General features: G+C 38.9%; 21 protein-coding genes and 1 pseudogene across 25 annotated transcripts; 14 read left to right on the forward strand and 8 right to left on the reverse strand.

The window, feature by feature from the left end:
• Positions 1-2,010: 2,010 nt before the first annotated feature.
• LOC126798505 (zinc finger protein GAI-ASSOCIATED FACTOR 1-like) lies at positions 2,011-5,722 on the forward strand. Its single transcript, XM_050525500.1, has 3 exons — positions 2,011-2,553; positions 3,430-3,826; positions 4,514-5,722. Exons 1-3 carry the CDS (start codon positions 2,340-2,342, stop codon positions 5,481-5,483), a joined length of 1,581 nt encoding a protein of 526 aa, XP_050381457.1. The 5' UTR covers positions 2,011-2,339; the 3' UTR covers positions 5,484-5,722.
• Positions 5,723-6,774: 1,052 nt separating this feature from the next.
• On the forward strand, positions 6,775-7,864 carry LOC126800149 (psbP domain-containing protein 7, chloroplastic). Its single transcript, XM_050527434.1, has 3 exons — positions 6,775-7,114; positions 7,229-7,463; positions 7,552-7,864. Exons 1-3 carry the CDS (start codon positions 6,775-6,777, stop codon positions 7,862-7,864), a joined length of 888 nt encoding a protein of 295 aa, XP_050383391.1.
• A 125-nt stretch (positions 7,865-7,989) lies between these two features.
• On the reverse strand, positions 7,990-13,815 carry LOC126796693 (E3 ubiquitin-protein ligase JMJ24). 3 transcript variants are annotated; one of them, XM_050523440.1, is made up of 14 exons: positions 13,646-13,815; positions 12,508-13,042; positions 12,136-12,269; positions 11,954-12,053; positions 11,719-11,851; positions 11,584-11,638; positions 10,610-11,288; positions 10,120-10,449; positions 9,526-9,951; positions 9,378-9,450; positions 9,191-9,276; positions 8,745-8,864; positions 8,510-8,580; positions 7,990-8,298 (listed from the first exon to the last, which is right to left on the reverse strand). In XM_050523440.1, the coding sequence occupies exons 2-14, from the start codon at positions 13,033-13,035 to the stop codon at positions 8,199-8,201; spliced, it is 2,835 nt and encodes a 944-aa protein (XP_050379397.1). In that variant the 5' UTR covers positions 13,036-13,042; positions 13,646-13,815; the 3' UTR covers positions 7,990-8,198. The 3 variants fall into 3 exon arrangements, with proteins under 3 accessions (XP_050379397.1, XP_050379395.1, XP_050379396.1); XM_050523438.1 differs by having other exon boundaries at positions 8,718-8,864; XM_050523439.1 differs by having other exon boundaries at positions 8,718-8,864; positions 12,508-13,071.
• A 7,907-nt stretch (positions 13,816-21,722) lies between these two features.
• On the forward strand, positions 21,723-28,052 carry LOC126801224 (acyl-CoA-binding domain-containing protein 4). The gene is made up of 18 exons (XM_050528705.1): positions 21,723-21,951; positions 22,308-22,378; positions 22,867-22,930; positions 23,153-23,224; positions 23,378-23,572; positions 23,657-23,734; positions 24,084-24,194; positions 24,346-24,412; positions 24,832-24,893; positions 25,008-25,147; positions 25,474-25,600; positions 25,690-25,804; positions 25,908-25,996; positions 26,193-26,276; positions 26,355-26,531; positions 27,015-27,170; positions 27,407-27,466; positions 27,609-28,052. Exons 1-18 carry the CDS (start codon positions 21,790-21,792, stop codon positions 27,786-27,788), a joined length of 2,010 nt encoding a protein of 669 aa, XP_050384662.1. The 5' UTR covers positions 21,723-21,789; the 3' UTR covers positions 27,789-28,052.
• Positions 28,053-28,600: 548 nt separating this feature from the next.
• Positions 28,601-33,080, forward strand: LOC126799130 (PWWP domain-containing protein 1-like). Its single transcript, XM_050526252.1, has 2 exons — positions 28,601-29,836; positions 30,379-33,080. Exons 1-2 carry the CDS (start codon positions 28,825-28,827, stop codon positions 32,829-32,831), a joined length of 3,465 nt encoding a protein of 1,154 aa, XP_050382209.1. The 5' UTR covers positions 28,601-28,824; the 3' UTR covers positions 32,832-33,080.
• Positions 33,081-35,933: 2,853 nt separating this feature from the next.
• LOC126798847 (protein SRC2) lies at positions 35,934-36,991 on the forward strand. The gene has a single exon (XM_050525912.1). The coding sequence runs from the start codon at positions 36,017-36,019 to the stop codon at positions 36,845-36,847; it is 831 nt and encodes a 276-aa protein (XP_050381869.1). The 5' UTR covers positions 35,934-36,016; the 3' UTR covers positions 36,848-36,991.
• A 6,890-nt stretch (positions 36,992-43,881) lies between these two features.
• On the forward strand, positions 43,882-46,103 carry LOC126800777 (autophagy-related protein 18a-like). Its single transcript, XM_050528188.1, has 4 exons — positions 43,882-44,595; positions 44,781-44,988; positions 45,503-45,629; positions 45,958-46,103. Exons 1-4 carry the CDS (start codon positions 43,882-43,884, stop codon positions 46,046-46,048), a joined length of 1,140 nt encoding a protein of 379 aa, XP_050384145.1. The 3' UTR covers positions 46,049-46,103.
• A 558-nt stretch (positions 46,104-46,661) lies between these two features.
• Positions 46,662-49,509, forward strand: LOC126798834 (autophagy-related protein 18a-like). The gene is made up of 4 exons (XM_050525896.1): positions 46,662-47,467; positions 48,203-48,410; positions 48,616-48,742; positions 49,099-49,509. Exons 1-4 carry the CDS (start codon positions 46,712-46,714, stop codon positions 49,178-49,180), a joined length of 1,173 nt encoding a protein of 390 aa, XP_050381853.1. The 5' UTR covers positions 46,662-46,711; the 3' UTR covers positions 49,181-49,509.
• Positions 49,510-49,865: 356 nt separating this feature from the next.
• LOC126798377 (autophagy-related protein 18a-like) lies at positions 49,866-52,402 on the forward strand. Its single transcript, XM_050525326.1, has 4 exons — positions 49,866-50,655; positions 51,311-51,530; positions 51,693-51,819; positions 52,068-52,402. Exons 1-4 carry the CDS (start codon positions 49,918-49,920, stop codon positions 52,156-52,158), a joined length of 1,176 nt encoding a protein of 391 aa, XP_050381283.1. The 5' UTR covers positions 49,866-49,917; the 3' UTR covers positions 52,159-52,402.
• A 2,332-nt stretch (positions 52,403-54,734) lies between these two features.
• On the reverse strand, positions 54,735-55,010 carry LOC126798378 (protein RADIALIS-like 1). The gene has a single exon (XM_050525327.1). The coding sequence runs from the start codon at positions 55,008-55,010 to the stop codon at positions 54,735-54,737; it is 276 nt and encodes a 91-aa protein (XP_050381284.1).
• A 5,175-nt stretch (positions 55,011-60,185) lies between these two features.
• On the reverse strand, positions 60,186-63,243 carry LOC126798376 (putative protease Do-like 14). The gene is made up of 10 exons (XM_050525325.1): positions 63,105-63,243; positions 62,914-62,998; positions 62,637-62,726; positions 62,244-62,527; positions 61,950-62,161; positions 61,629-61,716; positions 61,390-61,532; positions 61,165-61,285; positions 60,620-60,712; positions 60,186-60,337 (listed from the first exon to the last, which is right to left on the reverse strand). Exons 1-10 carry the CDS (start codon positions 63,117-63,119, stop codon positions 60,218-60,220), a joined length of 1,251 nt encoding a protein of 416 aa, XP_050381282.1. The 5' UTR covers positions 63,120-63,243; the 3' UTR covers positions 60,186-60,217.
• A 2,294-nt stretch (positions 63,244-65,537) lies between these two features.
• Positions 65,538-68,881, reverse strand: LOC126800810 (putative protease Do-like 14). The gene is given in 13 exon segments (XM_050528223.1): positions 65,538-65,600; positions 66,053-66,145; positions 66,311-66,422; positions 66,537-66,679; positions 66,804-66,859; positions 66,862-66,884; positions 67,153-67,292; positions 67,294-67,365; positions 68,079-68,220; positions 68,222-68,378; positions 68,463-68,534; positions 68,681-68,777; positions 68,867-68,881. Coding segments are annotated over 13 exon segments (1,185 nt in total).
• A 230-nt stretch (positions 68,882-69,111) lies between these two features.
• LOC126797967 (histone H2A.1) lies at positions 69,112-69,794 on the reverse strand. The gene is made up of 2 exons (XM_050524762.1): positions 69,554-69,794; positions 69,112-69,458 (listed from the first exon to the last, which is right to left on the reverse strand). The coding sequence occupies exons 1-2, from the start codon at positions 69,755-69,757 to the stop codon at positions 69,219-69,221; spliced, it is 444 nt and encodes a 147-aa protein (XP_050380719.1). The 5' UTR covers positions 69,758-69,794; the 3' UTR covers positions 69,112-69,218.
• Positions 69,795-74,661: 4,867 nt separating this feature from the next.
• Positions 74,662-76,395, forward strand: LOC126798050 (cytochrome P450 89A2-like). Its single transcript, XM_050524872.1, has one exon. It carries the CDS (start codon positions 74,736-74,738, stop codon positions 76,275-76,277), a length of 1,542 nt encoding a protein of 513 aa, XP_050380829.1. The 5' UTR covers positions 74,662-74,735; the 3' UTR covers positions 76,278-76,395.
• A 1,121-nt stretch (positions 76,396-77,516) lies between these two features.
• LOC126798119 (ATP-dependent DNA helicase Q-like SIM) lies at positions 77,517-83,611 on the reverse strand. The gene is made up of 16 exons (XM_050524959.1): positions 83,443-83,611; positions 82,523-83,113; positions 82,216-82,435; positions 82,017-82,127; positions 81,532-81,721; positions 81,007-81,343; positions 80,700-80,932; positions 80,234-80,290; positions 79,673-79,753; positions 79,478-79,541; positions 79,164-79,263; positions 78,929-79,012; positions 78,687-78,774; positions 78,270-78,377; positions 78,084-78,176; positions 77,517-77,985 (listed from the first exon to the last, which is right to left on the reverse strand). Exons 2-16 carry the CDS (start codon positions 83,094-83,096, stop codon positions 77,623-77,625), a joined length of 2,703 nt encoding a protein of 900 aa, XP_050380916.1. The 5' UTR covers positions 83,097-83,113; positions 83,443-83,611; the 3' UTR covers positions 77,517-77,622.
• Positions 83,612-89,841: 6,230 nt separating this feature from the next.
• Positions 89,842-92,472, reverse strand: LOC126796679 (luminal-binding protein 5). The gene is made up of 7 exons (XM_050523417.1): positions 92,421-92,472; positions 92,042-92,312; positions 91,726-91,937; positions 90,870-91,592; positions 90,625-90,779; positions 90,457-90,539; positions 89,842-90,369 (listed from the first exon to the last, which is right to left on the reverse strand). Exons 1-7 carry the CDS (start codon positions 92,470-92,472, stop codon positions 89,874-89,876), a joined length of 1,992 nt encoding a protein of 663 aa, XP_050379374.1. The 3' UTR covers positions 89,842-89,873.
• Positions 92,473-93,311: 839 nt separating this feature from the next.
• On the reverse strand, positions 93,312-97,181 carry LOC126798282 (formin-like protein 11). 3 transcript variants are annotated; one of them, XM_050525200.1, is made up of 5 exons: positions 97,066-97,181; positions 94,945-96,883; positions 94,668-94,858; positions 94,267-94,502; positions 93,312-94,174 (listed from the first exon to the last, which is right to left on the reverse strand). In XM_050525200.1, the coding sequence occupies exons 2-5, from the start codon at positions 96,645-96,647 to the stop codon at positions 93,446-93,448; spliced, it is 2,859 nt and encodes a 952-aa protein (XP_050381157.1). In that variant the 5' UTR covers positions 96,648-96,883; positions 97,066-97,181; the 3' UTR covers positions 93,312-93,445. The 3 variants fall into 3 exon arrangements, with proteins under 3 accessions (XP_050381157.1, XP_050381158.1, XP_050381156.1); XM_050525201.1 differs by having other exon boundaries at positions 94,945-96,873; positions 97,066-97,138; XM_050525199.1 differs by lacking the exon at positions 97,066-97,181 and having other exon boundaries at positions 94,945-96,982.
• Positions 97,182-118,527: 21,346 nt separating this feature from the next.
• Positions 118,528-123,329, forward strand: LOC126800732 (respiratory burst oxidase homolog protein B). The gene is made up of 12 exons (XM_050528140.1): positions 118,528-119,076; positions 119,176-119,335; positions 119,796-119,844; positions 119,970-120,083; positions 120,166-120,594; positions 120,800-121,189; positions 121,314-121,409; positions 121,532-121,647; positions 121,783-121,885; positions 122,177-122,253; positions 122,417-122,931; positions 123,053-123,329. Exons 1-12 carry the CDS (start codon positions 118,596-118,598, stop codon positions 123,160-123,162), a joined length of 2,640 nt encoding a protein of 879 aa, XP_050384097.1. The 5' UTR covers positions 118,528-118,595; the 3' UTR covers positions 123,163-123,329.
• An 869-nt stretch (positions 123,330-124,198) lies between these two features.
• On the forward strand, positions 124,199-126,448 carry LOC126800811 (heavy metal-associated isoprenylated plant protein 36-like). Its single transcript, XM_050528224.1, has 3 exons — positions 124,199-124,334; positions 124,406-124,481; positions 125,310-126,448. The coding sequence occupies exons 1-3, from the start codon at positions 124,257-124,259 to the stop codon at positions 126,305-126,307; spliced, it is 1,152 nt and encodes a 383-aa protein (XP_050384181.1). The 5' UTR covers positions 124,199-124,256; the 3' UTR covers positions 126,308-126,448.
• A 2,844-nt stretch (positions 126,449-129,292) lies between these two features.
• On the forward strand, positions 129,293-133,088 carry LOC126800812 (uncharacterized). The gene is given in 11 exon segments (XM_050528226.1): positions 129,293-129,431; positions 129,727-129,765; positions 129,768-129,977; positions 130,055-130,167; positions 131,443-131,498; positions 132,086-132,165; positions 132,168-132,303; positions 132,354-132,429; positions 132,432-132,514; positions 132,815-132,852; positions 132,942-133,088. Coding segments are annotated over 11 exon segments (1,113 nt in total). The 3' UTR covers positions 133,085-133,088.
• Positions 133,089-135,946: 2,858 nt separating this feature from the next.
• Positions 135,947-136,615, forward strand: LOC126798744 (protein RALF-like 33). Its single transcript, XM_050525787.1, has one exon. The coding sequence runs from the start codon at positions 136,114-136,116 to the stop codon at positions 136,441-136,443; it is 330 nt and encodes a 109-aa protein (XP_050381744.1). The 5' UTR covers positions 135,947-136,113; the 3' UTR covers positions 136,444-136,615.
• A 1,789-nt stretch (positions 136,616-138,404) lies between these two features.
• Positions 138,405-139,358, forward strand: part of LOC126800813 (serine/threonine-protein kinase STY13-like) — a 1,086-nt pseudogene continuing 132 nt past the window's right edge.

The raw sequence follows: 139,358 nt of genomic DNA on the forward strand, positions 1-139,358 counted from the left end.
TACACTTTACATGCAACCTAATAAAATTAGGATGCGGTTATTGCCACCCCACTATATACTTTGTTTAACATCTCTACTCATTTCATCCCACATTTAAATTTAACATTAAATTTGCTCATTTCACCAACTTATTTTTTCAAAATTGTCCTTAGATGACATATCAAATTGAAAAAGATAATTTTTAGAGACAATCTTTCAATTAATTTACAGCAATATAAAATGAATGATACAGTTTTCAAATAGAATTATAATCTGATTCATATATTTCTTTCTTAGTTATATGTTATTTTTAATTTATTCTAAAAAAATTTAAGTGTTTATCTAATATAAATGCCAAAAAAATCATAGATGATCAACTTTGAGCAATGAAAAAAGATTGATTTTGGTGTTAAAATTTTTATCTGTGATATTCACCAAGTATTATAAAAATGATATTAAGTTAACAGTAATGATTTATGATTTGAATAATGAATATCAAATAGCAAAGATGAAAATTTTCAAAGAATAAGAGAGAAATGTTTTTAGATTGGGTGGAAAAGATTAATATTTCATGACAAATTAAGTCTTTTTTGTATACATATAATTAATTGATTATGTATTTTAAAAAAATAGTATATTTAATAGTCATTTTACACTTGTGTAATATAGTTTTTCAGTAATTAAAATCTTTGTGGGGTGAACAAAATAATTAGTGGGATACTAATAACCGCATCCTAAAATTAACATTATTGAAATTACGATGGAGATGATAAAATTGATGATAATATTAACAGAAAGGAAAATTTCAGACGAAAATCTTTAAAAATTTGGCTTTTCTCTTCAGCTAGAGTCTCTTTTTTGGACTAACCATCTTCACTAGTCGATATCTCCCACCAATTACAATTAGCGGGTTGACGACGACACGTCATCTTCCTATCACAATGTTGAATCAAGCCACAGTACAATGACTAAAATGGCCATCAGATATTCCTACAATATAGAAATACCCCTGGGGTGAAAACAAGGTCATGCACCAGACTGCACGTGAGTTAGAGAATTTTCGAGTCCCATGTCGGGTCCCTTTCGAGTGCTCACCCGTGACTGGTAGGCTATTTTGGTCATTTTCCACGCCTTGGGCGGCTAAAGTACGCAGTGGCAAAGATGTGAATTCGTGTCATTTAAAGTGCCCTTTTTGGAACAAGAATTCCTTTATTTAAATCTCGTCACAAACGGACAAACTCCCGGCGAGAAGCCATTGTCTGCCGCTGGCTTTTTGACAGCAAATATACGAGAAATTTATATTTCCAAATTAGTAGAATTTTACCGTAATTGGAATGTCCCATCACCACTAAATGGTCGTATAATTACAAAATTGCTATTTTCTTCCTATTTATCTCACGTAATTTTGTTTATTTGCATTGATGGCTGAGAACGGCGATCATACTATAATATTTATAGATTGAGACCTAATGATGCATTTAAGTGTTTTAAGAAACATCACTGCATGCATTATAAATATTAAACAAAAGACCTTAAACAACTAGTATTGGAATAGCCGTCAATGAAGAAGTAAAATTTTTATGGAATAAAAAGAAGTTGAGATACTTGACTTTCGGACGTCTTTAATGAATAAATATGTTGAATAGCCATCGGCCATTGTTATGGTTGAAATAATAGTTGAAAAATTGGGGAAAAATACATTTATAAATCTATATCGAACAAACAAATTGAGTTACCTACGTTCTATTTGTCTCTCCTTTATTTTAGCAAATTATAGAGCTTGAAAATGGAATAAATTTGAAGCTAACCAATAAAAAAGGTATTAAATAACACAAATAAGACTATTTATCTCATATTGGTCGATCTAGGTAAAATGCTGAGTTAGGGCCAATTATGTAATCCTATTTGTCAAAGAAAAATAGAAGAAATGGAAAATGGCAGTGTGATTACAATCCAATAAAGTTAGGGGCAAATCCAACAGTGTCTTGAAACTATTATTAGTTTACTACAATACAAAGCCAAAGAAAGACCAGGTTTCCGAAGTTCATATTATGCAAACCAAAACTCCCTTCCACGGTTCCACCACAATTGAAGGAGAATTTTCTGGGTTTTGTCTTCCTCCACTTGAAACATATCCCATCTTTTCTGTTTCATTTTGCTTATTTAATTATAGTTTAATTTTATAGAACTTGAGTTAGCTAGTGTGTTCGTTTAGAGAGAGACAGAGATAGAAGCAAGAACAAGAGCTAGTTGAGTTGGGAAAGAAACAAATTTAGAGCTAGCTCTAGTTTTAGTTTGGGAGAAAGACAAACTAGTCACCAAAATTCTCTTTCCTTTTTATCTTTATCTTCCTTAAATCTATGTCAACTATCACAGGCAGTGGTGTTGGGAGTTTCTCTTCAGGAAATACTACCAGTGCAGAAGCAGAAGTACTTCAACAACAGCAAAAACAGCTACTGAATCACTTTCATGGCTCCAATTCTCTTCAGGAAATCACAATCAATGGTACTTCTGCAACCCAACAACAGCAACCACCACCAGCTAGGAAGAAAAGAAACCTACCAGGAACTCCAGGTACAGTTTGAACTACATCTTCATGAGTAATATATACTAAACTTTTTCCCCTTTGAAGGTTTCGCATTTGGATTTTGATCTCATGCTAATTGAGCTTGATAGATATATATAGTTTTTGTATACTAACCACTTGTGCTTAATTGAGGTTAGTAGATTACAAAACACCATTGATGAATGTTTTTCCATCTTTTATATTTCATCAATATTATGAATTAATTAATTAGTTGTTTCAATCAGTAGCTTCTGTAAAAATGCTTATGATCATATGTCTTCTGTGTGTTAAAAAAGCTATAATTATTATATATTCTTCCTAGATAACACTAGAAAAACTTTTGATAGAAGAGAGGCGTGAAGAAATTTTCCTGAAATGTTCTGAAAAATGAACTGTGTATTATTGATGAGTAACTAATTCAAAAGGATTCAATTATTGGCTACTTCTGTATTTCAATCATTGTAGTTATAACTATTGACTTGTTTTGACTGGCCTGCCACCCCATTTCCTTTATATTTTGTGTTTCAGACTCTGTTTAACTTTACGGGAATTAGATTTCTTCACACATATGTCTTACAAGAAGAAAGAATTTCTAGAGCAAAATGTACTTGATGGGGGCTTACATATCGCGACTAAATATCATTCACCTTCATCTTTTGGGAAATTATAATTGTTTGCTGTAAAGTACCTCCCCGAAACTAGATTCTCACTGATTGGATGTAACGATCACTAAATGAATTCTGTATGCATTTCACAACTTCAAAATGCTATAGTACTTAATCAAATTATATTTAATTTGGTAACGATGGATTCAATTCACATCATATGTTGATGTTAGAGTGGTTTACAGTTTTGCACACTTGCTTACACGTACATTAATGCAGATCCAAGTGCTGAAGTGATAGCCTTGTCACCAAAGACCCTGATGGCAACGAACCGGTTCGTATGCGAAATTTGCAAGAAAGGGTTCCAAAGGGACCAAAACCTTCAATTGCACCGAAGAGGCCACAACTTGCCATGGAAGCTTAAACAAAGATCAAGCACTGAAATCCGAAAGCGGGTATATGTTTGCCCCGAGCCCTCCTGTGTCCACCACGAACCCTCCCGGGCACTGGGAGATCTGACGGGAATCAAGAAGCACTTTTACCGGAAGCACGGTGAAAAAAAGTGGAAATGTGACAAGTGCTCGAAGAAGTATGCAGTGCAATCGGACTGGAAAGCTCATTCTAAGATCTGTGGTACTAAGGAATACAAATGTGACTGTGGAACCGTCTTTTCCAGGTTGGTGATATAATTAATCTTTAATTTCTATAGTTAATTATACAAGATTAGATGAGCAAACAACTCTAATATAAAAAAGGTGCGTAGAAATGGTAGAATAATGCATGATTGGCATGCATGAGTAGAATTAGAATATCATTCGAATCTTTCAATTAATACGCCAACTTGATTAATCGCCTGAATAATTAAACATATACGAGCTCGAGATTGCTTGATTAATCAAGTATCATCATTTGTGATCAGAAGACTGATGAAAGTCCTTACTAATTAACCCTATACTGGATCACACACACACACACACACAATACAGTCCAATATTACTCCAATTTTCGTATTGGGGGGGGGGGGGGGATCGAGTGTAATCGGGGAAAAAGGAAAAAAAATTGATGGGCGCAGTACACCTACGTACTGATTTCTAGAAGCTTTTTGCACCTAATTGTTGGACTGTCTTTACTAAGAGACAAATTTAATTAAATATAGAAATTCATTCTTGTAATACTTGCGGACTTGATAAGCAAGAGACTTGTGTTTGTCAAATTAGATTATAGTACTAATATTAATCGAAAATTGAAAGGCATGTACCAATATTAATAGATACACGGCCCGTGTATTGAATAAGTTTAGCGTACGTATATAGATTTTCTGTGATCAAGTATTTAACGTTTCTGCATAATATATGTTACGCAGAAGAGACAGCTTTATCACCCACAGAGCTTTCTGTGATGCCATAGCTGAAGATACCAAGACATCAGTACAAGGGCAAGGAGTACTAATGTCCACCAACATGGGACAGCAGGACTTACAAGAGGGCTGCCAACTAGTGTCCGGCGGCGAGCTCATGATCCCGGCCTCAATGCCGATGAGCAATGCCGTAACAGCTACCACAAACCCATCAACAAGTAGCAAGGCATATAATATCTTTGATCAATTCGACACCAAAAACCCTAATTTGACCCTAGTGCAGCAAGGAGTGCCCTCAAACATGTTGTCATCACCAAAACGCGGCCTGAACAACAACTCATTGTCACCATCGATATCATCCAGTAGTCCACTGTTTCATAATCCCCATGGGCACAAAGTACTACTCCCCAGTTCAATCTCCGGCCACTTGTCTGCGACCGAGTTGCTCCAGAAAGCTTCTCAAATGGGTGCAACAATGAGTAACAATAATTCTAGTGGCATGAGCATGGCACCCTCAATGTATGGTGACTTTTCTAGGTACGTGAATAACCAGTTCATGCAGCACAAAGATGGTAACAACATTCCTGCACAAGAAACCTCGTCGCAGTTTTTTGGTTCTAGTAATGGGAATATGGGAATGTTTAGTGGGCTATTATTTGATCAGAGCAATCCGGTGCTGATGAAGAACATGGAGCAAAGCGTTAAAGGAAGGAATAATAATAACAATAATATTACTAGCAATGGTTTCAGCTTGCCTGGTAAAAATGTCGGTAGCGGCGGAGATACGATGACAGTAGACTTTCTGGGGATTGGAGGAGGAGGAGGAGGAGGAGGAGGGGGAGGGGGAGGGGGAGAAGGTAATAAACCAGAAAGTTTTCATGTTCATCAACAACGACAAGTACCACATGATGAACAACAGCGACAAGATAAGCAGGAAGATAATGATCAATTGGAATTTGGTTGGAGCTGGGGTTAATGAACTATCGATCGCCTTTAATTTCATAAGAATATATGAAAGGTAGTTTGGCTGGATGATGCATCAGTTTCAACATGCATGGCGGATGGCGCTAAAAATGGAAAAGCCTCCTCTCATGGAGCAAGAGATCGGGTGCTAGTTTTTCTACTGACTAGCGAAGCTAGCTAGCTAGTGTTAATTTCACTACTGTTGGATGATTCTTCTTTATAATTTCATGGCCAACCAAAAACTTATGAGTCTTCTTCATTTCCAAAATTCGATCAGGTTGATAGAGTTTTATATTATTAATATCTGAACCATGATAGCAAGGAATATGTACCATTAATAAGAGAAGCTATAGATATTGTCTACATAGATACCGAAGCAGGTGGTCGTAGTCATCACTCATCACAATCTCATTGCTAGTAATTCGGATATACCTCGACACCGGATATGATTCAGATTTTTCTTAATTACTTTTGAGCAGATTAGCTGACTATTGATCAATAGGTGACCAAGAAAATAAAACTCAACTACAGTACTTGAGTGAATGATATTGCAGATTCCCTAAATGTAAATGTAAATGTAATTGTAGAGAACGTTGTTATTAATTTTTCTTTCCCATCGCTGGAGTTACATTACCGTTGCTTAATTTTTTTTTGTCAGCAGTTAACCTAGCAGTACGTGAACTTCATATACGGTACGTTTGAGAGATTTACGTACATAACTAGCTAGAAACTTAGAAGGATCTGCTTAGGGTGTTTGATAGATTACATAACTAGAATTAATGTTCTAGTGAATGCTTAGGCTGTTCTCGTGTTCTACATGTCCTTAATTAAGAACTAAAATAAATGTTGGAGATCAAGCATACAATCAATTTATTGTACTCATGATAAGTTGTTCAAAGGCATCAAAATAGTGCAGAATATATATGCATATCGTATGCTAATTTCAAAGTGAAGTATGTTATTATTGTAGCAAAAATAATAATTCAATAGTAATTTAGAAGTCTCTGCTAGCTCCCACAAACATTCATATTTAATGATCATCTTTGATTATTTTGTGTTCTTAAGTTGTTTACTTGTTTTTGAAAGAGCCCTCCACGCCAAGAGATTGTGAGTCTCCGAGGGTGAATATATATATTGTGTGTATAGATCGATGGTACCGTGGTGAAAAGAAAAGTGAAATACGAGTAAGCTTATATATGATTGGAAATATATACGACCCGCAAGAACTAGAAACCATTACCACTCGTTTGGATAATACGCCTTGAACTATAGTAAGCCAGTAGTCCTTCACAAAAGGATACACAATGCCGGCCTTGCCACACTGCTTGCACGCATGCAAATACGGCTACTTCAACCGGAAATGCTTGACACAATTCTCCGGCAGCCGAAAAGCCGCTTTGCAAGCGGTAACCATAAGGGCTGAGAGGTCTCCGGCGGAGCAGTTTGCACCGCTGGCATCCAGGTTCGGACGACGACTTCTAGTTGGTTTGGGGTCAGCTTCTGTGGTTGCTCTTGGTGCTAACTTTGTAGGGATTACAAGTTTCATTCTCGGGTTGTCACCAGAAAGTAGTAGAAACCTTAAGCTGGATGTGGTATATCCAATAGGAGGGTATAGTAGGTGCATTGACACAACTGAAGGATTCGGTCAGTAGAGTTAGCAGTACATTAATACATGATGTTTAACGTATTAGTTTTACTTGGGATACATAAGTACGTATAGTTAATATTTTACTTTGTTGCTATGATTGTGTACAACAGAGTTCATATACCCAGTTAAATGGGTTGGTGATCAGACATTGTTGTATAGAGCTGCTGAGAAAAGAGAGTTTGAAAGATCACTTGATCCCCCTCCTTTGAACATGAACACCAAATCCGGTGATGGAATTGGACGCCGGCGAAATGTGAATGAACCTGTTGTTGCATTTGGACCGCCTGGAACAAGCGGCGAGCTCAATGTTAGTGTCATTGTGTCACCAGTTTCTCTTGATTTCAAGTAAGCAAGTGACTACAGTTTTATGTTGAGTGTGAGAAGGAAATGCTATATGGCTCAATGGCTAATCCGTGTCTTCTTGTGTGTGTAGAATTGAAGCATTTGGAGGACCAAGAGAGGTGGGAGAAGCTGTGGTTCGGACGATTACAGGAGCTGGCAAACGCCCTGATGTGAAGGGGACTTTGGTGAGATCAAATTTGAGAGAGGACACATTAAGAAATGTGAAATACTATGAGCTTGAATTCAGAGTTGAGAGCCCTTTGTTTCATCGGCATAATATCGCCGTCTGTTGCGTGCGTGGTGGTCGATTGTTTACCCTGAATGCTCAGGTGCCTGAGTCGAAATGGCCAGAAGTGAAGTCTGATTTCCAAAGGATTGCCGAATCATTCAGTCTCATCTCTTGAAATGAAGAGAGGAACCATTAGTACTTTGGTCATTCAAATATGAGTTCATGGTGTCATGTCTTGGAAAATCTGATATTGTACCTTCTCTCGTTTGGAAAAGAATGGTAAATGATTTAGAACAGAACTAGATATGTATAGCTTTTCATTAACTAATGGCACAACTACTACACTGTTGTTTTGGTATGAGGCACCACCCCCTACAATATGACAGCTTGAGAATTCACAATATTGCACATAACACATTTACACGTTGAAAACTCATCAAGGCACCTAATTAAGCCACCTTGATAAATTTCCTACCATATAAGTCGCCGCCACTGTAAACAGAACAGTTTTAAGAACATGCTATCTGTCTTCGCTTAGTAATTTTCTCCAAATTCACAGAAACTGCTGCAGTCAAATTTGGATCCTCAAACCCAAGCTCCCCGCTGAATCTGCACCCAAAGCATAAAGCAAAAGGCCTCAAAACATGCATCAGGCAAAGCAAAGGTTAGGAGGTTGGAGTGCATTTAGATGCATGTTCTCTAAGACAGAAGTGCTCAAAAATACTTTTGTTTAAGTTTTAATACAGAGAAACACAGGAATAACTATGGTGGTTGAAGTAGCAGCAAATAGTAAGATCAATATTATGCCTGGTTTGCTTACTTTGGATCAAGTACCAATCTCTGAATTTCTTTAATGGCTGAACTTGCTGCATAAAGTGATATCTTTCCTACCTGCATCAAAACCCCATCAAATATTGAGAATACCAACAAAACAACAGAGCTAGATCAGGCTACTAGACGCAATTTGAGAACAATTGTTTCACAACTAATAAGAAAAAGTGTAAGAAAAAAGAGTTTAAATGGAGTACTTCTACGTAAAATTTCCCATGTCCAACCTCCAACACCTGCTGCTTTGCTTCATGATCATTTGGAAGACAGCGAATTTCTTCAGCAAGTCTTGCAGCGTCACTGAGGCTTTCAGGAGATAAGAAATCAAGACCTAGCTGAACCGTAGGCTGAAAAGAAAAGTGCATAATGATCAAACATGAATTATAATTATTTTTTTATACTATAAAGCACTAGAATTCAGGTTAGCATTACGGAGAAGATACTTAACTACAACAAGGAAAACCATATCAAAAACCTTTATTGCATCTCAATTTCATTGTATCTGATCTTGTTTTATCTGCGCACTAATTCAATGACGGCACAAAGGCCCAGCACCGCCATAAAGGCTTGAATGAAATATTAGTCAAGTTCATTTGAAAACTCCACATTTTCTATCAATATTCTGAGAGTTTCAGTAGAAATATTTTTTCGCTACAAACTTACAAAGCACTACCTGAAGATTCCTGACTTGGAACGGGCATCCAGCAGGGATGAATACCGCTTGCCCCAAATCCTGTTCAAAGGACCATGGCTCTACCCCTGATAAAGAAAGAATAAAGTTTATGTTTATTCAAACAAAAGTAAGAACCCTCTTTCGCTCCACCCAAAATGATTAAAAGGAAAGTGTCAGTTACCCTTACCGAATTCTTCCTTCAATTTTCTTTTATGATGTCCATTCAGGAACAGTGTTTCATCATAAAGAGGTCTTGTCACCTGTCCAAAAAGTAGGATCAGCTCACACCCAGAATTGCAGCTATAGGGATATAATACTCGAGAGATAAAACTCACCAAGTTGTTTGTTTCGCTCTTCAGCTTCCCAAATTCTTCCCCATGTATTCTTAGATACTCAGTCAGCTTTGGAACATCCTTTCGACGAAAAACATCCCAAAGGACTCCTGGATGAGTCTTTTGAGAGATTTCATCACACTCTTTCTCTGCCTGTTCAGAGCTGATGGTATTCTCTTCAACATGAGTAGTTTCAATCCGATGGTCAGCTGCAGTATCAACTTTATCTGTATCCACTCTTGCCTCATCTGGATTCTCCACACTCTGATCTATTGATAGATCAGGCAACGTACTGTCTCCAGTACCCATTTCCATATCCTCATGAGATTCTTTAACCACAGCTTCCTCGAAGGGGTTTTGAATGTTCTCAATTTTTGTCTTCTGCTGACCTTTTTGCTTCACCTCACATACATGCACTAGCAAGTATACCTGATACACATAAACATAAAATAAATATTTAGCTTTTTTTCTATATGGTACATAATATAAAATGTCCCCAAGCTGATGACCTGTCTACACTGTACTAGCATTTAGTGTCTAGTGGTAAGAAGCTTCTTTCCAACATAATGCAGGGGTCCTAAGTAGAGAACAACTAACCATGTCACGCATGTTGAAATGAAGATTGGTCACAGAATTGCCTTCATCAAGTTCCTCATGGGTCCCATAAGATATGAATATCTTAGGTCCCACATCATTTTGCAAAGAATAATGTGGCAATTTTGCAGCAACATTCAGAAGACCAAACTTTGAGTGGATATACTCAAGTAAAGGCAGTTTCCTGATAAATTCAGGTCTTTGATACAATAGGAACTCTTCAGATGCACTGGGAGAGGGCCAGTCTTTTAACTTTAGAATTTTTGGTCGACCATTTTCATAAATTTGTCCCTCGGAGTATCCTTCAATAAAGCGACCAAGCTGAATATCAACCTGCCATCATGTCCAACATATAGATTAGGTTTAGTAAACTGTAAAATCTACCAACTAGTGAATTGGTTTCAATAGAACAAAAATTGGTAGTAAGCGTTTTTGTACAATAAAGATAGAAAAGCCATAAAGATAGATAGGAGCAATAGCTTATAGATCGAACCTCAGACCAGTCAGAGCAATCAATAGCCTTCACCATTCTGTTCTGGTCTTTCGATTTTTCATCTGTTGTTTCCTGAATCCCTCTCCATATAACCGCGGGATCCCAGCTAGACACTGATGAGCTATCAAATACCCGTTTTACAATGATGGGCTCACCCCTGAGCCAATGTCTTTTAAAATTGGCAATCCCATCAAATTTAATATCCTGGGATGAAGGGCTGTACAAGAAATTGTCACTATCTTCTCTATGGGCACACTGACAAAGTCTTGGATCATTAACTTCAGTTTTCTCTAGACTGTTAGCATCATTGACCCTACAGCCACTAACCATTTCCTCCACATTCTTGACAAGCTTTGCAACCCAGTTCATCTTAAAGATACGACTTAAACTCAATGCTGAATAACCACAGCCACCATACTCCATTGGGGGGCAAGGAATACTGCCATCACTATTTGCTTTCCATTCAGGGAACTTTTCTGAAAAATTTAGTCTGACTTTGGGAAACTGCTCCAGCATGGTTTCTTTTTCTTGACTTTCATCACCAACCTCCTTTGACACTTCTTCTCTGACAACTTGCACAGACGCTTCTCGAAGATCAAGACAGCAGTTAAGGCACACATCATAAGCACAACTGGGACAATGCCAATGATAATCAATGATGGGAATCCTACAGAAATTGCTGCATATAAACACACAGGGAAAAGAAGTGTGTATTCAGAAAAGGAAACATATATCTGTTAAAGCACATCTTTACCAAATTAATCCTGATAATGCTGGCAAGTCACCAGAAACAACCCTAAAGATAAATAACATTATGCACCTCCATTTCAGGAATATAGATTTCAGATCAGTTTAATTATAACAAAATCACTGACCTTGCAGCCAGGCCCTAACAGAATTTTGACATTTACTGGAACTTTAATTTCTCAGATAGTAATAAGTTAATAACAAGTGTGCAAGGAAACTTAAAGTACCAGCACATCTGTTCATCTGCATTCAGTTTTGTCCTGGCAAGATCGATATCACTTCCTGCATAATATTAATGGTCACTCGGTGTGAAAATTAATATATAAAGGTTTCATGTTCAAATGCTATGGCGGGCATCTTACCACGAAGTTTTCTTTCAAGCTCTACTTCAAAGCACTGTTCTTGATGGATTCTCTTAACCACGGGGAGCACAGAAGACAATAGACAATGGAGATATTGCAACTTGTCTAGAGCGGGAATCTCTCTTATCCTTACCTGCAACACACAGATATCAGAACTCATTCACTAATTTGCCAAAATTTTTAACAATCAGTGAGCCAACCAGTATCAGACCACTTCATCCATAGTTTGAATTACCTTAACTAAATTGTCCCTACGAAGGCACACTTTGCAATTACAGGTACCCGAACATGCAGGACAAGAGCTCTGAATATCTTCCAGTGGGGAGTTCGAATACCTGATGGATACAGCGTAAGTACAAAATATGGACATGAAATATAATCATAAGTGTTTTTTTTTTCCAAGAGACTCAAACTCACCAGGTACGAATACAATTATCACAGTACCCTCGTCTATCACATCTGTGGCACCAGATAACTTTGTCATCCTTCCTCCGGCACTGATGGCAAGTCTGACCACCAGCCTCTTCAGAGGGTTCTCCATCAGATGATTCCTGCAAGTGGTATGTTTGCTTCAGTATCGGAAACATAGTAAGTAATGGTCACGCAAATCCAAATTCTTATCATCTAAATGTGCAGCTACAAACACAATACATACAAATATCGAAACGCATGATTCGCATAAATTAAACGCCATGCTTCAGTCAAATTTTGATATCCATGTTTGAACTAGCCAAAAAGATCACAACAGAATTAATAATACTAGAAGATTGCTAATGCAAGTGAACGTACCGAAACTGTTGCAGCATTAGCATCAAAACTTCTTTGTGACCTATTTCTGGATGAGTCCAAGACAGAAACAGGCGGTGATTTATAAGAACTCCAATCATCCTTTAATTCGTCCTGTTCTTTCTCGTCATTCGGTACATTACGCATGGACACATTTCTCATAGGTGGTGGATCAGGTGAATAACGAAACTGGTTATTTGATATCTTGGTGAACTTTTTCCCCGGAGGTGGGCGGGAAACTTCCTCCGATTTTATACTTGTCAGTGTCACATCCAAATCATCACTCTTACTCTCCAAGAAAACATCGTTTTCACCCGACGGTTTCCTCTTGGCTTTTTTCATATTAGCTCGCAATGCAGAACTAGCTGCCCTCTTCTTTGCCTGGATGTAGTGCTTCTCACAAACTGTCTTATCCGGCATAGACTTGGCTGTGCACCTCCACTGTTTCCCATCGGATCTCTTGCATCGCATATCATCAGGAATGCCAACATTATCCTCACCATTCCCATGGCCTAAACGTAGGTGATCCATTGAACTCCTAATGGTCTAATCAAAGCAATATCCTACCTGTTAACAAGCCCTTTAGAACTTAACAACACAATGCCATCAAGGATGGCCAAACCCACCAACAACTTCAAAAAAAAAAAAAACCTTTCGATCAATGAACAACAGATGTATCTATATTGCACAAGTGCGCACCCCTGAGTGCCTATTTTTTCACCTATTACTATTCAAGCAACACAAAAGACTCCAATATTTCTAACCCGGCAATTCATTACCAATAGAATTGCCACATTACAGTAACTAGTACCTTAAATCAATCCACACACCGTGTCCTTCTTATGATCGTAGAGTTAAAACTCATTTTGTGATAAGTTGAACAAGCTCACAGGAACATGTTTTTACACAAATAAAATACACAATTGCTGGGTACAAGCCATCTTCCGAAAAGGAGTGAACTTCCACAGACATAATGATATTTAGTTTTTGATTGAATCAATGTAAAAGCTTTGGAGGAATTCACTCATGAGCGAAAGAATACTGGGGAGGTGAAATTGAAGCAATCAGATGAGTAGAACTATAATTCAATACATAAACTAGAGAGAATCAGAAATCGAAATTGGGAGTATTGAAAGAGTACCTGAAACTAGGGTTTCGGGGAGTAGGCGAACGCAGTAAAGAAGAGAGAGAGAGAGAGAGCACGTAAATAGTAGAGGTCGAATTCGATTGGAGAGACGACCTGAAGAGCCGTCTGGTCTTGTTGTTCTGGTTGGAAGAGAGAGAGAGAGAGAACTTGTTTGTTTTTATTTAGTTTTATCTTGTGGTTCCGGCTATCTCCCGACATCTGTGAGTGTTTAATCTCTGAAACCTCTATTTTTTTTCCTTTAAGCTGCGAACTCTGTTTCAAGCTCCTGCTCACTGCAACTCTGATTGATCTATTTTATTTTATTTTATTTTATTTTGAATTCTTAAATTTATATAAATTAAAAGAAGAACACACAAAATTTTAATACGAGAGTTTCTATTCGTATTTTTAAAAATAGTATTTAGATCACCTCACAGAGGTCTATTAATTTATAATTTTACAAATACTTGAAATGTTATTTAGACTTTTATATTTTTCTGAAAATGTTCATAATTAATATATCATTATTAAATACCAAATCAATCTACTATACTTTTCTATTCTGTTATTATAAACAAATCAAAAAATTCTTTTTTATATAATCCATCTTTTTTTCACTCATAAATTCATAATTAATAATAATTTTTTTCATTCAATCATTTGAAATTCACCAAATAGTAAAATCAAAACTAAAAATTTTAACATCTATTGAACAATTTTTATATCTCATACGAAGTTTATCAAAAATTTATGTAGCTTTTGTTGTAGGGAAAATGCGATGGTCTACTCATCTCATTGACAATCCCCTTTATATAGGGGTCAAGATTACAATAGAAATAAATGGTAATTACAATGGCAATTAAGGCTACATAATGGTGATTGATCCGTTACATCCGTTGACCATAAACGTCATTAACTTATTCCTTTATTTTCATTAACGAAGGCACACTAATTGTGTTTTTCCTTTAACATTCCCCCTTGTGTCAAGTTTAAAGATATAATGGTGCATAAGATGTTGCCTCATTAAAAACCTTGCCAAGTAACAAAACCCAATGGGAGAAAATAAAACCTTAGTCGAAGGAGAAAAGAGCACAACGCACATATTACATTTAAGATTAACATATATGTGCTAGACTCCTCCTGATGTCTACACCTCCCCTTGATCTTTACATTAATCATGAGAGTTTTGATAACTTTTGCATATTTAATGATGCATCTTATTTGGTACGTATTTCTTTATGCCAAATGTGTAACGCCATGAATAGAATTCATTATAATAATGTCGTTTTCTCTTTTCTTTATAGGAACTATAAACCTAAACCTTTAGGTATTGTTGTTGCGTGGGCGCTAAGCTATACATCGAATGAGAAGTCGAGTCAAGTATATTGTGTTAAGTGCAATAATGCGTCTTTGCATTTGTATAGGAAATCTCATTTCCTGACACTTATTCGTCATCTTTCATTTAGACGAAAACGGATCTATCTTTAAAGACTTCGACTGATCATGGGAACTATGGATGCCTCACTTTTAACATTTAGAGTGTTTAAAAGCCGATTGATGGTTAATCATCAATATTACAGTCCTCAAGATCCATTTTGAGAATGTGTCTTCCCAATGATCTTTCTCATTCTTGACTTAGGATTTGTAATGGCGACATCTTTTTAGTTCATCAAAAGACTCTGCAAATCTATATTGAATGCAATGACATAACACATATGATCCATATTCATAATCAAGTATTTTACTTCGTGAACGTTTCAATTCCTTTTGTAACGCTACGTGATCTATAACCATTTCTTGGGTGGATAAAGTCTGTTCTATGACTTTCATGTATATCTATTAATTTTGATCCCCATATAGATACCTTATTTCAACATTCATAAGCTGCATTTGTCAGTTTTTCGGAAACTACCAAACTGATAAGGTAGTGGAGTGCAATGACTTCCATTAAGAGAATATCTCTTTATGGTCCATTACAAAAGAATATTTCCTCGTAGTCAATTCCAGTGCGTTTGTGAGAGACCTTGCGCCATAAGGTGAGTCTATACTCTTAATTCTCATACGCATCCTAACAAAGATATATGATAGGGTTTACACTTGCGGTGTCGGCTTCACCTGCCCAAATACCTATCTCTTTGTTAGTGAACTTTAGTTCATGCTGGATCGCTTCTTTCCATTGGGCCAAAATTACTACGTTGTTATTTCTCAACGAAGTATGGTTCGATATGACGACTCAATATCCTACATCCTCATGTGGTTTGTATTTGGTAGAGATCTCTATATATTCAAGGATTTGTTCTAGCATCTGAGGCGTCCCCCAGTGATAACCGAAATCCAGAAATTCTCATGAGGCGGATTTGAGATTATGGATCAATAGATCCAATTGTGCCAAACTCGCTTTCTTCCTTTAATCGAGTATATATCAAACATAAGGTGGTCTCTCCCTCTTCCTTGGAGAGCCACAGCCTATGATACCATTTATGCCACTTTATGGTACCAACATGCCATCATCTATGGTGGCAACGCAATGTCCAAGTCTTTTTGGGTGGCGTCATGCCCTCTTCTTAGGACATTGAACCTTGCAAGCCTATTTGCAGCTAATATCTGTGATCTTATCACTTTGTGCAATAGTGGGGATCAAGATGAGATAGAGTGAGGACAAAGCACGAAAATTCATGTCGTTCCACTTGAACATTCTTTGTTCTTATCTCCCCCTAACGACAGGAAGACTGTCTCATCAAAGTGATATTCCACATATCTAGCGGAAAAAAAGATCGCTTGTCAAAGTTGCAATATAGCAGACTATCTGGATGCTCGTCTCCAGTGAGAATATTTATTCACATTAGTTGGCTTCACCATTATGCGATGTGGCATCGCAATTTGGCACGTATGTTAATCTAGTTGAGCTCAAGAATTCTAGATCCGTGTCAATCCTGGCGAGTTCAAGTATTTCGATTCTTCGATATTATCGATTGTATTTTCTTTTACAATGATTAAGGTGATAGCCAAAAACTAGTGAGTAATAAGTTATTTATGCAAAAAATTACATTACCATAAACGGAAATATTGGTGTGCATTACAATTTACCAATATTAAGATTAGTACTTTAGTCATTTTCCGTGAGACCAAGTGAGTTTGTAACTAGCATAAGTAACATTAGTTTTAGTAGTGAATGGTGTGATGACACGTGACCAGCGTGTCGACACATCAACCAACACCATAACTTATTTAAAGTGTCCGCAAGTTAGTTGAATTAATCCACATAATTTTCGTTGGATTCAATCTTTGAACACAGTGAGAATACATGTCTTTTGCATAGGATGATCTCAATCCAAATTTCTTTAAGAGATCGATAAGCTTTGAATGAATAGATTTACATACCTAATCACAATGGATATAAGAAACATAATATGGTGTTAGTGCATATACTTATGCATCAAAAATATCATTGTTCTGTCTTAAGGGAGCGACGAAATCTGGGGATGAAATTACATCTTCAATTCCTCCATAAAAATAAATTGAAGGATTTTGACAGTACTTTGTTTCCTTAGTTCTTACTTCTATTTATCCAAAATATGAGTATATGTATATAATTCTTTAAATATACAGATACACATATATGTCAAATCCCAAATATGTCAAGATCCCGAAATTCATTTTCTTTTAATGTTGTGGGATTCAATTTAGCAATTTCATATATACTTTCTAAATGGACATATAAACTTCTATAATATGCGGTTACATCCGCAATCATTAGAGATAATGCAAAAAGATGTCAATCGTAATCTCACTTATTCTTTTCATATAGAAGTCGTTGACATAAATATTTAAAACGTATGAGGGTTCGATTGTCTCTTGTTGACCCTTACTACATAAAGTGCCAATGAAGTATATACGTAAGACATGAAAATGGAATATAAACCCAAATTCTTTAGAGTAATTTGATAGAATCGTAAAACAATATCTCCATCTCATAATGCATGTATATTTTGAATCCCAAATGATTATATATTAGCGATCACTATTAATATTATTATTTATATCCACGGATATAGTACGATTATTCTTCAGTACTGTTACTGTGGGGATCGCATGATGCATTTTTTTTCATTCAGCTATTCATGTCATACTAATATTTTGTGAAGTTGCTTTATTTTATGCAGTACTTCGCAAAGTCAAATATTAAAAATCAAACCCTAAAAATCAAACCGCGTATATCTCAATTAATATTCGAATATTCTCAATTCATTGAGAAAAAATCATAACCTTGGTTGTATGTCAACAATTGCATCAAAGTCTTGTCCAATCCAAAGGTACTTCAATACCGAAATTTTAGGCATATATAATAGCCATTACAATTATATCTTGAAAAATTAGTGACAGACTGAAATCGAAGTCTGAAACATTTTGAATTGACATAAATTTATACCGCTCTTAAAATTGAAGAGGTTTCTCCTCGTAGTTTGATATTGAATATACTATTTCAAATTGTCGTACTCTCATTATTCTATACTCTTTTTGTAAGAGGGCATTCCATTGCTCATATCATATCCCCTATGCATCTTTCAAACGGTACATTGTTATAATTGTCATGGATCGGTTTGTATGAATCTACATGTTCATAATATTTGTCATTTGCTTTAGGGTTATTTCTTCATTATTATCCATAGTTCGTTCTGAGAATTGTTCTTTTTTTTTCTTTCTAAAATACATTTCGTTGTCGTGAGAGACATTTCTTTGTCATTCAAGATTTTAAATATGCTTCCAAGTTACGTGCATGGAAACATATTTGCATAATTCGATCATGGTTGAGCCTTGGTTGGCTTGTAGGGAAGGTCGGTACTCAAATTCTTTAGAGTCCAATATATGTTGTGTTGGTTTAACCAACTGTAAATAGAGTACGAGACATATTAGTTTCGCAGTCTAAAAGTCTAAATAGACTTACACGAAAATTAAACATACCAAAATACATTATGGTCACTTTGAAGCTTTTGGAGATGCTCTATCACAGTAAAGATATACAAAATAATTAATTTCCAATAAATACAAATCGGATTGCAAGACCAATAATTGAAATGGTCGTATTTGTTTTGATGCTTCATGAAAATACTTTATCACAAGAATATGTTTGTCCTCTCTTTGTTTTTGAATTATAAAATTCTCATGAAATTTCGTTATCATGGCAATGCTCATATAATATGCTAAATAACATAATTATGAAAATTATATAAACATAGCATATGCAATAAATAGAGCATATCATTTAACATGGTTAAGTAATTTACAAAATTTAGGCAATTATCGTATTCATGATACATGCCAATGACCATGTATAAATATATAATGCGTAAAACGTAAATCATAAAATTACGATGCAATTACATGCTAGCAATCAAATTTAAAAATAAATTTAAATTTGTATAACATATAACATGTCATGATATTCTGAGAGTATTTTACTCATGTAACATATATAATTTCATTTATATGAATGAAATTCAATAAAAGTGGCAACACTAATTTAGATCTTACTTGTAAGTTTGCCAAATAAACTGCATATCAAATGAGTCTTGATCTCATAATTCCACGTTGCTCGTTACATGGTTATGAATAAATCACATGCAAAAACAACAATATTTACATGATTAGTCACTTTAATCATATATATGTGATTTAATCTCATTTAAGTTACCGTATTCAATGAAGGTAATAAATAATATATAAAAGGTAAAGTGGATTGCACATTTACTATTTACAGTGAATACTAAATATGATTTATTGAGTCGTAAAAATAACAAAATAATTACCTTTAACCTTTTACTACAGAGGTAAGATCTGAATTTACCAGAGGTAAAAAAACCTCTAATTTACATGTCAGATTGACGAGCCGGTTTGGGAATGGCCGGGTCGAGATCTGCAATCGCAGATCTGAGCTGCCTTGACAAACCCTGGTCGACACGGTGAGAAGGAGGGGCGGCTCGTCATCATTTCTGGGCAGCGCAATAGGCTAGATGCATGCCCACGGATCCAGGAAGGCAACATCGTTGGGGTTTATCGAGTCAAGCTAGGGTCGGCATTGGTACGGCCGTCGATTCTTTGAGGCGCTGGTAACCGTTGTCGGGAAAATAGACATTGTCGGCGCGATCTGCAGATCGGAGAACAAGAAGCGGGGTGCCCAGGGTAACTTTCTGGGTGTGTGACAAATCTACAATGGGTTTGCTATGGGCTGCAGTCGGTCTCACCGATTTGGATGAAGCACGACGTCGAGGTTAATCGGGCTTCACTCAAGGTCGCCGATTTGGGAAGATGGAGCACCGACGAAGTTGGGTTGTGTCGTCGATGGCTCAAAAGCCTTGGTAGCGAGTTGGACCACATCATAGAGCCGTTCTGTCTCTAGAGATCTATAGAGATAGAAGGCAAAACCGGAGCGGTGCCCTAGTGTGGCTGGCGGCGGCGACGGTGGCAGATCAGAGATGGGCAGGGTGCCCAAATAAGATTTCTAGGTGCCCTAAGGCATAGATGAATTCTAATGTGTTTGGGTATTTTTTCTTTCTGCAAATTCTTTTCTTTCGGCATAATTTGTCTAGGTTTGAAAACTCAAGGCTTAAGCAACGTGATGATAACGTGTTGTAGGGAAAATGAGATGGTTTACTCATCTCATTGACAATCCCCTTTATATAGGGGTCAAGATTACAATAGAAATAAATGGTAATTACAATGGCAATTAAGGCTACATAATGGTGATTGATCCGTTACATCCGTTGACCATAAACGTTATTAACTTATTCATTTATTTGCTTTAACGAAGACACACTAATGGTGTTTTTCCTTCAACAGCTTTTCAATTGATACATGAAGATTAATAATGTTATTTATTATATTTTTAACAATAAAAATGACAGTAATTAAATCAACTTATTCAATTTATTATTTCGAATTAAGGTTAGTCTAAAATAAATAAATAAATAAATGATTGATGAAAAAGAAAAAATATATAAAATAGACAAGTTAACAATTGTCTTGTTTTTTGCACTCTTATATGTTTTTTTTATAATTTCACATTGATTGAAAAAATCAAAAATTAGAAAAATATGAAAGCTTAAGTACTATTTTGAGAAATATGAATATAAACTCCTTTTTAATAAGGGTATCATTATGATATATAATCAAAAAAATATTTTTATAGAAAAAGAGTTAACGAAATTTGTAATTTTTTAATGGTAATCGAGTCATGTAAATGGTAAAACACATCATCTTCAACAAAACAAAAAAGGGTAAAACATACATTTGTTGTTTCGACATATTTTCTTGGCAAAATGTAATTGTATGTAGTGATACTCACTAAATAAATATTGCACACCTTAGATTGGATATGGTTTTAGCTTACAAATTTCACTCCGCACACTAGCATAACTTGTAATATACAAAATCTACCAATTGTCATTGAACTTAGCATACATTTAAATTGATAAGTAATTTTTCAATTACTCATATGGTAAAGTGTATGATTACTCCTCTCCCAAGCATAAAAAATGAGATCAACGACATGACATGTAAAGACTTTGTTATGTCTTAGATGGTCCAAGTGATTGTCACATGAGATCAAGAAACGATATGTACATGAGCTTTATTTGGCCAATGACATATTGCTTTAAGTGTGATCTTATTTAATACTTACTAATGCATTAACAAATTAAATTAGTATCTTCATATAATTATCGCTTTTATCAAGTTACATATATTATTGTATTATGTCAGTTATCCGTTTCATAATTTATATATGACTAATTTTAATATCTATATTTAAAAAGTGAATTTAGTAAATTTGATCAATCATTGACCCAAAATTTTAGTATCTCAAACCAACCCAAATTATGTTCACATACTGTAAATTACAAACCTGAAAATCCCCTAAAAAAAAAAAAAAAAAAGAGACCAAGAAATTAGATCTCAAGAAACACACCCAGATCACAATGCTGGCAACTCATAAAAGCACCAGAGCACAACCAAATATTTAATTTCAAAATTTCAAAAATCCCCAAATTGAAAATATTTCTGAATCCTCCAAATTACAACTACACGTTTTCCTCTTTCTCGTCTTAACAGAGAGAGAGAGAGAGAGAGAGAGAGAGAGAGAGAGGAAAGAGAAGAAGGACGAAATGGCAATGGCTCGGGCGAGCTCGGGTCTCCAATACCCTGAGCGGTTCTACGCGGCGGCCTCCTACGCCGGCTTCGACGGATCTCCTCGCTCCTCCGATAAAGCCGTTCGCGCCAAGTTCAACTCCGAGTCCGCTCTCATCCTCTACGCTCTCTACCAACAGGTACTACTCACTCCGATCTCAATCGCAATTCTTCGTTTTCTGTTTGCATTTCGATTAGAATTGGCGTTACGGACTGTTAGGCGATACTGATTGTGCAGACTTCGGCTCTAGACTTAGTTATGGTGGTTTAGTTTGGAGTCTTGATGCTCAATTCTGATTTGATCGTATCGTGCTTAGTTTGTGTGATTGAGTATTGTGTTCTATTTTAGCTGGATCTGGAATTTTATAATGCAGATTGGCATATCTTGATGTTGATCTGAAATTTTGGTTTGAATTTTGATCATGTATACTATCTGCATGATATTTGCTTGTCGGTTTCAGTATTGAGCTTATAATGTGTGCAAATGCAATGGCAGGCTACGGTAGGACCGTGCAATACGGCGGAACCGAGTGCCTGGAATGCAGTTGAGAAGAGCAAATGGAGCAGGTATGCTTTGCATACGACGCTTTCTTTCACCCTGCTGGCACCAAACACTGTGTTTGTGAATATACTTGGATTGAAATTTTATTGTGTCATTGACTTGGTCGTTAGTAGTTGCTGTTGATGGTTGGAGCTATTAATAGTTGCTCGTGCTAAAAATCTGTAGTCTTTTATTCTGCTCTGACATAGGCTTGACCAATAGTATATTAAAAGAGATAGGTTAACTGTAGGAACTATTTCAGTGTCAAAAATCTTTATAGTCTCATTACAGTTTGGGAGTCCTACTTGAACTGTGAAGATCAATGCCCGGAAGATTCTAAGGAGGGCATTATGTTAATTATAATATTCACCACTCCTTTAGTGAAATTATAAAATATTACTTTGTTGTACGTATGTTGTTGGTTAGACTCCACTGCCATAAGCTTATGGTCTAGATGGAGATTATGTTGAGCCACCCTTTTCTAATAACAGTGTGCCGTATGCTTCATTTGCAGCTGGAAGAAACTTGCCGACATGGCCTCCACTGAAGCAATGCGTCTTTTTGTGAAGATATTAGAGGTCTGTGTAATTAAACTCAGATCAATTTCCTCTTTTTCTTTTTGATGGGGTTACATCGGAGGGGATTGAATCCCAGACCTAGTCCAATCCTAATCCTATTACCCGCCCTTTGATTTCACTTGGGCTAATTCCAAGGGCTTCATATTTGTCAAATCTATGTTTTTTCTCTATGTCAGCAAGCGCTCTGACTAGTATATCTTGATTTGCATTACTGATGACCAGGAAGAAGATCCAGGTTGGTATTCAAGAGCATCAAACTCTGTTTCCGAGCCTGTGGTAGATGTACAAATGAATGTGAGTAATCTGGAACAGTTATACTGTATGCTCATTCCTTTCCTAGAAATCCAGTATACTGGCAACTAGTAAAAATAATAGGTTTTCCAAAGTTATATTATCTGTGTTCCTCATTCTCATTCTTTTATAAGTATGTTGTTTTGGTTGTGGCAGAAAAATTCAAATGCTGGGACAGTTGTTGAGAATGGGAACTCTTATCCAGAAACAAAAACAATCTCTACCGAAAATGGGAGTATACAGGAAGCACAGGATAAAGATGTTGTCTCTGAAGGCATTGGTTCTGTTGGTGTTTATGATCAGTGGATTGCTCCTCCAGTATCTGGCCAACGTCCGAAAGCTCGATATGAGGTATTAGGACTGCAACTTATCATCTCTTGAATTTGTCCATGTTCCCCACTACCTGGTTTTCAACAAATACTTCTCAACTTTCAGCATGGAGCAGCAGTTGTACAAGACAAGATGTATATATATGGTGGAAACCACAATGGTCGTTACCTAAATGATCTCCATGTAAGCAACTTATTCTCACTTGCCACCGTAGATATCTGCAACTACATAGTAATCTAATTATAGAGCTGGTGATATGCTAATGGTCTTTTGGAGCATCTGTTTTCTATGATTCTTGTACACTGGTACCAATTGGTAATTAGAGCTTGGGTACAGGGTTGTCACCATTAAGAGCTTTGATATATTACATTTCACTCATGAAAGAAAGTGATTTATGGATGATTGAGTGTTAATAATGACTCTAAGATGTATATTTTGCTTTTTTGTTGAATGTCTATATTTACACTTGAGGTTCTCTCTATATGTTTTTATATACAGTGTCCCACTGTGACTGATTTGACTTACAATTTAGGTCTTTGATTTGAGGAGTTGGACTTGGTCAAAGATTGAGGCCAAAGTTGGGGCTGAATCACATGACTCGCCGTCTCCAGTTATAATTAGTCCATGTGCTGGTCATTCCTTGGTTAGTATAGACTCTTTTTTTCGTCAATGATATTCAGAAACAGAGTTTTATAATTAATTAATGCAGGAACTTTTGCACAACATAAATCTCTTTATACTGGATTCCTTAAATACAGCTGATGAGATTGTGCAATTATTTCTCTGTTCTGTAGATAGCATGGGACGGTAAACTTCTCTCAGTTGCTGGACATACAAAGGATCCTACTGAGTCTATTCAAGGTATGAAGTATTATCTTGGTGTCCTATCATTTTTCTAGTTTAACTTGGGGAGTGCACTCTTAATTTTACAATCCACACTCCCACTTTCCCTTTTTTGGTTAAAGCTTTTATAATAAGACAAATCACTTATCACTAAAGAAAAAAAATTTAAGTTACCAAAGAAGGAAAGTGAGAGTCTGAATTGTAAAATGGGGAGTGCAAATTTCAGTTCCCCTCAATCTAAAGTTTGACAAGCTTCATTCTAAGATTTCTCCGGCGCATCTTTCTTACTGTTTAATTAGTGCTTTCCAAGTAGAAAATAAAAACTTCATGCTGATGCAACATTGATTCGCATATTTTTATATCGACTCGTTTGCTCCTTTATCATATTTTTATTTTCAAATACTTTCTTCTTATCATATGTTTCTCCTATTTTACAGTGAAGGCGTTCGATCCACACACGTCCACTTGGTCGTTTCTAAAGACTTATGGGAAACCACCGGTATATTTCACTTTTCTTAATTAATACGTATTTCTAAGGGACCTTGGCTTAAACTAGCACAAGTCTATTTCTGGACTTGCTTCAAACCATGTACATTACTGTTTATTTTTGCAGACATCACGCGGTGGCCAATCTGTCACCGTCATTGGAGGTAGCTTGGTGATTTTTGGTGGACAGGATGCAAAGAGAACTTTGCTAAATGATCTCCACATTCTTGACCTAGAAACAATGACATGGGATGAGATTGATGCTGTGTAAGACATAACTGCCAACTTCATAAGAACATGCAAAGCATATATTCACATAATTACAGGGACACTTTTCGGTTTCAGTTATATATGACCATGACTTTTTTTTTAATAATAGGCTGGGGTGTTGTTTTCCATATATATATATATAATCAATTAAATAATATATTCTCGTAATATGCAGACTCTAGTTAATGATTTATGAATAGAGTTAGTCTTGCGAAAGCTCTTAATCATTTAGCTTTTCATTTCTGAAAGCTGAACTCTAGCAATTTATGCGTGTTACTTGAATGCACTTTGAGGTTGATATATTTTCATTGTCCTTCTTTTAGAGGGGTGGCCCCTTCTCCAAGGTCTGATCATGCTGCTGCTGTACATGCTGACCGCTACCTCCTCATCTTTGGTGGGGGTTCCCATTCAAATTGCTTTAATGATCTTCATGTCCTTGATCTACAAACTGTAAGATAACTTGTTTTATTTTAAACTGGTCTTCTCTAGTTGTTTTTCAAAAGCATAATTCATGCCTTTCCTACATTTGGACCTTTCAGATGGAGTGGTCAAGACCTACACAACAAGGCCAGATACCAACTCCACGGGCTGGACATGCAGGTGTGCCAATTGGAGAAAATTGGTTCATTGTTGGTGGTGGTGACAATAAGAGTGGTATGTATACAACTACTTATACCTGGTTGGTATTGGACTTAATACTTGGAATCCACTTTCCACATGGATTAGGTACTTAGCTCTTCATTTTGTGTCTTTGCAGGTGTTTCAGAAACTGTTGTCCTAAATATGTCTACACTAGTTTGGTCTGTTGTAACTACTGTTGAAGGGCGTATTCCTGTTGCTAGTGAGGTATCTTCCAGGAGTCACTACCTTTTTTCAATTATGAACTGGCTTACGATATTATGCTATATTGATTAATCGGCCTCCTCCTGGTAATATCTTTGCTTAGACGAGGGATTTGATGCCATGTCTTTCTGGCAAATTTGATTGTTCCACTACCAGCATTGATGTGATGGAACTGCCATTTGATTGCATACTTCTGTAGGGATTAAGTGTGGTCGTAGGTTCTTACAATGGTGAAGATGTGCTTCTATCGTTTGGAGGATACAATGGGTGTTACAACAACGAGGTGAGGAACAATTTTCTAAATAATTTTGGCTTCTTTAGGTCTTGGTTCATTGCCTTAACATTTGTTTCTTCCTGTTAGGTTAACGTTCTCAAACCAAGCCAGAAGTCAACCTTGCCATCAAAAATGGAAACGTCTGTGCCAGACAGTGTTTCTGCTGTGCATAATGCCACTAATGCTGCCAGAGATGTGGAGTCCGAGTATGAAGCTGGACATGAAGGAAAAATTAGGGAAATAGTTATGGACGCAGAGCCAATGGTAAGCATGCAAAAGGACGCAGAGAGTTAAGCTTGTTTTTTATATATAAGAAAGTGAAACTGCACTATTTGGTGTCCGTAATTCCAGCAGATGGTAGGCACACCCATGCATATATGCTATTGGTTAGTCAGTGCTTATTGAGTTTAAACAGGGTCTGTTTCTCACAAAAATGAGAAATTTAATCTAGTTCCATATGTGCGTTACTTGGTCAGGGACACTAGTCCCCCTGCTTGCGTTCCCTGTCCATAGTAGGTTTGATTTAGGAAAGCATTGTGGAGAGCCACTGTTTACTATTACTTGCTTTTCACCTTCATGTTATCAGTGAGATGTTGGTTATCTTGCCAAAAATGTACATGGGAACTACTTTCCCAGACTAGATTTTTATTTTATTTTAATATGTTTCTCTGTTTTTATATCCATTTTTTTTTTGCCACAGCACTGTGATTTCATGTTAGTTATTACTCAATAATCTGACTCATGCAGAAATCCAGAGGCAAGAACTTTAATGAGCATCTTATAGCAACTCTCAAAACAGAAAAAGAAGAACTAGAATCAGCACTCAGCAAGGAGAAGGTGCAATCTCTCCAGTTAAAGCAAGACTTATCAGAAGCAGAGTCTCGTAACACTGACCTATACAAGGTTGGTATACTTATTTTTTCCCTCTTGTTTGTTCAGCTTAGAGTAACTTTAGGTGTTCACAGAGAATAAAAAGTTATTTAAAGTTGTGACTGATGTTAGATTAAGGCCAGAGGTAAGACTAGTTGGAGATATTCTTTTTTTTTTCATCTTCTTTTTGTTGTGCTTAAACGAACTTTGCTAGGGTACAGATGTTTTTAGTACGTCCCTTATGGATTGCTAGTGATCTAATCATGTAGGAGCTTCAATCTGTACGGGGACAACTTGCGGGTGAGCAGTCCAGATGCTTCAAACTTGAGGTGTGTCATCATGTTTTAATTGATTTCACATTATGGTTACAATATGGACGATTATCACATCATCAAACTTGATCTGTCGCCAGACAAGAATTCTTGCAAGTCCTAATCAAATTTATGGCTAATTACTGTTGGAACCTTTCAGGTTGAACTAGCAGAACAACGGCAGAAGCTCCAAACAATGGAAGCATTGCAGAAGGAACTTGAACTCCTCCAGCGACAAAAGGCTGCATCTGAACAAGCAGCCCTGAATGCTAAAAAGCAGGGGGGCGTCTGGGGCTGGCTTGCCGGAACACCCGGCAGTGAAAAATCTGATGATGCCTAAATACTTGTCAAAAGCCAAAATGGATAGGAGTTGTTAGATTTGTTTTTCTTTCGACTCATTTTTGAAATTTCTTTTTGTCCACATATATTTGTTTTTTCTTAATCAAGGTCATTTCTGATGATAGAAAAATAAGACATGAGGTTCATATTGGCGGTAATAGGGAACCCCTTTTGGGATTTTTGCATGAATACATGTTCTGAGTTATATAGTCATGTGTGTCGGTCCTATATTCTTTTGGGTCACCGATTTTTGTGAAGATTGTATTCATAGTGAACTAATTGAGTGAAGTATAGATCACATTTATTCTCTGTTGCTGATTGAGAATATTCAAGTGACCCCCATTTTGTTACTAGACTCGTTTATTTTTATTTTTGATTCTTCTCTCTAAGTGATTTTATTTTAATGATCCTCTTACAAGACCTAAAAACAGTGTTAATTGCAAAACGCAACTACTCTACTGATCGAGAAAGAAAAATCATCCGTAATCAATATCGAACGATGAACAAATGTCTATCATCATATAAATTAAGCATGTTGTTGTGAATGTCGTCCTCTAATGGTGCTATAAAACACTTAAAACTACCAACAAAAACAACATTATGATGAACGTAGCAGTATCACTAGAAACTAGTGAAGATTGAAGAAGAATCTATTGATAAAATGTCAAGGAAAGAAAAAAAAAAAGGAGAGGACGTGGCAGCATTTAAATGGCCAAGATTGGCAGCATAGCCGTATAGTATAATAGCCCAAAAGGAGTAAGCAGCGCATTATTCGTTTTTGTTTTTTGTTTTTCAGAATACCCAAGCCCAGAAAAAATCACAAGTTCACAATCTCCCCATTTCTTCATCCTCCTCCTTCTTCTTCTTCTTCTCTCTCTCTCTCTCTAGGGTTTTAAATCCCTCAAAACCCTCACTTTCGAAATCCACGAGCTCCGAATTTCACGGTTATGGCCCCCCATCAGGACCCCTAAACTCTCTCGCTTCACTAATCCGAGCGATTCCCATTCCGTATTAGCTCCCTCAGAAATTGTAAAACAATGAACACCGATTTCCAATCCGACGCGAAGCCGGACTCCGGCGACGACGTCACGGCAGCCAAAGGCAAAGCCGAGGACGACGCTAGGGTTTCGCCCACGGAGAGCGGCGGCGGGAGATCTGAGGAGGATAGGGCTAGGGTTAGCGAGGAGACTGTCGGCGGAAATGTGACGGAACCGAAGGGGTTGGATTTCGACGACGACGACGTGTTCGATATCGGGAGAGTCGAGCTTGATGATGATCGGGAGGATGAGGAGGAGGACGATAATAGCTCCGAGGCTCAGAATGAGAGTGCGGATTTGTTATCGGAGTTCGACGATTACGTGGCGAATGAGAAGGACGAAACGGCCTTAGGAACGTCGAGAGCTCTGAGCTACGGCTTCGAAGTCGGCGACTTGGTGTGGGGGAAGGTCAAGTCTCATCCGTGGTGGCCGGGGCACATATTCAACGAGGCTTTCGCGACGTCGCAGGTGCGCCGGACAAGGAGGGAAGGCCATGTACTGGTGGCGTTCTTTGGCGACAGTAGCTACGGCTGGTTCGACCCCGCCGAGCTCATCCCATTCGAGCCACATTTCGCAGAGAAATCGCGGCAGACGAATTACCGGAACTTTCCCAGGGCTGTGGAGGAGGCTGTGGATGAGCTGAGCCGGCGGCGCGGCCTTGCGTTTGTGTGTAAATGTAGGAAGGGGGATAATTTCCGGCCTACGGGCGTGCCGGGGTACTTTGTTGTTGATGTGCCGGATTATGAGCATGGGGCGGTTTACTCCACGGAGCAGATTAAGAAGGCGAGGGATGGTTTCAGTCCTGTTGAGCTTGTGTCGCTTGTAAAGAAGCTGGCTAGCTCGCCGGTGCGAGGCGATCAGAAGAGCCTTAGCTTTATTAAGAATAGGGCCACTATGTTTGCGTATCGGAAGGCTGTGTTTGAAGAGCATGATGAGACCTATGCGCAGGCGTTTGGGGCTCGGTCTGCACGTAATGCGGCTGCTGTGTCTGATCAGCCTGTTAAGCCTCGAGGTATATCAATGCCTTCTCCTCATCATTGTAATGATTTCATTTGTATTTTTTTTTTGTATCTTACTCTGGTGGTTTACTATAACTACAGATGATTGTGTCTGGTAATTTGCATTATTGGTTCCGAATAATTTTTAGAAACTAGAAGTTGTACATTCTTGCATAGGTTTTGTCGCCTTAATGCCAATAAGGAGATCTTTATCAGTTTCCAGTGATATGATTCTTGCATAGGTTTATAAAGTAGTACTTTACGAGATTTTGTTCTACACCTTGAATCAAAGTAGTCATGTAATCTGAAGTAGCCTTTAACATCAAGGTTCCAGTAATCTTTTGTCTGTTTTTTGTTTATTCTGAACTTGTACAAAACCATGAGACCATGTTTACATCCTTCATCTTTACTAATGCCAGCATCTTTGCATTGTTCATTGTATAACTGCTAGCTTAAATTGTTTTCTTGCCTTATCGTGTGTCTTGCATATTGAATTGGCTTCATGTGTGTGCGCTGCCCTTCATTGTTTCTGATGGTGTATTATTTCCTGATTCAGCACCTTTGAGTGGTCCTTTGGTGATTGCTGAAGCTCTGGGTGGGCGGAAGAGTGCCACAAAACCCATGAAAGTCAAGGACCATTCAAAGAAAGACAAATATCTTTTCAAGCGAAGAGATGAAGCCAGCATTGTGAAACCCCACCAAGCTAGTTCCTCAGCCCCATCTACTTACTTGGGGGGATCAATAGCATTAGGAGATGGAGATTATATGTTAGAAAAGAGGGAGTCTTCCGGCAAAGAACCTGTAAACATAAATCAGGTACCAGCAAACAGCTCTGTTGCCGGCCAAGGTGTTAGAGCTGGTGCCAAGCTATCTCTAAAACTTTCTCTTGACAAGGAAACCGGGACCCTGCTGGAAGTGAAAGATGCATTGACACAGAATGTAGCTGTAGGTCCTACAAGCACAGGCCGCAGTGATTTATCGGGTGACGGGACCAAGCAATGTATAAAAGATGAACCATCACAATCTTTGAAGCAGGAAGGTGAGGATCCGATGGAGGTTAAGTATGAAGAGAGTGCCGACTTGTCTGGTTCACTTGACAATTTACAGCCACCTTTGAGCCTTCCAAAGAAAGTGGAGGAAGGCAATGAATTAAATGAAGTTCGTGTTGGTCATGGTGTTGGAGATTCTTCACCAATTGTGGCAAAGAGTTCAGCTGGAAAGAAGGCAGTTGGTGGAGTGAAAAAGGCAAAGGTTCTTAAACGGCCACCGGGTGACATGAACACTGACACCTCTGTCATGGGAGACAAGAAGAAAAAGAAGCAAAAGAAACAGTTAGATTCCGAAACAAGCTTCAGAGATCCACAGAAGATTGTGACTTCCAGAAAGATGAAGAGGGCAGCAGGAAATCCCAAAAGTGCAGGCTTGGCTTCAGAAGATGAAATTAAGGCAGAACAGCAGAAGAAAGACGTTGCTTTCAAAAAAGCCGTGTCTGAATCTGCTGGAATATTGCCACTCCTTACAGAGCTTGAAGTACCGCAACTAGTAGGTGATTTGCGAGACCTTGCCCTTGATCCTTCTCATGGTCATGAAATAAACAGCCCTGCAATTGTTCTGCAGTTCTTTCTGCAATTCCGGGCCCTTGTCTATCAGAAAAGTTTGGTTCTATCACCGCCTTCGGAGACAGAGCTTGTTGAGGGTCGCACCCCTAAAACTCTATCTGGTGTCAAAGCCTCAGAAACTTCTCCTCCAGAACCAGTTAGAGATGCTCCCTCCTCAAAGGCGGCAAAACCCATGTATAGATCCGAGGCAGCGAAACCGTTGTTCAGATCTGATGATCGCACTATAGCTGGGCGGAAACGTGCTCCATCTGATCGTCAAGGAGAGATTGCAGCTAAGAAGTCCAAGAAAATGAGTGATATAAAATTATTGGCTGCAGAAAGGAAGATTGGGGTAAAAAGTTCAGAGACCCAGCGTGGAGAGGTGAAAGAAACAGCGGTGCCCATTCCGCAGAAGTCACTGAAGCCAGGTCTTGTGAGAAAAATGGATCCTCCGTCTAAGGTTGTTGAGCCCACCATGCTCGTGATGAAATTCCCTCCCAAAGCCTCTCTTCCTTCACCTGCAGAACTAAAGGCAAAGTTTGCTCGTTTTGGTCCTATGGATCAGTCTGGTCTCCGTGTGTTTTACAAGTCCTTAACATGTCGAGTTGTATTTCGGTACAAATCTGATGCGCAAGCAGCATATAAGGTTGCTACTTCAAACAATTCTTTCTTTGGCAACATTAGTGTGAGGTTCCATCTTCGGGAGGTGGACGGCCCTGACGTTCCTGCATCTGGAAAGGGCTATGGAGATGATTATTCCAGTGAGACCGTGCAGGGTAAGGATTCTGCATATATGCCAACTACCGCACTCAAGCAGCGGCAGCAGCAGTCCCTCTCACAAAGTGCAGTGCAGCCGAAGTCAATTCTGAAGAAGTCATCGGGTGAAGAGCCTCGAGGGCAGGTAACTGGTGGCAATGGTAATAGTAAAGGAACTGCCCGTGTAAAATTCATGTTGGGTGGTGAAGAACCCAGTAGAAATGAGCAATTGATGATGCCTGGTAATAGAAATAACTTCAACAACAACAGTGCTAGTTTTGCAGATGATGGTGCACCTTCTTCTTCTTCTACTACTTCTGTTGCTATGATGAATTATAATGCGAGAAACTTTCAAAAGGTTAATCCTCCACCTTCTTCATTGCCTCCTCTTCTTCCTTTACCCCATACTCGGCCTCCATCCTCTCAATATGCAAAACCCCCACCACAAAATAATTTTTCGCAGCAGCATTTAGAACTGGCACTACCGCCGCCACCACCAGCAGCCATCAGAAACAGCCACAACACCTCCGCCACCTTTCCGAGTGCACCCACAGTTGATATTTCCCAGCAGATGCTAAGCCTGTTGACCAGGTGCAATGATGTTGTGAGCAACGTAAAGGGTTTCCTTGGATATGTGCCCTACCATCCTCTTTGATAGGTCCCTGAACATATATGCCCATAAAGGCAAGATCAGAAAATTACTATCTCCCGCCAACATCCATTGATAGAAAGCTTCAAGTTGGCTTGAAATCTTTCCCATCCCTGCTATATATTGGCGGTGAAGCTGTTGAAGCGGTTGCGAATCTAAGCACATTGTAGTCCCAGCCGGACCATGTAGTTTTTTGTTTGAAATACTCACATATGTACTCATGATATTGATAGTGGATCTTGTTTATCTGCTCTTCTTTTTGTTTCTTTAGTTGAATTATTGTTGAAGTTTGTTCGGCGGGCTAGTTCTCGCAATCATGTTCTTTAGTTTGGTCTGGCTTTAATTTGCCGTGAATGGAAGGAATATAACGTTAGGATTACAAGAACCAAATTGACAGTGAATTTTAGATGCACATAATGGCATATAAACATGGTCTCACAGAGCCTGACCAAATGGGTAGTTTTGCTAAGTAGATGATTTGATTAGCAAATGGGTAATTTCGAGCATCAGAAGTGTGGAAAAAGACTAGCTCGCCATCTTAGTGTTGAAATGTTTTCAAAATCGATTCCTCTTCGATTCAATGTAACTAGTTAGTATTGAGTGAAAGGTGGTTTGATGATAATGAATCCAGTATGTATAAATCATCTAGTCAATGTGTACCAATTCATGGTACGAGTACCATAAACTATGAACTAGTTTCTAACTTTCTATAACTACCTAGTATTCTAGTGGTAGATTTGGCAATCTCAAACTAGTACTGTATACTATGTCCCCTGCGGATTTACTTGCTGTTTTAAAGTATATGCTAGAAGTACTATCTACGAGACTACGAGTTTGATTATCATTTCCCTTTGAAATAGATACTTATGGTGCTAAGATACTCCGCCATGAATTTAGTCTGTGACTCGGGTATTTCCATATTTATGACTTCATCTCTTCTCATTTTGTTAACTAGTTATTGAAATAACATTTTTCGTAAAAAGAATTATCTTATTATAAGATAGGGCATTGGAGAACTTATATATCCTAATCATATTGCAAATTTGCAATCTATGACGATGAACTGAGGGCTAAGGTCACATCACCATTCCCTCGCCTACCAAGTCACACTTAGGCCTCATCATTTAGCCTGCGGAGGCCCGCAAGTCTGATGGGCGTTTACCCGACCCGGCCCGTGAGAAAGCCTGCTTCCGTGTGTAGAGGGTCGGGTTTAGTTTAAAGGTATGAAACCCGGCCCGGTCCGCCTAAAGCCCGTAACGCATGGCCCGTAAAAGCCCGTAAAATAAAAAAAATTATACATACTAACATACATATTCTATTAGTTTTAGAATAAAACTATGACATTATGGAGCAACTATATAAAGGAAACTTCTTGGGATCAATCGACACCAACCGATATGATCGGTATATATATTTAGTGACCTTGTAAAAATTTCATCAAATTCAGACAACATTAATATGCTCTAAGAGATGATCCATTACCAAGATGCGAATGCCGAAAGCCGTTTACATATTTGAAATCACCTAATTTTTTCACCGATCGTACGCGGTCGCAACGAGGAAATCTATTTGGTAAAGCCCCGGTCAATGAGGTTTTATTATGTCAAAATGCTTCTTTTTTTGTTGACCGTAAGTACGGACAGTCAAACCAAATTCAAAACGAACGAATTTTTTACATGGTCCCTAAATATATATATCGATCACATCTATTGGTGTCGATCGACAATATTTCAAAACTAGAATTTATTTGTGACTTTTTTTTAAGAATGTTTTCTAATAATTCTTTTATTGTTTCAAACTCTAAAATAAAAAGTGTTTTTGTTTTCTAATACAAGCCCGTAAAGCATGGCCCGTAGAAGTCCGTAAGGCCCATTTTAGGTGGGCGGGTTTGGATCTTCATATTTTTTTAAATATCCGATCCGGCCCGTCACTTATTTAAATATATTAAGACTCGGCCCGGATCCGTCACTCATATAGACCGGGTCGGGTCGAGCCATAGTCACACCCATCTTTTCTTAGTAAAGAGAAGCTACTCCTACCCAATTCAGGAAGGAAACATCACTCACTTTTTATTTTCAAGTGTATTAATAACAAAAAAAAAGTGTGTTGATAACATTACCCAAGTTAAAAGGAAGAATGAAAAGGAATTGAAAAACGAGGTCCATATCCCATTATAATTCTTTTGTTCTACGTGTTTTTGGCCTCTCAATGTGCTCCATCAAGATTCTTCCATTATGTCACACCAATATTATGACCTTATTTTTTTTATCATAAACTTCAAAATCAAACTTCTTTGAGACTAACTTTGCAAATGTTTACTGCTCCTGCTGGTAGGACTTCACATACTACTTAACTATCATTAGCTCCTAATAAAAATTATTTATTTTCGACAATGTAACAGTTCATTTTGGTAGTGGTTTTTTTGTAATTCTTAAACTCATGTGATGCACTTACAAAAAAAAACTCATGTGATGAAGATTTACTACGAACTAAACTAAATTCTAATTTATCATTGCAAAATGAATCTATGATTATCCGAACGTGATCTATTGATTCACCTTAAACGAACTTGTTATTAATTACTGTGTCATAAAAAAATAACCCTAAACTGGCGGCTAAACGAACTGATCCTAATTACTACGTCAACTTCCATTTTGTACTTGTGATTATTCATTTGGCAAGATCATAAAGCATCTGAAACTAATTGGTCACTTCTTCCGCTTCCATTGCCAAACACGTAGAGCACTACACCCTCTAGGCCCCCCCCGACCTTCTAGGTTAACTACATTACAGAAAATTCTAGTACACATCAATGTATGTTATACATTTTACATCCAACGGTCGATATTATTTTGTGAGTGGGGTCAGAAAAATAATATTTATTCTCAACTGTTAAATGTGTGATGTATAACATACATTAATATATAGTAGATTAATCATAAACTGCACTGTAACTCTAGAACAAATCACTTGAGCTTCCTTTCTCATCTCCGCGTTCCAAAGGGCAAACCCGTCATTCCCCCACCTCAAACTCATCTTCGCTTCTCATTCCTATATTCTACAGTCGGTTCCTTCTTCCACTCGTATATATAACCTCACCTCTCATGTTGATCTTCTCAAAAATCTCTCAAATCCAAAGCTCTCTATAATCTTCAGCAATATCCCATTTCGACTTCGATATCAAATCTCTCATGGATTGCAGGCCGTTTGAGATAACGCTTTTCGGCGCCAATGACATCAAGGACGTCAACACCTTCTCCAAGATGGACGTATACGCCGTCGTCTCCGTCGCCGGCGCCGCCGTCAAGAAGCAGAAGCTCCGCACCCCCGTCCACAAAGATGGCGGCACCAACCCCAAATGGAACCACACCCTCAAGTTCACCCTCGACGACGCCGCCCTCCTCTCCGACCGCCTCAAGATCAAGATCAAGCTCATATCCGACCGCACCGTCGGCGATACCGTCATCGGAAAAGCCGTGATTCCGGCCAAGGATCTCATGCAAAGCGAAAAGGCGAATCACGAGAAACCCGTGACCTACCCGATCGTGACTCCCAAGGGGAGGACTAAGGGCAGCGTGAGTTTCGGCTACAAATTCGGCGAGAAATTCTCGGCGCCTATACAGGCTCAGCCTCAGGTCCAGAAAAAGGCCCATGAACCCGTCATGGCGTACCCGGCGGGCCACGCCGGGTCGAGCTCGGTTTACCCGCCACCCGGGGTGACCCAGCCGGTTTATCATCCTTACCCGCCACAGCCGCAACCGGGTTATGGGTACCCGCCGCAGCAGCAGCCGGGTTACGGGTACGGGCCGCCGCCGCAGGCCGGGTACGGGTACCCGCCGGTTGTGCAGCCGGGTTATGGGTACGCGCAGAAGCCTAAGAGAGGAGGAGGGAACATGGCGCTAGGGTTGGGAGCTGGGTTGTTGGGTGGTTTGTTGATCGGAGATATGGTTTCCGATGTGGGTGAGATGGGGGCGTATGATGCTGGGTGTGATGATGGGTTTGGTGACGGGTTTGATTTCTAGAACTGGGGGGAAGTTTTTATTAGTTTGATTGGTTTTTTATGTTCTAGTAGATTAGTTTTTGCTATGAGTATGTAAATGGAAGAAAAGCGTTTGAGGGTTCTGTTATTATGGCTCTCAATAAATCAATGGAGGTCTAATTGTACCTTCTTGTTTTTACCTGATGTATGTATTTTTTTTCCGAAACTTTTATCAGTTATTTGCTTAAGAACTTCGATTAAAGTTTTGGAATTGTGTCGTCGTTTTGGCCAGAAGAAACTGTGCAGGCCGCTTTGTTTTTGTTTGGGTAATGATAAACAAACAAACGAACTAGTAATTACAAAGATTACAAACAAATAAATGTGACTCGGGAAATGCGGTCACAAATTTCGGCATTCGAACTGGAAATGGTCATCTTAGGTGAAAATGTTATCGATTAGACTGAAGTGTTAAACTTAGTCAACTAGCTCACAGCTCTATTTTACAATTGAGTTCTCAAAATCAATACTGATATTATGAACATGATAATTAAGTAACACTATTAAGTAGCACGAATTACACTTCTTTAACTACTTCCATTTGTTCTTTGTTGTTGTCGATCTAATCCTCGATCGTTTTGAGGTTCATTACATCAAAGATTTCTGGTTTCCTACTTTTCCACTAAGGCACTCAAGGGAGATTATCCAAATGAAAATCGCAGAGTTTTGGTACCGGAAGTCCTAAGCATAACTTTACTACTAAACACATAGCTGACTTCAATAAGAAGTTTTTCTTATGCTTTAATTTTGCTACTGGTGTTTCAACAAGGACATCTCCTTGATGAAGTGTGCATGTGTCGAACTAAATTCGTATAACTCATCCATATTATTTCACTTCTCAATCTCACAACAAGAAAGCGATAGAAATAAGGCAAACCCTAAGTTCCTAAGCTGCATAATTATGCAGTCCCTGAGTCCCTAACTGCATAATTATAAACGCGGACATGCAACAATTCTAAGCCCACTAGGAATGATTTAAATCAGGAAAGTTCATTGGTTCCCACACACGCAAGTAATCGTGTATGATTTACTCCTACCACAAATAGGTAAGGCATCTGCCTATATATATTCTAATCTCTCAAGATCGTTTCTTCAAAAAAATTTCAAGAATTGGGATATTCAGTTTAGATCTCAACGGATTTCAGGCGTTTGGAAATAACGCAATCCCACATCAAGAACGTCAACTACTTCTTCACGATGTAGGGATAACAATGGACATAGTAGGGTCAGGGGATCGAAATAACATACCCATACCCAATTTCAATTATGTCCCCATACCCGCCTCATCCCCGTTAGAAAGTAATGGGTATTCCCCTTCCCCATACCTGTTGGGGTCCGTTTCTTATACCCGCGCTCAATACCTGTTAATGATATTTTGTTATATTATATAAAAATTCATATGAATTATAGAAAAAACGTAAAAATCTAAAATGAAAACAAAATATCATGATGAAATTAGTTTTTTTTTACATTAATCCAACTTAAACCAATACAAGTCTCGTTGAAAATAAAATAATAACTATAATTTTTTTATTTACATAAATATTAAATTAATTAATATTAAAACATATATAATATATATTTTATTCTTGGTGGGAATGAGGATGGGGATCAAAATACCATCCCCGCTCGTTACCCAATTTCATATTTCGAATATATGGGATCCACATACCCGTTTCCCAGTTTTATCCATTATACAGCCCCATCAGGGTCGAATACCTGTGAATATCCACCCGATGGGTAATATTGTCATCCCTACGTCTACGCCGTCTTTTCAGTCTCCGGTGGTGCAGATATGAACAGATTCATCACAAATCTCCACAAGGTGCCAGCGCTCGGGCCCCACCCCGAATGGAAATACTCCCCTTCACTTAATTTCATGCTCGAGGACGCCGCTCTTAACCAGAACCGCCTCAGGCTAAAGATCGAGCTCTTCTCCGACCGAACCCTAACACAAACCAAGATCGGAGAGGCCGTCGTTCCGGTGAGTCAGTTGCTAGACCATACTCAAAATAGTGGCAGGGGCACCCTCACGTTCGTGAGCTATGAGATGTTAAGGCCGAAGGGGCAACCTCTCGTACGTCGTACCCCACGGCTACGTTACTTTTTCTTACAAGTTTGGGAAGACATTCTGGGCTCCTCTTCAGCCCAAAGCCCAAAAGGAGGAGGTTCTTGAGCCACCGAGGGGTCTTCGGTGCATACCACAGCCGGAAGCCGAGTATGAGTACTCGTCACTTGTGCGTTTGAGCCACAAAGACCCACTACTAGGGCTGGGACTGGTACGAGAGGGTCCGGGATTGTGCTCGTACCGATACCATACCGATTTTATAATTCGGTATCGGTTCGGTACTGCCATTTTCAACCTCAATACCGAACTGAACCGATACCGTTCGATTTTCGGTACGGTTCGGTACCTTTTTCGGTACCAAACTGGAAAATTTCACAAGACCTACATATGCATCATTCATTACACTAACTAGGATCAATATGAATAGAATTCACATAAAATATACAATTAACACACTTCACAATTTCACAAAGTTGAAAGATATAAACTGATAGCAGTTCCTACAGCTGCATATACTTTTGCACAAATTGAGAGTTTTACACTATACAAATTCATACTTCTGCACAAAGAAAGTAAACACAAAACCAAAACTCTTTCGATTTGAAACGAACAAAAAATCAAACTATAACTCAAAGAAAGTAAAACCCAAAACCCAAACTGCATATATGATTCATACTTTCACAGTTTCAGTTAAGAATCCGAGATTGAATTAAGGCTTACCTTCAGTTTTCCCATCGAGATTCTGAGAGGCTGTGATTGAGACTTGATAATGAGAGTGAATGGCGAAGTCAGTGATTGAGAGTGAAAGGCGAAGACGCGAAATGAAAGAATGAAGTTGCGAAGTGAATGGAGGCAATGAGTTTTCGATGGAATGGGTTAGGGTATATTGGCTTTTGTGAACCCTAAAACCCTCCCAAAAATATGAGCTTTTATAGTTTCGGTACGGTTCGGTATATTCGGTATCTGATCTAATAAAACCGACCCGTACCGATTATATGTTTTCGGTATCGGTATCAGAAATTTACTGATTCATCCCGTCCCGTCGGAATTCGGTACGTGACGAACAGTTCCAGTACTATTTTTCCGGTACCAACTCTCAGCCCTACCCACTACAGTCACGAGCACTCGTATATGAACATTTGAAGTTATTGGGATTTTATTATCTCCATTCTATATGGTAATGTCAACCAAATTGTTACTAGTAATTCTCCACCTTATTAGTTGCCTTTCATAGAGAAACCTAGTTTGCTTCTAGCTTCCACTTATGATCAGATCGACGATGATCGACATTTACCTCATAGAAAAAATATTGTTTATAATATATGGTTAAAAGAGAGCAACGAAAAGTACTGCCTGTGAGTCTATCGTCCTTGCTCTTACACATCATGTGAAATCGATGGATCGAGCACTATATATGCAGGGTTTGCAGGCAAGCGTGAGGTAAAAGTAAAATGAGGACGAATATTGTACCTATGCAATTATGCATGCATATATCACCATGTACTATTGTTATAACTCACAAGCTACCTAGCTGTAGAATTGCTGATTGACTCAAAAGATATTCTCATAACAATTATTGATATCAATCTATATTTTCGTATTGAGATAAGTATATATGGAACTATGGAGGCAAAGCAGTAGTATATGTATACAGTAGCTTGCCAGCCTAGGGTCCCTTGTGGTCATTCCTATCTTTCATCCTCTTGTAGCTAAGTTATGAATGATAGGGAAGAGATCGAGTGCTCCCTTTGGTCCAAATCAGAGGAGTGAGAAGTGGTCAGAGCTGTCATCTCATGCATTTTGACGACCCTTAATTGTTATGCAAAGTAATGTTAAGGGTTTGGTCAGCTGCATGATGTGGGAGCAACTCCTTCCGCTTGCTTGGTCCGCCGTTTGGATTGAAGGGAGATCTAGCTCCTCCGCTCTTTCATCCTAGCATATTATGCATATATAGCCATAGTTTCAATTCATTAAGTTAAACATTATGTTCAATAATCAATATATAACACGTAAATTGTTGTATATCTGCGACCATGTGTGTATATATTGTCACTATGTCATAGATCATATTCTTTCAGATCACTCTATGTCTCTATGTATGTATATAACTTTCTTATACATATGACTATAATACTTACAGGAAAGAGGGAAGAATAAAAAGACCAAGGAACTGGGTTCAACTGGGCATGGGAGGAGCATCAGAGTCTCTAGCTATATATTTGGTCGTTCAAGCTCACAGCCTTGCAGCACAAACAGTTCTATGGAAACAAGTCCTTTCAGTTCAAGTCCAAGCTCTGTAAAATTAGAAGAAGATTTGTAATTGTAATATATCCGCTTTTAGTAACTATTGAACCTTTTCTATGGTAAATGCTTGATGAAGCATTCCTGCTGTCTAGTAGCTTGTGAGAATTTGAGTTTTAAACGGTTGGCTCATAATAAGGCAAAATATGATCTGGTTAAGTAACTTAACGTACCCACTCCATTCACCCTTATCTATTAAATTTACTACATGTTATGCAATATTACCTGGTATCAACCAGCAGCACAAATCTCAGTTACTAAAGCTTAAGGGCTAGCTTGTGAGATTCTAGAAAAAGATGTGAGGGAAGTTATAGGTCACTTTAATATATGTAGTCAAGTACAAAAGTATGATGTTGGAATCCTTTTGCTTTGATACGATCGATCAATATTGCAAGTTAATAGCTTTATACCAGATCGCATTGTTTCTCATGTTCTAGGCTTCTAGCAAATCTTGAGTGCTTTTGCAAGTGGGATTATAATGATGTTTTATCAATGGAGGGCTTATGAGAGTACAGTAAATGTTACTTGTTCCATTTCTATGGGCATACAAGAAACACAGCCATGAATGCAAGTTAATCAAGTTAGATCAATAATTTCAAAGGCATAGAAGGAGGGAATCTCATAATGCTAGGATAAGGACTAGTACAGCAACACCTTACTTTGTACAGGCAAAGCGATAAGAAATTTAGATAGCCCCAAGCAGGCACAGATTTAGGGGTGGGCTAGAATTTTCAAGATTATTTTTAGAGTGAAAAAATTAAGTACATATCAATTATGGCTTTCTGTGAAAAATTGAGTCATTTGTTTTGTTTTTTTGAATTTTTTGTTCTGTTTTTCTAGGTTCTTCTATTAAAACAAAATATATATGATAATTTATTTTATTTGAATTCTAATTTTTATCTTAATTTAATATGCGTAAATTATTATTTTTATGTTGAAATTATCATTATTCTATTATGAAATTCTTTAAAAATCTCTATTATTAAATGTTAGATTCGTCTCTCGCCCCAAGAAGGCAAGAACAAGTTCGGAAAAGGACTAGAAATTTCTTGTGGTTAAAGTCTTCATTTCTATTTATTAGGGGTGTATATGTCTTTCACCTTGTCTTTTACCCCTAACTCTACTGTATATAACAATGTCTCATCCTCGACGATTATAATCACCACCACCAGCCACCAGCATTGCCCATCTGTTCACTCTAACTTCTCCAGCCATTTTAGTTAGAATAGTAGGACGAGGCAGAAACATAAACCACTATCTTTTAGGGGGCCAAAATCGTTTGCTTCGTTTTCACCATGGGGCTATCCACCGTTGGTGGCACCCCCTCCAAGTTTGTAAGGTCAGCTCTCTCGTTTTCCTTCTACATCGATCTGTTTGCATTACTTACAAGTGTTACGCGCGCATTATGCGTCACCTTTTTATATGAGAAATTTACTAGTTGTCACCTGTTTCTGAATTCTAATGCATTTTCTTTCACATTTCAGTCATGAGATTTTAATGAAATCGGTATAATGAAAACCAAAAGGAGGTCAGTCTATAATACCTTGTCTTCCTTTATACTTATCTGATACTAAATTTCTTGTTATGTCTTCTTAATGCGTCTGTTGATTTAATCTTCTTTGGTGCAGATCAAAGCCATCCGGCATCGACATGACTGAAAGCAATCAAAATAGTCATGTGTTTAGACTATGATGGTACCCTTTAGGTATTTCACCCGCAGTTGAAGACCCGAATCGAGTTTTTGTATTTGAATATGTAAAAACACTCGATTCTTAGCTATGAGACTATAATTCTCTTGCTCAAGTTTTCGTACTATTATAGTGGAAATTTTCGAGAACGTGTTCTCGTGTAGAGATAATGTTATTAATTAGAATAAAGGGTTTCGAATGAATGGATTTACAACTTAAGAATTTTGTTTTAGGACAACTTAAGAGTTAATATACCTTTGTATTTGCACCTCCCACTCACTGTTGTAGTGAATATTTGTTTACCGTAACAAGAAGTGGACGGTGGAGAATCAAGGTACATTAATTTTCAAGTAGTTTGCAATCACTTCTACTTAATCTTTAGTTCTTATGTGATTGAACTAATCTAAATTGAGCTTTTGGTGTACAAACTTATAAGATTCACAAGTAAGAGAAACAAAACCCTGCGTGCGTCGCATACCAAATTGTGTTTCATTGAAAATTTGTCAAATGGATTTTATTTTTGATGACTTATCTATCTTAATTTGTTTGAGAGTGGTAACTTTCTCAAATTAAAACATGTGAATGATTTCTGCTGAACTCAGATATTTTCTAAAATAAGGAAGGATGAAACACATTTCATTTAGAATATTAAAATACTCGATGATCGAAGAGACACGTCTGTGTCAGTTATGAACACATTATTATTGACATATATATGCACTGAGGACATTTTTTTTGAAAATAATCACTATTTAACGTGAACGAGAAATTTACAAATCAGATTTAAATTCAGAGATGAATTTGTATGGAACATAATTACTTTTTACTTGCTTAAAACAGTTTAAACACAATTTTCATCAAAAGGCTAAAATTTGCCGCACTATAAAACAAAACCCATGTCCAAAAAAAACAAAACAAAACAAAACCCAGTGAAAAAAACTACTGTTTGACACCGCGAAACCAATGGTGGCCTTCTCCTCTGCCACTTCTACTCCGCGCGCAAAACTCGAACCCAACCCCGACGCCTCCGACCCGACCCGGCTCCCCACCATCTCTAACCTCTCCTTCAACCAGGACCGCGACTGCTTCGCCGTCGCCACCGACCTCGGCTTCCGCGTCTACACATGCGACCCCTTCCGCCTCGCCTTCCGCCGCGAATTCTTCTCCGGCGGCGGCGTGGCTTTGGTCCGGATGCTCGACACCTCCCAAATCTTCGCCATAGCCGGACGCGGACCCGACCCTACCTCCCCGCCCAACAAGGTCATGATCTGGGACGACCACCTCTCCCTCGGCGTCCACGACATGCCGTTTCGCTCCGAGGTCCGGGGGCTCAAGCTCCGTCACGATCGAATCGTCGTCGTTTTGAAGCACAAGATCGTCGTTTGTGACTTCCTTCATCCGAAAGCTACGCAGGAGATTTTGACCGCGGAAAACCCTAAGGGGCTGTGCGACGTGTCGCAGAGTCCGGGTCCGATGGTGCTGGCGTGTCCGGGGCTCCATAAGGGTGAAGTTCGGGTCGAGAATCACGGGTTGAAGCGCAACAAGGTCATAATGGCCCACGATTCCAGTTTAGCCTGCTTAGGGCTTACGCAAGACGGCCGGTATTTGGCTACGGCTAGCACTAAGGGGACTCTTGTTAGAGTTTTCAGTACTTCAGATGGTACATTGCTCCATGAGGTAATTCTAAGTCATTAGGTGATAATTTTATGTGATTAATTAAGAATGTGTTTGGTGTATTTTGATGTGATGCTACTTGTGATTTTGTTAGCTGTTAGGTGATTATGGAGTTTTCGATGCCAAAATGTTACATGTGAATGATTTGAGCTACGTTTTGATGTTATGGTGTTTTTTTTTGTGTGTAGGTTAGGAGAGGAGCGGAGAGGGCGGAGATTTACAGTCTTGCTTTCTCTAATACTGGCCAGTGGCTAGCTGTGTCTAGTGATAAGGGAACTGTGCATGTTTTCAAGGTGAAGGTTGATTCAGGTTCCATGGAGAATGATGGATCGTGCGGTACTTCAGAAGGCGGTGCTCATAATCTGTCCGGCGTTTCATCTCTGTCTTTCATCAAAGGTAATATAGTCTGATGTGTACGTTGCACTTACAGTTCCATGGAGTCAATTTGATAACTAAGTTGAGTTAGGACCTTAGGGCTTTTGGGTGGAGTCATTCTTAATCCAGAGATATATATTAACATTTTGAGGGTCATTTAAGTGTTTAGTTACAGTCCCTGTTTCCGCCATTCAGCTTTGAAGAAGAAAACAAATGAAGTTCAAAAGACTTCTTGCTGTCAACTTCCATTGAAGGCCTATTGCATCGAGTAATAATGTCTTGTAGATCTAATTTAAATCCCTGAGTTGGAATGGCACTAATCAAATGGAACCTTTGTGAAATAATTGTGTTCTAGCCTCTGGCTACAGCTAGTGAACCATTCTACCTATAGTTAATAAGTATGTCTATTCAATGTCCACTGCATTGTTGGTGGCAAGGAAACTTGTTCACACTTCACAGCTTGTAAGGGAATGATTTTACTTGTAGTTCACAGTTCTGGTGTCTTATTCTAATTCTGAGTTTCATCTTGTTGCAGGTGTGCTGCCAAAGTATTTCAGCTCAGAATGGTCAGTGGCCAAATTTCACTTGCCTGAAGGTCTGCAGCATATTGTTGCCTTCGGCAAGCGGAAGAACACCATCATGATTCTTGGCATGGATGGAAGGTACGAAACATGATCTTGCTCTTATTCCTTTGTAGTTATAGGGGATCAGGACAGATTTCGACAAATTTTCCGCCAACTCAACACTACTTAACTTCTTTTTATTGCCTGCAATTATCTCCTACTCTCGTAGTAATGATTTGGCAACCTGCCAGTGCCATGTCTGAGTGTATTGATTTGTGTACTACTATCACTAGAATATATATTCCTTATTTATGTTGGATTTTCATGATCCATGTGTTTAGAATTGCATCAAATTTTATGCTTTTAAGACAACTGATCTCTAAGATTGGATTCGTTTTAATGAGATTAATGGATTTTCAATGCACAGCTTCTATCGATGCCAATTTGACCCTGTGAAAGGAGGAGAAATGACACAGCTCGAATGTCACAACTTTTTGAAGCCAGAAGAAACTTCATAACATTTGTAAAGAAAACTTCATCCCTCTTCATATCAAGGCTCTGTTTTTTTTTTCAACCATATATATATTTTTGGTTACAACCTAAAAGGCTTTTAACCATATTCTTTTGGTCACAGAAATTACACTGTGAATATTAGATGTACATAAAATAATAAATTGCAGTTTCTGGAGCATCCATGAGTTATAAGCTATTTACTGTATCTCACATGTAGTATTTATTATAACTAAAAATGGATTTTGTCAACTAAAATTCATGTGAAAATACATGAACACTCGGGTACACTATATGTTATTTTTAAATGAAATTATATAATTTAGAGACAAAAATGTAAAATCAGAATATATTAAAAATATGAAATATAACTTCTACATATAACTTCTCCCTTCATATAACTGTCCACTATTTTCAATATTTGTAATAATTTATATTGTAATTATAATTAACACCACACTTATGGGTGGTGTTTTATTCGAGTAGAAAATACTGTACATCCAACCAAAACCCTGATTGGGCCATTCATTGGGCCGCATCTATCATAGGGCTAGAAATTGGGTTTTCGATATCATGCGCCACTATAAATAGAGCGACGCGCCTTTCTCCTTCTTCTTCCTCATAAACCTAAAAAAAAAAAAAACCAGTAACGGCTTCACTTCACCAAAATCATGACCACCCTCTCTCCTCCACCACCTCCAAATTTCGATCCTCTCAAACTCCGCCGGGAAACTCTCACCATCCCCGAACCAGACTCCGACTCAAAACCCGACCCGTCCGTTACAGAGCCCGCAACCTCAGCCCCAAACCCGACCACCATCCGCCACCTCGCGTTCAACCAAGACTACACCTGCTTCTCCGCCGCCACCGACTCCTCCGGCTTCCGCGTCTACACCTGCGACCCCCTCCGCCGCTGCGACAGCGACTCCTCCGCCCCGCGCGACGGCCTCCGATCCGTCCAGGTGCTCTTCCACTGCCACCTGTTCGCCTTCATCCTCGACGGAAACAAGGTCATGATCTGGGACGACGTCCAGTCCAGACACGTCATCGAGATCTCGTTCCGGTCGGAGGTCAGGTCCGTCAGGCTCCGCCGCGACCGTGTCGTCGTCGTTTGTTTCCACAAGATCTTCGTGTACAATTTCCATGGTTTCAATTTGTTGGATACGATCATGACGTTGGAAAACCCTAGGGGGCTGTGTGAGGTGTCGCATAAGTCGGGGCCGGTGGTGCTGGCGTGTCTGGGGCTCCACCCGGGTCAAATTCAGGTCAAGCATTACGGGTCGAAGCGGAGCAAGTTCATAACGGCCCATTGCTCCCCTCTGGCGTGCTTTGCTCTCACTAAGGATGGTCAGTTTCTAGCTACGGCGAGCTGTAAAGGGACTCTGATTAGGGTTTTTAATACTATTGATGGTACATTGCTCCAAGAGGTACTTTCTATTTCTGTTCATTGAGGTTTTGCAGTATTATGTGTGTTAAATTTCGATTCTTTGTGCTTTCCAGTATTATTGGTTAAATAGTTTGAATTCTAGCTGAATGTCAATTAGTTTGTGTGGGATTGATGCTATTTCTGTATGAAACTATGTTTGCTTCTTATGATGTGTTAGTTCGCTTATGTTTTACGGAAGCAGTTTAGTCCTGGACAATAGAGTGAGGTTCATGTTGGTTGTGGTCATAGGTTTTATATGGTAATTAGGATGTGAATTTACGATAGTAGTCTTAGATAGGGTTTTGCATGAACATCAGAACAGGCTCCTGATTTCAGTTTAAAAGCTCGGTACTTTTTATTCAAAGTGCTTGTGGTTGATCTTCTTTATGATTCAGGATAGTATTCATGAATGAGGAATGCATATCTCCTGGTTTTGTAAATCATAGGTATATATAAATAAGGATGAGATGAAAGTTTAATTTATGAGGCTCTGAGTTTCCAGGTGATGGAAGATTACTTGATGATCAAAGTAAATCATAGTAGCCCCCCTTGAAATTATCTGACAAGCTGTTGCTCTGTGCATTTGTCATCATTTTTACTCAGAAGCCATCTTTATATCTCTTCTTTTTCCCACCATTTTTCTATTGTGAAATGTTAAGTCTACATGTATCTTTATTAACTTTAATGATCCCATTTATTTGTTTATATTGAAGAAAGTTATGTGGTCTTTGTGTAGGTGAGGAGAGGAGCGGATAGAGCTGAGGTTTACAGTCTTGCTTTCTCTTCCACTGCCCAATGGCTAGCTGTCTCAAGTGACAAGGGCACCGTCCATGTTTTCAGCATAAAGTTGGATGCTGGATCGTTGGGGAATAAAGGTTCCCACAGTACATCAGAAATCAGTGGTACTAATCCATCAAGCGTTTCATCTCTCTCTTATTTCAAAGGTAATATATTTTGGTATCCTGCAGTTGAAGTTGAAGTTCTGAATTATAATGATGGTAAAATACTAGAGTTGGAACTTAGAAGAAGAATACAAGTTAATGAAAGTTAGTCGTTAGTGACAAGTGAACTTTTTTCCAATATGTAACTAAGTAGTGTTGGATCTCAATTTTAGTCTTTCAACCTCACTGTTGGCTTGTCGTTTTACAGCTGTCCTTCCAAGGTATTTCAGCTCAGAATGGTCGGTGGCCAAATTTCGCTTGCAGGATGGTGTGCGGTACATCATTGCTTTTGGCCACCAGAAGAACACTGTTATCATTGTTGGCATGGATGGGAGGTAACCAAATCTTTCAGTGCCCTTATTTCTTTTTGGGTATATTGGGTTGAGGATCCTGCATTTTCTGCCAGAGCTCAATAGTACAGTATGCCAATCTGCCACCCCCTTATCTGAGTCATATTATTCTGGTACTGGGGTACAGCTAAAGCGTATGCTGCTCATATGAATTTGATTCGTTTCTGCTGTCATTGCTACTTGTTTTGCAAATTGAAAGATATTTGAGAACATTAATTTTAAATCAGCTATGATCTAAAACACTGTTTCATGTGCGTTTATCATCATAACGCATGTAATTTGATTTGTTGGTGCAATATTTATAGTGAATATTGGGATAACAATTGAATTTGTCAATGCAGCTTCTATCGATGCCAATTTGACCCTGTAAATGGAGGAGATATGATTCAGCTTGAATTTTCCAAATTCCTGGAGTCTGAATAGAATTTCCAAGCTTTAGTATATGCATATGGTGCGGATCTGGTTTTTTGTTAGAAAGGGCAGAAGAAATATGTGTGGAGTGCAAAATGCGGCCTCATTATCACCTAGCCTGACAGGAGAACCTCATTTAGAATTGGTTCTAACGTAGCACCCAGCTTAGAGTAACCAATTAGTTTGGTGAATTATTATACCAAGTTGACCAAACGTTAACTTATAAGTTACAGAATGCTCCATCATACTATGGTCTTTTTTTTCTGTAGGATATTATGCTTTTTAATTATTCTTTTCCCATTAATTTCCGTAGGAGTAAAATTGTAACTATCATTGTACATTATGCAGTATTGCAGTTCTCAGCCTCGAGTTACAGTTACATACATGCAGATATGTAGTAACTACTTACTACATGTATATCTGCAGTTGTTCTTGGGCTCTAATGGCATAAGTTACCATAAACAACGACAATAATTCTCGTAAAGAACATCTTTAAAAATAATAATAATAATAATAATAGCACAAATCTCCTCTAAAAAACAAATTTGCATTAATGTTTCATCACATGATCAAAAAATGGAAAGGGAACGGAACATATAATGCTAACCTGCTACTTGTATTTTTTAAAACGAAACAAATATTAGCATATGGTCTTTTCAACGACGCCATGAGCTATGCGAGCTCTTGTTATCTACAATTTTCCTGAAACCCAAACTCGTCATTTCACACGGACTTTCCCCGATGATCCAATGACCACCGCCTCTCCCTCCCCTCCCTTTGAGTCAATGGCCACCGACTCCGAACCCGTCGACTCAAACCCGACTCCGACTCCCCCAAACCCGGCCCAGCAGCCGCAGCTCCTCCACCTCTCCTTCAACCAAGACCACGGCTGCTTCTCCGCCGGCACCGACCACGGCTTCCGCATCTTCAACTGCGACCCCTTCCGCGAGATCTTCCGCCGCGACTTCGGCCCCCGCGGCGCCGTCGGCCTCGTCCACATGCTCTTCCGCTGCAACATCCTCACCCTCGTCGGCGCCGCCGCGCCGGAACCCCTCTACTCCCCGAACAAGGTCATGATCTGGGACGACCACCAGTCCCGCTGCATCGGCGAGCTCTCCTTCCGCTCCGAGGTCAAATCCGTCCGCCTCCGCCGCGACCGCATCGTCGTCGTCCTCGTCCAGAAGATCTTCGTCTACAACTTCGCCGACTTGAAGCTGCTCCATCAGATTGAGACGATCGCCAACCCCAAGGGGCTCTGCGAGGTCTCGCATTTGGGGCCGCAGGCGGTGCTGGTGTGCCCGGGGCTCCAGAAAGGTCAGATTCGGGTCGAGCATTACGGGTCGAAGCGGACCAAGTTTATTGTGGCTCATGATTCCAGGCTGGCTTGCTTCGCGCTCACGCAGGATGGGAGGCTGCTCGCTACGGCCAGCAGTAAAGGGACTCTGATCAGAGTCTTCAATGCTTTGGATGGTTCATTACTCCAAGAGGTACACACTCTCAATTTTCGATTTATTTCTTGCGTTTTGTATTGGAATTTAGTTGAATTTGAGTTCTTTATGTAGCTATGTTTTGGTTGATTAGCTTAAAGATTACAAATTTGGTGTTAGGAAGCAGCTTAGTGTCAAAAAGGCGAAGCTTTATATTTCGGAAGGTGTAATTGGATCCAATTGTGCTAGCTTGACAAGATGTAGGTCATTGCATCTAGTTACTTCAATAGCAGTACTTGAATTTCACTCGATATAAAGCCACATTTCCACTGCATTGATGACTTTGTCGGAAGCTATCTGTATCGGTGTAAATGGATATACACAGAATGTTATCAAGTTCTAAGCTTTTGCAATAGCCATAAGTAAGACTGTAAGAGAAGTTAAATGTCAACTTAGGAGGTTATGATTCACTATGAGGAGTACTACAATGCTTCCAGTTACAATGTCTTCTTTTTTACACACATCAGGTGTCTGGCAAAAGCGATAATATAACCTCTTTTGAAGTGTGCAGTAAATTTTATCTGAAGTTAAATGTGTTTGCCACTTTGCGCGTATAACTAGCCGTAGAAAGATCTAATTCTATTAAAATGTGTGATCTCTGGTAATCAGTATGTAAAATTATGGCTTTTCAGAAATTACTTGGGATGTTATGCAGGTAAGGAGAGGAGCCGATAGAGCAGAGATACATAGTCTTGCTTTCTCTTCTGATGCCCATTGGCTAGCTGTCTCAAGTGACAAGGGAACTGTCCATGTTTTCAATCTAAAGGTTGATTCAGGATCCTTGGGATCCTTAGGGAATGATAAATCACGCAGTCCTCCTAATTCATCCAGTCCTCCTAATCAATCAGCCATTTCATCTCTTTCTTTCATGAAAGGTGAATATATCTTCTAGCTGGCTTATAATTCTAATTGTATGAGAATTCTAAAGTTGTCACCAAGCTTATGAGTTAGGCACTGTTGATGTCAATTGTTTATGGATGATATGTGCTCAACCTTTACCTGGTCTTTCAGCCTCACTCTCAGTTTATCTTTTGCAGGTGTTCTGCCAAGGTATTTCAGCTCAGAATGGTCAGTGGCTAAATTTCACTTGCAGGAAGGTTTGGAGTACATTGTTGCCTTCGGCCACCAAAAGAACACAGTTGTGGTTATTGGCATGGATGGGAGGTAACTGATTTTGATACTGTTCTTCTGTTTTCTTTTTGTTGTGGAGAGGGTTTGGGGTTAGTAAAAAAGGTTGGAACATTTCATACTTTTCGTACCAATGTCCTTGTGATTCCCAACAATCACAAGTAATTGTATAATGTTTAACAGTTTGAATATTTATTAACATTATGCATGCAACATGATCCAAATTTTAGCATTAGATTAAGTGCAGTAAATGAGTTAAGCTTCATGGTGTTGTTTGTTTGCAGTTTCTACCGATGTGAATTTGACCCTGTGAATGGAGGAGAAATGACTCAGCTTGAATATTATAATTTCTTGAAGCCAGAAGAAACTTTGTGAATTACTGTATATGTTTTTATTACTTGGTAGTGTTCTCTTTTCTCTGTTTATATTATGCTTTCTATTTAAGTTCATTAGGGAAGTGAAATACGCAAATGCACATTGTAAATATGTGAGGAAATGAAATGAGTCCTGCTTATTTTTTTCTTTGGACAAACATGGATGGTTCAACTTCAACCACTGTATCCATATATTTGTAAAGTGGTTATTTTATACATCTCCCAGTTTACAAGGCACAACTCAAACTTTGGCTTACAGACCACTACAGCTGAAGATTTGGCTTAAAGATTTGATTTAACAGTCTTCCATAGCGGTCCAGCTGCCCATGCAGATTTTTTTTTCTTCGAAATATCGAATTTAACAGTCTATGCTAATTAGCATGAGCCTTGGAGTCGATCCATCATTGATCTTCAACCATTCGAGTCCCCCGTGTGATTGTACTCATTGTAGGAGTGTATGGCTACTGATGATATGTACATGCATGAACGTACAAAATCAGAATAACTAGTGGAGACTAACCCCCTAAAACGCGCTCTGTAGATCATTACAAGTGTGTTTCATGTATTTATACTAAATTGACGACATAATTGACTCCGTACAAAGAGTCCTGGAGAAGAATAGACAGCTGAAGATAAGGTCTGCCATTGTTGTTGTAGTAGGTGTGGAAGAGGCTCTCCTAATCGTGAACTGCTTTGTCTCCTCCTCAGAATTTCCTCCTTTCTGTACCCCCCATGTTTGAAACCCTGTGTGCTCTTGACAGCTTAGCTAGGGCTGAAGAGCTAGCTAGGGAGAACTTTTGTGCAATTATATGGTTGATACTGACTCGACTCGACTTGTCCTGTTCAATGCTTCAGCCTATTGTTGTCTTGACTCGTCTCAAATTTCAAACAAATTTCGATTTCCTTGCAAACCATTCAGTTCTTCATGGATCATGAACGGTAAAACCTAGGAAGTTTAGAGAAAGAATCAACAAAGCTAATTTTGTGTGTGAAGTATAATGAACTTCCAACAACCAATCAAGATGAGACTCAATACAAAATTTGAATCCTAAAACCTATTTAGTGACCAGAATTTGGAAATTAATTGGATTCTTAATCATTGCGAGTCGCACCAGTGTTCTCTTTTGGGTTGAAGTCGTACCGGTCAGGTCATATCAGAAAAACCGTACAGGTCAAGTACCATATATATATATATATATATATATATATATGTGGTAAATTCTTCTTCTATGTACCGTACGTGACTGCGTGAGGTATATATATGGTAAATTACTAAATTCTTTTTTATGGTACGGTAAGTGAGGTATGGTCAATTTGATATTTTGGTACCTAAATTAAAGAAGTCAGATGAGAATTTGGTACGAGAAGTTAGATTTTATATGACATTTTAGTACTTATGTTGACTAATAAGAGAGTAAAATAGACATTTAAATATATATATTTATAAAAATATAATAATAACATGAGTTTTATGTGTTCATTATCTTCAAATCTTAATCGTTGTATGCATTTTTAAGTTAATATTTTTTATCATATTAATAGCATAAGTCAGTCATGTGTTAATGAAATTCAATTTTCTCACAAAATTACTCCGCGATGCTATATTTAATCAACCAAAATCATTATCGTGTGTATTTAAATTACAAATTCTAGATTTCCTAAATAAAAATCCAATTTTCACCTCCAATTAAAGCTTAAAATTAATTCATATTTATTTTCTCACAAACGATATACTAAGTTGAGAGAAATTAGTCTTAAACCCATAAAATTCTATTTGTATTTTTATTTTGATAAATAATGTGTAAATATCAATTTTACTCTATATTTAACAAAAAAGTCAACATAGTGTCACATCAAATCTAATTCCAGTACCCATGTCATTTTTTAAACATTAGATATTAAAATGTCCAATTGACCAACCATACATATATATATATATATGTATATATATGATTAAGGATGTCCAAATCTAGAGGTCTGAATGATGAGTAGCTTCTTGTTAAATACTATGACCAATTTTTGAAGGAAAAAGTTTAAGTTCCGTATGCCTTTGAATATGAATATGATGGAGCAATTAATCCAACAGTTTAGAACAAGCACACTTGACAGTTGACACACACAAACTTATATTACATCAGCAGCATGAGCTCAATCTTGCACTAAAGATTTCAGAGTGCATAGATCAGATACAGAAGATTGGTTACTTATTCAGTTATTCTAACAACAAGAAATCACGGGTATGCAATATCTCCCCTCAAGATTACTTAAACTACTTAATTAGCACTACTCGACCACAGCGTTTGCTCATGCAGTTAAAGCAGTTCAGAAAATGAAGCTAGCGACGAATCTTTATTCATTAGCAGGTACTTGCAGACTTCTACTTGTCTTGCTTCAATATATTGAGCTTCAGGTTCCTCATCCTGTAAATATATCAGACAACGGGTTTAGGGATTAGCTTCAGCTTAGGCTATTGTGTTGTCAAAGAAATAGAAAGCAAAAATTTCATATATCATGCAATTTGGTGGTGGACGAAGACTTTGGTAAATAGTATTAATACTAAAGACTACCTCTTCCTCATCATGACCGATGTTGCCCTGATCTCTCAGTCCGACCAGAAGTTATGTAATTCGGGAATGGAACTTGGCCGGACTCGATAAGCTTCACATCTTCCACAAGTAGGTCATAATGCCTTTTAACGTCCTCGGGTGTCTTATTCCCAACGGCCCTAGCAATATCGTACCAGCGGTCGGGGGTGTCCTTGTCGAAAAGGGCTAAAGCAATCTCAAAGGTCTTGTTCTGCTTGGCAGTCCAAGATGAGCCCGAGCTAAGGGAAGAAGTTGAGTTAGAAGCCATTGATAGATGGAAAAATTGTGTTGAAATGGTTTTCTGAAGGGGTGAAAGGTAAATGAGAGAGGGTGATAAGAGATCAGGAGGACTTGAGTCATGCAAGAGTTGGGTTGTCTAAAGTGGGGGAATTGCGTGCTCCTTTATAAGCAATGTTGAAGGGTTGGGCGGGGTAGTGCCAAGATAAGCTACCACTTAATAGTGAAGCAAGGACAAGATGAAGACTAAACAGATGTGTAAGAAAGGGGAATCAATATCTCCATTCTCCAAGAATGTCTGATAAAATTGATCAGTGGTTTCCTTTTGTGTCATTTCACTGTTTTAAATATCCCGATATATATTTGATATATCATTGATATATCTCCGATATTAAAAAAATGATACGATATTCTAAATATCTTTTCAAGTTATCGTTGACAAATAATTTAATGGTCAAAATCCAATATATCGGGTCAACCCGATTTTGACCCGATATATCGGACTTTTTTTTAATTTCAAATAAAAATGTCATCGTTTTACTTTTACGAAGAAAGAAAAAAATGACAAAATCTAAAATTGAGACGTGATGCGCTTTAAATCATGGAAAAAACTTCATCTTCTTCGAATACAAAAACTTCATATTCATATTCAAAGTGATTTCGAACACCGATATCTTAATTAGGGAAGCTGAAAACATCATCAGGTGAAACCTCTAGCTTCATATGTGGAGCCAAACCACTGCTTATCTGCCTCAAATCCAACAATCCTTATTTAGGCACTTGTTTTTATTATTTGAAATCATATGTGTATTTTTATTTAGTAATTGAAATTGCTATTGCTAGAGTTGGTTCTACTTATGGTTGGAAAGTGACCTTGTAAGTGTGGTGTTATGTTTTTCTTCCAAATCTTTCTCTCCCCCGTGGAACTTAAGAGTCAGTTGTCACAACTATTTATCTAAAATCCGCTTGATGTCTTTTCGATGCAGTCATATATTCAGAGAAGGAAATGTGGTAGCTAACATAATGACCAATTTAGGCCTCAACAATGACTCTTTTGCTTGATATGATAGTCCCCCTAGTGTGCTCGTTAAGTTCTTACAAGCTGATTACTTGAGATTTCTGAATTATCGGTTTTCATAGTAGAACTATCTACTTTTTTTTGTTTTTTCTTTGGGTTTTTTTTCTCGGCAATATTTTGGTCTAGTCCCACTTGCTGTGTATTTTATTTTATTTTCATTTTTTATTAATTAGAACCAGGCGTGGGGCTGGGCTTCCTAGCTTGGCTGGGTTCCAAACCCCTTTAAAAAATTGATACTTGGTTGTAGTAAAATTCATAAATTTAATAAATTTAATTAAAATAGTAAATACGATAAATCCGATATAATCTGATATATCTCTATTATATCATTATTTTACAAAATCGATACGATGACAATAACCGTTATTTAAACCACTGTTTGTACGTATTTTATTATATGAAGACAGTTTTCTTATAAGTTAAGAGAATGGACGTAACTAACTAATCTAGGGGAAACGTTACAAGTTCTAAATATAGTCGGATTTTCAATCATCTAGCTAGCTTCGTATGATATATACTTGCTTTCTAATTTAATTATCTTGCATGTAAGTCTTATAAAATTCAAGGGCTATCCGCAAATCTATAACCTATACGTACGTACTCTTACTTATGTTGCAAATTAACTTAACTAACTAGCAATGAAGTCATGGTTCTTATTCTATATGCATGCTATATATATAATAGCAATGAAGGTTTAGTAAAATGCATTAATATTTGTAAAACCCACTTAAACCAGTCAATATAATATAAGCCTAAATCCTAGCTAGAAGATCATAAAACTGAGTTGGTTAATCAGGAAACTTACCTGCTTATGCATGTAGTGCGTTGTTTGCAATTGCTCAGTAGAGGGCTTAGTGTTAAAAGATGATGAGCATTTCCAGAACAGAAAAAAACACTTGTGTGAGAGTCTTCATCTCTTGAGATTTTGTTCAGATAACACTTGTGTTTTACTCTAACTTACATGATCTCTCAGGTTGAGTCCAATCCATATGATTCAATACCGCGTACAGTACTCAAACAAATTGACTGTACTAAACATTCACGTGCATGTACAATCCCATATTATTCATTCATAATCTTCAATTCCAGATTGGGATCCCTTCCCGATTTTCGAAAGATTTCCTGGAAAGAGGGTTATCTGTGGATAGAGAATAGGTGATGATCTTGTACGTACACTGTTTTCCTGAACAGCCTTGCTTCTCAAGTTGGCTTAGCTTTGCTGTGTCCTTATAGTGATGCATGGTTAATTTTGTACTTTGAGATATATACTTCGTTCTTATCATGAGTTTTATCTTCTGGTTTTTGGAATCAGTTTTCCTGGAAAGACGCGTGTACTGGGAATATGTACGTCTTGATGAGCTTGTATTAGTACTGTACACTGTCCTCACTCCTCAACAATCTTCCAATCTCTCTTAGCAAACTTCTCGTTTTTCATAATTATATATGCATGGTTCACATGCACTTTGTGTTGGGTATCACTCAGCGGATTGAAAAACAAGATATGATATCGAGAATACAATTATAATAAGAAAAAATAAACACACTCAAAGACACAAGATTTAACGTGATTCTCTCACTTCTTAAGATACGTCCACAGGGCGTGATCCGATATTTCTTTACTATCAAGAATAGTGTGAACAAAATATAAGGTGTTTCACTCAAAGTTTATACCTAAACCCAAAACCTTTTAACCCTTGTACATCTCTCTCAACTCACGCTCTCAATTCCCGGTAAAGACAACTCTCTTACACAACACTCAATGAAGAATGAAATTCCTCCTAAACAAGAGAGTACACAAAACTCGGATGTTTCTCCACCGATTTTTCAATGCCAACATTCATAGCTATTTATAGCCAACTCTTGTCATGCTAACATAGAGAACACATTTATAAAGGAAAACCAAAGTCATATTTTCTTTCTTTTCCATTCAATGTTCTACACTAAAATAGTATCAAATTATTCCTAATAGTTTTTATACTCCATGCATTCCCACAATAACATTGTATGATTGTGGACTTGTTCTCATACATATTTCAAATATGGCTACACCATCCTAGCTATTTCTAGCTCTACATCATAATAAATGAGCTATTGCACATACATTTACTTTGTGTTTCAAATATGGTTGCACCACCCTAGCTATTTCTAGCTCTACATCACAATAAATGAGCTATTGCACATGCATTTACCTTGTGTTTATTGCAGCCAATTTCTTCCATTCAAACATTACTTCACTTGTAATAAATATGGCATTAATTTGAGCCACATCTCAACACTTTGAGTACTTCTTTGTTCTTATTATTCATGATGAACAGCTACAGTCATGTCCCAACTGATATCATATCCTAGTCATGGAGTCATGAGCAACCTACTTGCAACTTGCAAGAATGTGACCATTGTTCTGTTGCCCAGCAGTCTTTAGAATATTTTGTGTATATATGACATGAGCTCCACTGCATCAGTAGATCAGTTGTTGTCTTGACCTGATTGGTGTTCACTGATTGAATAAGTTCTCGTTGCATTAGTTGCTACCCTAGCTCAGTTTATATGTTTGAAATTTGGAGTTAAAATTTTGCTACAATGATTTTTTCAATTCGTCCGAACATGACTGATAAATTGACCAACTGATTGCGGGTTCCATAATTTTGCTAGCTATATAGCTTTGTCTTGGTTTGCTAGCTAATTTTGCGGGTTCCAAGTGTTCCATAATTGACTGAACTCCTCATCTTCTAAACCTGAGGACACTTGTCGCTGATGTTAACTTCCTTGAAGATGTTATGCAGTATTGGCTGGAAATACGGTAGAAGGAAATGGCCACCATGATTTAGTTTTTTTTCCACTTCCAACTATTCGGCCTGCAGAACAGTACTGGTTAAAGCATTGGAAGTCGCAGGTATGGAAGATGAGGAGTTCAGTCAGTTCGCAAAGCAGCTTATAGCGCAACTTTAAGAGATTTGCAAATGTCATGAACCTTCTCTTAGCAAAGACTAAGGGGAGACGAGGAGGAGTGTGTGCAACAGTGCCACTTAAATCCTAGCTTGAGTAGCTTCTGTGATGGTCCCTTGAAATCTTGATTGAGGGCTGTAGTTGTGTGCTGACTATACGAAACTAATAGCTTTTGTGATGCTTTGGTAGCATGCTAGTTTGAGAATTCAGTCAATTTTCATTAGTTTTCTACTACTGCTTTGTACTTCAATGAAGTTTTGAATGAGGATTTAGTTTGAACTGAAGGTGGTTATTTTATAAGGCATATGATTTACATCATTATGTTAGTTGGCTCAATGATTATTAAATTCAGTTTTAGAAGAATTTATTTACGGATAATCTAGAAAGGGATGACCCATTAGTTTCTTAACATTTCTTTCAAGTCATTACATTTCTTGCCTTTTTCATTTTTTATATCAATCATATCTCAACTACAAGTATCCTTGTTTCTAATATAAGGGATACTTTATGAACTCTACACACTTTTGGGCTAAAAACAAGAGAGGACATGAATCCTAACTCTTCCTCTATTTGAAAATGAAGTTGATATCCGTTATAATGTTATTCTATATGCATATTATAAAGGCAGCACAATCGGTCATTCGGATTAATGAAATTGCCTGACAACTCTGAAGAGGACAAATACACCTAATAATTGGATTAGATTAAATAAATTATTACTTGTTTCTCTACTCAAGTTTGATTTCTTTTAATTTCCTCTAATAGTTTATAGGTATGTAATTGGTTTTTATTCACCATATTCAATAAGTGCATGCATACTAGCAAATGATGAATTTTATCTCAATCATATTTGCATATAGTGGATTGATAGTACACTATCAGGTTGAAAGAAGAAACTTGCTAAAATGAATTACACATGTAAAAGAAATTCATGTTTGTAACAAACTAGTTTATTTTCATGATTTCATCTATCAAGCGTGAAAGCTCAATACTGCAAAGTCTGCAATCATTAATGCCAACATCAGTATCATGCATATATTACCAGACTGATAAGTAGTGATAGGAAAATGATGAATGGTTGCAAGAGATGTCGAATCGAATGCAGTTTGCTGGTCCAATCTATATCAATCAATTTTACTCTTTGACGTTCAGTTTTACAATCGAGTCATACACCAGCGCTAGTAAAACATACAGCCCCTGATACCTTCATTCATTCACATATCCGGATCAGATGACTCCTCTGGGATCACAGTCAGTGTCACCTGCTCATCCTTCACTCTTTTTACAACAACCTTCAAAGGTTCCCCAACTCTGTCTCCAACGATATCAATGATCTGCAACAAGTTCAACATTCACAATAATCATCAAATTTGCAGTACGAAATCAACAACAGTTTTAGCAGAACAAAAGAAGTTTTACATCCTTTACAACAGATTTGAAATTGTATGCTAAAAAAAAACGGTAGTACATGATAACTGCACAAGATATTGAATTCCTTTAATTTATAATTTTACTGTCTTCAACAGCAGCTATTCAGGAGAGATTTAAACGATTACAAACTTCATATATAACAATCATCCAAAAGAAGTTAATATTGACACAAAGGTGTTCAATACCTCATGAACAGTTTCAACAGTTTTTCCATCAAATTCAGAGACGATATCACCAGGTCGGAACCCAGCACGCTCACCGGGTGATCCAGGAGTTACCTGGCAAACAATTGAACAAATCATCAGGCAAGCGATCCATGCATCTACTCCTCAACATTAGTATCTTTACTCTTTAACAGGGTAAATTTCAGAATTACGCTTAAATCTATAATGTTAAAAATAGCTCAAGTGGCAAAAAGTACTTGTGAACTTTAAATGGCAGATAGCAAAGATTGTACTCTGTTCTTTCAGGAAAACAAAATAAGGTACTCTGAAGTGTTTGGTCTCTACCTCTCGAGAGGTCACTAGTACATAATGGGGTATCATCAGATATTACTCCAGAAGTCAAATAATTGTGTAAATATGTGCTTACCCACTTAGACTAGGAAACACCGCTTCAAATTATTTGATAAAAGGAACTGGACAAAGGATGAAACCTATGTGTATTTCCTACCAGAATACTACTACACGGATACATCCTTATAGGAATATAGAATGATCACAGTGCTTACCATAGGCACAAAGATTCCTTTCTTCACATTTGGAAATGCAGAACCTCTTTCTTCAAGCTGAGAGATTATTTTATCATTTAGCTCAATCATTTTAACTCCAAGCCAAGGCCGAACTACCCTCCTGCATTTGTTAGTCAGCTAGTATCACATTTGTTGTTAAGTTATCATAGAGGCCGACAACTTTCAGGTAATGAGTTCCAGAATGCAGCTGAACTACAAACTTACCCATTTTTCTTGAACTGATCCATAATTTTAAATACTGAATCAATTGGTACGGCAAAATTCAATCCAACAGCATTTCGCACCATCAAAACATTAACAGCAATAACTTCTCCATCCATATTCACTAAGGGCCCTCCCGAATTACCCTGCATCACTCAGATGGAGAGACCAGATTTATTGTGTGTACCCAAGGACAGGAGACAAGTTATAGAAATATATTTCGAGCCAATAGTTTGACATATCGGGTTGACTGAGCAATCTGTTTGGATGTACTCTCTATACTCTCTCCACCCACCAGGACGCATATCACTGTTTTTACGAGCAGCACAACTAGATGCAAGAGAGAAAACAATGCAATGACCCAGTTAACTTTAACTCTTCAACTTCCGAGCCCAAATTGCTTACTCCACCACAATCATTAATATTTGAAAAATAGAAGACTGAATTAAAAGGCAATTTGTTTTTGACTGTCGGCTATATGTAACTCTAGGATTCTGGTACTTCCGTTGGATAACCGCTAAAGAGATGACAAATTCTATAGAACTCACAACTGATCTACCTACCTTACAATACCAGCCGTGACAGAATTGCTGAATGTATATGGAGATCCAACAGCTATGACACACTCTCCTGGTTGAACTTTACTCGAGCGACCAAGTTCAGCTGATGGCAGTGGTGTGTTAGAATCCACCTTCACAATAGCAATGTCTGAATGTACATCTACATTCACCAGAGTACCCTCAAGTCTCCGGCCATCTTGCAAGTTTATTTCCACCTGTACAAATTGATCATACTTCAAAACCAAATACTAACTTCTATAGACATCACAATTTACAAAAGCTGGTATGGACTCCAACCTTCCCCTCATACGAATCTCCAAAATTTCCTAAATCAACAAAAGCATGAGCGCATGTCAAGACAGTCCCGTCCTTATCAATGATTGTTCCTGAGCAATTGCCCCTAGTTGGAGCATGAATATGAACCACAGCAGGGCTGACCTTGGCAAATGCATTGGCATACGTACGCTCTGGCCTCACCTCAGCTATGGGGTCACCAGAAGCATCACCTTTCATGGTGTCCGGTGGAAGAACCGAACCATCCTCCACCAAACCATCACTAAGACAATACATTGGAAGCAATCCTACAAATCACAAACCAAATTCATGAAAACAAGAAACAAATACCACAATGTTGCTTCCAAATGTGAACTCTACAGAAAAGAATGAAGGGACTACAGTCACTACACTAACCAAAGGGGCATTGATCCCATTGCTTTGATTTCCATGGAAGTAGCAATGATTCCCTGATCGGTGTAGGAATCGATCTCACCATCCACCATCCTGAAATTCAACCCACAACTATTATAAGATTGCTAAACACAAAGTCATAAACAGACTCGAATTCAAAGATTTGATCTTTTTCATTTGTTTCAATTGGGTTTAGGCTTCTACTTCCCAAGAACAAAAGATGGGCCCAGAAATAAAAACACCAAGCAAAAACCGTAAAGCCAAACAGTAATGAGCTCACTGGATTTTCCGGTGATGTTAGCGTACAACAGTGCCGAACCGGCGGCAGCCACGGCCAGAATCTGGTGTGGAGTTGAAAGCTTCCTCTGCCCAAATCAGATGAGAGAGAGTTTATGGAACAGTAAAAAAAACATAGAAGTCAATTTAACAAGAAGAGACTATAAATCAAGAGAGGGGTTTATGAGTGAAAACCAGAAATTGGTTCATGTTTGATGATGTAAGATTGTGAGCGAGGAATGACGATGGTTTTGGTTGGGGAAGCTCACTCTGTCACTCAGCTATAGTACTCTGCTCTTGAAACCCCGCCTTTTTTCTGGTGACGGTGTCAGGGTGCGTCTCCTGTCAGCTTCCTATTGGAGCTTTCAGAACTAAACGGAGAAGTAGAAATTACTTTCAAAACTTACTTCTTTTGTTTCTGTGGACTAGTTTCGATGGGCTTTGCACAGTTCTCTCCAGTTGGCCCATAACCATCTTCGGCCGGAAATTTTATCATGCTCGGTATGCTGCACCGGTCTATCATCTCGACTGCACGAAAGATGGAGAGATCAGCATTTGGATATGGTGGTGGTGAATGTGGGCGCTTAGTTGATCTACAACTTTGTTAAGATAACAACTACACGTGGTCGAGTTGATAAGATTGAAAGACTTAACTCATATAGAGGGTTAAAACTAAGCCATTGGTATTCCAATTTATCCTTAGGGAATTAATTATTCTTATAAAATCTACTGATAAGGATTAGCATTAGCCTCAGAGTATGGGTGGCATTCGGTTTAAACGGTTCAGTTTTGGGGTCAAACCGTAAACTAAATTGAAATAAAACTTCAGTTCGGTTCGGTTCGGTTTGGTTCGGTTTTCTTTTTTTAATTTTTTTTAATTTTTTAAAAATTCTAATTTCAAAATATTGTCGATCAACACCAATATATGTGATCAACATATATATTTAGGGACCATGTAAAAATTTCATCCATTTTGAACATAGTTTGATCGTCCATACTAACGATTAACCAAAAAAGAGGCGTTTTCACATAATAAAACCTCATTGACCGGGGCTTTGCCAAATGAGTTTCCTTGTTTCGACCACGCACGATCGATGACAAAAATTATGTGATTTCAAATATGTAAACAACTTTTCTCATTTGCATCTTGGTAATGGGTCCTCCCTTATGGTATATTAGTGTTGTTTTTGGTTTACTGGAAATTTCGACGGTCAAACGAAATCCGAATTGGATGAAATTTTAAAATGGTCACTAAATATATATACTGATCACATCGGATGGTATCGATCAATTCCGATAAGTTTCCTTCATATAGTCACTTCATAATGTGATAGTTTTATTATAACCCTAATATAAAAAGTTATGGTACATTAGTGGACACTTCGGCGATCGACAACTTCAGTTTGAAATATGGTCGATCGACACCAGTAGATGTGATCGGTATATATATTTAGGGAACCCGTAAAAATTTCGTCCGTTTTGAACATGGTTTGACTGTCCGTACCAACGGTCAACCAAAAAACATGCGTTTTCACATAATAAAACCCTCATTGACCGGGACTTTGCCAAATGAGTTTCCTTGTTTCGACCATGCACGATCGATAACAAAAATTATGTGACTTCAAATATAAACAACTTTTCTCATTCGCATCTTGGTAATGGGTCCTCCCTTAGGGTATATTAGTGTTGTTTTCGGTTTACCGGAAATTCCGACGGTTAAACGAGGTCCGAATTGGATGAAATTTTTACAAGGTGACTATATATACATATCAATCATATCGACTGGTGTCGATCGATCTTGAGAAGTTTTCTTCATATAATTGCTTCATATTGAGGCGGATTTAGTAATTACACATCCGCTTGTATATATATATATATATATATATATATGTGTGTGTGTTTGTTTTAGCAAAGTTATTTGAAACATACATATATGGGCATACATATAAACATAGATGATTATATATACATATATAACACTACAAAAGAGAAACATATAATTATATATAATATAAACTTAAAATCACATTAATCAAAACAAATATTCGGTAAGATAAACGTAAAACGACATTATTTTATAAATAATTCGGTTTTTCGGTTCGGTTCGGTTTCTTATGTGCCCAAACTGAAACCAAACCGATTAATTCGGTTCGGTTCGGTTTTTCTTGTGTTCGGTTCGGTTTTTTCCAGTTTCGATCCGGTTTTTTCGATTCGATTTTCGGTTTTTCGGTCTTAAGTGCCACCCCTACCTTAGGGCATGTAAATCCTTTGAGAAAACTAAATGTGGACTCGATAAAAGGAAGTTCAGATTATTTACAATTTTATTTCCATGATTTTGTTTGTTTTGCAAACTCGTCCCCCATGTTGCAATTCCATACACTACGGCCCTACTAACATCCCTATTTCCACTAACTTCATCAGAAAATGAAGTTCCTGCTGTTCTTCCCCTTTCACTTTTACACTGGTTCGTCATACAGACACATTTGTTTACACTGGTTCTTTACATTGGTAAAGAACATTCCACTCTGTGATTACAATGACTAAAGCGTAAGCTGTTGTCGGAGCACTGGGGGAGGGAGGGAGTTTCACAGTTAAAAACTTGTCATTTACACTCCTCTGCGATTACAGTTAAAGTGACCAACTACCTTCAGTGAGTGGTACTCCAAGTCTATGTCCCATTATTTCAGTGATCTGTCACAAATGCATCAATCATATTTACCGTCAGAAAACAGTATCATATATATACAACTAGCTAAGAGAATATTATCGGGGAAGTGATCAGAAACGGAGAAGCTTAAGTTTCTCAAGATCCAGATCTACAACTAAACACCCCCCAGTGTACAAGGACTTCTTTTAGTGTCCTATTTCTTTACACATATTACTGCATCCCTTATTGTGTATTAAACTTCTCTTGTTAGGTTAAGCAATCAGAACTTTAGATAGATCAATCGTCTTGCATACGCGACTATAATTAATACTTGTTGAACTCGATAGCTTCCATTTGCAAGTCCAGTTCATAGTCCATACTTCACATTCTCCCGCTATACTATCCACCCAAAGCACTTAACGAACGACTTGTTTTCTTAGTATGACCCAAAGTTCATGGCTTCAATTATAGTTTAAGGATTTAGAACTTGTTATACCATCAAGTTCATGGCAACAGGTTTTCCATCAAATTCGATAACAACATCACCAGGACGAAACCCAGCTCGCTCAGCAGGTGACCCAGGAGTTACCTAGTTTATCAAGGATAAGCAGTTACTGCAAAGCATGCATTGCTCGAGTACTGAAACCTAACATAGTAACATGCATAACATATTTCAACAGTGTACAATAATGAATTCAATAAGTTTTCCTTATTTATTTTATTAAAAAACGGTGAAAGCAAGTAGACTACACACCATAGGTACGAGAATTCCTCTTTTTAAACTTGGGAATGAACTATCTCTTTCTTTCAGCTATATATCATTTAGGTCAATCATCTTCAGTCCAAGCCAAGGCCGAACAACCCTCCTGCCAAACATGTCATCAATCTCACAATTGTAAAAAAATAATATATATATATATTATATATTAACAAGGTATACAATCTAAAACTAATCTACTCCTACACTGAAACAAACGTACCCATTTTTCTTGAAGTGATCCATTATTTTGGCAATTGAGTCGATTGGTACAGCAAAACTCAATCCATCTGCAGCAACTACTTTCATAATATTAACACCAATAACTTCTCCATCCATATTTACTAGAGGTCCGCCAGAATTCCCCTGCCTCATACAGATTAACTCTACCATTATAACCCAAGGAAGAACCCTAAGTCTGGACAGACATCCTTCTAACTTCAAAACCGTCAACAAGAAAATACGTGCAGAAAGGGGAAGAGATATATACTGGGTTAATTGCACAATCTGTCTGTAGGTACTCCCTCCGCAGTCCACCAATACCAAATCACTACTTTTCCGATCGACACAACTAGTTTAAAGGAAAATGACAAAAGGATTCGTTAACTTTTGCCCTCGCTAGAACAGAACACTGACTAACCCAGGCCATAATTATATTAAACCAATGCTGACTTGCTCTACAGCAAACATTCAAACAGTGAGCAATTTGCATATGATGAACATGATACAATAAAAAGCCAAGGTTATAAAGCTTCATTTAGTCATCATTTGTCCACATTGGACAACGGGCAAATGAAAAGGATCAAAATCTATATTACTCCTGATTACTATTGCTCTACCTTACAATACCAGCTGTGACGGTGTTCTGAAGTGAAAGTGGACAACCAACTGCTCTCACCCAATCCCCCGGTTGAAGTCTACTTGAAGTACCCAATTTTACTGTTGGAAGAGGGGTTTTCGAATTGATCTTCACAATAGCAAACATCAGACTGTAGATCTGCATTCACCACAGTACCCTCAAATGTCCTACCATCTTGCAAAGTTACACCAATCTCTAGCTCAGTGTAACTCCAATTCATCCCTCTCTTCTTTTCCAAATTGGAAGCGTCAAATAGGCTGGAAGCAAGCGTGGGCAATTTTCCTCCCCAGAATACCACCGGTCTTTCCCAGCATGCCCCATCCGCCTTTAATCGATTCCTAACAACTGATATAAACTCCCCTCCTCCACTTCGCGTCTGAGGCTCTGACGTCGTACCACTCGTGTTTAATGGCCTCCACTTACCGTGATCGGACCTCCGAGTTCCGATCACTCTCCGACACCTTCAACAAAACCGGAGGATCCACACCCGTCCGTCCATCTCAGAATGCTCATTCACCGTCCAGATCTCCCGTCCCAACCTCTTTCGGATCCGAATTCAACAAGAAGGCCTCCCGGATCCAGTCGGGCATTAACGAAACCACTCAGAAGATCTCACGCCTCGCTCAGTGTAACTCCAATTCATCCCTCTCTCTCTTCTTTTCCATGGTTTTAATTCGATTTGATTTTCATCACTTACAAGTTTGCCGACTTATTAACTGTCAAACACAATGATTATGATCCTTTCCCAAATAACTCATTCTACATACATTTTTACAGAATACTCAATAATGCAAGTGATTGAACCTGTTTTCCAATAAATAAGAGGAATTGTAGGACCATCTACGCAATCAATTGAAAATGCCAATGAAACAAGTAGGGGATCATTAGAGTCGTGTAATGTCTGACCTTCCCCTTTGATGAAGCTCTCAGCCCATGAAAATCAACCACAGCATGAGCACATGTTAGGATCGTGCCATCCTCATTGATTATAGTTCCAGAGCCTATACCCTTTCCAACACCAACCCCATAAATACCTACAAGGCTCAAAATCGACCTTTGCAGCAGCCTTTGCAATCATATCCTTGCCCGAACATCCAGAACATGGCTTCGAGCTCTCTTCAGCCGCAGAGAACCCAGACACATCCTTCCCTATGTCTGCCGAAGAACCCGAACTATTTGCAACAGAAAATAATGGAACAAGTCCTACAGAACAAGCACACACAAACACAATAACCAAAACGGAAAAACCAACACCAACTACATTCCACAATGTAATGAGGCAGTCAAAATGGTCAAGTGTTTGCCTCGGCAGTGATAGAGATTCACCCCATGGTGCAGGTATCGACACCGAGAACGAAGAATCTACACATTGAACAGGTTTATTACTTGAACCCAGTCTATTGAAACTGGTACACAAATCACTACCACCATTTCTCAATTCAACTACAAAACCAAAAGTGCACCTAAAAATCAAAAAATGAAATTTCAAGTGAAATAATAGCACTCACTAAAACTGTCGTTCCCTTTGGCGCATAAAAAAGCCGAACCAACGGCAGCTATGGCCAGAATCCGATGTCCGTTCCGGTTTGCAATCAGAACCCTCCTCTGAATTCCCAACATACAAATCAAACCACATATTCCAGCAATCACCAAAATTAAACTAAAAATGAATCTCACACTTGAGCAAACCATACCAGAAAATGACTCATTAGGTAGAGCTCAAAAACAAACTTCTGGACCCCTGGTCCTCAAATACCCTAAACCCAAGCTAAACCCTTCTTCTATACTCCTAAGATCGAGCTCTCTAGCTCTAGAATCCCCCTTTCCAATTCTCAAACCATTTTTGGGCTTGTTAGTTCGATTACTAATTAGCCTAAAACCCAATAAGCCCAACAACAATATCGACAGTTTGAAACTGTAAAACAAAGATTATCGCAGATTATATACGAAATGAAACCTATTTTATTTATGAACCAAACTGATTACAATATAATCAGAAACGAAACCCTACAACAACTTCTGTCACTAAAAAAACTACACGTCGTTTTAAGCGGCCTTCTTCGGCGATTTGAGTGCCTTGGGCGCCTTCTCCGCGGCGTCGGAGCGTGCGGTGCTCTTGGGAAGCAAGATCGGGTTGATGTTCGGAAGCACTCCACCGCTGGCGATGGTCACTCCGGCCAAAAGCTTTCCCAGCTCCTCGTCGTTCCTCACCGCCAATAGCACGTGCCTCGGGTTGATCCTCGTCTTCTTGTTGTCACGTGCCGCGTTCCCGGCGAGCTCCAGCACCTGAGATAAATTACCAAAAAGGACACCATCAGAAAAACTGGAGACTCATATTTCAATTAGACATAATTGGATCTGAGAGTGAGTTGATTAATTACCTCGGCGGCGAGATATTCGAGGACGGCGGCGAGGTAGATGGGAGCGCCGGACCCGGTTCGCTGGGCGTAGCGGCCCTTTTTCAAGAAGCGGGCGATACGGCCGACGGGGAATTGGAGGCCGGCCTTGATGGACTTGGAGACCGATTTCTTCCGGTCGCCGCCTTTTCGTCCTCCGGCGCCTCTGGTGACCTTTGTGGCTTCCATTTCTGAGAAATTAGGGTTTGAATCGGAGAGGAGTGAAGTGGAGATTTTGGAGCGGTGAGATTTGAATTTGCGAAATGGAGGGGCTATTTATAGGAGTAGTGCCACGCTGGCGATCCGTATGGTTTGGATTTGGCCAATGGGCTTGTTTTGAGTGAAGGGAGTGGGTGGCTGAGATATGAGAGTGGATGTGAGAATCGACGGCTTAAAGATAAGACACGCTGGCGATCTGCGGCTTTTTCTTTCTGCCTCTGGGAAAGGTTTGGGTTTCGGATTTTCAGATTTTACCACCCTTGATTAGAGCTAGATCCAAATGAATAACATTCTCTCTCGAAAACTTTGGAAAACCAATTGGGACGCATAATTTGTTTAGACCATCAAAACGCCTACCTAATTAGGGCAATCCACATTGGCGTGGGCAACCTAGTTGATCCAGCACCTCACAAGGCTGACAGCCACTCCGTTTAGCAGTCACCACCCCACAACCATAGACCAGCCTAGTGCCACAACACCCATCTAGCTTTGAATTCTGAATTTTCAGAATTGGCACCGTACCGTATTCTCCATACCATACGTCCATACCCCCTTTGAATTGGGTTAGGGCACATACAACGTGCGTGGAGCCGTGAACTCCTAACACTCGTAGCAAAGAAAATAAAAATGACGTGTCGTCTCTTATTTTGGTTACATGCTACGAAGTACGAACCAACCCACCATTTCGTCAGGGATATAATGTATGTCTCTTGTTGTAACTGAGTGAACCAAGCTCGACTCAAAATAGATTTATTGTGACACATTAGTTGTTTAATTAATTATTATCGTGTTACTACATGATCACAATTGATTTGTACTTACACTTAGCAAATCGTTTTCACAATATATATGTTTGGGAACCAAACAAGGTTCAATGACTAGACACCAAGTGCATGTTTGTTTGCGGGTATTAACTAGGATAGTGTTATATAAGGAGTATAAAATAGTTAGTCCCGTGTTTGGTGCTAACATGTATAAAATTAAATAGCCTATTAGCCTTACTTAAGGCCATGTGTAACGCCCTGAATCTTTTATAATTCCTTACGATTTTACGTTTATTATTTGGGATTCTTATAAAAAAGTCACTTTTGACACCCAAAATTAGAAAAAAGTCACTTAAGTTTACAAAATTATAAAAAAGTCGGGCTCTTAAAACTATTAAAATGTTGCCCATAATTATATATATATATATATATATTTACGACTGTGCCATTGATCCAAAATTAAAAAACAATTCGAATTTTTCGTCGGCAGTCTAAAAACTGAGACGTACGGAGATAAAGCATGAGGCGCGATCTGCGACAGAGCCCTAAGCTAGTATCAAAGATTTTAGGCTCTGATTCAGGTTAATTAAGCCTAGATCCAAGTCGCTGCACTAGGCATGGAGCTCCAAGACGAGAGTCAGAGTTGTTGAGGAAGGAGTGGATCGACAGGAGTAGCGGCGGCACTGGGTTGTCATCGAAGCTTGTAGCGGAGGCTCAAAACGTTGTCTTGGAGCAAGGAGCCTTAGAAATTGAAATTTGAATTGGCAGAGGATCTGAATACGGCGTCATTTGGAGGTTAGGTGCATGGGTGAGTGGGATTTTGGGGTCAAATTTGTGAGACCTAATTGGGAAAAGAGGGAAAGATGGGAGTTTGAATTGGATCGGAGGAAATTTGGATGAAGATGGGAATTTAAGTTGCATTCACACCTTGGGTTTGCTCTATATTTGAGTTGCGTGGATGATATTTGAGTTGCGTGGTTAGACCAAGACAATGTTGATTTTTTTTGTATGGAAGAGTGATGCCTGATGTTTATTGTTGTAGGGAAACTTACTGGTTGATGGTGTATTCAGTGGATAAGACAACCAACATTTAACACGGCTTGAAATTTTGGAGGAACTTAAGTCCCTCTTGAATTTATTAACATTGTGTTGGCATTTTTCGAAGAATCTGTTTTCTTTGTTTTTAGAAGAGATTGGTTATTCCGAAGAGAATGTTCTTCTTCAGGAACCCAAAGATGGAGTAAATCTTGTTTCAATACCAAAGCAGTAGGTGTGACAGTGTCTATGACAACGTCTGTGATAGCTTCTGTGACAGGAGCTGTGACAGCGTCTGTGACATGCCGAGAGGAAATGTTGAAATATGTGAAATTTTGTTAAAATTCAAATAAGATTTGTATGACAGTGGGTGTGAACGTTAATGTAAATAGATAGTGTGACAGCTTCTGTAACACTGGGTGTGACAGGAGGTGTGACAGTTAGTGTAATAGGTAGTGTGATAGTGGTTGTGACAAGTAGTGTGACAGAGGTTGTGACAGTGAGTGTAAATAGATAGTGTGATAGCAGTTGTGACAGTAGGTGTGACAGTGTCTATGACAGCGTCTGTGACAGGAGCTGTGACATGCCGAGAAAAAATGTAGAAATATGTGAAATTTTGATAAAATTCAAATGAGATTGGTATAAGTATGCTCAGAATGAAGAGAATATCAGTAATTAGGGAACCTTGAGCTTCAGTTTTGCTGGAATTGCTTGAAGTACCGTCATTGATGGCGGCAACTCTTTGTGATGTTTGTTGCACTTTGTACGGTTGGTCAATTCAGAGTGGGTAGTATATCAAATGAAAGAGGGGAGTGAGATCTTTCTAACGGTACTAATTTCGTCAAAATTTATCGCTGGACGAGAAAGTTATGGCCGAAATTGGAAAAAAATGAAAAAAAGAAAAAGAGTAAGAAAGGGCAAAATAGTCCATAAAATATTTTTAAAGTGACTTTTTTCTAATTTTGTTGACCTTTTTATAATTTTCACTTAAATGTGATGACTTTTTTATAATTAATTCATAAGTATTGACTTTTTTCAAATATAAGTTAGGAGATGTTACCTTTTTATAATTTACCCTTATTTTTTTACTCGGATTGAGAATCGTACTAAATGTAACAACTCTAAAAATTGACTTTTTTTATGCGTAAGTTTTTCAAGAAAACTTCATTCACAAAAGTATTTGGGTATTTTTGGAATTTAGTATAAATAGGGGGATTAAATGGGAGAAAATTAGAAAAATCAGAAAATTCAAATATTTCTTGTCACTGTTCATTCTGATCTCCCCCGACCCCGTCGCCTTCCTCTGCCGACTCTGTCGTCGTCCGGTCGAGCTAGGGCTGCGCACTGGTCTCAAACGAAATGTGACTTAATCCCCTACATTTCTGGGTTGGTAGCAGCACATGTCTCGCTGCCGTGAAGGAGCGGTGCCGCCCGAAAGTTCCGCCACCGCCGTACCTTTTTTCCGTTAAAGCTCTCTCCTCCGGCCGCCATGGCTTAAATTTCTTGAGGGGTTTTGAAGGTCTCATCTCCAACAACAAACCCTTCAAAGGATTTGAACCAATTCGCGTTGAGGTAATCGATGTTTTGAAATTCTAGGGTTTGTGAATAGTGCCGCTTTTGTGTTCTTCATAAATTGGACTGTTTAGGCTTGGATTTAGACTTTGTTGTGAACTAAAAAGTTATTAGAAATGTCGAGTAGATTGTGTTGATAAAATTTGGTAACGATCGGAGGTCACCGGAACAGTGGCGGCGCAGCCACTACCGGCGGCGCGTGTGGTAGTTTATGGAGTAGTGAGTTGCTCCATTGTCTCGATATTAGGGTTTATTTTGGGGCTGGTCGTGTCACCATGTTCTCAAATTCACCACCTTAAGGGGCGTTAAACTGAGTACGTTTTTTCCTCACCCTTAAATAGCGAGGTCACTAATATAGAGCGCTCAAACATTTTTCTTCTTCTTTTCTCAACAGAGCATCGTCTTCAGCAACATGTAATTTCATCTATTTATGTCTCTCTCTCTTTTCTACTTGATTTATTCTTTCTCTTCTGTGATATGTCCATGGATGGTTTATCTCGTAGAAGAAGAAAAAAAACTGAAATTTGGGATTAGGGATTTGTTGGGAAGCTGATAGCTTTTTCTTGTTGATGTCTTATTGGGTTCTTCATTAATATGATGTTGGCGGGGTTATTAGCAAGAATTAAATTGAAACTTTAGCCAGTTGAGCTCATGAACGCACACCTTACTTGCAACATCAATTGAATCAATTGAACTTCTGAATCTTTTGTCCGCTCAACACAACTTGCAACATCCTTGCACCATCCTCCTCCCTCAATATGAACTGACCAATTGTTAATACATGCACCAAATCCCTTATATTAGTTTCAAAGAACAATAAGACTGACCATCATATGATTTTCTTATATGCTGTCCCAAGTGTGAATGTAAAGCAATCAATATTCTTATATGATCATATATAAATAAATAAACTGAATGATTCAGATTTGTAAATATGAAGTTGGTCTTCACTTGGTATTCTCTTTTTTTTTTTTCAGTGGTCTTCAAATAGGGGGTTAGTTTGGTTTAAGACACTCTCATGAGCGTAGGATAGTATTTAGTGAGATACACACTAAAGAGGGGTACCAAACGTGCACCAACACTCCTATCTAAGCAATCGCAAGCAAATCTTCAAATTTTGAGAAAAAAACAATACGCAATGACACCCCAACGTAAACAAACATACGTGATTACGTGATCATAATAACCTCAAAAACAATAACAACAACAAAAAAGTGGGAAAGTAACGTACGTAAACAACTCATGTTTACCAATTGACAAAGGGGTGACAAAGATGTAAATATTTCACGATCAGAACCAACATTATTACACTTGGTTAGTGTTGTCACTTTGGTCGACTCGAAAACTAACACCACCAAAATTCCAAAACATTGTTAGTTTGTTACCCACTCAACATCACTATACGTCAACAAATACATCATAGACTCCCCATCCCCCAAAACCCTGTATTCTGTTCGCTTTCCCTGCACCATATATCTACACGTAAATGAGACCTCACCGTCTCGCCTATATCTTTCGTCACCTTTCTCACAATTCTAATCACAACTCCATCCCCACCACCACCCAAAAACCCCGCCATGGAAACCACCTGGCTCCTCCTCCTCCTCACCACCACCCTCCTCCTCTCCCTCTTCCTCGCCCTCCTCCTCCTCAAACCCACCAACAAGCTCCCCCCGGGACCCACCAACGTCCCCATCCTCAGCAGCCTCCTCTTCCTCCGCAAATCCTTCTCCGAGCTCGAGCCCATCATCCGCAACCTCCACTGCCGCTACGGCCCCATCATCTCCCTCCGCATCGGGTCCCGCCCCGCCGTCTTCATCTCCTCCCGCCGCCTCGCCCACCACGCCCTCGTCCAAAACGGCGCCGTCTTCGCCGACCGCCCCCCTGCCTTACCCACCAACAAAGTCATCAGCAGTGACCAGCACAACATCAGCGCCGCTTTCTACGGCCCCACGTGGCGCCTCCTCCGCCGAAACCTCACCTCCGAAATCCTCCACCCTTCCCGCGTCAAATCCTACTCCCACGCCCGTAAATGGGTCCTCCACATCCTCTCCAACCGCCTAACCGAATCCCAGTCCGAAAAATCCGACGCCGGAATCAGAGTCGTTGATCATTTCCAGTACGCCATGTTCTGCTTACTAGTCCTCATGTGCTTCGGGGACAAGCTCGACGAAGCCACCATCCGTCAAATCGAAACCGTCCAGCGGCGGTTGCTGCTCGCTTTCGGCCGGTTTAATCTACTCAATTTCTGGCCTGCCTTAACCAAAATAGTCCTCAAGAAGAAATGGGAGGAGTTCTTTCGCATCCGAAAAGACCAGGAACAAGTACTTATACCTTTGATTCGAGCACGAAAGGAGTCGAAATTAATCAGTAATGATTATCATGGCGATAATGTTATGTCCTACGTCGACACGCTGTGGCGGCTTGAGCTTCCTGATGAGAAGAGGAAGCTGACCGAAGACGAAATGGTTAGCCTATGCTCGGAGTTTCTCAATGCCGGAACGGACACTACTTCCACAGCGTTGCAGTGGATCATGGCGAATGTCGTGAAGTATCCGGCTGTGCAGGAGAGGCTTGTGGAGGAAGTTAGAAGCGTTGTGGAGGAAACGGAGGAGGAGGTGAAGGAGGAGGTGAAGGAGGAGGACTTGCAGAAGATGCCGTATTTGAAGGCGGTGATCTTGGAGGGTTTAAGGCGCCACCCGCCGGCGCATTTCGTGCTGCCGCATTCGGTTAGTCAGGATGTGGTTTTGGATGGTTACTTGGTGCCGAAGAAAGGGACGGTGAATTTCATGGTGGCGGATATGGGGTGGGATCCGGAGGTGTGGGAGGACCCTATGGAATTTAAGCCGGAGAGATTCTTGAGTGGCGGTGCGGGTGAAGGGGTGGATATAACTGGGAGTAGGGAGATTAAGATGATGCCGTTTGGGGTTGGGAGGAGGATTTGTCCCGGACTTGGTTTGGCTGTTCTTCATCTCGAGTATTTCGTGGCGAATTTGGTGTGGAAATTCGAGTGGAGAGGTGTGGAGGAAGAGGAGGTTGATTTTTCGGAGAAGCAGGAGTTTACTATGGTTATGAGGAATCCATTGAAGGCTCGCATTGCACCAAGATTGAAGAAATGAATGAAGGTTTCTGGCTTCCTCTGTTTATGAACCTAGCTAATGCTATGTAAATGTGGTTTACGAATCAATAGCAGTATTATTGCTCCAATTACTTATCAAGTCTTACGGCTTTGTCACTCTTACTGGCTTATTGTTCAAATACTTAACTTCTATAGAGCTCCTAGTATTGGTTTAAATCCTGACCTATATAGGAAAATCCTCTGATGGCTGCCTCAACACCAATTAGAAGCTCCAAACAGCCAAACCTTCTAAATTTTTTGAAAATCTACTACAAGTGCGGAAATTATTATGTATATGATTATGATATATGCCAGCATCCTGACAAGTTCATTAGTCATTACACAAAGAACTGTATTGATTCATTGGCGGTGTAAACTTGTAAATTTACAAATTAATGTGACAAGAATCACATGATCTATCTCAAAACAGTACACAATAATTGTTACTTGAGGATCAAGGATGTGAAGCCTACAGATTAAGTAGCTGATCACCTGGAAAAGAGCCAAGGACTTTCAACTGCATCCTCCTCAACTGAGTAGCGAAGTCCAAGGCCTCATTCGCGGCAGCTCGAGCACCGGCCAATCCCTCTTCAAGCTCCTTGTTTGTCAAGTAAAACGAGCACATTTGACTCAACATACGATCATGCCTCTCTTGATACTTGGCCACCCTTTCTTCCGCTTGGTGTAAAGTTTCAGTGATGATCCTTAGTTTCTCTGCTGTGACCTGTTGCCTGTGCCACTTCTTCACATTCGGCACAACGAGAACGAGCGACGTAGAGAAGCCGATTGCGACCAAAACCACACGGCCAAAATCCATGGAGTTGTTCATGACTTCCTATGTGGTTTGATGGAAATGAGATATAAATGAGAAGAAGATGCTTCCTTTGAATGATGGAGGTTCAATCCTTTTGGAGTACTCACGGGGGTTTGCCATGTTAACTAGTAAAGGGATATTCTTTGCGTTTCTCTTTTGTTTTATATTCTCAAACAATCCCAATTCTCTAACCAAACCTTACGTGACAGTGTGGAAAATATGGTGGTGAAGCCACAGATGTTATGAAACCAAAAAACCGTGGGAGGGTACTATGATACCACTACACCAGATGCGCTTTACATTTGGGTGATGAAAAAACAGGTTTAACTGCTCAAAATCTGTGTTACCATCTTGGGAAGTTCCCTAACATGCCTAGAAAAGGAGGCTCATGATCCTAAATAACCATAAGATGGCAAAATCTTTGATGAGAACAATTTCTGTATTGAATCAAAGGATATTGGGATCCGCTACAATGTACATTGTCAATAGCTACTACACATTTTACATGCTAATTAGAAAACAATCTAATGATTTATGACCTCAGTCTGATACTTTGTTTAGAGAGTTTAGCCTGTATTCTACCTCGAACAGTTCTAACACTTTGACTATCTGCACTTGATTTTCTCTTTCGTTGCTTTCGTGATTTTCGTTTTCCTCTAGTACCAAAAGAGCTTTGCGGGCTTCTGTTCTGTCGAAAACTATCTAACCGCTGACGTCGGATCTCAGGATCTGCCCAGCCTTTTCCCCACTCTGAGAAAGAGGAGAAAGATTTGGGCATGCTTGCCGAGAGTAGCATATCTGCTTCAGGGTGAACATAGAAATTTTGCTCCTTCTCGGATTGCAGAAACTTCAGGCCAAGTTCTGCTATCGTGGGGAACTTCAGTTGAACATGTGTCTACAAAGAATTTTCAGTTTAAAGTCTGAGTCAGAGTGACCAAGGATTTGAGCAGAAGCATAACACAATCATCTTCCAGTGACGAAAGGAGTGTATACCTTATCATCTCCCTCTCTGACGAACCCTTTACCTTCCATAATTCGGAGAAGACCTTGCCACCAAAGCAGCTCAGTTGCCATAAACTGTTGAGACTGCAGATGGTTGCCATTTGCAATTATATGGCGATTACCAAACTTTGTTTTATAATTTCAATTGCATCTTCACATGCACAAAGAGAGAAGTACCTGCTCTCTTATTTTTCTGACAAGCATCTTGAGATTGAGTCTCCCTGTATAGCTCTCACACCTAATATCACTACTCATGGCATCATCATTTTTGTATCTGTTTTGTCTCTGAAACCACATTCCCACGTCAGTAAAAATATGATCTGTTTTAGAAACACAGATGCATAAGTATAAGCTATCTGAAGCTGTTAGTCACTTTCTAACATGGCCAAAAACTTATCGTCATGCACACAGTAGAAAATTGCAATGTATTTGAAAGACAATAGGGGTAATAAGAACTTTTAGTACAAAACAGATGACAGGATGCTGAAGCCAGAATAAAATAAACTGTTTTGCGTCTGTCCATCACCATAACATTTACATGTCAACAATAATTAATGTGTAGACCTTGAAAAATTTTCACTTCAGCAAACTTACATCATGAGCAGCAATAACCTGCATTAAGACATCTACCTCCTTCCTAAAATTCTGCATTTCTGGAGGTCCGTTAACACAGACATCACACCTATGTTACAGGGAAAAGTTTAATGAGCATAAAAGATTCAGCTATGTTTAATTGCAAGATGTCCAAAAAAAATCTTGTGGGTGGGTTTCAGAAGGAAAAAAGACAAAAACTAATCTGATAAATACAACCTCAATAGAGAAGAGATGATACATACGAGAGACACTTGTCATAACTGAAGTCCTCCCCAAAGTACTCCACAAGTTTTTTAGCCCGACAGCATGAGGAAGTCATTCCATACCTGCAAGTACACAAATGAATAAATAATACATATGTATTTGTTTGATGCGTGTGTGCATGCAAGCTTGTGAAGTTATCACGCTGGCAGAAAACAAAAGATAAGAGTGGAGACGAAGCAAGGAGATGTATTGAGCATTGGAATGATTGGATACCTGAAACAGTCAGATAACATTCGATATGCTTGCTTGGTCTGCTCTTCACTTCTTCGACTTGGCAAAAGTGACGGTGCTCTTGTCAAGTTTGCAAATAAAACTGTTAAGTAAAGCAGACAGGTCTTAGTTAGGTAGAGATCATATTCAAGATGTGGAGACCACAAAAAGGGAAAAACTGTTGGTAATCTTCTATCAACTAAGAAACAAGAAAAGGTAGCTCCGAAACAATAGTCGCCACAAACATGGGAAAAACTATGTTAAAGACTTAAGTTCATCCTAGCTCACTCTTATACTGAAGAGAAAAGTGAACTTACTGCAGTCAGCTAATTTGCCATCCCTTCCTGCTCGACCTGCTTCTTGATAGTATGCTTCCAGACTCTGGACAAATTTAAATTTAGTACTAATCTGAGAGAAACGATGGCATAATAAAAGTGAAATAGTAAGTAGTTGTGTCTGAACAAAGAAACATAATACACTTATATTGAGGCAAAGATTAGGAAAAATAGAACCTGTGGCCAACCATAATGGATGATTCTTCGGACATTTAACTTGTCAATTCCCATTCCAAAAGCAATTGTTGCCACGACAACCTACAAGTGAGGGGTCATTTAGTTACTTTCAAAATAAACAGTTGGACCTTGCTTATGGCCTTATGGTATGAAAAAAAAATGAAAATATAGAACAGCCTGCCTTAATGGATTCATAGAGAAGTTCAGTCTCAGCGCAAAAGTACACTACAAGTTTCCTAACACTACCCACAGGTTCTCCTCAATAATCTGTTTTACAATTCAAAAAGACTGATACATCATCAAAACAAGGATCACTGAAGACTGCCAAATTAACAAAGGAAACCTTAAATTGCTGTTTAAAATATAGTTGACGCATGCTGCACATAGTTAAATTCCCTAAGATGAAGTCTAATATATGCGACAGCATCTTCATACTTTTCAAATGTGATATATAAACACAAAAGAAAAAAAGAAACAAATAAAAAAATACACACAAAAACAAGCACAGAAAAATATCAGATTCCGCATTTCCAGTATCTTCCATGACTCCAAAAATCATACCTCTAATGTACTTTCCTGAAACATCTTGTGAACCTGCCTAAGACGTGATTTTGGCAACTGCAGAAAATGAAACCCACATATAAGTTGCTTAGCAAACAGGCACAGAGTTTGAAGCAGCATGGAGACACTTATGTTAGACAAATTAACAATCAGAACTCAAGAATTCATTCAATTGGTCAATCTATCAACAATATTTATCCCCACATGTATGAAAATTACTGTAACTTTCAGCTATTAAACCACTTTCCAGATCCCAACATCTTTCCACATCATTTAGACTAAACAAAAATTTCATCATAAGGATGCATAAATGAGAACATCACAACACATACTAGTGCCCTAGAATGTTTGGTAACAGCAAGAACAGAATTCGTAAGGAGCTAATAGATTTGTTCAGTAGGCAGACAGATTAAGAGAACCCTACACTATACTGTAAGAAAGAACAAAAGCAATCTGCATGACGTACCCCTGCGTTATAGGCAGCAGCCTTCACTCCACAGCTGCAAAGATAAGTTGCAACTTTCACCGTTTGTTTTCTAGTAGGAACATATATGATAGTTGATCCTTTCTCTAGAGGCTGTTGCAGAAGTCTCCATCTATCTTCCAGCTGACTTGGCAAATCAAGTACCTCATATGTAGTTTCTTTTTTAGTATTCATGTCCTCACAAAGAGGTAGTCCACAGAATTCGCCACAGCTGACTGCAAGTATGGAAATGATCAGTGCACTGCACAACAGTCAATCAGTCATAAATATGTCAAACAGATGAACTTACCATCCCAATCATTCACACTCTGAAAGACATCAACGTCATTTTCCAAGTAATCAACTGACAATTCTCTTCCCTTTGAAGTGCTTGGACCATTTTCGTGGAATGAATTTGCTTCATCATATCTGTCAGAATTGTCATCCTCAATATTGTCCATATCATTCTCTGAAATGCAATCAGCCTCTGACATACTACTGTTAGATGAGCTGTCCAGCAATTGGTGTACATCCTCTGTGATGATTGTTTGTTTCTTCTCACTTTGTCCTCTTTTGCCCGTATACATGTCTATCAAGTCATGGAAATCATTCTCATATGATGATATTGATGTTCTACTATGTTGTACCTGTATGAATTAAATAATGGATGAAGTAAAAAATGGAAATGAATCGTCAGAAAGCTTTGGATGTATACATGCAGAACCTTACTGATCCTGCAGATAATTTATGTAAAGAACCCAAGAATATGCCCAAGAACACCAAAAAGAAAGAGGGTGGAATAAGACAGAAACATGTGATAAAATTAAATACTTACCCTGAACCTTAGATTTGGCCGGAAAAATGAAGTGAGCACAACTTTTGTTTCCTTTGACATGGATAATGTCTTCAGAATGTCTTCACGAACCTTAATTGTGGCAGTCGCAGTCAATGCCATCAGTGGTATGTCGAACTTTAAGAATTTCAAATTCCTAGCACTGAAGTTCTTTCGTAACTCGGACAATCTCCTAAAACATTTAAAAAATTCATATGTCAAGGGGTCAAGCACAGCAAGGACAAAATAGAGGCAGTTAACCAGATAAGAAATCAAGAATAATGATAAAAACAATATTAAAACCAAACAGAGGAGATAACATATCATTGGCTTATTCTCTTGATTGAGCCAAAAATGACAGCTTTTCTGTTCACAGGATCAATGGTAGATTGATGTCACTATTATGTGAGCAAAGTCATCTATTCTTCATCCATATATCCAGCCACAACAGCAGTAGTAATATATTTGTATACAGATATCTCACATACCTGTAGTCGGGCCGAAAATCATGGCCCCACTTTGAAACACAATGGACTTCATCAATTGCAAAAAGAGCAATTCCACGAATTTCTGCCAACTTTTGGAGTTGTTTTATTAGTCTGCAGCATGGTAGATTACAATTTTCAGTCTGAGAACTTCAGCAAGACATTAGTCAAACACAAAAAATGTAGGAATAAAGTTCCTTACCTTAAGATAGTTTCAGGGCAAACATATATTATGTTGTACATGCCTCTCATTGCTTTATTTTCCACAGTACTATCAGGTTGTCCAGACCCAAGAAAGCAAGCAGAAACTCCATGTTTTGCCAGCTTTAAGCACTGATCATGCATCAAGCTTATCAACGGTGAAATGACAACGACCACTTTCCCTGTCAACAATGCTGGAATCTGGAAACATAAAGATTTTCCTGCCGAAGGTAATAACTAATAAGTTATAGTCACCTGCGTGGTAAAAAATCAATAAACAGATACAACATGAAGGTAGATAATGATACCAGATCCTGTTGCAGAAAGAACAAGCGTATCTTGGTGAGCCAACCAAGCATCTAAGACCTCCTTCTGGAAAGGTTTCAATGATACAAAACCAAAATGCTTCTGCAAGAGACTGTCAACTCTCTTCTCCCAATCTGAACCAATATCTAGGCAATCAACCAGAGGCATATCTGATAAAACTTCAATGCTGTCCACACCAGAAAGAGGTTCGACACATTGTTCTACAGGACCACACACCATCTCTGATACAGTAACATCAGATACTACATCAGTCTTCCTCCGTTTAGGTCCACTCGAGGATTGGAAATGGTCCAGGATGCTGGACTGCCGTATCTGACCCAACGGTTTTGAGGCAGGCAAAGCTCTTTTCCGAGGAGCCTTTGCCTGGCTTGTGGAACATCTAGAACTACTTGACGCACTCCGATTACCTCTACAACAACCATTCAGTATAAACTCCAATGCATCATCAAATGATGCCCCTACTTCTTTTACAGCTTCTACTGCATTGGAATTCTCGAAACCCATTTCAAGCAATTTGGCAATGACTTCATCACCTGAAACGCCATTGCCACTCATGGTATGCAAATTGCTCGCTAGCCACAAAGTTTAGAAACATCCAAATTCAAAACTGCACTAGACATGAAATCTACAACTCCAAATCCAATAAAGCATTGAACTTTATTTGACCCAATTCAATTTCTTGATAAGAAAGACAAACCCAATACGGATATGAAACTGGGTTTACACATTGCAGCTTAAAGACCATTTCTTTATCAATTTCTACGTTGTCTATGCAAATCAAACCGCGAAAGATATCTAGAATAATTGAATGATTTAAATCGTTGGACAATTCAATGAAACTAAATTGAAGAAATATGAAAGAGGATTGAGGATCCAAAAGGGTAAAAGAGAACGCACTTACTCGAGGTATTCAGAGCGAGAGGAAGAAACGTCGGTGACCCTGAGAACTGAACCCGCCAAACACAAGAAACTGGGGAATTTTGAAGGCCTGGGTTTCATATTTCCTTCTCTTTAGCGCACGGCATGTCGTGCAACAACGATTAGATGTTGAGTCACGTGCATTTCCGCATATGTCTAGCGCTAGCAAGCTCAATTAGAACTCGAGTCACGATTAGATGTTGCTAATATGTGTAGTAAATCTCACTTACTCTGTTGCAATCTAGTCTGTTACTCTATCTATTTTTTTTTTTTAATTATTATATGTCTTTTAGTTAAATAATTCAAGTATATAGTTTCATATCATGATATCAGAACATATAATATATTTATGATATAACATTGATAAAATGCATTGAAATGTTGTTCATTAGATATCTAATAATGTTTAATATTACATAGATGACGTACGACTAATGATAAAATCACAATAAATGTAACAGTTCAGTCCACATAGTTGAGGGTATTGTCCGATTTGGGCTCATTGACCCACATGGTTTTGTTCTTGAGGTAACGTCTCAAAACATGTCTCATTATGGAAAGTTGAACCTGCTCATATAAACACAACTTCTACTCTCTCATGGGAGATGTGAGATCCGTGATCTACTTGTCTGCTAGCTTCCTAGACAGGCGTCACAATCCACCCCTCTTAAGGGGCCGACGTCCTCATCGCATACTTTTCGGCCGCGGACAGGCTATGATACCATATGTAACAACTCAGTCCACATAGCTGATGATATTTTCTGTTTAGGGCTCACTAACCTGCATGATTTTGTTCTTGATGTAGCACTTCAAAATGTATTTCATTATGAGAAGCCAACCCTGCTCATATAAGCACAACTTCCACTCTCCCGCAGGCGATGTGTGATCTGTGACTTACATGCCTACTACCTTCCTAGTTAGACATCACAAACACTCAGTATGTCACTATCATTACATGCCATTATGTAACTGTCACTCTATTGTCACTCTATTGTCACTACACATATCATTGATACATTATAAAACCAACTAAGGGCCTAATTATCCATTATGAAAAATGCGGTGTGTTGTTTCATTCTTTATTATCCCTTTATATAAAGATGTAAGACTTAATGATAATTTTCTTGGTGATAATTTATAATTGATGATCACTAACAAATAACTTGGTGATCACATACAAGTTAATGCTTGATATTCACAAACGAAATAGTCTACTTGTACTCACAAACATTTTTGGTGTTACATTACATACTGTTAAGTTTTATAGTCATAACTTCACTATAAAAAATTCGAATTGAAATTACAATAGAAAAGAATTGATAAACCCTAGATTGAAAGAAATCATTGTATTTATAGTAGTAATTGTACACTATTTTTTTTTTAAGAATGTAATTGTACACTATTGATGGTGAAAAAAAAAAACACAAGGCAAAGCCTTTATAGCCAAATAAGAGCAAATGGTGGGAGAAGGTTCTAGAGCTTGTAAGCAGATGTTGCCATGTTGTAACCATGAAAGGGTAAGGATTAATTACACATGCAAAGTTGATAGCAAAAACAGAGAGAGATTACACATATAATGCACGTTTACCTATTCGGAATGGATTTCATTAGGAATAGGTGGTTAAAAGAATGAGTGATGTAATGAAATTAGTAGAGAAATTTTGAATTCTATCAAGTAGGTACTTATTGTATGAAATTAAAATTAGGAACTGGAGAAATTCCAAATTAATTACTAAAATTGATATGAACATTTTATACGACGATATTATAGTGTAAATCCTTATATTTATACTTGTTAATTTCCTTTAAAATATCGTATTAACTTCTTTATTGTTTTAAGGTATTTTGTGAGCAACATAATGCTAATGGATGCTTAAGTGATGCGACTGAAGCTTTTGATACGGAGTAGAGGTGTCAAGGTGGGGATTTAATAAGTCCTATTGTCCAGAATGTCCAGGGAAGTCTATCCTCATTGAGCTTGGAATGTGATTATGATTGAAGATCTTGGCAGATTTTATTGGAGTATATTTGAGAATTTGTCTCTTTACTTCTTACCAAATAAGACTGAAGGAGACTTAGAGAATGACTAAGAAGAGGATGACGACAGAGAAGTAGAGAGAAAAGAGGAGTTCAAATCTTAATTAAGAATGAGACATATATAAAAACACAATTGAGGGGAAGACACAAGTTGAGAAGCAAAGACCGAAACCATATTCATTCTACATCACAACATCTCATCGAGCTTATCATTCAATTTCCTCAAGCTACAATCCACATCTCCTCAAGGTGCTAAAATCTCATCAAGACCTCCACAAGTTGCTTCGCATAATTTCAAGGGAACCCACCACCATCATCATCGACCTCTCCAACATCCATGCTTTCTCCTTCCTTTGTAATTTATTCATGTGAATTTTACAACTATGTGTGACTAGTTTTTCTTATTTATGGGCGAGGCTAGAAGCCCCGAATATGTGAAAAACATGGTTTGATTCTTGGTTTCGTTTTTATTAAGTTGTCAAAGACGTTTATTTGGTTTTGGTTTATGAAAAACACTTGCTTGTTTATATTCATGAATGCATGCATAGAACATTATGAACTTGTGAGTGGAGCTAGGAATATGTTGACTAATCTCCTAAACGATTAGAAGACTTATTTCAAAGTAGAAACCTATAGGACAATAGGTGAAACCAAATAAAGAGGATTGCATGCTAGGTATGCGTTTCCACACTAGTTTTGCATACTTGTTTCAATCAAACTTCTATTGTGTTTATTGCTTAGAGTAATTCATTGAAATGATAACGTCTATATATGGATTGGTTATTCTAAAGGCTAAGTAACGGTGTGCCATTTTGCTCTAGTAATTGTAGGAAGTAATAAGAACTTACGCAGTGCGTTCACGGTTTGTTCTCAATTGAAACCGATTCTCGACTTAATAATTGGAACATAGGATTGTACACATGTTTTGAACATATTCGGTAGTGGATAATTAAGTCTCAAACATCTTCTTCGTATTATCTTTTCTCAATCCCAAATTGATTTGTTTGTTTTTATTTCTTATTTTTCCTCCCCCCTTACTTTAATTGTTTACATTCTCATCATCACCATCATCTTTCACCTCTTCAGTTAGTAGCTTTATTGTTGCTTTTGTGTGATAGTTTAGATTAGTTAGTTTTTATTTTCTTTTGTGTGCAAAATTGAATACTCTTTGTCTCTGGCATCGAACGATTCTTATTTATTTTATATTACGATTGACAATCTTTTACAGGATTAATTGTGAGACTATTTTAGCCGTATAAAAAATAATCCTAAAAAATATTTACTCTCATTGCAAACGGTCAAGACTATGTGTAAAGAATGAGTTTGCCAGAATTGTTGGAGGGTATTTGAAATCGATGTGGCTTTTAAGGTAAATTCATTTAAATAAAAAGGAAATATGGCTCAACAAATCTGGGTCATTATCTTTCCATCAAGTGATCCAAGTCATTGAGCCAAGCATATAAAATGGCTCTCAGATAAAGATAAGAAGGTGACCTAGGGCTCGTCAACGGGCTGAGCCTTAGTAAATTTTAAAAAGTGGTGGGTCGGGCCGGATATTTTCACAAATACGAAGATTCAAACCCGTCCACCTAAAACGGGCATTGTAGGCTTGTATTAGAAAAAATATACTATTCTAATTTAAGGGTTTGAAACAATAAAAGAATTATTACAAAACATTCTTAAAAAAAAGTCACAAATAAATTCTAGTTTCGAGATATTGCCGATCGACACCAATATAGGGACCCTGTAAAAATTTCATCCGTTTTAAACATGGTTTGACCGTATGTACTTACGGTCAACTAAAAAATAGGCGTTTTCACATAATAAAACCCCATTGACCGGGATTTTGCCAAATGAGTTTTCTTATTGCGACCACGCACGATCGGTGACAAAAATTAGGTGATTTCAAATATGTAAACAGCTTTCCGCAGTCACATCTTGGTAATTGGTCCCCCCCCTTAGGGCATATTATTGTTGTTTTTGGTTTATTGGAAATTCTGACGGTCAATCGAGGTCTGAATATGATGAAATTTTCAAATGATCACTAAATATATATACTGATCACATCATATGGTGTTGATCGATTATGAGAAGTTTCATTCATATAGTCGCTTCATAATGTGATCGTTTTATTATAAACCTAATATAAATGTTATGATACATTAGTGGACACTTCGGCGATCGACAACTCCAGTTCGAAATATGGTCGATCGACACTAGTAGATGTGATCGGTATATATATTTAGGGAACCCGTAAAAAGTTCATCAGTTTTGGACATGGTTTGACCGTTCGTACCAACGGTGAACTAAAAAAAAGCATTTTGACATATTGAAACCCCATTGAGCGGGGCTTTGCCAAATATATTTCTTCAGTGTGATCGTGCACGACAGGTAATAAAAATTAGGTGATTTCAGATATGCAAATGGCTTTTGACGTTCACATATTTGTAATAGGTCCTCCATTATAACATATTAGTGGTATTTCGATTTTCTGAAAATTCCGACGGTCAAATAAGGTCCGAATTGGATAAAATTTTTATAGGGTCACTAAATATATATACTGATCACATCGGCTAGTGTCGATCGATTTCGAGAAGTTTCATTCATATAGTCACTTCATAATGTGATAGTTTTATTCTAAACCTAATACAAAAGGTTATGATACATTAGTTGACACTTAAGCGAGCGCCAACTCTAGTTCGAAATATAGTCGATCGACACCAGCAGATGTGATCGGTATATATATTTAGGGACCCCGTAAAAATTTCGTCCGTTTTAGACATGGATTGACCGTTCGTACCTACGGTCAACAAAAAAAGAGGTGTTTTGACATATTGAAATCTCATTGACCGAGACTTTGCTAAGTAGGTTTACTTTGTATGAACATGCACAATAGGTAACAAAAATTAGGTAATTTCATATATACAAACGGCTTTTGGCATTCGCATCTTTTTGATGGGTTCTCCCTTATGACATATGAGTGGTGTTTTTAGTTTATCGGAAATTCCGACGGTCAAACGAGGTCCGAATTGGATGAATTTTTTACATGGTCACTAAATACATATATATATATATATATATATATATATATATATATATATATATATATATCGATTACATCGGTTGGTGTCGATCGATCCCGAGAAGTTTACTTCATATAGTCGCTTCATAGTGCGATAGTTTTATTATAAACCTAATATAAAGGTTATGATACATTAGTGAACACTTCGGCGATTGATAACTCCAGTTCGAAATATGGTCGATTTACACTAGCAGATGTGATCAGTGTATATATATATTTAGGGAACCTGTAAAAATTTCGTCCGTTTTGGATATTGTTTGACCGTCTGTACTTACGGTAAAAAAAAAGCGTTTTGACATATTAAAATCCTCATTAACCGGCGCTTTGCCAAATGAGTTTCCTTTGTGCGATCACACACAATCGGTGACAAAAATTAGGCTTTCGGTGTTCGTATTTTGGTAATAAGTGTTTCCTTATGACATATTAGTGTTGTTTTCGGTTTACTGGAAATTCGGACGGTCAAATGAGGTCCGAATTAGATGAAATTTTTACAGGGTCACTAAAATATATATACCTATCATATCGACTAGTGTTCGATCGTTCCCAAGAAGTTCTATTCATATAGTTGCTTCATAATGCGATAGTTTTATTCTAAACCTAATAAAATATGTATGTATAATATTTTATTATTTGGCGGGTTTTTACGGGCCGGGCCTTGCGAGTTTTTGGCGGGCCGGGTTTCACACATCTCTAATCTAAGCCTGGCCCTCTACTCACGGAAGCGGGTTTTCTCGCGGGCCGGGCTGGATAAAAGCCCATCGGACTTGCGGTCCTCCGCAGGCTAAATGATGAGGCCTACTGACCGACTGAGTCTCGAGCTCTGCCTCTGGTGTCGCTTCTCTGTCCTCCGGCGACGGCCTGGCCTTGGTTTCTTTAACTTGACACCATGGACCCATCTGCGGTATTTGGGTTTCGGAGAAAGACTACGGAGAGAGATAATTGAAGAAGAGAAAGAGTGGGTGTTCTTCCCATGGATTTTCCGAACCCGAGCACAGCAGCGAGTGAAACCAATAATGGTAGTTTCACCCCATTGTCCTAGTTCTGCTACTTTCTGTGCTATTTTCTACTTCACAAATACAAATATGTTTGTTCCGAATTCTTATACTGTTAATTTAGTTGTGTTAATTGCTTGGCTAAAAAAATGGAGCATATGCATCAAAATATCCATATGGTTAAGAAAACACTCTAGTTTTCAATTAAACTGAAACTTTTTACATGAAGATTGAATACATCGTGCATCTAATAAATAACTATTGATGAACATATATAATTGATCATCGCCCTAGTTTATAATTCTACAACTCATCATTTGAATCATCTTCATCCTCCTGAGAATCAGCAGAACTTCCACCACTCCTCTCATACACTTGCTTTATCACTGGATTGCACACTGCTTCAACCTCCTTCAGCTTCTCATCAAAATCATCCTTCTCTGCGTTTTGGTTATCATCCAGCCATTCCAGAGCCTCCTTCAGTGTGCTTTCGATGTTCTCCTTGTCATCAGTGTCAATCTTATCAGCCAGCTTGTCCTTGTCACCAATTGTACTCTTCATATTGTATATATAGGACTCGAGTTTGTTCCTAGCATCTATCTTTTCTCTCAACTTCTTATCTTCTTCAGCAAACTCCTCAGCCTCCTTCACCATCCTATCTATCTCTTCTTGGCTGAGACGTCCCTTGTCATTGGTAATCGTGATGGACTGAGACTTCTTTGCAGCCTTGTCCTCTGCTTTTACTTGTAGGATTCCATTAGCATCAACCTCAAATGTCACCTCAATTTGTGGCACGCCCCTGCAAAAGATGTTTAAACGAGGATCAATAAACATTCCTACACCAATTAGGAGACATTCTATAGTACTATTGTCACTTTCTAATTACCTTGGAGCAGGTGCGATTCCCGTTAGATCAAATTTTCCTAGCTCATGACAATCCTTTGTTAAGCTCCTTTCACCTTCAAATACCTGAAAAATACCAAAAATACATTAGTATAGAGATTTCTAATCAGTAAAATTGTACATTTGTTCATTGCACTCTATAAATATATACCTTGATTGACACAACAGTTTGCTGGTCCTGATAAGTTGTGAAAATTTGAGACTTCTTGGTTGGAATAGTGGTACCCCTTGGAATCAATTTTGTCATCACGCCACCAGCTGTTTCGATTCCGAGACTCAAAGGAGCAGCTTCAATCAAGAGAAGGTCTGAAACAAACAGAAAAGAAAATCTTTTAGTCTAAATTCTATGAAACAGCTCCAATAACATTCACATTCTGATGTAAAATCATGTATTACCTCTGGTAGCCTTCCCCCCTTCTCCGCTAAGGACTCCACCTTGAACTGCAGCACCATATGCCACAGCCTCATCAGGATTGACACCCTTGTTCAGTTCTTTCCCATCAAAGAAGTCCTTCAACAACTGCTGCACCTTCGGAATTCGAGTGCTCCCACCCACAAGTACAATCTCATCAATATCTGTCTTGTTCAACCCTGCGATTTTCAAAGCTTCCTTGACCGGTGCCATTGTCTTCTTAAACAAGTCCATGTTCAACTCCTCGAACCTAGCCCTTGTCATTGGCTCCGAGAAATCAATGCCATCGAAAAGTGACTCAATCTCCACTCGAACCTGGTGCTGGCTACTCAAGGCCCTCTTAGCCCTCTCGCATTCCTTGCGAAGCTTCCCTATAGACTTGTTGTCCTTGCTAATGTCTTTGTTGTACTTCTTCTTGATCAGTTTGATGAAATAGTCCATCACCCTGTGATCAAAATCCTCTCCTCCCAAATGAGTGTCTCCACTAGTAGACCTCACCTCGAACACACCATTATCAATACTCAAGATACTAACATCAAATGTACCACCACCAAGATCATAAACCAATATGTTCTTCTCCTCCTCCTTCTTGTCAAGACCATACGCAATGGCTGCAGCCGTTGGCTCATTGATTATTCGCTGAACATTGAGCCCGGCAATGATGCCAGCATCCTTAGTAGCCTGCCTCTGAGCATCATTGAAATAAGCTGCAAGAAGAAATCCAAACAAACTCATTAAACCACCAAACAATATATTTGATCCAAAATCATTCAAACCCAAACTTTAAGTTTGAAGAGCTATACTGATCCAATAATTAGTGGATGAAAACATAGACATTACCTGGAACTGTTACTACAGCGTTTGTGATCTTCTTCCCCAAATAAGCCTCAGCTGTTTCCTTCATCTTACTCAATATCATAGCACTGATCTCCTCAGGGCTAAACACCTTGTCCTCACCTTTAACCTTGACCTGAATGTAAGGCTTCCCTTCCTTGTTCACAACCTTATAAGGCAAAAACTTAATATCTCTCTGAACCTCTGGATCATTAAATCTGTACCAACAAAACCAAACAACACAAAACTAAGTTTCCAGTTCGCAGTCTAAATTTCAAAACTAAACTCAAATATCAAAGAAAATTTAAAGTTGCTTGCTTACTTTCTCCCTATGAGGCGCTTGACATCAAATACGGTACGTTCGGCGTTTTGAGGGGCTTGATTCTTCGCCGCCTCTCCGATTAACCGCTCGTTGTCAGTGAATGCAACCCAAGAGGGTGTGATCCTATTGCCTTGGTCGTTCACTATGATCTCTACATTCCCATTCCTGTAAACTCCCACACAAGAATAAGTCGTTCCGAGATCGATTCCGATTACAGTCTCCGGCGCCGTGGATGAAGCCTCTGCTGCCAATGCTATTCCACACAAGAATTCTACCAAAAGAAGCAACAAATTTATCAGCAAGATATTCTACTTGAACCGTGATCATATATATAATAAGGTGGCATGGAACAAACAAAGCTCGTAACATATTCACATACCTGAAGCAAAGAGAAGCAAAAACACTAACGACAATGCTCTGATATTCTTCATCTTTCTTCTCTGATGTTGTTTTGTGAATGTGAAGTTGGTGAAGGAGGTTGGCTATGCAGAGTATGTATATATAATGAAAGCATATGCTTTGTTCTAATGGGTTATGAAATCATACTAGAGTAAGACTACCTTGTTCTAATGGGTTATGAAATCATAACTAGTGTTCGGCCCTATCACAGTGCGCCACGCCTGCTATTTGTGCAATTGTTTGTTGGGTCCTTCCATGTTTGACATGTCAAATAACCAATGCAATTACGACACGTGGATTTCTGTTGTAATCCGGAGGTTTCTTGAACTGTCGAGGAAGAGAAAAGGCGCGTAACCTTTTCATTTCAGGAGCTGGATTTTCTAAGAAACTAAGATTTTCATAACCAAAAAGAAAAAGAACTTTACTCTGGAAGTTTTGAGATTAAAGTATTCAATCAGATATGAATTTTTTTTCGATATGGAAAATACAACAACAGAACACTACAACGAAAATTCTCTGCAACAGCCTACATTGGAATAATCAAATGAGAGATCTCAATCAGATGTGAATTAGGAGTGCAGGATATAATGAGACATCAAAGCAATGAGATAATTTTCCTTTCTAGACTATTGTTAATCCAAGTTATGTTAAATTCTTTTTAAGATAAACGCCGGTGCAACAGTTTAAAATTTTGATTTGCAATATTAATTCAAATAGATTGAAAATTGTGCACCAAGAGTTCTGTATATTTTGATTTATGAGACATGTATAACATTATGATCTCGTGTGTTGTCAGTTGTCACAGCAAATTATTTTGAGAGTATTCCAGACCTTTCCATGGTAAAAGTGCAATGATCCAGATTTCGGCAGATGCTTAAGGTAAGAAAATTTATCAAATGCTCCCAAATTCTACATCAAAATTCATAGTCAAGTTACACAGTCTGCATGCTTTGTGAAAGGAACAATGCATCTTATGAACACACCAGGCAATCTTATATCTACAATTTATCTGAATGGAGCAAGAGGACTTGGGGTGCGGCTGGCTTTTGAGCTTCTAAGCTCTTTACAGACATGGTCTAACATGCCCAAGAAGTCTCTAACAATCACAAATATTCTAAGCGGGTTTGCTTCTTCTCTGCTCACATTTCCATGAAAATACTCTGTTATCTCCTTCACATGTGACAGCACCTTATTCTCATCCCCCTGCAACTCCTTCAAACTCTTCTCTGCGTAGCTTATGAACGACTTCATGGAGATCACGAAGTTTGCACTTTTCTCATCCATGGCCAACTCTTTGTTTATCAAATGCTTTAGTTTGGTCATTCCATCAGATAGGTTTGAAACACCACTTGCAAGAACATCCAAGTCCAATGTAGCCGTCTTCTTCGCATTGTAGAGTTCTGTGCTCAGACCGGATACGAGGTCTAACCCCATTCTTCTGTAGTCTTCTTCCTTCTCTTCAACAGTTTTGATTTTGTTTTTCTGGCTGATCCTCCCCATTATGCTATCCGAAACTCTGATCCCTTCTGCCCTTATTATTTCTTGCACCACAAAGTGTAACAAGGTAGTCTTACCATCAGTGCCTTTTACATCAGCGAGTTTTAGAAGCGCGTCTAGCTTGAATGCTCTGGCACCTCCCCTAATCGTTCCCACATTCATCCTATTTCCTGTCTTCAACACGGCTTCCAGTAACTTCAAAAACAGCCTGCTTGACCTCAGTTCCTTGCAGGCCTCCTATGATAATTTAGAGACAAACAAGATACAATAAGCTTTTGTTCATATAATTCTAGCTGTGTAAGGTGGTCTAGTCATTTTTGCTTGGTTACCTCTAGGACTGAAAAGGAGTTTCTGAGATGAACCACCTCATCTTCAAAAGTTTCTCTGTAAAGCATGGCTTCAACTCGCTGAAAGGCGAAAGGAACGTTGAGCACTGCCTTTACAAACCTCTCAACTGACCCTAGTTCCTTGATATCTCCTTTATAGCCACAGAGCTTTCCCTCTTCTTCAGTGGTTGGCTCCATCTTTGCAAGTGCTTCAAGTTGTTGCAAACACAATCCACGTCCTGTTTTCAACCAAATATACAAGTATGCTTGCTTAAATGATTATTGTTTACAGAACAAATTGTTAAGCAACAGCATATTATATCAATTTAGAACCCAACTTTTTATTTTGATTAGTTATTCGTGTCTTATACAGTTATACTCTTATAGCTTTAAGAGCTGCATACCTTGTACTAGTGCTTCACATACTTGCTCAGTAGTAGCATTCAGGGCTTTTGAAAGTATGGTAATGTTTTGTAATCTCTTTGGCTCAAGGACATGCTTGCTTGGAGAAGGTGTCTTGCTTTTTCCTTCATCATTCTTCATTGTGTTTTGGAGATTGTATCCAAAAAGTGATTCAATCATATCCTCGTCAAACCTGTTTCAAGGTGCATACTTACTCAGGTGCATACTTACTCAGAGAATCAAAAGGAAATAATAACCAATAATGATCATGTTACTTACTCAAATGAGCTTGATCTTAGTTTGTCCCATACCATAGAATGGTCAGGTGCAGCTCTGACTTTGTCCCAGTGTAGCGGTTTCAATTTAGGCAATGGAGATCCATCTTTTCCCAATGGTGTGACTTGAGGGAATGGTGGAGGTCCTGGAGGAGGTGGACCTTTGGCAGAGCTGTTAGTTGCTTTCGAAAAGGGAGGTGGGCAAGGTGGTGGAGGAATAGGAGGCGGAGTTGGAGATGGTGTTGATAAATTTAGAGGCGAAAAGGGCAAGCCAACTTCTGAGACTTGGTTTGATCCACACGAAGAATCCGAATTTCTTGGAGGTGATAGATTTTGCAATGTGGAAGAGCTCAAAGCTTTGGATGTAATTCGAGTTGAACTTACAGAAGAACTGAAAGTAGGAAAGTGCATTGGTGGAGGTGGTGGAGGGGGAGGGGTTGGAGGAGTAGTGAAATTCTTTGCATTGTTGGAAGAAGATGGTGCAGTTAGTGGTGGAATTGAAGCTTGGTTTGTGGTTGCTGATGAATTTGGTGCGTTCATAAATGAGGGTGCTAAACAAGGCTCTCCATTTGGCACATTTGTGGACATATTTTCTGCTACATTGTCGCATAGACTACTCGCTGAAGCATTCGAAAGGCGAAAGCTTGATGAATTGGAATCTCCAAAAGAATGGAAGGATTCCTCATCAGAAGAATAAGCACGAACGGGAACTACTTTAACTCCAGTTGAGGCACAGTCAGACTCATACTTGACTGAGTCTTCTAGATTATCCTCATGAACAGATGTAATTTCCCTTGTGGAAGAACTACTAACATTGTCAAAATCCGGTTTCACCATATCTTGATTAGACTCGTTCTCTACCATCTCACTCAATGCGTATCTTTGTGTGTAATGACTTGGTGAAGCATTTAAAGTGTGAGAGGCTTGTTGCTTAAGACAAGAGGGCTGTTGTTGTTGCTCTACATCATCAGTGCCTAATGAATCAACATAAATGTGATCACGAGTGCCAGGGTTTAAACTAACCTTGCTTGCTGGTTTTTGGGGACCAACATACTTTGATCCACTGCTTGTTCCTTCTCCCTTTTCGCCGTAAACTGAAATCACTCTTGTGGGTTTGTTCTTGTGCTCTTTGTACTTCCTGCAACCCCAAACGAGGCCAAGCACACTAATCAAAGTTGCAGCTCCAGCTGAAACAAGAACAGCTATGAGTATCTTTCTGGTTTTGCCATCATCATCATCCTTTTTAACAATTTTCCGAGGTGGTGAGATTGAGCGCAACCGGTGTGGACGACGTGAATGTGGGTGGATGTGCACCACCGGGGCCGGAGCAGGAGCCGGACTTGGAGGCTCATCTTCAAAGAGGGGTGAAGGGGAAGGAGATGGAGACACATTTTCTCTGTCACCAATTGATGGTGTTCTCTTGTGTAAGCTCCTCAATCCAAGCAAAGCCCTGAACTTTTCCACCACTGGAATCTTATGTTCTTCACTCTCATCTTCCCCAGAAACCTTCTCAACCTGCAACTCCTGCGTGCCCTCATCATTGTCCTCCGTTGAATGATAAACCTCATGTAGGCCATGAATATTAAAGCCCTCTGCATCTGATAAAGCATTAGCAGTGAAAATGTGGGAGGTATTGAGTAATGAAAAGAGAAGAAACATGATGAAAATCTCCATCATGTGGGAAAACACAGGACTATGATAACCCATTTTCTTTTCTTTTCTGACTCAAACAAAAACAATCAAAGCATATAAGTCATGTTCTTCCTTTTTGTTTCTCTGAAGAAAGTTCTTCTTTTGGAGCTTTTGTCATATAGGTGGTGTGCAATGAAGATCAAGACCAGTGAGTCTTTAATGCTACTCCAAGAAACCCCTGAGCAAAGCAGCAGTTGTAGTTGCACTGGGCCTTCTTTTCTTCTCACCACCATAAATACCTCTGCAAAACACTATTAATACACATCTTATGAAAGACCTTCTAAAATCTAATTTGACTCCATTCATTGGTCTTATCCTATATAAAGGCCATGTCTTTAAGCAGAAAGAGGAGCACTGTCATTCATTAGTTCATCATTTTTATGCAGATTTAGTCATTACTTTAGAGTTGATGATCACAGAAGGGGATCTTTACCTGTCAAATGGGTCATGAGATTTGCAGCTAAAAGAGTCATCAAAACCAAATCAAGGTCCCTATTTTAGTTACAGTGTCCCATTCAGATAGAGGTTGATGGTACCAGATCTCTCCAACCCTAATTATTAAGACAAGAATGGACCATCCCTTTCCCCATGTGGGCTTCTTACAACAGAAGCCTAGGAGCAAAACATCAAGATGTGGAAGAAAGTTAGGATCTTGGAGATGCAATATTATAGAGGGGGCTAAAAGTGATTTGGGGATTGCTTGTCTCTTTCTTAGGATTTTAGGAGATGATTTTTAGTGTTTGATACTTTGATGTTGTTCTCTTTGGAATTTGGACTAATATATCCAACTTTGGTGGGATTAAAGTTGGTTTCTTGTGTTGTCCCCTCACCTAGAGCTGGAGAGAAAGAGACTACAGCCTCAAACCGACAATATACAATATAGAACAGTTGCTATCAAATTCCATGAGATATGGGTACTATTTACATATTTTCATGTCTACTTCTTTCGCTATTTGTTACCAAGTTACTCAGATCCAAAGCTCGTAAGTAGCTCTTCCTGATTAGAAAGAAAAGACAGTGTAGATGTAAAGTAGATCTATAGGAACATTATTTGGTTCCTTGACAACTGAATGACTATTATATAACCTGTTAATTTGTTCAGTTCAAAATAATCAGCTACTGTGTGGTAAAATTCGAGAGGTAAACACCAAACTTCAACAATTCTAGCCTTCTAGCCACATTTTCTAACCTAAATATTCACATTAGACAGTATACATACCTCCTCCTTATCTCCTCTTCACATTATTACATTTTTATTGCTTTTTTCACTTCAGGGATAAAACTATGAATACTATTCTTTTCCTGATATTTTGCTTCAATCTATTTCTAACAAGGAATCCCAATTCTTTATCTTTCTCTCATCACCATCTCTACAATATTGTTGGATTTTAATAAAGGAATGAAACCAATGGCGAACTAAACGTGGATACGTGTAGTTGTAGTCATACAACAAACGCAAAGTGACAAAGCCCTGTGCGAGAGTACTAATTGCGATTCTTGACTCAGAAATGTAAAGAATGTCATATTTTCTAGAGCAGCTTCTTCATCTTCAATTCTTCATGTGGTAAACCAAGACGGGTTTGGTTTGCAGCAGATGAGAACCCTATCAAATCAGAACAAGTGAGAAAAGAAGCCCTCAAGGTCCACACAGCACATGGGGAGATGACCTTTTTAGGAGTTTATAATTACCAATATTCCTTCTCTTTTTTGGGTTGGGGGATAAATTATGTATATTTCATTCTACCATGATTTTCCGGATAGTATGTCTAATTTATCTCGAGCCAAAAAGATACACGGCTCCATTATGATAAAAGTTGTTCCCAATCAGATAACTGAGAAAGTGGATACAATAATGTTGCTCAAATGGAATGTTCATTCAAACACCAAACATAAAATAAGATGGTGAAATTGTCCTTCAGTGTCATTTGATATCATGGTGATCTGAGATCTTTATAAGGTAGCTACCAAAAAGATGGAGGTCGATCTGTGATTCAGATATATGAGAAAAGGGGTAAATTGGATGTCCATATGTTTACTTGTATATAGTTTCAAACATTCGAGTAAATAGATGGATCGCCTGTCGGTTTACTTGTATTTTGTTTCAAATATTCGAGTTATTTTACATATTACATCCATTGGAAAATCATCATAAGTGGAGAATTTTCAACTAAATTGTAAAACTTTAAAGTATTGATGTAAAAGTGTAAAACTAAACGTACAAATGAATGAACATAACGTAGCCAATACTAACCTTTGAAGCATGTACACAGCAGCTACCAATAATTCTACCATCTTTTTCCTTGCGTGTGGTCGTTTATACTTTTATAGTTAGGGTGATGTTCATCTTTTGTGGCATACCTATTGGCATAACCTTGCAATCAAAACCTTGTGACATACGCAATTGATTCTGATCTGTCGATATCAAAACCTAAAGCCTAAACAAACCTCACCAGTCACCGGCCGGGCAGGTACTGCTCCCACCACCCTGTTTGTCATACTCTGTCAGAGGATAGCTCAGAACACCAAGAACTAGGACAGGAGAAGTCTTGATTTCTTCTTCAAATTATTGTGCTATCTACACTGTTCCATCAAACAAAGTCCATGAACAACTGTTCATATTCGGAATTGTAGTGCTCCCTTCAACAAGCAGTCTCATGAATATCCTTTTCATCTATCCCCATGGTCGTCTTGCTGAACAAGCCCGTGTGCAACTCCTCAATCTTTCCCTTGCCAATGTCTCTGAGAAACGAGAAATCAATATTCCATCGAAAAGAGACTAAATCTGCAACAAGGAACTGGGTGTGGGAAACTCGAAGCTCTCTTGGCCTCCTCACATTCCTTGCGAAGCTTCCAGAGAGACTTGTTGTCCTTGCTATCTAATGTGTTTATATTCAGTTTATTGTACTTCTTCTTGATCAACTTTGCTGAACCACATACCTCCAAGATCATAAACCAATATGGGATTCTCCGCATTCTTGTCAAGACCATATAGACAGTGGCCGCAGGCCCGCAGCCGTGTGCTTTTTGATTAGTAGTTCCACTTTGAGCCCGGCCATTTTGCCCTGCTCCTTAGTAGCATGCATTTGTTATCGAAATCTACAATAAGAAGCAATTAAAGACAAACTCGATCTAAACCACAATAATGCAGATATATTAGAGATCGAGGAAAGCAATCAGGCATTATCTGAAATTTTTAAGAGAGCGTACGCTCAAATTGTATCTCAGATAATTCTATTACACTTGATTTGTAATCTATATATAAACAACTTAGCATATCCCCACAAATTACGGAGGAAATCACATGCGTGATTTCCTCCTTCAATTATGCTATTACACTAATCACGCTAACACTCCTTCTTAAGTTGGCGTATACACACCAACCATGCCCAACTTGCTAAGTGAGTCATAAAAAAACCTTCTTAGACACTCATTTTGTGAGCATATCGGCAAGTTGCTCTTTTGTATGAACAAAATGAAAACTGATGATCTTCGCATCTAGCTTCTCCTTTATAAAATGACGATCAACCTCCACATGTTTTGTACGATCATGTTGCACATGGTTATGTGAAATATCAATAGCCGCATTGTTGTCACAGTACAGCTGCATAGCACACTTGGGCTTAATGCCCAAATCTTGTAGCAAATTTCTAAGCCATAACATTTCGCATACTCCCTGAGCCATACCTCTGTACTCTGCATCAGCACTAGATCGAGCTACCACTTTTTGTTTCTTACTCTTCCATGTAACAAGATTACCCCCAAACAAATATAAAGTACCCTGATGTGGATCTCCGATCTGTAATATTTCCAGCCCAGTCTGCATCTGTGAAATCACAAACTTCAAGGATATTATTATGATTAGAGAACATTATTCCTCTCTCTGGAGCTGATTTCAAGTACCTCAAAATCCTTACAACAGCATCCATGTGGTCCACACTGGGATTATGCATGAACTGACTCACTACACTTACTGCATACGCAACATTTGGTCTGGTATGTGATAAATAAATAAGGCGTCCAACTAGCCTTTGATAACGAGATTTGTCAGTAGGAACTTGATCTGGATATTCTGCTAACCGATGGTTCTGCTCAATAGGAGTATCAATGGGAGTGCAATCCAACATACTTGTCTCTGTTAGTAGATCAAGTATGTACTTCTTTTGACACAGATAGATACCATCACTTGCACGGGCTACCTCAATGCCCAAGAAGTACTTGAGTGTACCTAGGTCCTTCATCTCAAACTTTGTGGCTAGCTGTTTCTATAACCTATCTACCTCAATAGTATCATTCTCAGTAACTACCATATCATCAACATATATAATTAAGGCTGTTACATTCCCTTGTTGATGTCTGAGAAATAATGTATGGTTTGAATTATTCTGTTTGTAGCCAATTTTTCTCATGAATTGTGAGAATCTTCCTAACCAAGCACGATGTGACTGTTTAAGACCATATATAGACTTTCTCAATCTGCAAACAAAGTTACTTGGAGAAGCGGCCACATATCCAGGCGGAAGATCCATGTACACTTCCTCTGTAAGTTCTCCATGAAGAAATGCATTCTTAACATCAAACTGTCTGAGTGGCCAATTTAAGCTAGCAGCAACAGAGAGCAATACCCGAATAATGTTTATCTTTGCAACATGTGCAAATGTCTCATCATAGTCTATGCCATATGTCTGGGTGAACCATTTTGCTACTAGATGTGCTTTATACCGGCTCACTGACCCATCTGGATTATGCTTTACTGTAAACACCCAACGACATCCCACAGTCTTCTTGCCATGTGGTGGAGATACAAGCTCTCAAGTATTGTTCTTTTGTAATACTTCCATCTGTTCCTATATGACTTTCCTCTATTTTTGATCTCTCAATGCATCCTACACTTTGTTAGGTACTGATACAGTAGATATTTGATTCACAAATGATGCATATGACTTAGACAACCTTTTGGTAGACATAAAATTTGCCACATGATACTTAGCTTTAGCCTGAAGGGTGGGTTCATACTTTTTTGTTGGCTGACCCCGAGTAGACCTATTTGGCAAGACATATTGTCTACTATTAGCCCCAATAGGATGACTAACCTCAGATGAGTGATCTTCTGTACCAAAAGAGCATTGGTCAGGTGTAGAATCAGTAGTACGAGAGATATGAGAGGCAGTTGTGCTGTTATCTTCTGGTACTTGAATGTCTGGAGTGACTGGTGACTCATAATCATCCGGTGGTGCCTGTGTAGCTGACACATTGGTAATCTCAATTGAACCGCTCACCATATCTACAAGCTTACTTGTCTCCCCCTCTCCATGATACAGGTCTTCAAAATATGAATTCTCCCCCTGAAGAGCAGTATCAGAAGAGGTAAAATAGCTCATGTCCTCAAAGAAAGTAACATCCATAGTGACATAGTACTTCCTGGTAGGTGGGTGATAGCACTGGTACTCTTTCTGATGTCCTCAATACCCAACAAACACACATTTAACTGCCCGTGCATCCAATTTAGACCGTTGATGTTTTGGAAGATGGACAAAAGCAACACAACCGAAAACACGGGCAGAAAGATTATGAAAAGAGGGTAATGATACATGAGATGCAAGTACCTCATATGGAAGTTTTCTTTGAAGAACACGAGAGGGAAGACGATTAATAAGGTGGGCGGAAGTGATGACAGCATCACCCCAAAGGTACTTAGGCATATGGGCACTAAAAAGAATACACCGAGCCATATCAAGTAAATGACGATTTTTCCTTTCAGAAACTCCATTCTGCTCAGGTGTGTAAAGACACGTTGTTTGATGAACAATTTCGTGCGTGTTAAAGAACTCCTGAAAGACATGATGCACACATTCCCCTCATTATCAGACCGAAGAATTCTAATTGTGGCATTATATTGTGTTTGAACAATAGTATAGAAGGCTTGAAAAGCCGGAAAAACCTCATCTTTAGTTTTGAGGAGAACAACCCATGAAAGACGGGTGCAATCATCAATAAATGACACATAATACCGCATCCCTGACACAGTAGACTCTTTGGAGGGTCCCCAAACATCAGAATGAATTAATTCAAAATCAAGAAAACGTCTATTAGAAGTACTAGGGGAATCTGTAGATCAATGACGCTTACCCAAAACACATGTCTCACAACGTAAAAGTGACTCATCCACATTAATAAACAAAGTAGGCATAGATTTTTTCATAACACTAAAAGATGGATGCCCCAAGCGACGATGTCATAACCAAACTTCACTTAGCTTATCAAAAGTGGAGATTAAAGCGGTTCGAGACTGTGCCCCTGGTTTCTCCCCCGCATATGTCTGATCCAGATGAAACAACCGGCCCCTCAGATACCCCGACCAATTAACTCTCCGGTGAGAAGATTCTGAAATATCATATACATAGGAAAAAATGTCACATAACACTTAGCATCAGTGTTCAATTGGGGAACATATGTCAAATGATGAGATAAATCAGGTACATAAAGCACAATGTGAAGCTCTATTGTGGGAGTAATACGAACTGACCCTTTCCCTAATACGGGAAATGCCTCACCATTAGCATTAGTAACATAGGGTACTGGTGGAGGAGACAATACGGTAAAATAAGATTTGTCATAAGTCATATGATCAGATGCATCAGAATTAATAATCTATGTATCAAAACCAACAAAGTTAGAAATATTTAAAGCCATACCAATGGATGCGATAGGTATTGCTCCTCATGCTGTGTTATGATCATGTCCAACCAGACCATAGATATCTGGTTCGTGGACGAATTGAATGGGAGAACTCTCTGTGTCGTCTCCAAAAACCATTGAAAAAGAAAAATCAGGATTGATGCAGCAGGAACACAATAGGATAAAAAACGAAGTTGAACCTGTCTTGGGTGCACCGGCACTGTCGGTGTACCTACACTGACAACCAAGATACTAGAATCTGGGTTTTCAGGTCGGGTCGAATCCGGGTCTTTGGGTCGGGTCGAGTGGATAAGGGCCTGGTCTGGTCGAATTTTCGCCGAAATTTGTTTCTCCGTCGCGCTCCTCTTCTTTTTCACAGGAGCTTCAGGGATTAACGGCGGCAGCACCAGGACGAGAGTCCACGTCTTCGGGTATGAAGCCGACGGGGGGTTCGACTTCGGAAAGGACGGGGCTGTCGTTGTTTGCCGAGGTTCCGAGCAGCGGCGGGCGGGTCGCGGAGGTTCCAAGTAGCGGCGGATGGGTCGCGGAGGTTCTGAGCAGCGGCGTGCGGGTCGCGGAGGTTCCGAGCAGCGCGGGCGGGACGCGGGCTTCAACGGTAAGAAAAACAAAAAAAATTTCTCCGACGTTGACAATGAAGCTTGCTGCCGGACAATGCTGTATTTATGGCCCTGTGCTTGTGGGGCAGAGGCTGTAGACCGAGCAGCAGCGGCGGGCGGGCCGCGGAGGTGCCGAGCAGCAGTGATGATCACGGCTTGAAGGAGCTCTGATGGTTTGAAAGAGCAGTGACGGCTTAAAGGAGCAGTGACGGCTTAATGGAGCAGTGACGGCTTGAAGGAGCAGTGGGAAGCTGGTACAATGAACGATGATGGCTTCCCTATGAAAACACGGCTTTGCTCACTGGATTAGCTGATGCATGGCCACCAGTGAAGGGCAGAGGACGTCGTCTGCGCCAAAATGGAGAAGGTGCAGTTCCACGCAAAAACGCAGTGGAAACCCAAGAAAAAACAGAGCTCCAAAAAAGGCTTTGATACCAACTCAAATTGTATCTCAGATAATTCTATTACACTTGATTTGTAATCTATATATAAACAACTTAGCCTATCCCCACAAATCACGGAGGAAATCACGCATTCAATCATGCTATTACACTAATCAGGACGTGATTTCCTCATTCAATCATGTTATTACACTAATCACGCTAACACGTACATGATATATCTTCTCAATCAGGCCTGCGCGGCTGTTTCGTTCATCTTGGTCAATAGCATAATACTGATCTCTTCAGGGCCAAACAACACACTTTTAGTTGTTGGTCGTTTGCAATGATCTCTACATCAGCAAAAAATAAGAAATATGTATGCAATGATATGTCATTCAGCGATCGCGTCCATTATCGATTTGGTCTGCAGAGTTGGTGAAATGCAATACAAGTGATTCCGACCCCAAACCCTTGAGTTGAAAAAACATGCATATATAAGCTGATGATAAGCCTCCTTTTTTTTTTTTTTTTGTATATATACTCGCACATACACGTCAAATTCGACAGCTCACGTATATGCATGCAGTCTCTTCGAAATTTTTCTGACCACGAATGCATATTCATAACTTATTTTGTAATCATGTCCTGCTTTTGGTCAAGATTTTGATCGGAAAAGTCCAACAAAGACTAGATGCTTTTGGTCAAGATTATATGTGACAATGAGCGATTTGTTTTTGAATTTACAATGAAACTCTGATCTATGTCACTATTTCAATATTCATATATCTAAATAGATTGTATGAAAATTTATTGGCAAGAACTACTATATAATATAATTCATACACCCAAATAGATGAAATTTTCAGGCAAATTAGAAAACCAAATTGTCAACATTACAACCAATCAATTTCAGACCAAAAAAAAAAACCAATCAATTAACCTATAAAAGAACAGAACTAATCTCCAGAAGATGCATTTTCAGTAGAAGAATACTTTTATTGGGAATATTTTAGTGGGGTGGGGGCATAATTATGACAAAAGTGTAAGAAAAATGCCATATATTAAGGTTGAGAAGAAGTTTATGCAGCAGTTTTGAAAAACTCACCAGGGCAGCTGCCCTCACTAGCCCCTCTCTGGGTCCGCCGATGCTTGCCCTAGAATATGACTGGTTTTCCTCGAAGCAGAGAGGCTGCGCATCCTTCTTCAATTCTACTGGCAATGGTTAGTTGATGATCCCGTAGCTGACCACTACTATATATCTTCTTTGATCGATCATGAGCACTAATATAGGAATTAGACATACATAATTGAGCAGAAAACACACTAATGCATAAGAGGCTGCCAATACAAGATGGAATAGAAAGAAGAAGAAATATTATTAGCTAATTATTGGGCTGATCAATCTTTCTTTTTTTGAGTTCCTCTACAGTCTACAATGTGATTAACTGTTGCATACGTCGATATGTTAAATAGTGAATATGACTAAGGTAGTGAAATAAACGGGTATTCTGCTTCGTAAAATCCGGTCTTCCTAGGGCTTCAAAGTTTTGAGTTTTCTCTCCTTCCGGAGGCGCGTCCGATGACATTGCCGCCGGACGTGAGATCTGGTGGGTCAGCTGATAGTGGCCTAGCAAAGGAGGTTGTGATGGTGGATCGTAAGCGATTGTTTGCTCCGGGTTTGGTCGATGATGGTTGCTTTTTTCTATCTTGTTTGCAGTGGTCTTGATTCGACGATGATGCTATATTTGGTGTTGTTCCTGAGTTGCTAACTTGAAGTGAATTTGGGATATGGGGAGCGGAGGCGTTAACTATTTGCCTGGGTTCTCTTCTAACCCGGGTCAGATCTTTTACGGTTCTCTTTGCTTGTCTGAATCTAGGTGGCCAGCGAGGTTTTTTTATGTGTGCTTGGGTGGTGGTGATGGCGGTGGCCGGCGTTGACGTTGGGTTGGTGGCTTTGCGACTGGAAGGCGGCAATGGTTGTCGGTTGACTTCTTGGACAGTTGATCGTGGAAGATCCATGGAGGTGGGCCTGGGTCCTTTGGGCCTAGGATGGGTAAAATAGGTTGTCTTAGGTGGGCTTAGGTTTGTTGGCCCATGTCTTTTTTTGTTAGTTTTTTTGTCCCTCTCCGAGGGGTTAGGGTGTCAGTAGGGGTCGTTTGATTGTGTCGTTGAGTGCACATGTTTATAGTGCATGTCATTTTCCGAGATTATTTAAAAGTCGGTTTTTTCTAGGTGTCAATGTAATAGAGAGGTTGTCTCTGCAAATATGTCGGAGGTTTTGGTATGTGATGTTATTAGAGCGGTTCTTTTCTTAAGATTGACGATAAGTAGGTTATCGATTACTTTTGAAATCAGATTTGATTGGTTCAAGATTAGGTCTTCTTGGCTCACGTCTATTGCTTTTACGATAATTATGTGGCTAGTAGTGTTTGGTCGAACGGAGTGTGAGGAATTTTGTTTGACCACCGAGTGTTTAATTTGTTGTAATCTTATTTTAGTGAAATATATATTTTATTTTCTAAAAAAAAGAAAAGGAATAATGAATACGACTGTCTGCACGTCGAATAGCATAGTCTAGGAGGTCCATTTTTTACATATGTTAACCTTTTGCTTCTATGTAATGGGGTCAAGCAATTGACCATATGACTTGTCAGATTTGACATGAAGCAAAACCACATCTATCGATCCAAAATATCCACCTCTAATTCATTAATCTATATAAATTTTCAAATTATTGATAATAATGAGTGATCCATGAAAAAAATTGTGCACATGAGCTGTAGTTTTAGTCTCTATTCTACTTTGACTTAAAAAAAATCCTCCTATCAATTTCATAATAACCCCATGATAAATGTCTATATTTAGTTAATTTGACAAATAAGAGCATCTCCAACAGTGGTGTCAAGATCCACCATGGAGCTTCAACAAAAAATTTTGACAGCTTTGGTTGAGTCTAATAGAAATATCAAATATTAGATTGCGATGTCAATTCCAACGTGTATTTGACACTGAGTAAGACACTGTCAAATTTGATACCATGAAGAAGAAGTGTCAATTTTTTATTATTATTTCTATTGTTTGATCCTCAGTTCTTCTTGTCACCTTCTTAAACAAAAAGACTCAAACATCAAAAGAACAAAATCCCACGAACAACCGGTCGGAGACGTGATTAGTTTTATAGCTTACCAACTGGATAAGATTGAGTTTTGTCAGTTTGTGTATAATTGAATGAACTTGTGTGGGGTTTTTTTGTGTAGATTTGGTTGTGTGTTAGAACATGCCATAACCATTAGAGAAAACTTCCGGCGTGTTTTGCCTTGAACCAATTACTTAAATCCAAACAAATACAATCAGATTAGGGCAATAATCGATCTCAATGAGATAGAGGGTCAAACATAAAAGGATTTACTCTTATTTGTGTGAAGCGCAAAAAAATGTTTTACTATATTATTCTTAAATTAGATATGTCGATATTTTTCATCATAATAAAGCTCATTTTTAACTTAATGTTTACACACATCTATTTTGATATTTCATTTTGTGTAAGATGAAATGATATTTCCCCTAATGTTCACTTGTAAAATTTCTCAATCTCACAATTATAAATTTAAATAAAAAAGTAAAATAAACAAGTCATGAATCTAAAAACTAAACTAATAAAATTAAAACAAAAAAGTTTAACATAAAGAATGAGAAAAATATAAGATTTTAGATTTTCTTCATCAATAATATTAAATTAGCGTACAGGTACATAAAGTTTTCCTTATACTACGAAATAAGGTTGAATGTTGGACTCATCAATAATAAAAAATTTGTTGTAGGATGAAATAATTGTGTATTATTGAATGATATGGGGGCTTATATATAGGCATTTACAAAACCATAATCCCATAGGATTCGGAGTCCTAATCTACTACGGAGATGCTAATCTATCTCCTAATGGGAAACCTATTAGGCTAAGACACACACAATGGTAGAATAGTAATTCTCCCGGAACACTCCCCCTTGTGTCGGATGCCTAGGTTGCATGGCGCATAACGTTGCCTCGGTAAAAACCTTGTCAAGCAAAACAAAAACCTCTTGGGTAAAACAAAAGCTTGATCGAAGGGAAAAAGAGCACAACGCACCAACTACTTAAGGATCTTAACATGTGATGTAGACTCCCCCTGAAGTCTACCAAACTCTAGTGTTCCGATAAACGATGCATGCCAATGCTCTTCACATGTTTCACAAAAGTAGATTTAGGCAAAGACTTGGTGAACAAATCCGCAACATTGGATTCTGAACTCACTTGATTAATCTGAACATTCAAGAACTTCTGTTGTTGAACGTTGTAGAAGAACTTAGGCGAGATATGCTTGGTGTTGTCTCCCTTGATAAAACCTAACTTTGTCTGCTCTATGCAAGCAGCATTATCTTCATAAATGCACGTAGGTTGATCAGTTGTAGAGACTAATCCACAAGAATCACGAATATGGCGAACAAGTGATCGTAGCCAAACACATTCTTTAACTGCTTCATGGAGAGCGATGATCTCCGCGTGATTCGAAGAAGTAGCAACAAGAGTTTTCTTTGTGGATCTCCAAGATATCGCCGTATTCCCAATGGTGAACACATAACCGGTTTGAGAACGAGCCTTGTGAGGGTCAGAGAGGTACCATGTGTCGGCATAACCAACTAACAAGTTGTTTGGAGTCTTTGCATCGGGGGAAAGAGCTGCACGGGACCGGTTGCTGCTCTCGGCACCGCGCACGGTCTCCACGCCATGGCGGCCGGCGGCGTCGCTGCGGCGTACGGCGGCAAGGCCGGGGTCGGCGACGGCGGTGGTGTGGGGAGATACCGTGGCGGTGTTCTCTCTGCAATAGGGGTAGAACAATCCCATGTCAAGGGAACCTTTCAAGTATCAAAACAAATGCTTGATTGCATTCAAATGACGTAGCGTAGGCGCGGAGCTAAATCTAGCTAATAAGTTCACTGCGAAAGATATGTCCGGTCTAGTGCATTGGGCAAGATACAATAGTGCCCCAATTGCACTAAGGTATGGAACTTCAAGACCAAGAACTTCTTCATCATCCTCTTTAGGACGGAATGGATCCTTCTTGATATCTAGATTTCGGACGACCATGGGAGTAGACAATGGACTGCATAGATCCATATTGAAACGTCTAAGCATCTTCTGCGTGTAATTTGACTGATACACTAAGATGTCGTCGGCCCTATGCACAAGCTCAAGGCCGAGACAGAATTTCGTCCTCCCTAGGTTTTTCATCTCAAATTCCGACTTCAAATAAGACACGGTCTCTTCAATCTCATCAAGAGTACCGATTATGTTCATGTCATCAACGTAGACCGCAACGATGACGAATCCGGAATTTGTCTTTCGTATGAACACGCATGGGCATAGTTCATCATTCTTGTAACCCCTTCTCACCAAGTATTGATGCAACCGATTGTACCACATTCTTCCGGATTGCTTTAACCCGTACAATGAACGACGTAATCTGACTGCATGAGCACTCCGTGGTCTGGAGGCACTTGATGGAGGTAAAGGTAGTCCCTCTGGAGCTTTCATGTATATCTCTGCATCAAGATCCCCATAGAGATAAGCTGTGACCACATCCATAAGCTGCATGTTTAGTCTTTCGGACACTACCAGACTAATAAGGTAACGGAAGGTAATGATGTCCATAACAGGAGAATAAGTCTCTTCATAGTCAATACCAGGTCATTGTGAGAATCCTTGCGCCACGAGTCTTGCCTTATAGCACACGATCTCGTTCATCTCATTACGCTTACGAACGAAGACCCATTTATGTCCAACAGGTTTGACATCTCTTGGAGTCAATTCAACCTTTCCGAAGACTTCTCGCTTCGCTAATGTAATAACCCGAATTTTTAGAAACTAAATGTCGAGTATTTTCAAAGTGTTAAACTTGTGAAATTAATTCAAGACGACAATTGGAGGTTTGCGACATTTCAAAACAAAAACGGAAACGTTCTCGGATCGTTTAATTAGAAAACGTAACGTTACCGCAACGTATAGATCGACTTTTATTCCGTCGCTCGGTTGTAAAAACGTCCTTCACGAAAGTCGTAGAGCTCATAGATACGAATTCGTGGACACGTCATGCGTTCGAATCGGACGTCGGATGCAAAAGTTATTAACGTCGGAAGTTCGTTTCCGATTTTGGAAATGATATAAAAGGAAGGAGAGGAGATTAAAAATCAGAAAATCAGATTTTTTCTAAAAATCAGATCGGGGTACTGTTCATCCGAGCTCGGGTACTGTTCACCCGACCCAAAAACCTTCTCCGGCTGATTTCTCCACCATCCGACGTCGCCTCGTGTCGTGCCACCTATCAAACTGACGGGCTCGACGAGCTCCATCTTTTGGGCTACGCCTTGCACTCCGGCGACAACCACACACGGTGTAGCAACCGCCGGAAGTTACTGCTGTGGCGGCGCCGCCTCCTCCGGCCACCATGGCTCAAGATTCTTGGGGGGTTTTGCTTGTCTCAGTCCCAGCAACATTCCCACAAAAGGAATCGAGCCAAATCGAAGTGTAAGTACCCGAATCAAAATTTCAATTTCTAGGGTTTGTGAATAGTGCCGATTTCATGTTCTTCGTTGTTTGGACTGTTTAGACTCGGATTTAGACCTTGGTGTCAACTAGGAAGTTGTTGGAAATGTTGTTTAGGTTGTGGTGATGAAATTTGGTGATGATTGGTGGCGGTCGGTGAACAGTAACGCCGAATGAATAGTGACTGTGAATAGTAACTCCGCATGAATAGTGATATGTAACAGTAACTATGAATAGTGCTCTGTAACTGTAACTGTGAACAGTACCATAGTAAAACAGCAACTGTGAACAGTGTTGGTAAAACAGTAACTGTGAACAGTGTTTTGGTAAAACAGTGACTGTGAACAGTGGTTTAGTAAAAACAGTGATTAGTAAACATGAACAGTGTTCCGTGAACAATGTTTTATGAACAACATTTAGCTGTGCTGAACTCGTCACCTGATATTTTAAGTATCATTTTCTAAGCATTTATCGTGCTATTAGGTGACTGACGAAACGAGTGAGGAAATTACTTTCAGGGTCGTGGAAGTTGCACGCAGAAAAGAAGGTGAGTAAAATCTCACTTATTTACGAATCTACCCTTGCGGTGATTCCAAGATTTTTACAAGAGTTTTTAATATTGAATTACGACATGTATACGATATAGTGGATTATATAAATATTGTATAAATGGTAATAAGTACATATATATATAGTTTGCTATATTATATACTGTTATAAATTCATTGGGATTTGTCATTTCGATGACGAGAATTAAATATTGAGCATGTGATTTAATTTGTACAATATGAGGTGTGATTATTGTACGTGATTTTAACATGGTGTTTGTTAAAACGTTTTGTCTTCGGACGAGTTTTGTTTTCGAATGATTTTTGTCTTCGGACGTGTTTATGAAATATGACATGTATATGATATAATGGATTATATATATATTGTATAAATGGTAAATATGTACATATATATATAGTTTGCTATATAATATACTGTTATGATTTTATCGTGTTTTATGTCATTTTGATGACGAGATTTATATATCGAGCATGTGATTTTGATTTGTACAATATGATGTGAGATTATTGTACGTGATTTTAACATGGAGATTGTTAAAATGTTGATTTGTCTTCGGACTTGATTTTTGGTACAATATGATGTGAGATTATTGTACGTGATTTTAACATTGAGATTGTTAAAATGTTGATTTGTCTTCGGACGTGATTTGGTACAATATGATGTGAGATTATTTTACGTGATTTTAACATTGAGATTGTTAAAATGTTGATTTGTCTTCGGACGTGATTTGGTACAATATGATGTGAGATTATTGTACGTGTTTGGCAAGTCGGAACCTAACCTTTGGCCGGGCGAAAGTTACGATACAGTTAGAGCTCTAGTCTGTCTGCCTTAGTACTGCATGTGAGGTAACGGGTGGTTATCTGCTCATGGGTACTCAGATTGTTTGGATGTTGGGTAGCGGGTGGCTATCCAATATCAGCGGTGTATTACGAGAGGGGTAACAGATGTGTACCAGCGTTCTTGGTACCCGTATTATAAATGCATTTGGGTAACCAGAAGGGTTACTTAATTTCTCATGAGCGCTTCTTTTCATATTTCTTTGGGACAACCAGATGGGCCGTCCATTAACTCATGAGTGCATTTATATTTGTTTGATTTGTGGATTTTCGTATATATATATTAATATGCGAGTTATATTTTCATTTACTCATACGAGTTGTAAAGCTTACCGGGTTTGTGTTTACAATCCCGGTGCACCAATTCGATGGTGTAGTGGATAACTCCGCAGGTGTGGATTAGCGGGAATTGACGGACCGCTCAGAGGACTTGAAGTTATTTATCTCCAGCTTGTGTGAGGATTTTGTGTGACTATCTTGTGAGTTTGTTGTGAGGATTACGCAATTCCATTTGTTATAATATTGAATTATAATTTGGGTTGTAATAATCGGTTTAACTGAGTTGTATTTTGAACTCAGAGATGATCCGCTGTGGCATTTTAAATGATTTCGATTTCATCGAGATTGTTTGGTGTTTAACGACTTTAAAATTTTGAGTTTTTAAGCTCGAAATTTTGGGGTCGTTACAGCTAATGAGTCAAGTTCTACCTGGATTGCTTCCTTCCACTTCGGCCAATCTACTCTGCGTTCGCATTCAGCTATAGAGCGAGGTTCAACGTCGTCTTCAGATATGATCTCATGTGCGACGGAATAAGCGAAAACGTCATCAATGCATGTAGTGGCTCGGTTTCGGACCGATTGCTCACTTGTGTAGTTCACTGAGATTTCGTTGTTCTCTGGCATCAAACAAGGTTTCGTAGCGTCCCACGGTAACACTTGAGTTGATTCATGGACATAGCTGTAATCAGAGACAACTTCATACGATGGTGATTCATCGTTGATGACGCGTTGTGCCTTAGTCGTTCGCTTCTTTCTAGGTTTTGAATCCGTAGAGTTTATCGGTCTCCCCCTTTTTCTTTGAGGAGCCGAGGCCGAAGCTGCTCCAGGTCGGGTCATCTCGGCATCGTCGCCACAAGGGGCGCCAGCAACACCACGACGTACGGTGGTGCCGCCGCCGGCCTCCGTCCCACTGTCAGGGGCGGTGCCAACGTTGCTAGGTCCAGGAGCTTGTCTTCCACGCCCGTATTTCAGGACATCCAACCGTGCCGGTACGTTCGCAGCGGGTATGTTTGATCTCGTCACTTTAGCAATATCTACAAAGCCGTCGGGCATCGAAACCGCGACTTTCTAGAGGTCGATAATGCGTTGCACTTCTAACTCGCTTTGAGCAGTGCGGGGATCATAATGAGACATAGTGGGGACACACCATGTCAATTCCTGACGTTCATTTGGAATGATAACATTCCCATCTCCCCCTAACGACGGGAAGCATGTCTCATCAAAGTGACAATCTGCAAATCTTGCAGTAAAGAGATCTCCGGTGGTTGGTTCTAAGTAGCGGACAATCGTTGAAGAATTATAGCCAACATAGATACCTAATCGTCTCTGAGGACCCATCTTAGTACGCAGCAGAGGCGTAATAGGCACATAAACAGCGCAACCAAAGATGCGTAAGTGTGAAATATTGGGTTCGTAACCAGTTACCATCTGGTACGCACTAAACGCTTGGTTAGCCGCGGGTCGGAAACGAATAAATGTCGCTGCATGCAACACTGCATATCCCCACGCAGAGACCGGCAGGTTAGTACCCATAACCATTGCCCGAGCAACAAGCTGAATACGCTTGATGGTAGCCTTTGCTAGACCGTTCTGTGAATGAACATGAGGAACGGGATGTTCAACTTCGATCCCAATAGACATGCAGTAATCATCAGAGATTTCCATGGAGGCATTTGAAAGCACGGGAGGCATCACAATCTCCTGTGAAGGAGGAGATGCCGCCATTGACGGCATGAAAGCCGTGGAGCTACCGAGTAAGGCATGCTCGGCCACACCATGCGGTGCATGGGTAGGCATGGCCTCACCGTGCGGAGCACAGGTGAGGTGATCCTCCAATCGCTTCCGGGACTTGAAAAATGGATGACCATGTGAATTCTTAAGAAATCTAATCATCATATCACGTCCAGGGTGCCCGAGACGGGCATGCCAAAGCATATAAGAGTCCGAATCACAAAAGTTGCGTTCAACCGCATACGATTGAAAAATCCAAATGGAAGTAAGATACAAACCATTCCCAAGACTCTTCATCTTCTCTAAGATGCGGCGATGGCCTGCTTTCTCAGAGGTAACACAAAGATATTCCTCTTCATTCTCAACATAAGTATCGAGGTGAAAACCATTGGCACATATGTCCTTAAAACTTAGCAAGGTGCGGGGAGACTTCGGCGCATAAAGAGCGTCTACGACGTTAAGAGTCGTACCATTAGGCAACATGAAAGAAGCTATGCCTCTTCCTTGAATGATGGATTTCGAGCCAATCATTGTAGTCATCGAAGAAGTCGAAAACACTAGATCCGTGAACAACTGCCTGTGCCGTAGGACAGTGTGGGTGGTTCCGCAATCAGCTAGATATTCGATTTCACCGCGGGACATCTTTGAAGGTTTGTAGTATACGGAAGTAGCTTCTCTTGAGCGAAGTCCTTGCTTGTGAATTTCGCGTCTCTTGCGTGAATATGCGGGAGGAGCAATTTTGAATGCTTTGATGCGGGGAATTGCGGGGCAAAAAAGATGTTTTTGCGGAGCGAATGCGGAGAAGACCCTGCGGTGCTGCGTGCAGGGGCTGCGGGGCTGGGCCGCGTGCAGGGCTGCGGGCAGGGGAAGCGGGGGTAGCGTGCAGGGGCTGCGGGGGTATCGTGCAGGGGCTGCGGGGGTAGCGTGCAGGGGCTGCGGGGAGGGTTGCGTGCGGGGCTGCGGGGGCAGCGTGCAGGGGCTGGGCCGCGTGCAGGGCTGCGGGGGCAGCGTGCGGCGGCTGCAGGGGCTGCGTGGAGGGCTGCGTGCGGGGCTGCGGGGGGGGGGGGGGGGTTGCAGGGGCAGCGATGCAGCGGCTGCAGGTGCGGCGAGTAGGAGGCGTGCCGGCGAGGAGATGCCGGAGGCCGGAATCGACGGCGGAGGAAGAGAGAAAAAAAAATTTCGAGGGTTCTAAAAGTTCAGGGTTTTAGGGCAACGTGCTGATAACGTGTTGTATGATGAAATAATTGTGTATTATTGAATGATATGAGGGCCTATATATAGGCATTTACAAAACTACAATCCCGTAGGATTCGGAGTCCTAATCTACTACGGAGATGCTAATCTATCTCTTAATGGGGAAACCTATTAGGCTAAGACACACACAAAGGTAGAATAGTAATTCTTATGGAACATAATTAGACTTTTGGGTTAACTATGTATCAAAAAAAAAGAAAACAAGTTGAGTGGGGCAGTGGCCCCCGCCTGCTTCCGCCTTTGGTGTCACAACTCAGACCATGTCTACATACTTGCACCGAAGCTGCCCTTAATTTTCACCTCTAATCGTGATTAAACGCGTTAACAATATGTCGCATACGGCAAAACAATATCAACAGCATTGATGTTGACCAGCCTTTAAGAAACTAATATCAGAATCCTCAGCTTACGTACTATCATTTATTTTGGTCAAGTTTAGGGTTTAAAGTAACTAAGTTGCACGGATACTGACACGAGTGTCCGTATTAGACATGATTCAATACGCATATACACTAAATGAATTTTTTATTGAACACGAATACATTTTGGACACGTTAATTAAATATTATTTTAAATATATATACCTAATAAAAAAAAGTAGCCACAAACATAATTTCTTAAATTAGAATAAGATCAACACAAATGCCAAATACAAGTCCAACAAAGTTTCAAACTTTAAATAAAATACATAACAAAATTCAAATACAAATAGTTAATAACTTCATTCAACTATAATGTCATCCTCTACAATGTTCTTCATTCCTATAGCATCATCATCATCAAATAAGTATCACTCCATAAATGAGAATATCAGTTACTATCTTTCAATTTCCGTCACATTGTGATTAAAGAATTACTATGGATACCCTTACTCATTTCTACCATCTCACCCTAAAGGTAGATATGCAACCAAGGTATGCAAGGACTAACCCAAATTCTTCCTTGATCATGGTCTCAATAGCAATTTACCAAATTATTTTGCTCTAATTACATTTATCGAATCTACTTCAATTGCTCCCATAAATCTATTATGGGCACCCACCACTTCATTTATATCATGAAAATATCAATTCTTTATCTTCTATGTACAAAGCTTGCATCCCTTTATTTAATTTTTATCTTATTAACTCTACCCACTCACATAATAAACAACAAGCTTGTGCATGAAATCAAGCACCAATTTTAGTTATGATACCAACTCTCCACATATACAAATAAACCTCATAACTCCCTTTCTGATCACACACAGTCCCATAGCAGTAACTATGTTGATCCATTCCTCGTTCATACTTCATTTGTCAAACAATAGATACATATAATAACCTTAACATGTTAGTGGCACTGAGAGATTAATCAACCAATCTCGCCACCCTTACAATGCCACTTCTCCGAATAAACCATTTGATTTTTGACACCATTAATTAATACACACTTCAGTGTAATCACTCATCAATTCATCATGAATAGACAAGGCCTATAACCAGGGGCTTAAAACAATAATATGATAGCAATATTATGAAATTCACTTTTCCCTTAGCCAAATTATTATGAACCTTAAAGCAATACTCAAAGAAATCAAATTTGTGGCTTAGGAAGGAACTGAGTCCAATTTGTAGTATATGAACACCAATTTTCAATTACAGGGAAAAACCAACCTTCACAGTCCGCATATCAATATAGAACTGAACTTTTACAACGTAAGATTACTTTAACTTTATCATGACAAAACCAGAAACTACCCACTGCAACTGTTGTCTATTCCAAATCCAAATTTACCTTTAAAATCCCAAATTGCGGGAGGCTCCTTGATGGATTCTATAAACAGCAATTGCTCCTTCGACTCTCCCTTAATTATACTGCTTTGTAATTGCGTTGAGGAGAGAGTTTGGACTTTGGACTTACCTCACTAAGGAGAACGTCACTGCGTTGGTGGCGATAGAAGGAAGAGCCTCGGCGGCGACGACAGTGGTGGGGCGAAGTGGTCGCGGTTGGGGTTGCGTTGTCTGTGTGAGAGCCTAAGAGGGATTGAGAGGGACTGAGAGCAATGACTCCAATGAGGCAAGGAGGCAGGACTTAGGTCGAAAAAAAATTTGAGGACAAAAATATCCTCCCGTGTCCTCTTTAATTGCGTGTCCTTTTCGTATTGAAACGTGTTCGAGCCATGTCTAATTGTAGTTCGCGTGTCTGGCGCGTATTGGGGTGTGTCCGTGTCGGACACGCAATACGCCACTACAATGGCGTATCCGTGCAACATAGGTTCAAAGTCTAAGCTATCCTTCTCACATTCTGGCTTTGACATCTTTCCATTTGGTGCCGTTGTTTTGTAGGATAGAAAGTTGCGCTTTGATTAGATCCTAACCACGTACTCCAATATCGTATAAGTATACAGTCTTCTTCAATCATGAACAGCGAGCATGTGTCCTCTGGTTTCTCTCTTAATTTTACTTCTCATATTCAATGTTTTAAAAAAACTGGTCTCAAGGTTCGTATGAGGCTTTAAAAACTTAAGACTACTTACATAATGTTTCTGTTATTCGGTCTGGGCACCGAGACTTACGCTTTTTACGCCTTATATTACGTTTTGCATGCATTTTACGCATTTTACTACGCCTTAAAAATAATCATTTTAGGTATATTTTTATATTTATTTATATAATGTGTTTAATTTAATGAAACTATCTAAAACATTTGTATTATGAATTTCATTATATCTAAATACAATAAATTGGTAAGCTCTTATATATATTTGTTATTTTTGTATGCGTATAATTATATATTTACACATTTAATTACTAATATTTTTATAACATAAGGTTTATAAGGCGTAAGCCTTATGCGCCTCAAATTTTAAGACTCAAGGCTCTTAAGAAAACAATTTGGGTACGTCTTCATTTTTTAAAACATTGTTTCTATTCCACTGATTCATCCACGCACCCACTCACTGTAAACTCTCATGCCCCCCTCACAAATTCTCAGTCCAAACAATCTCTATTCATGCTCTGAGTATACTGGCTAGTTAATTCAAATAGCTAGCAATGGAGATTCAAGAAAACCCGACGCCGGAGAAAGAGAGCAAACGGGCCGGGCACAGCGGCCCACATGTGACCGGCAGCAAGATGATGAGGAGTGACAGCAGCAGAAGCGCAAGGTTCATGCGAGACGATCAGGACTATGTGGAAGTGACACTGGATGTTTGCGACGACGACACCTTTGTTCTTCGGAACATTAGAGGAGCTGATCAGCGTGGATCGGCAAGGCTCTCTAGCCGACCATCTCTTGCTTCTCAACTCTGTTTTAAGCTCAAGAAAGTCTCACATGAACTGAGGCGCATGAAATCTTCCTTGAGCTTCAAGACGGTCGACAGGCCAACCAAGCCGGGTGTTGCTGGTGCCCTTAAGGGACTCAAGTTCATGACCAAAAATTTGTGCAGTGAAGGTTGGCAGGAGATTGAAATGAGGTTCGATCAATTAGCCGTAGATGGTACTCTTTCTAAATCGGTCTTTGCTCAATGCATAGGTGCGTGATGATTGTGAATCAAATATATTTTACTCTATATACTTAGGAGAAATGGATTATTGATTTTGTTTAATTTGTGGGGTTTACGCGTACGATTAGGGATGAAGGAGTCGAGTGAGTTCGCGTGCGAGGTGTTTGATGCATTGGCTCGTCGGAAAGGAATAACATCATGTTGTGTGACCAAGGAAGAGTTGAGAAAATTTTGGGAACAAATTTCAGATCACAGCTTCGATGCCAGGCTTCAGACGTTCTTCGACATGTGAGATCATTCGTTCCTTGTTAGTTTATTCTGAACATATAATAAGATTTGGATTTTGCTTTCGTCTACATCACTATGGTAATACATTATTGGATTGCCTGCTAGCTTCTTCATGTGCAGCCCATCTGGCATATATAATATGCTTTTGTAATCAACCTGTTCCATTAAATGTTATAATTGAATAGACGACATATGTGTAGCTCGGTAAGCCTGATGTATATGGAAGTTTTTGATAGTAACAGCTAGAGTGAGTGATCGATGTGTATTTATCTTAATCTTATAGTTGGTCATGGATGAATCTATATTCAACATAGACGACCCACGATATATATTTTTAATCTCTAGTCTCTACAGTTGAATCTTGACTGGAATTCTAGATATGATTTAGTTTTTTCTTTTGGTTCTTGTCATTTGTTTCTAGCATGAATGAGACATACAATTGAGGTTGAACATGTGACAGGGTGGATAAAAATGCAGATGGTAGAATATCAGAAGAAGAGGTGAAAGAGGTGGGTTAATTCTTTGAAAAGAGAAGACGGACATTAGCTCTTTTTTTTCTTTTTCTTTTTTTTTTTGGTATTTTTCTTAGGAGTTTAATTACACCACTTAATTATGTATTTACATTGTTGTGCAGATTATTACATTAAGTGCCTCTGCTAATAATCTGTCAAAAATTCTTGAACAAGCTGAGGAATATGCAGCACTAATCATGGAAGAGTTTGATCATGACAATCTTGGATATATTGATGTACGTGAGTCTTGCATTTTTTTTCTTTTCAAATTATGTTCTTCATATCATTTTCTTACAAGAAGTTGGGCCTGGGCTGCAGTTGTACAACTTGGAAATGCTACTTCTTTCAGGCCCAACCCAGTCTTCCAACCTAGAAACAGACACCCACATTCAGAGCCGGTTGCTAAGTGAAAAACTGGTTCCAACCCAAGAGCACAACCCTATAAGGCGGTGGTGCCGGCGGCTGTCCTACTTCGTTGAGGATAATTGGAGGCGGATTTGGGTCATTGTGCTATGGCTTTTGATATGCATGGGACTCTTTGCTTGGAAATTCATTCAGTATAGAAATAGGGAGGTCTACCATATAATGGGCTACTGTGTGTGCATTGCCAAAGGTGGAGCTGAGACCCTGAAGTTCAACATGGCCCTGATTCTTCTACCAGTATGCAGAAATACAATCACTTGGCTAAGAAGCAAGACCAAGTTCGGGGGTGTAGTTCCCTTTGATGACAACATCAATTTTCACAAGGTAAGGTTCTAAACTAGTGTTGGCTATTGTTTCATCATGCTCTTCTCTTTCCCATGTATTGTCGAATCTACCATTGAAATTTGACAGTGAAGGATCTCCTCATTTCATCATTTTTATGCAACAAATTAACAAACGGAAGACCCCGAAAACGAAAATTGCATTTGAGATATCAAGCTAACGTATTTGTAATCACATTTTGCAATAGGTGATCGCCTTTGGGATTGCAATAGGGGTCGGTCTACATGCAGGTTCTCATCTTACATGCGACTTTCCCAAGCTACTGCACTCGACTAACGATCAATATGACAAGATGAAGCCATTTTTCGGCAAAAAAAGACCGGATGACTACTGGTGGTTTGTGAAGGGAACTGAGGGCTGGACTGGGGTGATTATGGTGGTACTAATGCTAGTTGCATACACATTGGCGCAACCATGGTTCCGTCGCAATCGCCTAAGAAACCTCCCTAAAACCCTGAAGAAACTCACAGGATTCAATGCGTTTTGGTACTCACACCATCTATTTGTCATAGTGTACATCCTCTTTATTGTCCATGGATACTTTCTCTACCTCTCCAAGAACTGGGACACGAAAACAGTAAGTGCACCCTTTAAATTATTGTACTATTCCAGAGAAGCATAGTTTATATATGGCAATTCCCTTTGTTACTTTCTGCCTCATCACTTCATAACATGATTGTTTTCATGAATTGTCATTCAAGACATGGATGTATTTGGCTTTTCCGATCATAATGTATGCATCTGAGCGCTTACTTCGCGCTTTCAGATCAGGCTACAAAACTGTTAAGATTTTAAAGGTAGATTTTACTCTTTCGAAAGTTGTTTAAATTCTTTCCCGTGATAGATAATGCACTTATTCCTTATTGAAATGCTAAATAATAGTTGTACTTTTATTTCTTGAATTTTAACTTTTTTGCAGGTCGCTGTTTACCCAGGAAATGTTTTGGCATTGCATATGTCTAAACCGCAAGGACTAAAATACACTAGTGGGCAGTACATTTACATAAATTGTTCTGTTATTTCACCATTTCAATGGTACTTTGTTCATCATTAATATTTTAGACTACTCACAACTGGAAAAAAAATGTTTGGATTGTCAATCTTTTTTAGGGCTTAAAAAGCAATTCTACCTAAATTTCCATTTAATTTATGATGATTAACATGTCTTAGGCATCCATTCTCGATTACTTCAGCTCCAGGAGATGACTATCTAAGCGTTCATATTCGCACCTTGGGTGATTGGACATCTCAGCTCAAATACATATTCTCTCAGGTAATTAAATTCGTTGATTTGCCATATTTGCATAAACTATCATGTTGATCAACACCTTGAGTATATGAATCTCAAATTTTTTTTATACTATATGAATCTCAGTTAGTTTTGGCCTATATTAACAATGTAGGTCTGTCAACCTCCTTCTATAGAACATAGTGGTAATTAAATTCGTTGATTTGCCATATTTGCATAAACTATCATGTTGATCAACACCTTGAGTATATGAATCTCAAATTTTTTTTATACTATATGAATCTCAGTTAGTTTTGGCCTATATTAACAATGTAGGTCTGTCAACCTCCTTCTATAGAACATAGTGGTCTTCTAAGAGCTGATGCTGAACCGGCCAATAATATCCAAACGAGGTGAAATTCTTTTTTAGCACTTAAACTTAAGTACATACCCAAATGTATGTTAAGTGCAGTTGCCGCGAAATCTCACCCATATAGCTAACAATCAAATTGTTAATTGTTTGAAAACAAAAACCTCATCGTTGTTCCTAAAACTAATCTAAGCGTATATGAACAGGATGCCGAGACTCCTTATTGATGGTCCATATGGTGCACCAGCACAAGACTACAAAAACTATGAGGTTATCCTACTTGTAGGACTTGGAATTGGAGCAACTCCACTAATAAGCATACTTAAAGATGTTCTTAACAACATTAAGCGACAAAAAGAATTAGAAGCTCAAATTTTGGCAGAAAATGGTGTTAAAAGAAAGTCTAGTTCTTTTGTAACGAGACGAGCTTATTTTTATTGGATCACTAGAGAGCAAGGCTCTTTTGAGTGGTTTAGGGGTGTAATGAATGAAGTGGCGGAGAATGACCTAGATGGCGTCATTGAGCTTCACAACTACTGCACAAGTGTTTATGAAGAAGGAGATGTTAGATCTGCTTTTATTACTATGCTTCAATCAATAAATCACGCCAAAAATGGTGTAGATGTTGTTTCAGGAACTAGGGTGAAGACGCATTTTGCTAGACCAAATTGGCGTAATGTTTTTAAGTATGTGGCTGTGAGACACCCTGATCAAAGAGTTGGTAAGAACTACTACATACTCTAAGCTCTTATGTTTGAGATATTTAACCCTGAATTATATACTTCCTCCATTTGTAAGTCGAGTGATATACTTGGATGTTTATTCATGTACTATTGATGCAGGGGTGTTCTATTGCGGTGCGCATGGATTAGTTGGGGAATTAAAGAGGCTAGCTCAGGATTTTTCAAGAAAAACTGAGACCAAGTTTGATTTCCACAAAGAGAACTTTTAGTTACACCCTAGCCATAGATCTCTTTTAGGATATATTAGGGTATACATACATGTAATCTATAAGCATTATTGATATCATTCATAATTCCTTCAAATTATTCTGTTCATCAAATCTTCCAAGCTGTATAGTTGCAAACTAGAATATAATGAAGCTGGTGGTTACTGAATTATGAAGCTTTATCTGTATTATAAGTATTCATTCAAAGATGCTAATATTACTTTCTGATAAACTTTTGCAAAATGATTATAGCCTAAAAGATTGGCTTAAGAAAAAACAGAACCACTAATCTTAACAGTTAATAAAGGCCAATCTTTATTCTGAATGCCTCCTAATTGGAAAGTTCTTCTCTGTTGCTCATTGAGACCAAATTAAGCAACCTAGGTTCAAAAAGTTCAAGCTTTGTTATTTCATGAAATTGTCCCCTTTACATTAGACCAAGCAACTAGTTCAATAACCAACCAAGAAAGGTAGAGTAGTATAAAACTCAAACTGCCATTTTGATTTAACTATGTACCACAAACAGAGCAAATACTAATTTTCCTTAATCTAGTTAGTTAAAAATTAGTCCTCTAATTACTAATTTCTCCCCATATTCTATACTTGATAGAAAAAGGAGAAGATTTTGGGGCATTGGGGCTTCCTTCGTTCCTCTCATTTTTCAAGAAAGCTTTGATTATAAAACTGGGAATGCTAGTAATCTTAGCTAGCAAAAGCATCAAATCCTAAATTGCTAGGTGTCCAAAGTATGCATTAGAAAAATAACCAAGTTTTCCAAATATCATTGATATTACTGGATTGGTATTATATCTACTGAATGGTAAATTGCCACGCCACCCCACGCCACCCCAGAACCAAAATTAAAGGGACCCTGGTGTATTCTCCAGTGTGCAATTCGTTTGGCCTCAAGCTAAAACTCCCCTAGAGGTCTCAGTCATAAAACCCCTCCTTCTCATCAACTTCTCATTCTCACTTGCACTTCATTTGCTCTCCTCTTTTCTCTTTTAGTTTCTCTTAGCAAATCCAAAACTTGTCTGTTCTCTAAAACACATACACTTGTGTGTGCGTGCTCTCTCAAATCTTCTGTCAAGTTCTCCATGGCTTCAACAACTGAACCCAAAGGAGAGATTCAAGATGTAGCTGAGGATGTTTTCACCGAAACTCTCAGATACAAGGTAACAAATATAAGAAAAGGAATTATTGCTTCCTTTGTTTTTGCTTTGTTTCTAACATCTCCTCTATGCAGACTTGGATTTTGAAGCTTTCTATTCACTGTCCTGCGTGCGGGAAGAAGGTCACTAAAATTTTAAAGAAAATCGATGGTAAACCTCAAGATCTTGAGATCTTTTTGTTTCTAAGGAAAAGAGAAGCCAATCATAATTGAAAACACAAAATTAGAGATAATATAACTAGTGGGAATATAATGCTGTTATACAATGAAGAACTGAATTTTCTTCTTCCACCAACAAAAATGTGCCTGTTTCTTCTTCACCATGTTTACTTGATTTATACGTTAGTGTTGTTCTGAATGGCTTTTAATTGGAAAGTTCTTCTCTATAGCCCAGTGAGACCAAATTAAGCAACCTAGGTTCAAAAAGTTTCAAGCTTTGTTATTTCACAAAATTGTACCCTTTACATAAGACTAAGGAACTAGTTCAATAATTAACGAATACAAACCAATAACCAATCATTCTCAAAAAAAAAAAAGAAGAAGAAGAAAGAAAGAACCAATAACCAACCAACAAAGGTAGAGTAGTATTAAACGTAAACTGCTATTTGATTTAACTATGTACCATAAACAGAGCCAAATACTAATATTCCTTACTCTAGTGTTGTCTGTAGGACCTTGAGACCTCGAAATGACCATTACTATTTTAATTTTTTGAAGTGGGTGTTTAAGTGTTCTTACAAGACTGCTACTTTAAGCTAATGAGAGTTCAGTTTCCACTGTGTGATAGAGAGGTTTCATGTCTTTTAATATCTGGGAATTGTGATTTGTGAAATGTGGAAAAAGTCTGCAGCTACTCACCTTGTAATTTATGTTTATGGTGATCTTATATGTTTTGCTCATTTACTATTTTATCACTCTTTTTTAACATGGCAATGTTTTCAATAACTGTTCATGATTAAGGTCTGTGCTGCATTTCCAGGGGTGTATATAACTGAAGTTGACTTTGCACAACAAAGAGTGACCGTCATTGGGGATGTGGAGCCGGAAATCATGATCAAAGCTCTGTCCAAGAAGACATCTAAACATGTTGAGTTGATAAGGCCTGAAACCAAGGCCAATCCCGAAGAAAACCAATGTATCCCCAAAAGCAAAGAGAAACAGAGCTACCCTAATGAAGCATCTGAGGAAAGAAAAGAAAATCACAGTGACGGTGAAGATAAGAAAAAGGGAAAGCAGCCGGTGAAAAGTGAAGTTGTTAAGGTTGTGGAGTCCGGTGGTGGTGGCAGTAAGAACTTTGAAGCTGGTAGCTCAAGTTATACCAAGAGTGTCGAGGAGCCTGATGGTGGCAAACAAAGTGAAGGTGGTGAGAAGCAAGCTGTGGATGAGAAAAGTGGAGCTGTTGATGGCGACGGGAGTGGTGATGGTGGTGGTAAAAAGGAGAATAAGAGTAAGAAGCAGAATGTGAATGTAACTGAGGGTAAAATCACTGAAATAGGTGACGTGGCACCAAGCACCGCACCACCGGCTCAGACTGGGCCTCTGCGGCAGCCACAGCCTCAAGTAGCCAATGTGCAGACTACAGTGCCTAAAGTGCAGAAGCCTTTCCCTATGCCACTATATCATGACAAGCCACAACAACGTGAGGTGCATGATCACCCAAGGCAGCAACAACAACCGTTTGAGCATCCTCACCCAAGGCAGCAGCAGTGTTTCACTCCGGTGCATGCAATGAACTACCGTGTAGCCCACCCCAGCGTCAGCAACGACACTGCTCGCTATGCTGCACCACCCGCCGATCCTCAGACTCATACTTATGCGCATTGGGGACTGGAAAATGAGTTTGTTGATCCACTTTTGGACAGCCTTCCAGCAGCGCTGCCGTCCCATCAGCATCAGCATCCTTACAATTCATCCGATTCCTCCGATGCATTCTCATATTTCAGCGATGAGAATCCTAATGCGTGTAGTATCATGTGAAGTCTTGGACTCTTGGTGGTGCAATAAGGGCAGATGGGACATTGTGGTGTGTTCTGCTGGGTTGAGTGATCAAGTGCATGGGATGGGGATGCTCTGTTTGATGGTAACAAGATCTGTGGATGTGGTAAAATCATGATGTTTAATCTTAGGGGGTAAGGTGAATAATCTTGCGGTTGAAGGGTAGCTTTTGGTAGTGTTTTTTAGTATGACTCGTCTCTTTCTGGATTTAGAATCCCATTTTCTAGATTCCTAAAGCAATGGAAGTCTTTGACCCTTTGAATTTGATAGTTAATATTTCTATTCTCTGCTTCCTCTGCAGAATACTTTCTTCTGTGTATGATTGCTGCAATTGCTACTTATTTGTGAAAGTTCAGATCCACCAAATAACAAGAGCTCCTTTTTTCCTTATACGCCTAATGAAGCTTTAAACAAATAGATATTTTCAAGAAGAGGTTTTTACTTAAAAAAGAACATCTCTTACTTCCATTAACCTTTGGAGTTTGTGATCCACTGTCCTCTTGCTTACAATCTGTTTTCTTGTTTTCACTTCTTTTAATCAAGGCTACTGCTAAGGAACTAAAAGCAAATTTGTACAGAAGTAGATAGGCCTTTTCTTTATTCTTTCTTTTGAGACCATCTCCTTGGGTATATAACCCTCCAAAGAATCCATGGCTCCATGCTCATCAGTTTCTCTAATATGCACAGCACCCAGAAAGCTGTTATGGTTTGATTGATCAGTTTCTACTATTTGACTTCAGATTTAGTCACATGTGGTACTATACCACTTTCTGTTTCAAAGAAGCAGCTACTGGCATTTGGCCAAAGTCCACCTCAATACTATGTCACAACTCCTCATCCCTTTGTCAAATCTGGAAGATCATAAATTCATAATTATGAACAAAAAACACTGCCTAGCTTTGATGTTGTCTTTTAATCTATGGGGAAAGCTCTTTGTTTGGGTATTCTGATTCTTGGCCACCAGGTTTCATTTGACATTGCAAACTTTACAGGTAAGAAAATCTGAAGGATAATTACTCTTACCTGTCTAAATCCTAAACCCTATAACATTTGAGATTAGACATAACACTAGCTTTTATCTTATTCTTCTTTCTGCTAAACAAAATCTTGATGAGTTCTAACCAGAGATACTGTTTCAATAAACATCTGAGCATAAAATGAATCAAATAACATATTCAAACTCGATTTAATTAATTTCTGATATTTTGCAAAGATTTCACAAGTACAAGCACAATTAAACATGATTTGAGCATCAGAAGCATAACAATGATAAATTACTCGAGGTGCATGGTGCTATGATTGTGCAGAAAATGAGGTTGATCATCAGGAACACAATGATACAAGCACCTGAATGATCTGGGATGCCATTACATTGGCTATTAAGCTTTGGAGCCAATTGGCTTTTGGTTATGTCTCTCAAATAGGGAACTATGTCCCATGAAATTTGCATGATATGGATTTGAGCCACACAAGCTCAGTTATAAAAAAGAGAGAGTAGTTATAAAGGGTGTGCCATGACATTTGATCAGATTCTTTTTCATGTTTCTTTCCTTTTCCTAAACTCAATCTGTACAAATTATCAACAACACCAGAAAACGTACATCATGAAAAGTTGAACCCACATTACACCCTCAAATACTGGTTCACTCCTAGCCAAAGCACATAGTTACTTGTACTAACTGAAAATCATTATGTTTGCCACTAAATGCAATAGCAGCTTCGAAGTATAGTATTATTTGTATCAATAATCTTGCTTATGATTATATAGATTATCATAATCTTCAGAAAATCTTGAGTGTCACATGCTCTATGACAAACTCTACCAAAACTAGAGTACTCTAGCAATAATTCAACAACGTCGGTATATATAGGGTACGTATTCCTGTCCAGACCGAGAACATGAACTTCAAGAGCGCAGGGTCTACATCACGGCAAACACGGTTGAAACTTGAACCACAGATTACAAATTGGAGAGCACTAACTGATCCGACGAGTTTAGATTGTTGCTTGTTCCTTTCGGGTGTGACAGTAAACCAGAAGCTAAAACAAGACAGCAGGACAAAACTAGATAGTGAAAGTTTTTGCCAAGACTAAGACGACAATCGTCTAGTACGTTGAGGACTGCGGAGATCTGAGGAAAGGTTCACGAGGGAGGACAGAGGTGAAAGATTGATTTAACGAAATGACTGAACTTGATCAAAAGAGTAAAGGTCATGTATTAATCTTGTCAAATGCAAGTTAAGACTTAAGGCAGCAAAGCACTGGGTAAGGTGGCTGGTTCTTTACGTACTCTGGCTTAGGTTGCTGGTTTTTATGGCGTTCGGGGTTAGGTTTTCAAAACGCATCATGCAAAACAGTGACCATAGGTAAGTAGGGTAACAATGATAAGTTGAAATATTTATGGCCTTGGCTGGTCTAGTTATTTACTCTATGTAACTCCTAACATTTACCTTCATATATTGTTCAAAGTATCAAAGGTACATTTTCATGATACCAAAGAATCACATTGTCCCAAGCTACTTCTTTCTTGTAAGAAAGAATGTTGGTCACATTTATATATCCTCATTATCATGTTTATTGATGAAAGACTAGTAAGACTAGTAAGAAATATCATTGTTAAACTAGTCCCGTCAAAATACTCGATTAGAAGCAAACGTTCCATTTTGATTTTTTCTTCGAGTATAAAATTTGAGTTCTTAACAACAATAAGGCGTGTCGCCGAAGATTGACTTTCGAAAGGTAATATCGTGATTTACGTTTCATTATACGTAGAACAAGCCTAGGGACTACAGGCCTACCGCCAAAGCCCGGTGCCTTCGGATCAGGACCAGAACCGGGATCCACTTCTGTAATTTCTAATTGTTTTATTATTATTATTTTACCGAGCTCCCATTTTTCGTTAACACTCGCCTTAATAACATTCATATTCTCGCGCCTTCTTCTTCGTCTCTGAGAGGCTTCTGTACCATGGTGCTGTTACTGACTTTGTCTGTGCAGGCTGTTTGTGCTGTTTTGAGAACTCCTATTGGAAGCATTGATCATTTGAGCGTGAATTTGCCTGATGCTGATGCATCAAAAGTGCAATGGACTTTAGAATGCTATAGTGGTAGGTTACATTTGCAGATTCTGTGTGTTGTTCATTCAGCTGCTTATGAAAATCTGCAATAGCAGGATAAGCAAACTAATTTGGGCCAGATTAATCCTTATAGTGTATAAGTCATTGCTATCCCCAATTGTCTGGAACGCTTAAATATAGAATATGGAATCCCTTTTGGTTTTTGTTATCTATAGGGGTCCTTCCTCTGATAATAGAGATCTACATGGTGCATCTTTCCTCATCACATAATCTTCTTCAACTATTGTTTGATCCTCAGATGCTGAACTTCATATACAATTTGTAGGTATGAGGAAATCTTATTGGATTATTTGCAATGGTGAACCCACGTACAACTTTTAGCACTTGATAGGACAAAATTCCCGAGCAGCCTAGTAGTGAGGCCTTCAGATCTCACCCGACTGCTCGGTCATTTTCAATCATCACTTCAAGAGTTTACTATTTTCGCGACAGAGCCTACTTCCTCACCTTCTGATGCAGCAAGTGAAATTGGAGGAAAAGCAGTTGAACTTAGAAGTTACATAGACCCAACCAAAGGTAGTACAAGGTTTGATATTCTCATTTTTTAATTTTATCACACAGAGGATGCTAATGTTTTATTTCTCTGACTGCAGATAATGACTCATTACTGCATACTCAATTGTGGATAGACCCTACAGAAGAGTTTGTGCAGCATACGCACACAGGAGACCCTGTGGATGTGACTTTTGCCATGAAGGAGTTGAAGGTTGGTGGTTAACCATTTAAGTGTTAATGATTCATCTAAAACACAAAAAAAGTCACATACCCCAAAATCGTTCTCATGTTTGATTAAAAAAACCATGACAACATGGTGAAACCTATCAGCAAGTTATTCAGTGCTACAAAGTTTGTCACGCTCTTACTTAGGGACATTCAAACATTTTGTGAAAGTGTAGTTCTTGAGAATGTTATTCAGTTTTTCTAGTTGGACAAGACAGTATGAAAAAAAAAAAAAGCACCATCTTAAGATCAGCCTTTTTTTTAGTAGAGATTATCTCGAACTTTTTATGTCTATTAGTTGTAATGATCCAGTTGCTATTATTAATAGATGCTACTGAGTACTCTGTGAAAAGTTTTTAGACCATTTTCCCCCTCCTGTTCCATTTTATTATTAACTATTTTTTTTTATTTATTCATTTAACAAAGGAGGTGGATAAAAAACATGACCTCCTATGTCTGATAAAACTCCAACAAACAGGATAAACAAAAGCTCAATCCGGCATGTATACACACACATGCAAAATCGAATATATAAAAACCTCTAGCAAATAACAAACTCTCAGCCAAGAAACCCTTAATTAAAGGACGTGATGAAGCTGGTAGCATTGACAGACAGTTGTGAGATACTAGTTAAGAGAAAATAGACATATCGTGATGTTTTTTGTAAGGAATAAAAGAATGCAGAGCAAACTCTCTGAACAATTCCAAAATATGACTTTGGGCATCCAACACATTAAAAATCTTACATTTGAAACGCACCAAATTCTTAGTGATCTAAATAAACCAAATTAGATTACAGGAGACTAGAAACCAAAATTGACGTTTAGGTTTTGGGAACGCTGAAACACTAACACCATTAAATACTTCATCAATAGTATCCCAAGACAAGAATGAATGAGAAACTAGAAGGCAAACCAATTTCCATAAAGCCACAATTTCAGAACAATGCAAAAGAAGATGTGTACCTGATTCCGCATGAGTTCCACAAAAGGAACAACAAGATGGAAGTGAAAAACCTCGCCGTTGTAAAGCATCATCAGTTAGTAAATGCCCATGAAGAGCCTTCCAAACAACAAGAGTTTTGCGAGGTTGAATTGCTTTACTCCAGATCACTTTACCCCAGTCTTTATGCTCACCATGATTTGAAAAGAAAACAAAAACTTCTTTTGCTGTCAGAATTCTTGAAAAAGAGTGCGGCTATAAAAAAGAGTCAGATGTGTCTTATTATTAATTATTATTTCTTTCTTCTAATTTATTTCAGGCATTTCTTTCTCTCTGTGAAGTTGAAATCCACTTGTACTTTGAGAAGTCTGGAGAGTACGATAATTTTAGTTTCTTTCTATATTGCCTATCCTCTTTGCACTTTTCCTTTCGTAAGTCGTGAGTTTCTTGCTTCGAGCTAATATGTCTGTCTGTAGCTGCCCATGTTCAATTTTAGCCAGAAATTATACATATTCAAACCTAACCTGCTATTTAAGTGGACTATACAACATCCAAATCCAAACTCCAGATTCCCTGTGCATCCTTTTGATACTGATATATGAATCAGGATGGTATACAACATCCGCATCCAAACTCCAGAGTCCCTGTGCATCCTTTTGATACTGATATATAAATCAGGATGGTCATTTGATTGACTCCCTTATTACTTTGGGATAACCATGCTATACATCTCTGCTGTTTTCGTATTCCATTTATCTTTCTTTTTCTTTTCTTTTTTTGCTGGACTCATATATGACATTATTGCATATCTTGGGATCAGTTAATTAGTTTGTTTGACTCTATAGAGGAACCTACAGTAATTAGTGGTTCCAGAATGCATCTGTCTTAGACTACTATTATGTACAGTTGTACACCAAATGGTAACTTACAGTTGAGTTGGTTAATCATGTAAGGGGAAGCAGGCCTATTCTGATGGCACCAAGATTTGGTCTTGATGATACATCTGCATCAAATTTTGATGCTACACTGGTACTTGCAACCATGTAGCATCACAGCAAGGAGCTGCTGAAGTGCACATTCCGGATCAGAATGTCATGGGGTCAGAAGTGTAGCATCAAAGGTACCAAACAAATGCTGAGCATTCGTCTGATCACACGAGAATGTGGTCTGATCTCACAGGTAACCTTTTTTTTTTAATAGTGCCAAGAAGTTCCACTTCCGCTGTCTTAAATCTCTTGCTTGTGAAGGAAGTGGTGGGGAAGTAGGGCAGGCTCAAAGTGAAAGAGATTTAAATGCCAGTCCTCAGAGAGAGATATTCAGAGGTTCAACACAATGCATATATCAAAGGCTGCGGCTGCTGGGGGAAATGAGCCTGTTGGTCTCAACATGTATCCTTGATGAGACTTTTTGTTTCATTGTCCTTCAGTTGCTTATATTATGACTTCTGGAAGTTTGCCGTTCTTTTTGTTTTGGTCTCAATCTGTCCCTCAGTCTTTTTACATCTTTGCTCAATTGCTCTTAAATGTTTTTATTATTAAGAAAAACCAAACCGGCTTTTATCAGTCTCTTCAGTGAAACAAATTCTACCTCATCACACGGTTCACCCAAAATGTTGTTTAGAGTTTTGGAGTAAAGGTACCTCATGAGCTTTTCATGTTTGGCTGTATTCTCTTGACTTGTTATGCTACCTGCAACCCTCCTGAAAAGAATCACATGGAAGAGCCTCAAGGTGAGTGAGAGGGCTACTTAAGTTTGTCTTGCTCAGTTTGATCGACGCCAGTAAAAGTTACTAAAGTTTGTGCATTCTGTTACTTGCAGATAGGTCGACGATCATTGGTAATGGCTTTTCACAACGTCATCCGAGCAACTGGGTAGATGCAGATGAAGATGATAACGATGAGGATGGCGAGGAGGACGAAATGTACATCCAGTCAACGCCACCATACTACGAAGAACACTAATTTGCTTTGCTTTGCTTTCAGTGCTTCCCTCTCCGTGACATAGTATCTCAGTTCCTCTTCAACATGTTACTGTGGTTCTAACTTCTAACTTATTGCAGCTACTGGGGTTAAGATCCTTTGTCATGTTCATGTTGTTGATCCTGAATTCCTGTTATCTGGAAAAAATGTGCAGGTGGGACCCCGTAGTTCCTAGCTGAAGCGTGCTCTCTCATCAAATTGTCAGTAAGATCTCTCTACTTTGTATTATATATTTCACTTTTTTTCGTTCTAGACTTTTAAACTAGTAGGACTGAAACTTGAAACTGCTTATGATATCTCTTATGAATGTGATTATTGGGTAGAGGTGACCTATTAGACATACGAATAAAATTTAGATCCTAACAATGATCATGGACCTTTGTATTATATTTCACACCTTTTCATTTCAGATGTTCGAACTGGCAGCATGCATGACCCCTTTTTATGCATTTTAATTAGGATCGAACATGAGTCTAAAATCATTGACAACACATGAATGTAGAAGATTTAGGAGGAAAATAATTTTATCAAAGAAAAATTTTGAGATATTTTTATATAGGAAAGCTCGTTAGGCTCCAGCTGGCTACATGAGAAGGTTTTGTAACGCGCAAACACCGCCCTAGCGATCTCCATTCTCTCTGATGGCCACGGCACGCAGCCGCTCCCTTTTCTTGGGCCAAATCTAACGCCGTTTAATTAAGGTCTATATGTTCAACTATGTCCGGTCACTCCAGTGTAACGCTCCGATTCATTGAACAAGGGAAGAAAACACACTTAAGATTGAGTTTCAATTTTTTTTTGATGAGAAACCATTAGGTTATATATATATTTTTGTGACATGAATAATCATTACATACCAATCCGCTGATAACGACATCAGACAATAAGTTATGAGCTTAAACTCAAAACTTGTATGCGGCATAGAACATTTTTTTGATAATAAACGCATATCATACTAAACAAGCCTATGTCATGACATATACATAGCAATATGGAATAAAATAAAACTAATAATATAAAAATAGACTAAAAGTAATAGGCCTAACAACACAACCCACAATAATAAACCAAGGGTCCGCAACTCAAAAGAGTCATTGAGCCCAAAAGCTAGGTCAGCTCAGTTCCACCCTCCTCCATCGTGCTCCCGATTGACAGGCCTCCGTCTGAGGCATGCCACCGTCAACCAGCAAGTAAGCACGACCGCCAAAAATTGCACCCACCGCACCAAGCCATGCCGCTGCAAGCCAGCCCCTACAGAGAAAAACCAAAACCCAAAGAAGTGGCCTTGGCAACAACACCAACGATTGCAATCAATGGCGCCATCGCACAAAGAGGAATCTGAGGAGAGTCGATTGCTGACCACCAAGCACGCCACCCTTGCCAAATCTCATTCCAAATCCAGCCCTCAAGCTCTCAACGAAACCTTCAAGGAGAGACTCCCTGGGGTGATAGAAAATTAAAGGAATCTCTTCCGGCAGCAAACCATGTGACGACAGCAAGGCCAGCAGCCCAACCATGTGTCCAGGCGCTGCCGGACGAGACAAACTTAAAGGAGTTCGGCGCCTAGGCTTTGCTGGAGCACCAAGAAAGAGTTAGTTTTTTTAGGGAATGAGTACCACAATAGATTGAGTTTCAATTTGATACTTTAAGAAGGGCCAATAGCTTTTTAGTTCACAGATTTGAACTCAAATCATGTTTAGAGTTTAGCGCTAAATCTAAATCTTGTTTTAGCACAAGAGAGTTCCAAATTTGAATGTCGATGGAGAAGTTCCGTTTTTGAATCGACAATGTTCTTATGACATTGAGCTAGATGTTATCTAAAAATTGATTTCGACCTTTCTTCTACTCATGATTGTTTTTTTTCCAATCATGTTTTGATGGAAAGATGCTACATTGCTACCGAAACTGAAATCCGCTGATAGTATGGGCATCAACGTATGGACTGGTATCGATAAAACACAAAAACGTTATGTCGGATATTGTAATTTAGTATTATCCGCAATGAAGAAAGAAACAAGAAGCAGAATAATTGGCCCGACGGTTATGTTTGAAGACAAAGGCATGCAAACGGCACACACCATGAATAACGATGACGCCAATGGGATGGAGATGGAAGTCCATTTGTTTATTCATCACTGTTTTATTTTATGAGGGTGGTGAATTGTTTAATTGACCATTTGAAGATTAGAGAAATACAGGTAGATGATGATGAGGATGATGCTGATAGTAGAGGAAGGAGAAAACGTGTTTTGGTTCTTTGGAGGGATTGACCCCAGTTGGGAATCGGAGGTGTACACCCCAGCTCATATGCACGTCTTTCTTCTTCTCTTTTCACTATTTTAAGCTCTGATTTCTCACTATTCTCTAAAACTCGAGACAACCAGTCGATTATACACATTTGATTCCTCATAGTAGGTTTTTCTAAGAACGTGCCCATCTTTGTAGGTTGTATTACCAAGATGCCATTTGCCATTATTTGGCTTCCATGGATCTTCGACAACGAAAATGTTCACGACTATAGAAGTACATGAACGCGCTAGTGTGTTGAGAGAAACAATGTAGAATTTGTACTGTGTCAATAAGTACCAGTGGTCTTGTCACACTTCTGGTTGAGCTCTAGTTTTCTCACTCATATGATCAAATTTGACTTCATTCCTAGTAACGAAGTGAAGAAATTAGTGATCGCAACAAAGAAAATAACACTATGATAAAAATTAAATGGCACTACCGTAATAAAATCCAAACGCAATGTCATTTGGCTAAGTCACTTATTATAAGTCGTGAGCAGCAGCCTGACGCTCTCTTATTTAGTTTTTGTCTATTTGGCTCTCTCTCTCTCTCTGTTGAAGAAGTAGAAGAAGAAGGAGAAACAAGCATCAACAACAAAATCAAAACCAGAAGATCAACAATAACACAGTTCAACAAGACAGAGAAGAAGCTCAAGCGACCAAAGCATTGAACTTCAACTTCAATCAAAGGCGTCAAAAAACCCAGAAGCAGCAAACAGAGCAATGACCAAGTTACTGTACTCTGTAGCAATCCTCCTGATCTGGGCCACAGTTCTTCTCATGGCTTCAACATCCACCATTGAAGCAAGTGAAGACTTCCCATGGATACCCACCACCGCTTCTGGCTTACTCTCCGGAGACGACGAGTTCGAGCTTGACTCGGAGATCAACCGACGCATCTTAGCCACCAGCAACTACATCAGCTACGGTGCGCTGCAGAGGAACACTGTCCCCTGCTCCAGGCGCGGCGCTTCCTACTACAATTGCAGGCCTGGGGCTCAGGCCAACCCCTATAGCCGCGGCTGCAGCGCCATCACAAGGTGCAGGAGTTAAGCTTCCTTTGTTTTTTAGGGTGATTTGGAAATGTGGTATGATTGTTATAGGGAAAGAGGGTTTGGAGGGGGAGGATGGTGTCATTGTTGTTATTATTGATGGAATATATTGATGTTTATGATCAAATCATATTTGAACATGATCTCTGTAAAAGATTCATTTCATTGCTTAATTCTTTTGTTCAAGATCTGTGCTGTTAATAGCTCTTTGTATGGTTAATGTGGGTAACTTTGGTCATGAAAGTTGGAATTTCTAGGGGGAGTTGTGATTGCTGGGATCAGTGGGATGTGTTTGTTACACAAGATCCCTCTTTACATTTTGAATGGTGCCTTTCTTCTCCTTTGGGTTTAGAGAAGAAAAAGGTAACCCCAATAGAGTCAGACTAAGACAGAGAGAATTCAACTGGATGAAAAAGGTGCATTCTTGAGTTGTAATGACTGTAAAGATGTAACTTTTCAACAAATGAAGATGAATTTAATCAAATGGTGGAGAAGGGAAATGAGGAGTTTCCCTTTTCCTGTTTAGTATTTGGTATTTGGCAAGATGTCATTTGATTCCAAATTGTAGGTCTGTACTATGAATATCTTTGATATCCTTCCCATCTTCCATAGTGGTTTTCCTTTTTCTTTCTAGCAGATTTGGTGGTCCAAATTTAAAGCTCTTGCTTTAAAGTGGGGTAGAAGATAGTGATGTACATGCAAAGAAGAACAAATCAGTTTAATTTTTACCCTTTGGCTTTAATTTGCAAAAGAAAATTCATGAAAGAGATGGATAGCATTAAAAAATCTGTAGAGATAGGGACTGCTTATCTTACTTCTTCCTTCATTTATCTCCCCCAAATTTATTATGAAGCTTACATTTATACGTACAGCCAGTTATATGGATTAACTATGATTTGAGAAATGGGATGAAGTATGGAGAAGTAGATCCTCTTAGTTGCTTGATGTAATGTAAATGGTTTGGCTTGATGGATGTGTTACCTGTTGGTGAAGTTGTACGATGCAGGTTTATGTATCGACATGGCCTAGATACTGTGGTTGATCCGAACATTGTTTATGAAAGATGAATGGATCCGAGAAGTCCTGGATAGTTTGATTTCTTTGGTTTTACTTATTTCTCATTGTCGTAATATCTTTTGATGCAATTTGTCAAGTATCTTTTTTCCCATACCTTTCATGAGCGAGTAGAATTTACCAGAATCTCTTTGATGCAATTTGTCAAGTACCTTCTCGATTCCCTTGATGAGTGTTAGGATCATAATGGCCACAAGTTAAGAGGGTCAGTTTGATCAACATTTGTATCATCATTTTGGAGCTGCATATTGAAGTCTTCCATGTGATCTGCATGGAAATCTTCTTGATTTGAATTCTCCTCTTTAAATTTTGCTGGTGTATGTTGGGTTGTTAGTGATATGTCATAGGTCCATCACATTCATCACCAACTGAGATGGGGATCAAATTTGAGCCCTCCGTGGTCCCTTTCGCCAAACATAACTTAAATCAGCAATGACCATCTTCAGATTTTTTTTCCATCAATAAGGTATGGACTCTGTTAGGTAAGGTCCGGTTTTGATGTTTCATGGCTGACCTCTCTAATAATAGTGGATTATCTTAGAACAGAACTGCACCAAGTTGGGTTTCATCTGGGGTTTTATTCTTGGTTTAATCTTCAAGATAGATTCAGTTTGGTTGCTCAGGTGGTTCGAAAGTGTGAATATAGTTAATGTTTGAGAACTCTTAATTTTTTTTTTTAAAGAGGATGAAAGTTTTGCATTTTGCTGCTACATAATTAGGAGCTCAAGGTAAATGTGAGCAAGGCGCCTGTTCTGAATATCACTGGAAGATGACTATCGATTTCCCTCAGTTGACCTTTAATCTTACTTGCCATGTTGGAATAGGAATACTACTATTGCCGCGTTTTTTTCCTTCTCCTTTACACCGAAGGAAAGGGCTTTCCTAGTTATGTCAGTGAACGAATACATCTATATAATCTTTCAAGCCATCTCTCTTTTCTCCCAAACTGGGATAGTGAGCGAAACTTTGAAGAAAGTAGAAGAACAAAGAGAAGAGTTTTGAGCGAGGAAGAACAATATTAACGTAAAGAGTATGGACGATAGCTACGGTAGCTATGTTGATAGAGTACGTGAGATAGAGAAGAGGAACACAAATAAGCAAGATAATTACAATTTACAAAGCAAGAGAAAGAGAGTTGGAGCCGCAGGAATGCGAAAAGAGTGGGAAATAGATCCTGAAAAACTAGTTATCAAAGAAGCCTTTGCTAATGGCGCCTTTGCTTTTGTTCACGAAGGTCTTTACAACGGCGAAGTAATTGCAGTTAAAGTGTTAGATTGGGGAGAAGAGGGAGAGAGAAGAAGCGAAGCTTGCCAAATAGATTTATGGCGAGAGGTTTCTGTTTGGTATAAGCTTGACCATCCAAATATTACCAAGTGCATTGGAGCTAAAACAACTAACCCTACTTGTGTGATTACTGAGTATCTTTCTGGAGGTACTCTCAAGTCTTACCTCGAAAGCTATCACGAAACGAAGCTGCCTATGAAGGATGTCTTGGAACTAGCACTAGATGTTGCGAGAGGATTGAGCTATTTGCACTCGAAGAACATTGTTCACAGAGATCTGAAATCAGATAATCTGCTACTTGATAAAAATCACCGAGTAAAGATAGCAGATTTCGGTTTAGCTCGAATTGATCCTTCAAATTTGAGTGAGATATCAGGAATTGCGGGCGCCCCTGGGTACATGGCCCCTGAGGTATTGGAGCGTAAACCATACGGCAAGAAATGTGACGTTTATAGCTTTGGAATTTGTTTGTGGGAGATTTATTGCTGCCGAATATTAGCTTCGGATGTAAGACCACAAATACCTAAAGATTGTCCAAGCTCCTTGGCCAATGTCATA

The sequence above is a fragment of the Argentina anserina genome, chromosome 6 (assembly GCF_933775445.1).
Source record: "Argentina anserina chromosome 6, drPotAnse1.1, whole genome shotgun sequence".
In the NCBI taxonomy this organism is placed as follows: Eukaryota; Viridiplantae; Streptophyta; class Magnoliopsida; order Rosales; family Rosaceae; genus Argentina; species Argentina anserina.

Bases quoted from the DNA above. Each gene is read 5' to 3' on its own strand.
- LOC126798505 (XM_050525500.1), top strand. From the start codon at position 2,340: ATGTCAACTATCACAGGCAGTGGTGTTGGGAGTTTCTCTTCAGGAAAT. The intron at 2,554-3,429 runs GTACAGTTTGAA...ACATTAATGCAG, and splicing joins AAACCTACCAGGAACTCCAG to ATCCAAGTGCTGAAGTGATA. The intron at 3,827-4,513 runs GTTGGTGATATA...TATGTTACGCAG, and splicing joins TGTGGAACCGTCTTTTCCAG to AAGAGACAGCTTTATCACCC.
- LOC126800149 (XM_050527434.1), top strand. From the start codon at position 6,775: ATGCCGGCCTTGCCACACTGCTTGCACGCATGCAAATACGGCTACTTC. The intron at 7,115-7,228 runs GTCAGTAGAGTT...TGTGTACAACAG, and splicing joins TGACACAACTGAAGGATTCG to AGTTCATATACCCAGTTAAA. The intron at 7,464-7,551 runs GTAAGCAAGTGA...TTGTGTGTGTAG, and splicing joins CCAGTTTCTCTTGATTTCAA to AATTGAAGCATTTGGAGGAC.
- LOC126796693 (XM_050523438.1), bottom strand. From the start codon at position 13,035: ATGGATCACCTACGTTTAGGCCATGGGAATGGTGAGGATAATGTTGGC. The intron at 11,639-11,718 runs GTAAGATGCCCG...AATATTATGCAG, and splicing joins GCTTGAAAGAAAACTTCGTG to GAAGTGATATCGATCTTGCC. The intron at 8,581-8,717 runs GTACTCCATTTA...GTTTTGATGCAG, and splicing joins ATGGGAAATTTTACGTAGAA to GTAGGAAAGATATCACTTTA.
- LOC126801224 (XM_050528705.1), top strand. From the start codon at position 21,790: ATGGCAATGGCTCGGGCGAGCTCGGGTCTCCAATACCCTGAGCGGTTC. The intron at 23,225-23,377 runs GTGAGTAATCTG...TGGTTGTGGCAG, and splicing joins TGGTAGATGTACAAATGAAT to AAAAATTCAAATGCTGGGAC. The intron at 26,532-27,014 runs GTAAGCATGCAA...TGACTCATGCAG, and splicing joins TTATGGACGCAGAGCCAATG to AAATCCAGAGGCAAGAACTT.
- LOC126799130 (XM_050526252.1), top strand. From the start codon at position 28,825: ATGAACACCGATTTCCAATCCGACGCGAAGCCGGACTCCGGCGACGAC. The intron at 29,837-30,378 runs GTATATCAATGC...TTCCTGATTCAG, and splicing joins TCAGCCTGTTAAGCCTCGAG to CACCTTTGAGTGGTCCTTTG.
- LOC126798847 (XM_050525912.1), top strand. From the start codon at position 36,017: ATGGATTGCAGGCCGTTTGAGATAACGCTTTTCGGCGCCAATGACATC.
- LOC126800777 (XM_050528188.1), top strand. From the start codon at position 43,882: ATGGTGGCCTTCTCCTCTGCCACTTCTACTCCGCGCGCAAAACTCGAA. The intron at 44,989-45,502 runs GTAATATAGTCT...ATCTTGTTGCAG, and splicing joins ATCTCTGTCTTTCATCAAAG to GTGTGCTGCCAAAGTATTTC. The intron at 45,630-45,957 runs GTACGAAACATG...TTCAATGCACAG, and splicing joins ATTCTTGGCATGGATGGAAG to CTTCTATCGATGCCAATTTG.
- LOC126798834 (XM_050525896.1), top strand. From the start codon at position 46,712: ATGACCACCCTCTCTCCTCCACCACCTCCAAATTTCGATCCTCTCAAA. The intron at 47,468-48,202 runs GTACTTTCTATT...GTCTTTGTGTAG, and splicing joins ATGGTACATTGCTCCAAGAG to GTGAGGAGAGGAGCGGATAG. The intron at 48,411-48,615 runs GTAATATATTTT...GTCGTTTTACAG, and splicing joins ATCTCTCTCTTATTTCAAAG to CTGTCCTTCCAAGGTATTTC.
- LOC126798377 (XM_050525326.1), top strand. From the start codon at position 49,918: ATGACCACCGCCTCTCCCTCCCCTCCCTTTGAGTCAATGGCCACCGAC. The intron at 51,531-51,692 runs GTGAATATATCT...TATCTTTTGCAG, and splicing joins ATCTCTTTCTTTCATGAAAG to GTGTTCTGCCAAGGTATTTC. The intron at 51,820-52,067 runs GTAACTGATTTT...GTTTGTTTGCAG, and splicing joins GTTATTGGCATGGATGGGAG to TTTCTACCGATGTGAATTTG.
- LOC126798378 (XM_050525327.1), bottom strand. From the start codon at position 55,010: ATGGCTTCTAACTCAACTTCTTCCCTTAGCTCGGGCTCATCTTGGACT.
- LOC126798376 (XM_050525325.1), bottom strand. The intron at 61,533-61,628 runs ATATGTCAAACT...TGAGTGATGCAG, and splicing joins CAGATTGCTCAGTCAACCCG to GGTAATTCGGGAGGGCCCTT. The intron at 60,713-61,164 runs GTAAGCACTGTG...ATTGTTTGCCAG, and splicing joins AAGGAATCTTTGTGCCTATG to GTAACTCCTGGATCACCCGG.
- LOC126797967 (XM_050524762.1), bottom strand. From the start codon at position 69,757: ATGGAAGCCACAAAGGTCACCAGAGGCGCCGGAGGACGAAAAGGCGGC. The intron at 69,459-69,553 runs GTAATTAATCAA...AATTTATCTCAG, and splicing joins TCGAATATCTCGCCGCCGAG to GTGCTGGAGCTCGCCGGGAA.
- LOC126798050 (XM_050524872.1), top strand. From the start codon at position 74,736: ATGGAAACCACCTGGCTCCTCCTCCTCCTCACCACCACCCTCCTCCTC.
- LOC126798119 (XM_050524959.1), bottom strand. From the start codon at position 83,096: ATGAGTGGCAATGGCGTTTCAGGTGATGAAGTCATTGCCAAATTGCTT. The intron at 79,754-80,233 runs GTATGATTTTTG...CCTCACTTGTAG, and splicing joins TTCAGGAAAGTACATTAGAG to GTTGTCGTGGCAACAATTGC. The intron at 79,264-79,477 runs GTAAGTTCACTT...TTTACTTAACAG, and splicing joins TGGCAAATTAGCTGACTGCA to TTTTATTTGCAAACTTGACA.
- LOC126796679 (XM_050523417.1), bottom strand. From the start codon at position 92,472: ATGAAGAATATCAGAGCATTGTCGTTAGTGTTTTTGCTTCTCTTTGCT. The intron at 90,540-90,624 runs GTATATATTTAT...GGTATTTTTCAG, and splicing joins AAACTGTTGTGTCAATCAAG to GTATTTGAAGGTGAAAGGAG. The intron at 90,370-90,456 runs GTAATTAGAAAG...CATCTTTTGCAG, and splicing joins GGAATCGCACCTGCTCCAAG to GGGCGTGCCACAAATTGAGG.
- LOC126798282 (XM_050525200.1), bottom strand. From the start codon at position 96,647: ATGGGTTATCATAGTCCTGTGTTTTCCCACATGATGGAGATTTTCATC. The intron at 94,503-94,667 runs GTATGCAGCTCT...GGTTGAAAACAG, and splicing joins ATGTGAAGCACTAGTACAAG to GACGTGGATTGTGTTTGCAA. The intron at 94,175-94,266 runs GTAACCAAGCAA...AAATTATCATAG, and splicing joins ACTCCTTTTCAGTCCTAGAG to GAGGCCTGCAAGGAACTGAG.
- LOC126800732 (XM_050528140.1), top strand. From the start codon at position 118,596: ATGGAGATTCAAGAAAACCCGACGCCGGAGAAAGAGAGCAAACGGGCC. The intron at 119,845-119,969 runs GTGGGTTAATTC...ATTGTTGTGCAG, and splicing joins CAGAAGAAGAGGTGAAAGAG to ATTATTACATTAAGTGCCTC. The intron at 121,410-121,531 runs GTAGATTTTACT...ACTTTTTTGCAG, and splicing joins AAACTGTTAAGATTTTAAAG to GTCGCTGTTTACCCAGGAAA.
- LOC126800811 (XM_050528224.1), top strand. From the start codon at position 124,257: ATGGCTTCAACAACTGAACCCAAAGGAGAGATTCAAGATGTAGCTGAG. The intron at 124,335-124,405 runs GTAACAAATATA...TCCTCTATGCAG, and splicing joins CCGAAACTCTCAGATACAAG to ACTTGGATTTTGAAGCTTTC. The intron at 124,482-125,309 runs GTAAACCTCAAG...CTGCATTTCCAG, and splicing joins AATTTTAAAGAAAATCGATG to GGGTGTATATAACTGAAGTT.
- LOC126798744 (XM_050525787.1), top strand. From the start codon at position 136,114: ATGACCAAGTTACTGTACTCTGTAGCAATCCTCCTGATCTGGGCCACA.